A 144179-nucleotide genomic window follows, 5' to 3' on the forward strand; every position below is an offset into this window, starting at 1 on the left:
ATGATTAAATGACAAAACATCCCAGCACTAAGCATCTACTAAGTGCTCAAAACTGCGATCTCCATTACCTCTCAACTCTTCTGGACTTGCCTTGTTAATATACCCCAGTCTCAGGAATCATTTCAAGTCACAGATATACAAAGCGGATTTTGTGCCTCAGTTTTACCTGGCTGCATATTTCATTTGAAATTTCTAAGTACTTCACTGGTATAATGAAGCCTCCTTCAAACGTCATCCTTGGATTTCTTGTTCTAGAGCCCTTGTTTAAATGGGAAAGCGTGGAACAGTATTAACTTCTCTCAAATAGGATTTAAGTGGGACTCACCTTAACATGCAACATGAGGTACAATGGGGAGTGGAGCCACCAGGTACTACCCTCCAAGGCAATATTAAGTCCCATCTTGCAGTTAGAACTCAGGAGCTTAGTCATATTCAAAGAAATTCAGATTAACATTTGCCGAGTCCTGTTGTTAATAACCATGGGAAGACTCAGGATGAGTTAATTAAGTCATGTTTTTCCCTGTCAAGGGCAGTCCTGTCACTGTGGCAGGAACGGGAATTTGGTCCCTTTTTGTTAACATGACTCCTCAGAGGCAGTATTCTGGAGAGACGCTGTGACTCTTATGGCACAGTCTGTTCTCCTAACAGTCATCTAGACAGAATCAGTGTTGTCACTTCAAGAGTCATACAATGGAATGGTTATAGATAATCCCATCTTCTGAACTAGCTTGAAATAAAAATTAAATGGGCCTTGCGCATTTGTGAAATGCAGTGTTTCATTGGGGCCGTGCAACACTAAGTGAGGCTGAGAAACAGGGTGTTAATTCAGGCCCAATCATTTAATTCCACTCTGTTATGTGCTGTATTTATTGCCCTCCTGGATCTGTTTTCTATGGCCTGATAAAGACACAGCGATTCTCTCAAGCTCAGTCAGAGACCGTTTTATTTATATCGTTAGTTAGTCCAATAAAAGCACTGGCTTCAGCTTCAAGCTGTTATCTGCTTTGTAGCCCTGTCAGTAACGATGTAAAAGCTATGGGACTTCATCTCACTGGCTGCAGTTGCTCTGTAGTTGAAAGGGGGCTCGTAAGGAGAGGGAACAGGCAGGACTGGACCGACTGTAGGAAAGTGAACTTTGGTGTAACCAGATTGAGTCTGACTTGGGGTCGGCTCCGGTTTTAGCCACAGACATGAACTTCCCTTCGTGAAGCGTGTTGGTGTTGTGGAGACCTGATTGGCATTTTCAGGGTGAACTTAGACCCTTTTAAGCTGTGATTCTGTTTGTGAACCACACAGGTTTTTAAGTTCTAGTTAAAACCTTGCTGCAACACTCTACAAAGTGAAACTAATGCTAATGTCACAAAAAAGAAAATGTTATGCAGGCCCAAAGCTGTTTATGTGTGGGCGTGGCAAGGGACAAGTGAGAACACACACATGCACTGGGCCCACACTTCAGATACTCTTTTCAAAAATACTTTTAATTGCATAGTTTAATGGATGATTTGATTGTTTTCCTAACAGTCTATAAAGTAATGTAAAGAGGCCCAGAATAAAGAAATGATGGTGGAAAACAGATTTATAGGGGTCGAATGAATTAGTGATATGGCCCTCAGAAGATAACATACTGCGTAATTACCGGCATTTCCCGTGGAGTTAATGTGTAGTTATCCATGTAATAATGGACATTATTTCATAGCCGATATGCAATTAGCTAATGTCATTGGTGTATAGTGCACAAAAGAAGGAGGCCATTATTTTTCGTTTGGGCACTCAAAGATGAAGACGTTTTAAAGACCAGTGCCCCTCTATGAGAGAGGTCATCTTTTTAAGTCTGTCCTATCCATTCAATAAGTAAAGGTAGACGTATTAGTAGTTAGTGGCTTCCAGGCCTGTGCAGGTATTTAGACATCTGGAAAAACTGGAGCTGCAGAAAGTTATATTTGAGGAATGTGACTAAAATTACATGAGCAAATTTGCTTGGAAGTGTAAACATGAATAACCAAAAGTCATCACATTCCCACTGAATGATAAGGAATAAATTTGATTTATTTATTTGGCCAACAACAAAGATTTTCTGACCACTTTCTGTTGTAAACCAAGAACTAACAACTCAGGGTATGCCTCTCAAGTGACTCAGGCACAGCACAGTAACATCTTTCACTGCAACTTTATTTTCATCCACTTGAGAAATAAAGATTTCCTCCGAGCCACAGGAGGTCTCTGCCACCCGCCCTCCGAGCAGGACCTAAGTTTGTAGAAAGGGGGCCCCCAGAGCTGAGCTGCAGAGACCTGTCTGGGCATCTTTGCCAACCCCCATCCCCAACCCAGACTCCTCCCCCTCACCCCAGACCACCATGCTCTGTGCAGGGCAGCTGAGGGTGAGGGGGCCACAGTCCACCCGGGGACATGGAGCCAAAGCCATGCCTGACCAACACCAGGGAATGCTTGTGGGGAAGATCTGCCTAGACTCTCAGCCCTGGGGTGGTGGTTTTTACAAATTTCTCTCAAATACATGACTTTGGTGACAAAAGCAAAAGAAGCTTTATAATTTTTTTTTAAATTATGAATCATAAGAAGCAGTTATTTACATTTATTGACAAAATAGAATCAAGTTGGCAAAATATTTAAATAGGCAATAATGAAGTCTGCTGTTTCAGGCTTTTGTAGAAGGAGAAATGGTTGTAGTGTTTGAATACGTGTTTGAGCTTGCATTTTCCCATAAACTTAGAAAAAAAAACCTGATGATCCCCAGAAATCTTGCTTGCTATTTCCACAATGGCAGGAGGAGATGACAGAAATTTCTACAGCCCCAAAGCCATCTAAAGTGAATAAAATACACAATCCATGTAATGCAAGGAGATAGACCCTTGAGTTACGCAACATCATTATTTGCTGACTCCTGGCCTGGTCCACCCCAATACAGTGGCTCTTTGGCACTGGGTAGGTGGGGGTGGGGGTGACAGGAGGACTGTGCTGTGTGCAGGGACATCTGATAAACGGTAAAAACATTTAGTACTTTAGAATTTATGAATCACTTTCTTATACACGATCACATTTGATGTTCACAACACACTTGTAGGTAGGCCAGGTATCTCCATTTTATAGGTGTGGCAACTGAGTTTGAGATGGCTCTTGTGGCTGGCCCAAGGTCAGCCGTTGGTCACCCACTGGGAAAATGGTAGAATGGGGTCTTCCCATTCCTCACCCAGTACACCGCACTACAGAAAGATTGAAAGGAGCTCTGTGGAAGAGTAACGAATGGCCCACTCCTGGCCCTGCCAGTTTTAACTTTCACGATTCTATGAAAACTGCCAAATCACTGAATTTAGAGAGAAAGGGAGCTAGGGCGATCAAACAAGATTTAAAAAGAAATGTGGGAAGTGTGTAGGAGGGGTTCTGGAAGGAAGGGCAGAGACATTCAAGACGGATGGAATGGCGGAAGGGAACAAAGTGTGGCGGATGGAGGGTGCAGCATCCTGGGATCAGCACATGCCAGGCACAGAAGGTTTGCATGAGGGAGCAATGGGAACTATATGCTGAATGGTCGACAGTACCCAGATGGTGGAGGCCTTGGATACCAGCTCGAGTTTATGCGGAAGGAAGTGAAGAAACACTGAAAGTTTTGAGTAGGAGAACGATGCCATAAAGATGACTTTTTATGAGGATTAACTTAGTGGTGCGCAAGAAAAAGTAGCTCTTGCTGGCAACAAGTTATGAGACCACAGCAACTGTCCAAGCATGAGAGAAAAACTCACACTGCTGGAAAGAGCAGTACGCAGCCACAAGGATTTAATAATTCTCTGGCGAATTGGAAAAACAATTTTCAGATGTTCTAAAGTATTTAAGTAAATCAATCTCAGCTGCTCCCCCTTCCTGAGACGTAGCTCCAAATTAAACTTGGCTTTCAGCAGACATGAAAAGCAAAATTAGGCAATCACCCAAAATCTGGGACAATGCCCCGTACTTAATAGGTGTTCAATTAATTTTTCTTACAATCGTGATGAAAATATTATCCAATTCAATCAAGAAAAATCAAATTTCTCTCGATAGCCAGTTTTTTCAGATAGCAATATTTTGTTAAAATACAATTTTAAGGCTTCTTTCATTCTATGGATTTTAAGCATACAGATCTAGGGTAAATGAATGCTAAATCTGAAGGCCATTAAAAGTTTTTTTTATTTATGAGCTGAGTGACATTGAATAGGATAATACTAGCAATAATGGAATAAATTTATTGCTTTGAATTCTGCCTAGAATTTTTATCATAGAGAATTACATAAAATTTGGTCTTTGCTAAGGGTCACAATTTCAATTAATTGAACCACATGACCTTAAGATAAGTAAAATCTATTACTTCTAGAGAGCTTTGAACTTAAATGATGAACTAAGGTGAATGAGATTTTGGAGATACCTGATTCTTCCGTTTAAATTGTCTCAGTGGCTGGGTGAACTTGATAAGCAGGTTCCTTAACATCCCTAGGGCTCAGTTTTCTCACCTGGGAGGTGGGGATGATAATAGCAGTGCTTGCCCTTACAGATAAACTATACCAATGTTAGCCGCCGTTGTGGTCCATTTCGGATCCCCGGTGGGCCCCCTGAACCCTGCAGTGTCCACTGGCCTCCTGGTGTCTCTGGGCAGCACTTCATTCTCTTCTCACCCACGTGAAAAGTTTCCTGTCCTGAATTCCAGTGCATCCCACTCAGCCAGTGCCCTAATTTTGGCCGTGTAGATCCCCTGCTGCCTGCCATGATGTTAACAAATCCAGACACCTTTCTAGACACCTTGTCCACATTTTAACTGGACTTGCCTTGAGCTACACAGTGAAAATGGTATTAGTTTACGGTTCTTGTGTGGGCTAGTGAGAAAGATTCTGGAGGGCCTAAATCCTGCCTGCACACACGAGGCAGGCTCTGGGGAGAGCCCAACTTCCTGGCAGTCCCTTAATGGCTCCAAGATCAAAACCGAATGTTGTGGCTGCTCCAGCCCTAAGCCAATTTTCCTGCCAAGGTGGATCCTCTACACTAGGAACCTGTCTAGGGTTAATAAGATATTCCACCAATCCTTTCACATTCAGCAAAGATGAAGGATACTTCATCTGGGCTCATCACCTATGCCTCCTCTAGACTTTCTGACAAAGGACTGAGTCCTGGCATCTCATGTCCCTGCTACAGTTAGAGCCCCTGCATTTACAAACACAGCATTTAATTCCTAGCTGGGCTTCCAGCTACTGGAGAAGAGAGCTGCCCTGCATCCCTGCATGAAGGGCTCTTTCCGCTCAAACCAACTGTGGCACTTGCTTCCCTCTGCTCTGGCGCCTACCTACAGCTGTGCTTACTGAAGTGAGACTGTAATTTGCTGCAGCATGCCCAAGTATTAATAGACAATTATTTATTGTAAATCTGAACCATTTATACTGCTTACCAGCTGACACAATGTAAAATTTTGATCCAAATGTTAATGTGTCCATGACATTGCATAATTCTGTTCCCTGCCATGGTTTTTCTCTTCTAAATGAATCGAATTTGCAGTACAAGGAAATGGCATTTTTAATGGATGAATGATTTACAGCCTCAAACTTATAAGGCTATTATTCGTGTAACTAAGGGAGAATTGACTAATTGCAATAACACAGCAAATTAGACAAATTTAGGATTGTACTGGGGATGAATTCATAGGGAGAAAATGAAAATAACTCACAAAGTTTTTAAAGGGGAACTGAATAAATCTCACTTTAACTTTATAAGGCAATTGTATTTGGGGGACATCAGGTACCTTCGAGACCAAACAGACTTATAAATATACAATTGAGTAGAATATAGATAAAAATTACCTCTTCATAAAGAACCACATGTGTAGAAGCGAGCACTTCCAGTTCTCCGCGTGTTTACTGAAATTGCCGACGCAAATGTTTTCAGCAGTTGAGAGAAAACAAAGAGGTCTACAGTCATGTGATTTCATGAAAAAGACACTCATTTTAGCATATTTACCTTCTATTTGTTGAGCACGCAACACAATGCCAGGGAAGAATGATTTCCTAATGGAGATCTTCAGGATTTTTCAAAGTAAAGAGTGTGCATCAGCAAAAATAATATTTATTTTTGCAGTATTCTTTTCAGGTTTGTTTCTATCGATTCCTGTTATTCTGTTACCTTTGCCTGCAGAGAGATTGTTAAGATAAAAAGTGCCTCAACACAACTCTAATTAAATCTCTGAGAGCTGCACTGGGATGTTGAAACCCAAGGACATTCAAAGGGAAGATTCCTTCAGTGTTTTCGTCCAGGTGGCTCCCACAAATTGATGGTGAGAGAAAGCAGATTTGGGAGGGCTCTAAGAATAACAAAATATTTGTGTGTCCTTCCAGATTATACACAGAGTGGACTTCTCTGCTCTAGAAGGCATGACCCACACTCTTATTGGTTGTGGAGACCACTCGGGTCTTTTTCCTGGGACTTGCCACCAGTCCTACCCCCTACAGGCTGTCCTACTCAATCTAGCTGACCGTCTTTCTAAACTGTGTCTTGTCTGGCTTCTCTCCTACTGATAACCCTCCCCAGAATGGTCAGGATAAAGCACAAACACCATATCCTGGTGCACTTGTCCTTTCTGAACCTCCCATCCAATACATCTCTACCACCTCTCCTGCTGGTCCCCTTGGCCCCTGCTCTCTCCCACAGCCGCTCCTGGCCCTGTGTGAACCATAAGCTTCAGGCAACTTGTAATCCTTGGAAGAGGCCATGTGCTTATCTCTAATGGGGAGTCTTTTGCAATTCTTGCTCCCTTGGCTTGCGATGCCCTCCCCATGCTCTTTGCTCAGCTGTTGCTGATGCTGGAGGATGGGGAGCAGAGAGCACTCTGGGGAGCATTTGCTGAGCCCCCCTGGATCTGTCAGCTATCCCTGCCTCCTCCATCACAGCACCCTGACAGCCACTGAGCCTCGGCTCTTTAACCACCTTCACAGGCTAGAAGCTTCCAGAGGGCATGACTTGTCTTCTTTACTGGACTTGGCCACAAAGAAAATGCTCTGTATATGAGAAATAAATGAAATACCTATTGACTAAAATAGGTCATAGAAAATGAAATATCCACTCTGTACCAGGCACTGAACAAGGCCCTGTAAAGAACACAAAAATGGATTGGACATGCCCCCATCTCTTGAATAGAATCAGTTATAATTAATTATGATAGGTTACAATTAAATGCATAATTAAGTATATAAGAAACCAAGGAATAACAAAGCAGAATATGATTAGGCACCATAAGAAAAACAAGACTTACTGTAGCAGTTCAGAAACTTGAGATTCATTCTTTAAAAATCATTATCTTCTCTTTGTTTCTTTCTCACTCACTCTGAAATCAAGCAGACCTGAAATTAAATTCTTATTCAACCACTTCTGAACAGTATGACCTTGGAGAATTTAATTTAACTAAGCCTCAATTTCCTCATCTGTAAAATGAAGATGATATTCACCTAAGCAGGTACTGTGAGGATCAAGTAAGACCACACAAAGGTCAAGTGCGCAGAAAACAACTCAGTAAGTGGTGCCGAGAGTATTGTGTCCAGAGGAGGTTCTCTGAGGCCTGCTCCCCTGAACTCCAGGTTTTATTATTCAGTATTTCATATTTCACCTACTGGGAACGGCTCTTACAGTAGGAACCTTATCTGCATATGGTCAATAGCTTGTTTTCAAAATAGGACACAATACACTCAGCTCCTTTCAAAACTGATTGCAAATTAATACTTGGAAGGACTCCCTTGCTACTAATAAGCTTTCATTTGTGCCTCTTTGAAACGTTAAGGACTCGATGACAGAAACCGTAGCTTGCTTAAACTCTGTAGGTAGTCAGAGGTTTTTTGCTGAATTTGAATTGAAAAACTTTTAAAATGCGATTTATTTGCTCAGCATGTATTTTTATTGAGTTCTTGCACAGACCTCCTTGCTGTGTCCGTCTTCCCTTCCACAAACCTCCATCTAGAATGAAGGCATGTTGGGGGGATGGAAAGCAGCGACCGACTGCAGCAGTGTAAACAACAGTGCTGTGAATGGGATCAGACGTTAGTATTAATTATGCTGATATCGGATTGGAGGACCAAACACCATTGCTATACCTTCATGATAAACAAAGCCAAGACTGCTGTCTACCTTATTAATAGTGGTTGCAGGGGTATACAGGAGTCGAGAAGCTGGGCTGCAAAATTAGACAGACCTACACAGCTGTGTGAGTTTGTACAAATTAATCTCTTTAAACTCCAGATTCTTCAGCCATTCCACAGGGATTGCAAAAACAACTTTGAGAGATTGCCTTTGAGGTCAATTGAGATAATGCTTATAAAACACTTAACACAGTAAGAACTCAGTGCGTGGCTATTTTTATTATCATTTTGAAGAGAAATTATTCAATCTGTGTTAAATACATTAAGGATGTCTGTTGAAAGAAGAAGAGTTTTATATTATTCTGACTCAGCTGAATATCCAGCTCCTAACCACTGAACAGTGCAATATTGCCTTGCTGCAGACCGCCAAAGAATGGGGGAGGCGTTAAGTACATGTGCGAAAACCAGGATCAATAGACCCAAGCTCCTAACAAAATCAATGCAAACAGAAATCTCGCAGCACTTATAAGTAATCAGCTACCACCTAGAGCACATGTGATATTGCTTAGTCTCGCTTTCTTTGCTATCGAGCAAAATTGGAATGTGGAAACATTTAAAAAATTTAAAAAGGAAAAGAATGTATATTTTGACTCTATCTCAGAGAAGCCTGGAGAGCACTTTGGATCAGGCCTCTGCACTCACAAAGAGCCTCAGATTAGTTTTTGAGGATCTTTCTAATCTATACCCAGAAAGATACACTAACAGGTTTAAAAGAAAACATACATCATATTTCAACCTGGGTCGCCATATGGGATCGCAAGGCTTGCAGCGCACTGTTAAGAAATGTTATTTATATATCGTTCAGACATCTTAGGAACATCATAATTATTTTGCTCAACATATTTTGTGTTAAAGGCATGAAACTGGTTAATTTTATTAATTGAAAATATGACACACAATTTTGTAACCCTGTTTAGATGTTTCTTCACTTTTTAATACCCAGAGCATCTAAAAGTAGAAGTAGCCTGGGCCACTGGCTTGATGTGTAAGGGGTCATGCTCTTTCTAACTCACTCTGGTTAGTGGTGGATTTGATTCATAGGGGAAACTATTCATATTCAATATATTTGTTTTACTTTCACTTCCCATTCCAGAAGAGAAGCCATAAACAGGGATATATTGGTAACAGCCAATTTTCAATTTTGTCCAATGGAAGAATTCCTGGGGAGTTGCATAAGGCTATATCACTGATGCACATCAAGAGAGATTCAGATTTTATATTTGTTCTAAGCCAGAACATTTTACTTATTATTCATAATACATGTTGAAAGCAGACACCAAAATGGCCCATTTGGAGACTTTTTGTGCTTGCCTGCTAATGCACATTAACGCCAGTACACATTCTGTATTACATATCCATAAAATACATTTGCATAATATTGAAATTATAATCCCCAATGTGTAGTAAAAACCTTTATGAAAAATTGTTACTGCTCAGCTACTGTACAGTGGCTAATTTTTAATCTTCAGCCTCTCAGCGGAGAGTAAAGATAGGGTATTCTTTAAATAAAAATCTCAGGAGTAGAAGGCTGGAACTTAACTTGCCCTCTTTTAAGTAGGCTATCTTTAGATGGAGGATTATAATATCTAACATATTAAACAGTTGCTTTCACATTCTGGCCTTTTGAGGACTGACATCTTCACATATTGGATTAGGCTGAGAAGCATCTCTAATTTAGCTGCCTTATATCAGTAACGGGGTAAAGATCTCTCTTATGACCTCACCCGAGGGTCTCTTCTTAGTTAGCGAAGAAGACTTTTGGAAAAGAATCAAAGTAGCTGAGGTGGCAAATACTTGAGCAGAACACACTGCTGGCCACTGTTTCGTAGGTGCCACCTCTGCACTTGGTGCTGTGGTTAAACACTTCCCGGGGCCTCTCATCGCCCAGAGGTAGTAGATCTGTGTCTATTACATCCCCTATCCCTGCGTCCAACAGTCGTGTTGGCTGCAGATGCTGATGCTTTAAATGATTCCACCACTGTGGTTTCAAGTAATTTTCAGAGAGTTCTAGCTGATCATTTCCAGAATTAATATCATGGAGTTACATTTCCTTTTTTTTTCATTTCAAGTTTTTAATGAAAGTTGTATATAAGATTACATTATTCCTGCATCTTCTCAATTGTTTCTCCCTTGTATTTGCCCTTTTCCTTTCCTACTAGGCAAGCTCTGGCTTTACGTTCAAGGATCTTTTCTCGGTCTTTGTCCAGCTCTAGTCTAGTGATGACCACCTTGCTGGGGTGAGTGCCCATACAAAGAGTTGTCCTGTTAGCGTTCCCCTGCAATACTCGTTCACCAAAGATGACGTATTTCTTCCTGTAAACCTGGGCTGATTTGCCAGTTTGCTGCCCTTGGTAATGTCCTCGCACAACCTGAACTTCATCATCCTTTCGGATAGGCACAAATTGAACATTGAACTTCTGTCATAGCTCTTTGGAAAGTGGAAAAGACATAATCTTCCTGCTGATAAGGGAAGGTGCATTCAAATGCCTTCCCGTAAATGCCTTTTACGGTTCCTGCTCTGGTCAGAAGTCACAGAGGGATTGAACTTCCCTTTGACCGCTGGTACTTCTGTGACACTGAGTTACATCTGTTAGGCCTTATCGATACGGATCTTACTAAGGAAAACCCCCAAGATTGGGCTGAACGTTCACCTTGTGCCCAGAGGGACCTAAGCAGAGAGTGGCCCTGCATTTTCTCCATCTGTGGAACTGACCATCTCTTGCCCATTGGCACCTTTTGCCTTCCCCATGGTCCTAAGCAGTTTACCCTCTGAGCAGCCTCAGGGAGGTCTACTCAATTCGACTTCACACTGTGACCAAATTGTGAAGCAAGAACATGTTCTCTGGTGCACTCTCACCAGGCCCTACCTTCTTCTTCCTTTTCTCTCTCTTCTGAAACTTACAGCTGCAGGATGGAGAAGGGAAAACGGAGTCGAACAGGCCTGACCCCACTGGCTGGTTTCCTCACACTAAGTAGCTTCCTGACCAGGCCTGAGGGGGAACCAGGAACAAGGCAGAATAAATTCCCTACTTTATGTGGAGAATTTTGGCCTGGGAAAAAAAGTTTTCCTATTTCCCCAGTCATTTATTTTAGTTTAGTTTATTTCATTTTATTAGGTAGTACATGCAATTTCAAAAGATATACTAGTTCAAAGTTTGTTTTTTTTTTATATTGTGGGAAGTGAGTCTCTTCTATTTAAAACAAACAGTAGTATATTATGTATGATATTCTGTACCTTTTTGTCGTTTGTTAATACTATATTTTCCTTACTTTTTGTTAGCATCTTAAAGATCCTTTTTATAGGGTCATACAGAGCTGCCTCTTTCTTTTAACATGTATCTGCCTTAATTTATTGAATGTCTTTTTTAATGGATACTTAAGTTGTTTCCAATTATTTGCTATTATAAATATTGCTGCGATAAATCACTAATTTATAGGTCATTTTGAAACGTGTAAGCTATATAATCACATTTTAATTTTGGTAGATTTTGGAAAAATGCTCACCATAGAGATTTCACCCATTTGTACCCCACCCCCAACCTTCCAGCGGCAGTGCGCTGGAGTTCTCTAGCTTAACCTTTAGATCAGCAGGGTCTAGTAAGCCATGCCTAGGACCGGAGGGAGGAGGGGTTCGAGGAGGGCTGGAAAGAGGTCTGGCGGAGTGGCTGGCAGCTGGACAGCCCGCCTGTTCCCAGGCATGTGGCAGAATAAGAAAGACTGGGAAACTCTTGATGAGCCCGTTCTACTCACTTCAAACTACTCTGACATAAACCCAGACATATGGGCTCATTTCATATGGATCTCCTGTCTGTTGCTAAAAATCTCCAGGAGGTAAATTCCACAGCCATCTTGGGTAAACTATTTTGACTTCTCGCAACTCTTCTGAAGGTCAGGACATTTTTTCTTATGTCTAATATAAATCTTTTCTGCCTACATTCACTTGTAAAAAACATGGGCTAATACTTCTCCAAAGCAATACAAGTTCAACTAGCTAGACAACGTGATACTACAATTTTGAGGCTCAAATATATGTATCCTCCTTTTTAAAAAAAAATAGCACAATTCTCCTAAATCATCATAGAAACCTTTAACACACATGAGGGATAGCGTGTTTTTATCTTATCTCGCTTTGAACTTAGCTGTGGACTTTGTAGCAACGGTGTGTGTATGTGTGTGTACTTACGATTTTGTCGTGCTCTCTTTTTTATCCTCCTCATATATTATAATCATAGAATTATGATACTTTGTTAGATGCTGATAAACATACAGCTTTCTAAACACTTCCAACACCACTGCTGCTGAATGAGACAGTGTCACTGCCACTGAGAGGCTCCTGGATGTTTCTGCGTGTATCTTTCTTTCTCTGTCTAGATACAATAACTATTTTAGGAACATTTGGTATCCCAAAAATCCCAGCATTGTGCAAATTAAAACATCTGCTTATACTTTGACACCCTCATTCTTCAAAGGTTAGTTGGATTCGCGGTTGCTTTGTTCAATAGGAATGGTCGTAGAGCCCAAGGATGCACATTTAATTATTGGGAAGTTATGTTTGACAGAGCTGTGGGGGAAAAAAATTACCCTTCATATTCAGACCAGCATTAACATTTTTATAGAACAAGATTGCCTGAGAGTCAAAGAAGGGAGAAACTCCAGGAAAATAAATATGAATCTATTTGTTCGCTGGTCTCCGTTTACTGATTTACAAGATGCCAACCAATGACTATTTGCTCCGTTACCTAGAACTCATCAGTTTGCTCTCAAACTGGCATTTCTGATTTCTACTGAGGTTAAAGACAGCAGAGTAAACTCTGTTTCCAACAATAAATAATGAGGGTGTTATTCTTTTCATTCAAACAGGCTTTAGATCAAGGCAGACAGCTACAACCAGGTGCATTTAGCAACATTTGTCATTGACATGAATGCAAAACATGTCAAGAATCTGCTGCACAGGGGTCTCTATCCCGCCTTTTCTGCCTCACATAGTCTCCCATCCCTGATTGTGGTTGAGCCTTTGTCACCCTACACTGCAAGGAAGCACCGAGGTGCCAGCATTAATGGTGGCATTCCCTGATTGGTTTTTTCACACAGGTCATTCGTGCCAGGTAGCAGATTGTACACTGGAAGTCTTTCTGTATCTCGGGCCAAAGACTGGTAATCTCCCTGAGCCATGCCGAGATAACACATGTCAAGAGGCAGCAGTGGCTGGTAAGCCAACTCATCACTCACTTTGTCCCACGGCCCCTCCTGGACCCCTCTTGTTTGCTGCCTTCTCTTTGCCATTCCAGAAGCCCACAGGCCTTCCCTGTTGAACTGGGAGGGAAGGGGGAGGAGGTGCATTACACATGTAGCAAGAGGGGTTTGGCAAGGCAGGAACCAGCAGGTGAACAATGACTCATTTGGAAACGTGCAGCTGGGTGTGCGTTATTTGCATATCAGGGACCCTTTGTTAAAGAGGCTTGCCCAGCTGTGTGGGCACATCAGCGGGGGGAAGGGGGGCGAAGGAGGGGTGGAGGGGGTTGGTCTGAGACAGGAGATGGATTCTCACAGACAGCAGAGTTACTTCCTATCTAATTTGTGCACAAGTTGAGGGAAAGCGCTCTCATTGGGGACCTGCTGCCAAAAAGCTGCATGGTTTGGAGATTTATTTTCCTTCTGCCAAGTATATTATTTCCAAACTCGCCTGTTCAAGATCTTGCAAATTCCCTTGAAAAAATGATTTAACAACTTAATGAAAACAACAGTGAAACAAAAGCTGCATTAATGAGGGACAGAGGTAAAGTTGGGTATGAAATGAGTGACGAACCTCATAATGAGGTGTGCAGCTTTGTATATTAAGTGATTTCTCTGTGGTACTTTTCCAGATGTGATGGAATACATTTATTTTTGTGCTCATCTGAACTGAAATAATACAAATGAGATACTAAAAAGATATCATTATGTGCAGAAGTAGGCGAAGAATTTAGATCCCAATTCTGTGAGTTAACAGCTGTGTGTGAAGCAATACGAAAGTGCTTCGAGTCTGCAGGTTGCCTGGGAACCTCTGTCAGGCTCGTATGGACCAGTGATGATCTACGTGTGAATCCTGCATGTTGATAGTTGAAGCCTACTTGATTTCAGGCAGAAATAAAAAGCTGTTAGCAAGAAGTCTGTCTCCACCGAAAGCCTGCAGTACAGCCGAATATGGCCACTGCGGCAGTGCAATAAAACGGGAAGAGTTTTCAACCACCAGATGGTACCCTGTACAGTGCCTGGAATAAAATGGAGAATTAGGGTGCCCTAAGGTGCACACGGGAAAGGCAATTACATGAAATAAATGGGCCTCAGGCCTACAGGATGTTCAAGTATGCTACACAGGAGACAAATAGTACATCTGGTGAACAGATTTTATCACACACTGGAAAGCCATAAAGCACGCGGTGGAATATCGGACCCCCTCCACCCAATGACATTTTACCTGTGTCGGCATTCAGTGCTGTTTGTTTTAAAAGGTGGTGTAATCTCAGTGATGTCTTTTAAAAGCCTCCTTAACACTGTTTTGCACTATGTGCCATGGGCGGGAGGTAGACTGATGCAGTGCAATGAGGTTTCTGTGGACAAAGCAACTCTGGTGGCGCAAGATCTTGTTTTTCTTTCCTTTGCCCCATCGCTGATGTGATCTCAGTGAGAGGATTATCCTTGTCAGCACTCGCCCTTTGGGAAAATGCCAACGCATTTTAAATGCCAGTTCCCCCCTCTCCATGCCATTGTCTGTAACCTCACCTGAGCCACCCTCCCGGCCGCCCCCCTTTTTCTTAATGTTCAAAGAGAAAGTGATCTTAGGGGGTGGGGTTTTGAGAGAGAAAACTCGTTGGCACAGAGCCCCTTCTTATTCTTCCCCCACAAATGCAAATCTGCTTTCTGTTTGAAAACTGTGTTCCTTTTCTATTGTAAAAAAGACTGAGGTACACATAACGTTTATTATTGTTTTAAGAGTCGCTGTAATAAAAGGCTCCCAGGACTCAAAGATGGTTTTAGTGCCCCTCTTAGGGTTCATTCTTGCCTTGATAATTGGGTAATTGCATCCCCTCCCCCAACAATAAATATTTTCACCCAATTAAGTTTAAAACTATAATAAATTTTAAAGAATTATAGTCTAAAAAGTCATACCCTAGAACCAGTATTAGTTATGATTATTAATCTTAAGCCGCAGAGCAGTGCCGCCTGTTAATGTGCTTCTGCACAGGGGCCTCGTTCTGAGAGCTGCCCCTGGCAGCCTGGCTCCCCTGAGCGCCGGGCCTGAGCCGGGGCGGAAGCTGAGGGCTAGTGCCCTCACTGCCCATACGGCTCCGACAAGCGATCCTTTAGCGATCCTTTGCTTCCACGTTCCAGTCCTTCTTTGTTTCCAGACAGCATTATCCAACCATTCACTGCCTCACTCGTTGTACTTATTTATTTGCTTGTTTCCTTATTTGCTCATTCATAATATTTCGTAACTTCTAATTGCACGATTAGGCCCATGCTCGGAACCGAAGCTAGGCATGGTGGAGCGCAGGGAGGCGATGCACAAGGTGGCCGTGCGGCAGAGCTTACCTTCCAGTCCCTCTCGTTTGCTCTGCAAACCAACGTGTCCAGATCAATCTTCCGGGGCTGTATTACAGGTCAAGCCCTCTGATGCACAAGAGCATATTCTCAATGCTAATGGGCAAGTTACCACACTGGGACCCAGGGAGCTAACCACATTGTTCAGAGGTGTAGTAATAAATGCACAGGACTTTACATTTTCAAGCTCCAGCCCACTAGAGACACACAGACCTCCTGTTCCCTCCTTAACAAAATAGGAATTCAATCACAGCCCTCAAAGCCAGTAGCTTTGGCAACAGTAGTGCCGGGGGCCCTGGAGCCAGCAGCAAGGACAAAGGGAGGACACCACAGGCTCAGCCGAAGCTGAGTCTGGGAGAAGGAAAAAAGGCAGAGGACACTTGGCACAGCCTTCACAGGAATGACAGGCAGGGAACTGATTCCTAGGGGAAAGAGGAGAACCACAAGGAGAACTGGGCAGGCCTAGCTGGAGGCGAGCAGAGGGTGCACCCTGGACTCGGGAGAGAGGTGTCCTCCATCTTCCCACTACCTGCTTTCCTCAGACCTGCTGCATCCTTTTACACCCGTGTCCTCCTCCTAAACCAGCTGTTCTGTCATGCCCTCCCCCAATGCCCAGGCACGCTCTCCCTGCTCACCCCTCTGCCTGCGCCATCACAGCTTAGCCACCTCTGTCCCATTCCTACCCAAGTACATGGTGGCATTCAATGCCCAGGTACTCGTACATCAGATGACAGGTGACAAGAGAACAATGACTTGAAAACACAGAAGCAGTGGTCCTAAATCTCCAGCTAACATTGTTTTAGAGGCTGAATTTTATTAAGGAAGATCATGCCAATGAGTATATTATGTTGGTGGAAAAAAATTAGAAGATGTTAGAAAAACTTTAGCTTTTAAAGCTCTATATAAATTTCAAAAACTTCTGAGGACATCAACAGGGAAGTTGTTTTGAAATTTTGAGATTATGATACCTGAACAGGATCAAAACCTCATTACCTTTGCTCTTCAAACACCTTTCTCAGAGGTGGGAGATTGGTGGTGGCGGTGGAGATGTGCAAAGAGGAGACATCCCAGGTTTTCAAGTCCGATAGCTGAGCTGGGGATAAGCCAGCCTGGTGTTGGCTTGTTATACCATATGTAGGCTGATCGAGATGACGGCAATAGTAATATTAAATAGTAATGTTTTATCCACTTTCAAACATTTCCAACGATTTCAAAGATTTTATTAGGGGAAATAAAAATGATGCATTTAAGATAATAGTCTATTTAAACACAAAGTAGGAAATGATGACAGAGAAGAATTTGCAGGGAATCTCTTTTGTATCTGGATTGAGTTTTTACTGTATTCAGATATGTTTTTATCAATTCCTGGTCAGCAATACAGCTAAGTTTCAGGCAAGGGCAGGGGGATGACAAACTTGGATATGGCTATATATTTCTAGGAAGCTAAGAGGAAAACATATGCAGAGACAAGGGTTCTTTTATGAAGAAGTTTGTGTCAATGCTGTTTCTCTAAGAGCAGGCTGGGCCACAGGTGGGTGTCTGCTGCCCAGTGCCCACTGGTGTGCCACTTGCCTGGAAAGCAGGGTTAGCTGAAGAAGGGGCCAGACCAGAACCAGAAGTAGCCAAGGCTGCAGGGAGCTGCTGCACCATGGAAACAGCCAAAGCAGGTGTGGACTAAGGTTGTTTCCATGGCAGCCTTCAGGAGGCTGTCTGCCAGGGAGGCTACCTGGGACTTAGTGGACTGGAAGCAAGAAGTCAGCACTCCATCCTGCTCTGCTGCACCAGCCATCAGTGAGTCGCATTGGCTTCACAGAGCAAAGCGGTCTAGTGTGAGGTTGAAACAAGAGTAGATGGCTCAGCACCATTGCTGTTGTGCCCTAACTGTGTAACCCTGGGAAAGTGATTTCACCTCATTAAGGCTCAGTTCTTTGCTCTATAAAGTGGGCATGGGAATGTACCACTCATAGTAGAAAGAGGTCAACAATTTTTAGCGAGTTTTACAAATAGTAACTGTAGACAATAATAAATGAATTAGAGGTACAGAGAGGAGATAAAAATGAGGCTTTCTGATGGCATTATAGAAAAGCATCAGATGGCATATACAAGACAAAAGACTCAGAGGATGGCATAGTATGTTGGCAGACATGCAGCTGGGGGTAAATAGAATTAGATTACACCCACTTTCCACCCAATGATACCAGCTTCTCTGTCATTGAGAGGCATTATCCAAAGAATGGAACTCCTTTGGGATTCACTTGAGCAAGTGGTGAGTGAGGGGGAGTAAATCAGAAACCATTCTGGAAGCTGGCTCGGTGACAGTCAGTAATGAGAACTGCATGGCAACTTATGTAATAGTTGGATGTGGTAAGAGCTGGGTCTTAGCTGTCAGGGAAAATGAGGGTATAAAGCCAGAGGAAATGGGGGAGGTAGGTCCTGAGAGTAAATGTTGCCTGTTAGGAAGATTGAAGACAAAAGTGAGGACAACTCTAGGTTGTCATCCCTGAAATGTTTCCAATGCCATTTGAAGGTCCTTAGAGACCAGAGGATCTGCTGAGTCTCAACATGTAAATGAAGGTGCAAATGGAAAGGTTTTGTGCTTATAGGAAATTGGTGACATTAAGGAAGAGGTGGAATCTATTTGGAAGGGCCTGAATGAATATAAATGGTACCAGAGGCTGGCATTCATTTTTTAAGGTGACAGAGTAAAACATTTTAAATTTGCAGGAAAAATAAGAAATGTAGTGAAAATATGAGACTTGAATCGACTTAGAGATAATTTCAAAATGTTCCGAAGATAAAAAGGATTTAAAAAATAGATGATGTGTCAGAATGCACCAGCAGTGATGTTGGGTGAAGCAGAAATAAAACCAGACTGTAGAAATATCTGATGCCGATTCTACTAACTAAACAAATCTGAGATTTGTAAGGCTTTCAGATTAACAAAGACCTTGCTATATATAGCTAAGTTTTCAGTGCTGGATGACAGAATGATAAGAAATGGAATTTCTCCAGCTACAGACGGAAGAGAAACAGGAAGAGAGAAGCTAACAGTGCATGAGAACAACCTTCATAAATGAAGATTCCTACATGCAAGTCATATTTTCATGACATCATTTGCAAAAGACATGTATTTTCTCACCACCCTTTCTCTCTCCACTGTCTTAAATTCTGAGGTCTGTCTCTTTGACCCTATTAACTCTCTTCTTTCAAAGATCAATTGCTAAGTCTACTTCTTGTATATGTATACCCATTTATTCATTGCATGTTTACTAAGCATTGGCTACATATAGAATCCTGTGCTAGATATTGAGTGATATGATTCTTGCCCTCAGAGAGTTTACAACCTGGGCAAAAAACAGCTGTACAGATACAGGTAAGTAATTATAGAATAAGACAGAAGGTCAACATTATGAGTTCTATAAAGACAGAGCTTTGGGGATATGGCATCTGAGGCAGGAGCTGTGAATTCTCATCGGGTGGACTGATGGGGCTTCATGCAAGTTTAGGATTTCAACGGTGAGAGCATGAATATGAGAGGATGTTCTAAGCAGAGGGACAGGAATGAGCCAAGCTGTTTTCAGGAAAGATGGGTAGTGGGCAGGTTAGGAGAGTGGGAGAAACAGCATTCAGTGGTGGAAGGCCTGGTTTACTATGTGATCATTTCCATGTATTACAAAGATATTGCTCTTGGTAATGTGGAGCCAGCAGAGAGACAGATAGTCCTGGGGAGAGATGACCATGGCCAGAATTGAGTCTAGAGCGGGAGGAATAGAAAGGAGGGGCCGGAGTTGAGAGACACTGTGGAGCTAGAATCAACAAGACCAAATGATCTGTTGGTGGGGAGTGAGGGAGAGGTTGGAACCTGGGAAATAATAAGAAATACATATATATGTTTATCTCTGAGCCCAGTTCCTGGCACAGAGCTCCTGAAACCCTTATAAATTCCTAAGTGATAAGAACACTAGGGGTACCACTTTCTCTAATGAGATGACTCTTGATGGGCTCCTGGAGAGGGCCAGTCATCAGGAAGGTCAAGCCATGATTAGAAACTTGGAACTTTCAGTGCTACTCCTCATCCTCCAGGGAGGGGAGAGGGGCCGAAAATGGAGTCAATCATTGATTATGCCTACCCGATGAAGCTTCCATAAAATCCCAAATAGAAAGGGGGTGCAGAGAGCTTCTAGGTTGGTGAGCGTGCACTGGGAGAGTGATGTGCCCCAACACCACAGGGCAGAAGCCCTTGCATTTGGGATCCTCCCAGACCTCACTTATGTGTCTTGTCCTCTAGCTGTTCCTCTATATCTTTTATCATATCTTTAATAAACTGGTAAATATAAGTAAGTCAGGTGTGTCAAACTCTTTTTCACCGGGTGCCACATCAGCCTCACAGTTGCCTTCAAAGGGCCAAACATAGTTTTAGGACTGTGTAAATGTAACTACTCCTTAACTAGGGACAAGGAGCTCAGCACTGCTGCCGGGTAGAAACAAGGTGTCGGGCTGGATAAAACGAGGCGAAGGGTCGGAGTTGGCCCAAGGGCCTTGTGTTTGCCACCTGTGAAGTAAGTGTTTCCCTGAGTTCTGAGAGCCACTGCAGTAAATTAATCAAACCTGAGTAGGGGTCATTGGAACCTCTGACCTACAGCCAGTTAGTCGGAAGCACTGATGACAGACTGGGCTTGTGGCTGGCATCGGACGGTGGAGAGGGGAGAGCTGTAGGCCAGAGCACTACCAGTGGGGTCTAACACTGTCTCTAGACAGGTAAAGTCATAACTGAGTTGAATTCCCAGGCACCCTATTGGTGTCCCAAGAATTGCCTGGTGTTCTGTGGAAACCACCTCTACTCCCAAGGTTGTTTTCGGAGGTCTTAACCTTTCTCTCCCACATGACACTGTTTACTACCTCCAGCTTCTTGAAGCTTTTTTTCTGTTCCTTTTAGTGAGGCAGCAATACTCTGTTTCACCTTCTGGTCATGAGCAAAAACTTAAGAAATGATCTTTTGTAAGAAGTTCAGCTCTTCATTCCAACACTCATCTCTAAAAGATTAAGTGGTGTGTGACTCAGGTCAAGTTTAAGTCAAATGGTAGGTCTGAGCCCATTGGACATGTCTACCAGGCTGAACTCTTCCCCTGGGAGAGGAAAAGTGGAAGAGATTTGGTTGCAGGTGTGTATGAATGTGAGCCCAGAGAATTGAAATGCTCCTAAGACTCTCTTGGCTGGGAAACTTAGTGCTTCATCCCAGCAGGCAAAAAATAGTTTAAAGTTCATTCCCAAGAGAGTGAGTTTTAAATAGAGATATGATTTGGAATGGTCGACATATAAATCTTCTTCCCAGGCTTCAACATGAAGCACAAGTTTGATCTAACAGATAGCAATGAGTCTTTAAGAGCTGTAATGGTCCATCATGTCAGAGGGTATTTATGGACTCACAGAGCCTTCGGATATCTGGAACTTGTACAAGCATGATAAAAAGCACTCTGAATTTTTCTGCACAAATAAATGAGTGCTTAGCTAGCTGTGTTTCTCAAATTAAATGACTCAGCCATTGTTCATTTGTAAAATACCCCAGGGTCCTAGTCTACATTTTGGAGTAATGCACTGCAACATTTCTGTTGGAAGAACAAAGCAGTTTGGGGCCTGTCGGAAATCACTAACTTCTATTTTTGTTTTGTACTCGGCTAACTTAAGAAATATGCTGTTCAGTACAAGTTTTTATGACAGACACTTTTCGGGTCATATCCCTTGTGACAAACAGGGGTGATGGGAGCAAAATAGTCTTGTATTTAAAAAACTGATTTGGGACATAGGTCAATAATCTGAAAGGCCAAACATTTTGCTAGACTCTTAATGGAAAAGATTTATGTGCTAATGACTTTATGAGCGGGACTCCTGTCTGTAGAACCATCGAGTTTCTTCATTCCCAGCAAGTGGGTGAGGAACTTCTGCTGTCTCACCAGCCCTGTTCTTTGATAAGGAGAAAATTAATAGTTACTCTCTGTATTTTCATTAAATGCTTATCATGATATGGTATTAAACTACCTCTTTTCATTAAATGTTTGAAACAAAAAAATTAAAAGTAAGTGTGGTCGATCTAACTTTGACAAGTCCCTGGTACTCAGACAGTCAATGCTGTCAGAGGGCATTCGGGCCCTGGAGAGTCCCCTTCTGTACCAGAAACCACAGTGCCTTGGCTCAATGCAAAACCAGAGGCCAAAGCTTTTTTTATTTGTTGGGCAGGTAAATCTGGGTCCACAGATAGTGTCTGTTTTTAAAATTGCTTTACTAATTTATAATTTTTGTGAGTTCAGTGTTGAGAAAGGGCTGGATATAATGTTTCCTTCTGGATTTTAAGTATTGAAATGGGAACATGTCACATAATGGTGGCTCTGTCTAGGACAAAGGTGGGGCCTGTGGAAGGCTGTGCAACCACTGCTGTAGCCCCCAGTCACCTAAATCCCTAGGAGAGAGGCAGTGTTCTCTGGCAGGCTAATATGGGCACTAAGGGATGGCAAAAAGTCGGGGGGGGGCCAGGGGACAAAAGGGATGTACCATCTACCTCTGCCAAAGTGGCCCATCTTGTCTTCCAGTAAAGCCTCCTGGTTTGAAGAAGCAGCCATTGCTTTCTGTTGAGGAAAAAACTCAGGTTTTCAAAAGAATCTGATCATGAACAGCCAGCCACCTTCTCTTTATACATGATATAAGTAACTACTCAGGGAACACCAAAAAGCCTTATATAATGGAGGCTCCCATAGGAGTCACGGAATTTTAACCAGATACTACCAGCATGCATTTAAAGAAGTCTAGAAAGCTGGTATGTTAGAGGCACCGGGAAAGCATAATGGCCGCTAAACTTATTTGGGTAAGTAATGAGCACCAGCAAAGACCGCTGAGCAGAGAAAGGGCATGACTAGTGCTGTGCTGTAGAAAGAGCATCCTGGCAGCAGTGTGGAGAAAGAATTAGAGCAGGAAGAGGATGATGGCAGGGAGCCTAGTCATAGCTTCTCATACGTTTCAAGTGAGAGATGATACGAATTTAAAGAGCAGTGACTATTACATTGGTTCACCCATGACCACAGTTATTGCCATCAAGAGCAACCATGGGCCAAACAAACCTCCACACGACCCCAGACCATCTCATGCCCACTGTGGTGAGCTCAGTGTCTATGCCTACTTTTCCCATGGGATTCTCCACACCTTCCACAGACGTGAGCCTGCATGTCTTCATTATGTCTGCCCCTAGCAGTCTTTCATGTGCATTCCTTACCATAAGAGACTTGGGGTGAATTTATGTTTTTGGCATAGAGCCATGTCCTCATCCTGCTCATAAGTAAACCCAGCCAGGTTTCCTCACCAGTCTCACATTTAACTTCTGCTCCCAGACTGGCAGTGCAGGGAGAGGCACATGGTAACAGCACAGGTAACAGCCTCTTTTAGGGCATGTAAGTTCAGGAGAAGGCTCTACAGCTGAGACCAGTGCAGACTCACAGAATAACAAATCATTATGACAGCTTCGTCCTCAGTGCTGAACACTGCTTGGTACTAAAATCTAGGCTGTTTTATATATGTTATCATTTAATCCTCCAACAACCCTCTAAAGTGGGTACTTAGTATTCTTATTATTAAATAAAGAGAACACCAAGACTTAAATAGTTTAGAAAGCTTCTTAAATACACTTTAAACTTTTACAGTGTTAAATGTCAATTATATATGACATTATATTTCATGCCAATTATACATCAATAATACTAGGAAAAAAGCACATAGTCTACCATACACAAACACGCACAAAAAGAAGTTAAAGTTTCACAGGAAGTAGCTGGCAGATCAGGGGTTCAAATCCAGGTCTCTCTTATCCCTGAGCTCAACTCAGTGGCATTATGCCAGAAAGAACATTGGCACCTTGTCATTGCCTGCAAGATGCTGATCTATTTCTGGTACAGCCCATGGTATAAAGTCAAATTAAACCAAACTGCAGGCATTTCTTCCAGTCTAATTCAATATAGGAAGAAGAGTCTGTCCCAAGTAATGAGAGACTGATATTTAATCCATCACTTGGGATCTGGGTCTTGGTAAAAAGTGATTTATCAAAGGGTAGGGACCAGATAAACCCTAAGACCTACTATAGCACAGGCCCAGTTCAGATCCTCTGAGAAAGGAATGGTTTATACCCAGCACCTGTGATGTCCCTCCTTCTAGAGTTGATGACTAGACTCATCCCAGTCACCTTACAGGAACTTCTTGACATGGACAGGTTCCTGTCCCCAATTCATAATACTTATGAGCCAGCAGACAATGATGGCAGACTTTCAAAAAGACTCGGGGGAGGTTTTGTACTGGGGCACTAATGATATATAACCTCAGAGCTAGGCAGCCATATCTGCCAAGCAAAGCAGTCTATCAGCCAGAGTTCCAAGATCAAGCCTTCACCTGCCACAGCGAACTGTCAACTAAAATAACCACTCATTCCCAAACAGAAAAAGCTACTCGTGGTTATCCATTAAGAGCATACTACAGAGAACCTCTAAAAAGTCTGATGGCATAGAAAAAGTAAACAAAAGATTAATATCCAACATTTATATGCAAGCAATATATCATTAATGATCATTATGGAGAACTTGCTTAGTTCAAATGAGGTTCCAGAAGACTGGAAGCATTTCACCGTAGCTCCAATGTTTCTAATAGCCACCCTGGGGAACAGCAGGCCCATCAACTTGACATAGCTAATATGCAAGGTAATGGAAATAAGTAGAGGTGAAACAGAGCCACACAGACACTGAATTATCTTGGGAGACAAACTCCATGCAAATAATTAGAGATCACCCTGTTTGTTAGCAGAGTGGAGAGGACATTCAACATTTCTCAGACACCTTAGGTCACACTATAACTTACCATTTGAAACCAATATATCAAGTTGCCTGCTGTTTAAAATCACAGTAAAGAACACTGCACCTGACTGAGGACAGCGATTGGGGAAATATGAGGGAGTTTGTTCACAGGGTTTGGGAACAGCACGATGCTGGGGAAAAAAGAGGGTGGTCTGGATTTTGGTCCCAATCCCATGAGACTCACTATATGACATTTTTCAAGACAGTTAACCTACCCTTTTATTAGTTTCCTCAACCATAAAATATGGCGAGTATTGCTAACTTCCTATCTTACAGGTTTTGTGAACCAGCATAGAAGGGCCTGTTTGGAAGTGCTTTGTAGAGTATGAGACAAGACAGGGACATGCAAGTAGCTCCATGAGCCTAGGGGCACCCATGGGCAGGATGCAAACACGACAGGGAATGCAGGCCCTATGTCACATGACCTCCTGTGTCAAAGCAAAATTGGAAATAACGTGTGTGTGTGTGAGAGAGAGAGAAACACACAGAGAAATCTCTCATATTTAAATGCAGTAACTAAAGCAAAAATGTTGAACACTCTGCTCATGCAGACTGCATCCAATTCATGGGTTATTAGTTTGCAACCTCTCCCTAATGGATCATATGGTATAAGAGCAACTGAGAATTTTATTAGTTGACAATAATAATAATTGCTAACGTTTACAGAATACTTACCACATTCCACATACTCTTCTAAAAATTATGTGAAGTGGTCCCATGAAGCCCATGAGACAGGTAATTTTATAATCCCCACTTTACATATGTGGAAATTGGGTGAGATTATCACTGGCTAAAGTTACTGAATTTTATGGAAGCCTTCATTTTTTTTTTAATTCAGCAGAGAGTGTGATATAGAAGCCTTCCATTCTCAATTTCTCTGAACAAAACCCTTTGCTATGACTGTTCCAAGGAAATATTTTCTTAAAGCATGGTTCATTTTCATTACTGACTATAAATAAGCACAGAGAATTTGTCCACATTTCCTCTTATATTTTCACTTTTCTTTAGCCTACCCTGACCCAAGGAATTAGTAAACCAAATAATAACAGCGGTTCGTTTGTATTTATCTGGGCCACGCAGGGAGTGGCCAGGGGATGCAGTTTCTTAGCCTGCCCTAGATATCAGAACTGAGGGATGGAGCGGAAAGGTCAGCTGCCCGATATCACTCCTGTGCCAACATCAAATACAAGGGCACTGAGTGCAGAGGTGGCACAATAATGTTTCATCTTCTTATTATTGTAAGTTAAAGATTCCAGTAGAAGTCTTTCATTCTGGAAAATACTATCTGGAAGGGGTCTTCAAGTTCAAGAAAGGCTTTCCAAGAAGATCTCAGGATAAGGAGAGAAGACACCTATGCAGACAAGAAGGCCTCTATTCCTACAGGAGCAAACGATCAGGTAGACATTGGGATGATGAAGGAAACACGACTCGATTGTCACTGTCTCTGCCCTTAGTCGACCTTTGTCAATATCTTGGCTTGTTAGGATGATGGCTGGAGACTGCACAGAAGAATATTTGAACGGCAATGTTCGTTGTGGGACACTTAGCAGAAAATGATTATTTGCTGTGATTACCCGAAAAGGACTGACAGGAAAGAAATTCCCGGTGCCGAAGCATGTGGGAGTCCACTGTTTCCCAGTAAGAGGCTGTATTTGTACCACTGCTGGCGCTCCCATTTCCCATACTTCTGTTTTCTCAGCCCAGCCATTTCCAGCATGGAGATGAAGGCCTCCCGGGCAAAAGAAGGCAGTTAAAAATATCAGAAGGAGCTGGCAAAGGAAGATCATGGTGAAGGGAAATAAGCAATGGAATCTTACTAGGGGTCAATGTGTGGCACTCGGGGGATTCCGGTGCACATGAATGACCTATGTGGGCAGAAGGGAAAACAAGTGGGCAGCCCAGATGCAAACAAGCCTCAGTTCACGTCCTCCCTGCTCATGGGGCTCAGGGCCCTTCTCTTCCCGTCAGGCTGAGTGCTTCCCCAAGGAATTGGGGAATTACAACAGGATGTGTGTAACCCCCAGAGGCATCTGAAACAAAGCAACACAAGAAAAGAAACTTCCCTGCATGTGCCCTTCACTGGGGGCATTCATTCTGAGAAGCAGAGAGAGTTCTCTGAAAATGGTGTTTCCTTAGCTTGTGAGAGGGAACTAGTTAGTGAATTCTCAGAAGCAACGGTAAGAGTCTTGGGATTATGATAGTCTGTAGGTACCTACCCTTGATAGTCATCACAAAAAAGGAAATGGTAACCATTAGAAAATTCCCAAGAAGAGGTTATGCCAGGACAGAAGAGAGAACGCTAGCGATTTTTAGAAAGATTCCTCTCTGCACCACCGAAAATGCAGCCTGTGAGGCTCTAGCCCTTTCCGACACATTGGTTTGCGCTGGCATTTACAGAGAGAGCTTTGGTGCGTGCCTAGCACTATACTACATGTTTCTCTGGGTTGCCATTAAGAGAACACTCTTTTCATTTAGCAAAGGCATCGCATAGTAAATGGAGGTGGTAGGGTCAAGAGTGATTTTCATAATCCTCAAGCTTAATGGGGGATTTATGTCCTGGTCCTTGATTCAAGACAGGCGAACTGCCTGGTATACGTTTCCGAAGTAGGCATCCCAGAAGGTGGGGCATTTAAGGCCTCTCGGGTATCAAAGAAGTCATGGAGCCTTCAGACAACTTACAACGCATTGCAGGCCCAAAGTCAATGCTCTGTGGAGAACCGGACCCCATTAAACTGGGGACTGCTTTGCAAGTGCCGAGTGTCATGCAGCTTCCAGTAGATTTGGAATGAGGAGTACAGGCAGGCCCAGAGCAAAATGAGCTGTGTAGGGGAAGGGGGAAATAGATTCAGCACGAACAAAGCAGGGTCCTTTGATGGGCTGAGGAACTGACACATGGAAAATGTAATGCATTATTGACAAACACGTATGCTGGCTGCAAAAATAATTAACACAAGCAGAGAAGAAATAGGAATGAAATGGAGCAGAAAGACTTTGAAAGATTGTGAAGTGGCCGCTGAAATTGCCGAGCTAATGTCAGAGAGATGATTAAAATTTTCCAATAGAACAGGTGAATAGGTAGTTAGGAGAGTGTGGTGTAAACCAAGAGAGAGTGGATCATTATATGAATCTGCACGGAGGAACTCATCAGCATTTTATGTGCAACTTTGCAGTGCACATTTTAGCAGATGGAGGAAGCTCTTAAAAGCTGATAGCTAAACCGAGTCTGACTGCCTTTCTGTTCCATAATAACTGTCCCTGGAATGGGTACTTGCTCCAAGAGAGCACTGCAGGACCAGTTCTTGGAACAGAATTCCAGACATATCAATATGCTCACATGGTAAAGATATCTGCAAAACTCTAGGATGGGGTGGGGGTAGGAAGGAGAAGAAATGGGAGGTTTCAGTCTTCTTAAGCAGAGGTGCCTGGATGAGCAGGCTCTAAACCGATAAGCTGGAGGCTCAGTAATCAGAGCTCAAAGTGAAGATCAAGTAGCAACAAAGAGAGATTCTTCTGCAGGCCAAACTGTGTGCCTGCACGCAGGCACGCACACACATATCCTGGTAGAAACTGTATTGCTGCAATAACAAAAACAATTAGGTGGTGGATTGTGGGTATGTTAAAAGGGAATAATTCTTCATGATCATCAGAATGACTTTTTCGCTCATTCAACAGAAAAGGACTCTTATTTTTTATTTGTTGGCAAAGCCAAATTAGAAAAAATATATATCTTTACGACCAGAGGAGACAAATGAGTGATACCAAATATCACTAAAAATGCTATTAATCTACAGTGATATAAAATTACCATCTCAGCACAAAGAAAGCCTATATAATCTGAATTTCTCTAGCATCGTAAAAACAAATGAGAAGCGAAATTGAGAGTAAGTATGCTTTTGAGATGCCGTTAAGAGTTACATGCATTGTTAACAAATGTGGCTAGACAGACTGGTGATTTACCTTGAGAAACAAATTTATCGAGACACAGAAAAATCTCCAAATGGGACCAACTCACTGCTTGTCTTGTTGGTAGATGACATTTTTGAGAGTGGCGTTCTTCTTTCTTTGACACTGAAATGTGGCTGATTAGCCATTGACATTATGCATTATTTCCCCCTGTTTTATTTGCTCATTTTCTGCACATTTCAGAAGCCAAAAGTAGCTTGTGTGGTTTGAGGGTGTGACAAGGAAGAGAATACAGGTCAGGAGTTTCTTCTTCAGGTGCCAGAGGACCCCATGTGATCCCAGCAGGTGAGCAGTGAGGGGCACAGAGCATGTTGGCTTCATCACCATGGGGCCCTCCCCAAATCTCAACAAGGCTGACCCTCTGTTAGTCTTCAATCAACATGGCTAAGACTGGCGGAGTGGAATACCAGCCCAGTTCTGGGATATTTCACAAGTCTCTGGAAGAGGTAATGGCCAAGTTAGAATCTGACAGGAAGTACAGGGCAATGGCATTGGGCTATTGAGGGGTAGGCGCTCATGAGGATATGGAGGAGAGGGGCTGAGTCAGTTTAAAAGACAGAGAAATGAGAACAGGGGGGAAACAAAGTATTTTCACTATATATACACACGCATATATACATAAGCACACCACTTAAAACAATTCTTTTTAGAAATTTAGAAAGGGACATGTAGGAATTTTCTATTGGTCTAAAGGGTTATGTGGGAACAGCATATTAAGGTGGTATAGCTTTGCCAATCAACTGAGTGTGCTACTCACCAGAGAAAATGTGAAGAGTGACAGTGATGTCTTTGCCATTGTGTCAGCTGCCTCCTTCTACAGAAGTTTTACCAACTGCATGTAAAACTACACGCAGGACATCCCTGAGACATGGCGCAAGGGCCCTTACTTGGAATATCATTTTAAGGACGCGAGGACATCGTCACAGAGCATTATAGTCTCCTGCCCAGAGGCACGTAATTGGAACAAGGTTAACCCAGAAATAGAATTGAACTCCCACCCCTGTGCATTGTTCTTTTCATGAAGCTGAACCAGGCACCAGTTCCTAACATCCCTACTGGCAGAGACACCAGCCCTGAGAACACAGGGATGCCGAGCACCGCCTTTCACGTCCAGTGGAAGTTCCAGGAACAGATCCCAGTTTGTGGTGCCGAAGCTTCATCTTACAGGGCACTCAAAATAAAATCATTTCCAAAAGGCTTAAGAAGAAGAACTCAAAAAGATAAATGCACAATCAGGTTTGAGTGGGAAAAGTAATTTGAATGAGTAAAGAAAATGCATCAAATAAAAAATTTCATAAAACCGACAAATATCACAAGTTTCAAAAAAATCAAGAAAAATAATATTTTTATTCATTAACTGCTTGATACAGTTCTGTATCGCTGGTTTCCCTCCATTTTTGCCTTCATACTCAACTGCCTCATTCTATGATAATGTTTTTGTAAGATTTCCTAGAATAGACAATACCTACAATAAATAATAGACAATGGGTGGTATGGCTCCCTCAGTAGCCCCAGAACCCAAGGGGGATACCCCCAGCCCTGAGACACCCCCAGCTCCATGGGGACTCACTCCCAGCTTCCTGGTAAAGATTACTAAGAAATGTTTTTATTTAGAATAAATTCCTGGAAACCACTTAAGTTGCCCACATTCCGTGGATGATTAAATTTAGATCATAAATCCTTTTTAAAAATCTTCCAGATTTTAAGGAACATAGCAGCAACAGTGGGATTCCATGGAACTAGTACGGAAGATACTGTTATGTGGGGGAAATTCCCCTCAATCAAGCCAAGAATAGACACACCCATCACATGTATGGTTAAAGTCTACACCAAGTCTGAGCTTAGCTGGTTTCGATCATCTACCAGCTGTATGACCCATGACAAATTCCATAACCTTCTTATTAGTCCTAGTTTCCTCACTGATTAAAAAGGGGAATGATGCTATGGTTATACTTAGCTTGAAGGATGTGAAAGCACCTATCACAGAGTCCAACAGATGATGGTTCGTAAATGTTATTTCCTTCCTATGGTTTTACAATATAGGCTCTTGAATTTTACAGTTTTCTACAGTGTCTTTCATCTCTACTAACTGTTCCATTTATGCAACTTCAGTTCCTGCTGGAACCCAAGAGACCCCATTGTTTTTAAGTCCTCACTAATTCCTGACTTTTGCTTTATCTTCTTCACCCAAGGATCAAACCCTGCACGCTTGCTTCCACCCTGTAGTGCCTGTTTTGTGTGATGCTGACACTAATCTTTAGAACAAACAAGCTGGCAATGTTGGGTCATTTCTTTTTCAGAAAGCTTTTGATGTTCAATCTTCCTAGAAAGCCCGGCTACACTCCTCAGAGGAGAGTTTGTGACATCGTGGTGCACACCTACGGCCTCTTCTCTACTCAGACTTCTCCAGGCTGCGCGTACCTCTACCTTTAGGAACGCCCACAGGCAGGTAGGAGTCGAGCACTTACATGTTCGGTAGCTTGTGCCAAAGCTGCCCATGTCTAATCCGATAGCAAGTGTCAGTTATTCTAAGTCCTTTCCTTTGAAATGAATGCTTCAATGCTTCAAGGTTTTCTGATATTCAGAGATGTACTTTTCCAGACCTATTTCTAAAGTATGTTGATTTTAGAGTTTGCAGTAATGCTGTTTTCCACTCTTGGCTGTTCGATGTATCTGGCTCATTTATTATTATTATTTATTATTATTATTATTATTATTATTATTATTAATTCTGTGTCTGCTTGTAGAAGGACAGGGAGCTGGGGAGGAAAAGGCAGGTAGGTAGGATTCTGGCTAAAAAGGCTGATTAAAAAGTAGTGACGACCTTTCAGATCCTTGGCCTCACTCTGTTTTCAAAGGGAAAAGAGACAGCTAGAAGTCAATGGGCAGGCCTGCTGGGAGGTAAGCGTGATCAGCATGGGCACCATGGTTTGTATCAGCAGTGCCCTCTGAATGCAAAGGGGAAGGGTACCATACCACAGCTTTCTTCAGCTGATGTGTGTTCCCAAACTTAAAGGGACGAGGGAAATGCTTGAGGGGTATTAACGTGAGCAGATAGACTTGTGGCATTAGTACCTTGAGCTCTTTGGAGTCAAGGAGCTAGCTAAATTTCCCTTGCTGATAACCCTGTGTTTTGAGTCACAAAGTCACACCTGAATCCTTTATCTGTGTAATATGCACAAGCTTCTTTGGTTTGCAGCAAGCCATTGGTATTAAAGATTTTTCAAAAATCACTGATTAATTACTAGTATGTAGCATCATAAAAAATAAATATATCCTTGTCATGAGCATAGAAGTAAATAGACTTGTAAAAATAACTTGGCAAATGGAGTAAACCTTAGAAATAATTCAACCCAATTCAGTCATTTTACAGATGGGAGAACCAAAGCCCAAATTGCTTGTGTGATTTGGTCAAAGACAAGTTAACAGCAAATGCAGGTGTTCCAACATCTACCTAATGTTGTGGTACAATAATATTTGGGTATCACACTGGGGTAAATGGGAAGGGACTTGTGGACATCTATATGAACTCAGTGAAAGCATTTATGACATTTTCTTTATGCTTTATTACTGTGATAATAAAAATAAAATGCAGAACATTAGAGATGGGTAGTAAATATTAAATTTGTATAAAAGCTCAAAATAAAATCTTTTCAAAAAATTTTAATGAGAAAATTGAGCTTGCTTCCATGCACATAACTATTTTATACCAAATTTTATGTTTGAAACGACTACAGGCAAGTCCTGATCAAGTCTTTTTAATGAGCTCTTCAAATCCTTGATAGTCACCATTGAAGAGAAACTATTTTCACAAGGTGGTGATAAAAATTGAAAGCCATTTTTTACAGCCATTCAAAAATTTACCACGGTCAAAATTATCTGTAAAGAATCTAAGAGCTCTTCTTTTTAGCTTTCTCAATAAGCACCCCGTGTTTATTGAGTCCCTATGAGGTGAAAAGCTGTGTGCTAAGTTCTATCTGCTAAGTTTACACACTAACTCCAAGATAGAAGAAACAGTAAATATTTGTTAGGCATTCTTATACACCAGGCACTAAATCAAATGAGTTAAACATGCATTATCTAATTAGGCCTCACCATGACCCAATGAAGACTTTATTATCATCCCCATTTTATGCATAAGCATATTATTCCCAAGATGATGGCACCTCTATAAAAAGGTTCTCCCTAATTACCTTATTTAATGCAAGTATCTTTTTCTCCCTCTAAGCTCCTGCTTGTTTTCTTTATAATACTTTTCAGGCTTTTTATTTATTTGTTCATTTATTGGAACTTTTGTTGCCATCTCCCTCACTGGTATGTTATCACTTTTTTTTTTTTTTTACCTTATGAGGCTAGATATCATGTACCTTGTGCATTCAAATAAGATCTCATTAACATTGTCACCTCAGATTTCTTTCTCTGGTCCCTACTTTGCTCCAACTCCTTGCCAGATCTTCTCAATACATTCCTGAGAGTCCCCAGGGAGTGTCTCATCGAGCTCACACACCTGTCGTGCAGGTTCCCACGCAGCCCAACACCCTCCACTCCTGCTCTAGCTCCTCTCTCATGACACGGCTGGAGGAAACCTCACCTGGCAGCAATGGGTGATGCCCATGTGACATCACAGGTATCACCTCCCCAACTCACCAGTCCCCAAGGAGCCAGTGATCTCTGGCCTCCTCAAAGCAGAAGGATGAATGCACCTCACCCTAGTTCTGGGGTGCACCTCAGTGTGCACAAGAGGGGATGCTTTGGGGTTTAGATGACAAAGCCTCTTATGAAAAGAGCCCTTTTAGCTTCTCCCCATCAGGTGATAACCCAGCCCAGGGAATGTGTTATAGGTAGAGGCTAGACCGTATCTTCAATTCTCTGAATCTATGTGTCCCTTTCAAAGCCATGCAGAATAAAATAGAATGAAACAGAGAAGCCAACAACAACACTAACATATTCACTCCCCCTGCTCCAAAAATAAGAGCTCCCGTGGATGCTTATTCACACAATGCTGTACCCAGAATAGTCACCAGTACATATTGGTACATACATATACTAGGAAACCCAGAATAGTCTCTGTTCTACAAACAGCCAAATTCTGACCCTTGACCCATGTTCAGCAGTGAGCTTTGCTACCATATACCAAGGATGTGCGCTATACAGTAGCCCACACCATTTATGGCTCCACATACCCCTGCTGGGGGCCCCACCATTTGCTCACTCACTGTGCCCTGTGAATACTGCACTGCATCCCTTCCCTGCCTCCTGCACTTGCTCATTCAGCAGTTCTGCTTGCATCAGTTAGCCACAACCAAAGAATGTTGTGCCACAAAGCACCTCCAATCCCAGTGGTTTAAAGAACAATCATTTATTCTCACTCATACATTTGGGTTTTGCTGGTCCAGGATCAGTGCAGCTCGTCTTGATTTCAAGCTACAGACTGAGTCGAGATCCGTTTTCCATGTTTTTTCATCCTCTCTAGATTGGCAGCCTAGCCTCAGCATCTTCTTTTGCTGGGAGAAGCACAAGGTGGGCCAACCCAACTGCCAAGCACATTTCAAGTCTCTGCTTCTGTCACATCTGCTAATATCTGAGTAGGCAAAGCAAGTTGAATGGTCAAGCCCAACATTACTGAGCAGGAAAGTACACTCTTTCATGAGGGCACAGAGAGGTGGGAGTTGGGGGTGAGAGCAAATATTTGCTGACCAATCATCTAGTCTACCACATCAGAATCCAAATCCACATGGTCAGTAAACATGCCACCAGGAGGTAGTCAAGATTTCCCCTGAGACAGCTTGCTCTAAGATGTTTACATGAAAGAATACATACATGTCTCACATTGTACAAATATTTCACATCAAAGCATCACTGCTTCCTTGTTGGTCAGCTCCCAGCTAATCTGCTTTGAAGCCGTCGTGACTTGCCCAGTGAGTAACTGTGGTTTTTAGAACCAATGCGGCCTTGTCTTGAAAGAAATCACTCCTGTCTCTGACTTGTATTTTATGTTGTTTGAATGGTGGGCTCCAGAACCTTCTGTTTACTTCCTCTCACCCTACCTCATGCCATTTCCAATTCTCCTGTGTTCAGACTCCTCTCCCTGTCCCAGACAATATCTGGAGATGTCTGCGATGGCTTTGCAAAGTCAAAGGAGGTAGAAACAGATCCTCTCCTGATGCCTTCTTCTTCTTCCAGCTCAAATTACGTGTGTGTGTGTGTGTGTGTGTGTGTGTGTGTGTAGTGTGACTGTGATACACCACATTTTCATCACTGGTGATGAAACAAAGGTTAAACACTCAAGCATGGCAGCCACACACACAGAGCTTGCCTGTCCCTGCAGAGGAGGGAAGTTACAACACCGGGCTGGCCCCACCCCTGCCTCTGGTGCCCTGCATTGCCTTTGGTCTGAAATCGTCACAGAGAAACTTTCTTTCACAGGGATAATGACATAGTGTTTAGTCACATGTTTAATTCTTCAAAGTCAACATTTTCAGAAAACCAATACAGCATGATATTGCCTGGGAGTTGTTGACTTAATCCCTTTCCCTTCTTTAAGTTTCCTTTTAATTTCTTAGCTCATCATCAGTCCTTCAATGGGGTGCATGCCTGTTTGTGAGAGTGCAGTAACTTGTTGCCCCAAAGCCTTGTAAGAATGATGGTGGATTTCTCATTCTAGATTAAATCATTCAGACCTCCTTCCAGTCCTCTTCTGTAATCAGCAAGAATGATAAGAAGGACTTCATGTAGCATCTTTGAGAAACAGAGACAAGCAGAGATGGTCTGAAGAGATGACAGTCTGGATGCAATCTCCAGCCTAGGTGATGGGGATGCCTGTCACCTGCTTGGAAAGCCAAGTCATCACCATGAAGTAGTTCTTTGAAACCCATTTGACATACGAAGCAAAGGAGGCAAGTGGACAGAGGAAATGACAAATAAGAGTCTCAGTATGAATCGGTGAGAAATCCTCAGTGCCTGGAGGATTTCTCAGGACATTGAAATCCTCTTTTGAAACTTGGTACCATGGCTTTCATTACTCACACTCCCCCTTTTAAAAAAATATATTTCATTGATTATGCTATTACAGTTGTCCCATTTCCCCCCTTCATTCCCCTCCACCCTGCATACCCCCTTTCCCACCATTCCCCCCCTTTAGTTTATGTCCATGTGTCACAAGTTCTTTAGATTCTATATTTTCTATACTATCCTTGCCCTCCCCCTGTCTATTTTCTACCTACCATTTATGCTACTTATTCTCTGTACCTTCTCCCCACCTCTCCTCCTCCAACTCCCCTGTTGCTAACCCTCCATGTGATCTCCATTTGTATGGTTCCACTCCTGAGCTAGCTGTCCACTTAATTTGCTTTTATTTTAGGTGTGGTTGTTAATAACTGTGAGTTTGCTGTCCTTTCATTGTTCATATTTTTTGTCTTCTTTTTCTTAGATCAGTCCCTTTAATATTTCATATAATAAGGGCTTGGTGATGATGAACTCCTTGAACTTGACCTTATCTGAGAAGCACTTTATCTACCCTTCCATTCTAAATGAAAGCTTTGCTGGATAGAGCAATCTTGGTTGTAGGTCTTTGGATTTCATGACTTGGAATACCTCTTTCCAGCCCCTTCTTGCCTGTAAGGTCTCTTTTGAGAAATCCACTGACAGTCTGATGGGGACTCCTTTGTAGGTGACTGTGCCCTTATCTCTTGCTGCTTCTAGGATTCTCTCCTTCATTTTAATCTTGGCTAATGTAATGATGATGTGCCTTGGTGTGTTTCTTCTTGGGTCCAACTTCTTTGGGACTCTCTGAGCTTCCTGGATTTCCTGGAAGTCTATTTCCTTTGCCAGATTGGGGAAGTTCTCTTTTATTATTTGTTCAAATAAAGTTTCCACTCATGGCTGTTCCTCTTCCCCTTCTGGTATCCCTATAATTCAGATGTTGGAATGTTTAAAGATGTCCTGGAGTTTCCTAAGCCTCTCCTCATTTTTTTGAATTCTTGTTTCTTCATTCTTTTCTGTTTGGTCATTTTTTCCTCCTTTTGGTCCACTCCCTTGATTTGAGTCTCAGTTTCCTTTCCATCACTATTGGTTTCCTGTGCATTCCCCTTCATTTCAATTAGTTTAGCCTTCATTTGTTCCTCTAATTTGTGACTAAAATCAGCCAGTTCTGTGAGCATCCTGATCACCAGTGTTTTGAACTGTGCATCTTATAGGTTGGCTATCTCTTGGACGCTTAGAAGTATTGGTTCTGGGGATTTGAGCTGTTCTTCTTCTTGAGCCATAATGTTTTGGTCTGTTTGCACCTGTTACATATGAGGGGTGGAGCCTTAGGTGTTCACCAAGGCAGGGTGACCCAGTTGCTGGGTTGTGATGCTGTATGTGGGGGTTGGGTCAGAGAGGAAGCAATGGCATTTTTTTCTGCTCTCTCTCAGATTTCAGTCCTCTCTGCTGCTTCCCACAAGCAAATTGGGCCTTTTTGGTGCTGGTTCCCAGATGTGTGGGCTTGTGCACCCTCCAGAACCCTGTGGGTCTCTCCAACAAACTCTCTGTGAGCCTGGGAGCCTCTCCCGGCACCTCGACCCCTGAAAGTTTTTCCAATCAGTGCTTTTAGGCTTTAATTCCCATCGCTGGGGCCCTGGTTTGCGTAGTCTGTCTCACTGCTCGCTCCTTTGCCTGGTGTATCTGCGTGAGAATGTGTGGCTGCGGTCAGCCAGCTGCCTTGCACCCTCACTGGGTCCGCCCATTGCCACCCCACACCTGGGATCCACCAACCGCCACCTGCATGCCTGGGTTAGCCTGTGCAACTCTGCTCCGCCAGCCACTGACTGCGCCCTTTTTACCGGTCTGGCTGAATGGTTCGCTCTTGTCAGACTTCGGTACAGTTCAATTTTCTGTCTGATTCGGTTGCATTTTTATTACTAAATCTTTGTTGTCTTTAAACTTGGTTGTGTGAGGCGGCACAGTGTTTCCACCTAAGTCTCCATCTCGGCTGGAAGTCCCTGCACACTCCCTTTTAAATGGCTTTTTGATGGGAACAAGCAGTGGAATTGAGAAAATATCAGAACCATTGGTCATAAGAGAAAAGTGAGCTGTTTTTGGTTTCCTAACAGCGTTCCATTCCTCCTTTCTAGAAGTTTAAACAAATTTCAGTCACAACTTCTCTGGGCCATTGATTTTCTAACCCATCCACTACAACATGGGATGGAGAACTTTCATTTCTGTGTGTCTGTTTAAACGATTGCTTATGTAGCTTGCAGGTCTGGAAAAAATATAACCTTGGTCTCCTTCAAATATAAGGACTTTACACTGTTATTTATTTATTTACTTTCCAGAAATGTAAAATCTGAGCCCCTTAGTTTGAGATATATTAAGGGCCAAGAAATTAACCGCGTAAAGTGACTCATAGAAATTGAGACAATTACAACTTCTTGAAAAGCTACAAGGAACTTCTGAGTCAAGGTCGTTCAGCAAAGTTATGCTAAATGAAAATCCCATTAAGTTTTGTAAAACTGTTTTGCTTTGCAAGAAGTAAAAACATAGTTTAGAAACCAATGAGGAAACCTAGAAGGCATTCAGACAGGCTTCTCTGGAGTGAGGACTTCAGCAGCCTTCTGCCTATGACTGGAAATCAAAACAACTAATGTCCATTCATTCTATAGCCTTCTTGACTCCCCTCCCAGAGCTCACAGTCTGCCTGCCTCCAGTTCCCCTGTGCCAGCATCTCCGTTAATGTCCCAAGAGGCTTCCTATACAGCTGCGTGATCATCTGTGTATTATTAACTAGCCACAAATTAAAGTCATTACTTGGTGCTTAATTTTATGTAACATTTCTTTGTAATGTGTACAAAAGAAATTTGTTTTTACAGGAGTTTGGTAAATAGCATGTGCCATGATTAATTAGAAAATATAATGGGTCTGTTGATTTGAAATTAAATTCAGTGCAACAATTTTCTTTAAAAAAATAATTTCTTAAATGACATTTCAAGGTGTGTGAGCCTTAAAAAAGTAAACATCCAGCACTGCTTTTTTTTTTTTATGCCCTGGCTCAGATCTATCTGTAGACTTTACCTGCTAAAGGACTACCTTTTATTTTTTTCTTAAATTGTATAGGCACATTAAAAACCAGCAACACTCAAAAAACTATTTTTAAATCCTTTTTGGAACAAGATAGAGTGTGAATGGGTAAACTAACAAAAACAAGCCAAGCCTTAAATACTTGGAGGTCAGCTACAGTTGAATCCAGTTCCGCTCCACATGCTCCTCCTCTTCATACACACGAAGTGCAGTCCTGCCACAGGGCCTTTGTACTTGTTCCTTCTACCTAGACATCTTTCCACTGGGTTTTCACGTGGCTCAAATCTTAAGCAGAGAAGTCTCTGGTCATCCAAGCGAAGGCAGTTCCCTGCCTCAGACCCTGTCACATCTCTGTGTTTAACGTTGTAGTCACAGAACATATCACTCTCTGATACTATCTGGCTTTGTGTTTGTTCATTGTTTTTCCTCTGTCTCCTCCTACAGAAGGTAAGATCCTTGAAAGCAAAAAACGTGTCTGCCTTATTGTCCTTGACTCTCCAACGCCCAGAACAAAACCTGGCACATCAGTCAGTGTTCATAAATCTTTATGAAATGAATTTTGTTGCTCGCACATACTCCTATAAATAACCATGTTCCTAATGGAGAAAAAGCATAATTGGCTTGAAAATTTTTCTTGAGGAAACAGAAAGAGAAATTTAGTATTTGTTGGCTGGGCTTGAGATGCATTGGTGAAAATGAATAATTAAAATGTGAACAAATTAAATGCCAGGGAAGGGCAGGAATAACATTTATAACTAATTGCTTAGTTTGCACAAATACCAAATACCAGCTGAGAAGTGAAACCTTCAATCAGTTGGCACCTTCTCTATTTCAAAACTCAACAACCAGTTTCAACTGTTCCCAGTACAATAACTTAGCCAAGCCATTGTCTCTGTTGATAATAAACTAAAAACTGTGAAGATTCTTTCAACTTTAATATATTCAATATTTAAAACAACTTTTAGGGTCGATATGGTGTTTCACTGCATTGAGATATTAGGACCAATGAGATGGAGAGCGGCAATAACATAACAGAGTTTCTCATAAAAAATACAAACTAAGAAGTATGAATTTCCATGTTAAGTGTAAAACTATATTTAAGTTTTAAGTTTTAAGTTTTAGAATATATGTGTCATTCATATATATAGAATATGTGTTTTATATATACACATACATGTACATATATATATATATATATATATAAATTTGGAACTGAGATATTCAGCATGGATGATAGCAAACACAAATGTAAGATCAGTGAGATTAAGTAAAAATCCTGTAGTTCTGAAAATACATCTCAGGGAGCAATACTAATTTACAATTGGTTTATGCTTAAGAAGTACACACTTTCTAGTTCTATCCATGAAAAGGCCTGGAAACAATGGCTAGCCCAACAGCAGTGAACTCCTGGAACCTCAGATGTGCCTCTAAATAAAATTTTCCACAAACTAACAAACAAAAACCATGCCACTTAGAAAAATGGTTTATTTTAGGACTGAGGCAGGAAGTTTATTAAAGGAGTTTTCAATTCTTGTCATACCAGGCACCAAGGAAGATGTGAAAAACTACTAGAATCTGTCCACAGAATTTGGGTACCAGCTTAAAGAGGATCCAACTGGCCAAAATGAGATAATTTGAACATCAGTAGGATGATAAATGCAATGAATTAAAACATATCAAGTATATTTAAATCTGTAAGTTCAGTATGATAACAAAAACTAAACTCATTAATCACCTTTAGAGAATGCCAAAGAATCAATTTATTGTGTTGAAAGAACTGATCTCAGAGTAACCAAAGAGTCAAAGGAAAGTTTCTCTTTATAGAATTTTTTCAGCTAATAAATGAATAAAGAATGATAGGATTAGGATATCATCATTTTGCAACCTCATGATGAATTAATGGATCTGAGCAATGACCACCAATGACTGCCCGCATCACCAGGACAGATAATCAAACATTACATACCTCCTAATGAAACTGCAAAACACCACATATGAAATATTCTTACCAAACTAATTGAACCTGAATCTTATCAAGCCTCTAGATCTAATGAACAAGTTACAGCTTACAGTAGCAGCGGAACACATTAAAAAACACCACAGGGGCACAATCAGCAAAATCCAAACTGTTGGAAACCTTAGGACAAACAGCCGGTTTCTTCAACAACCACCACCACCAAAACAACAAGAAAAAATAAAGAGAGATGATATGAAGACCTACAAACTTTGTGTAAAATGCAAACATTTATTGAATCATATTTTAAAAGGCAGGGTAGAATCACATTTATTTTCTTCATAATTGTCACTATAAACAGACTAATTTCAGAGCTCATGGGTTGCTTTGGAAGCTTCTGAAGGGTTGACCATTAGCAGCCTAGCAAGTTTTTCCTTCCCCTCCAAGTTCTCCTGCACTTGGGGGTAGGAGTGGGAGTTGGAGGGGAGAGGGTTGGTGACAATTGATGCTAAATAAACAGTATGCAGTTGGGCTTGCCAAATTCTCTCCACTTCCTCCCACAGGCAACAGGGCGACTTGGGTTATTCTTTAACTATAGTCATTGAGTAAGCAAGTGTGGTAGGTTTATCGAACATGAAGAATGGAGGGAAGTTTCCATTGTAGATAATTTCCAATGGTGGGAGTGGATGAACTCAGCCTGATTGTTCAGTCCCCCCTTTTGCTGACCAGAGAGAGGTATACTAGCAATGGGACTCAAACGCTTGGTCTATTGAGAGCTTGGTGTAACGCACTCAGTTCCTTCAATTTAAATGTGTTGGAAAAGCCATCTCTTCCATCTCTGGGTGGGGAAAAACAGTTCGTTTATTACAATGGTACTGCACAAGGAAAACAGAAGCAGCAAACAGCACTTGGTGTTTCTTTCCTCTTGAAAACCAATGATCACTCCACTCCTGTCGACTTTACAGTCCAAGCAAACTCAACCGAGAGAGCAGAGGGTAGTAACTGGGGCAGGGAAATGAGGAAACCTTTATCCAGATCTGTGGACCACTTTCAGGCTTTCTTGGATTCTTAGCATCCTTACCTTTGTAGTTGAGGTAGTTGTGGGGCTTGAAGCTTTAAAAGTCCTGATCCTTTTGTGGTGTAGCACGGAGATGCTGTGATCTTCCCCAACAGCACCCTCCATGGTTTAGATGCACAGAGAGCCTCCTCACTGATGCTCAGCCACTTGACAAGAGCACAAAGGCATTCTTGGAAGATGGGAACGGTTAGTCCATTTTCCAGTGGTCCAATGTTGAGAACATAGTTGTCTCCCAAACTTATTATCTGAACCAAAACCGGAACGATTTCAGATTCACTTCACTGTCAGACATGACCACGTCCCCATGAAAGCCCCGGCTGACTGGTCGATGGTGATGCAGGTCTCCCACTGTGATGTAGCAACCTCCCTGGCTTGAATTTATCCTCGCAGCTGTCATATCCTCCATGGAAACAGAAACACTTCCAGCCCCATCCATCACTTACTACCAACACAATCTTGCCAGGGCTAACGTAGAGCTGAGGAAGAAAACTTGGAGAGTTCCAGTAAGTACCAGGACCTCCCCACTCTTCATGAGACCAACCAGGTTTGTACCTGTTAACAGAGTCTGGCATTGTTTTCTTAGTGACAAAATGCTGTACTTTGAAGCTTTATTTCTCATCAAGTAAGTAGAGTGAATGGAACCATTCTAACAGTGAGTGATAGAGTTCACAATGTGAACTCTTCCAGATAGTTGTTCCCAACTCACCAGATAAATCACGATGAAGCTTCAGCTCCTCAGAGTTCCAGTTCTAAGACAACCCTTGTCAGGATGACATCCAGGCCCCACGACAAGCCCATGCATTAGGGTGGGAGAGGTTGGCATGGTCGAAGCCGGGCGGGCAGTTGTCATGAACGAGGCACTGGTACCAGAGCCGCTGCTCTGGCTGCCAGTGCCACTAGAACCCTGGCTGCCCTGGGCCAGGTGACCACACACCCCTGTGCACGGACACCCTGAGCTTTGCCCGTGGAAGACTCAGTACATCCAGGGAATGGTGGGGAAGGGCAACAGTGCACTCGGCTACTCCAGCTTGCCCACAACACCTGCCAATTAAAACAGACTTTTAATTCACCAGTGCTAACAAATGGACCTGGTTTGCAAAGCAAACACTTCGTCATGTTTTGTTTTAAGAACCACCATGGTGTTCATGAAAGTGGATGAGATCTGTTGTGTAAATCAGCATGAATTTAGGGCCCTGGGGGGACAAGCTGGGGAGGCTGACAGTCCAGGCCCCGCAAGGCAGGTGTGGGCTCTTTCCCACCTTTGTGATACTCACCACAACCTCCGTTATCCACTGTCTCAAATGCTTCCCTCAGGGAAATATTTTGGTTTGAAAAGAATCTCAGAGTAGGAATCCAGAAAAAGATTAGCTGTATTAAAACCTGCACTCCAGTTCAAGGAGAGATAAAACAAAAGACAAAGCAGACATATCTCCAAATTCAATTCTCTGATCTTCAGTTATGCTTTATGGAGAACTTATGTCATTCACAAAAGAGATGTAGTTTCCCCGGGGGAGACGGCAGGTGTACATAACCTCTCAAGGTTATTTAATTGCTGTCAGGAAGACATATGATTAACAAAACCAAATGCTGGAAATATGAAGTACAGACAATTTTAAAGTTGTTTATGTAGTTGATTACAGTATATCATTCAATGTGTTTATTTGTCATAAACCTGCCTATCACAAACTGTTCACACACCTGTGCATCTGCCCAAAACAGCCTACTGCGAAGCCGCACGTAAATTCCCATCTGAGGGGATGGCCCACACCCAGGACAAAGTAGCCTTCCCTGGTGACCTTTCAGGCCCCCCGCCCCCATGCTCTGGCTTTGCACCAGCTTCACATCAATAGTTCGGCCCCTAAAGCTGATCTGTAGTGCCCCCAACTGATGAGAGCCCTTTGAGCTCTTTGGAAAAAAATAGTATGAAAATGAGAGGCCATTGGGGTTCCTCACTGTCCTTTATGACACTGCTGCTTACAGTGAGGCCCACCCTCTGTAACCCGTGGGTTACTGTTAGGGGATGAGAGACGTGCAGAACTGAGAGGGAGCACTTAGAGCTGTTGAGAGCCATTTGGAGAGAGAAGTTTGTTGAATCTAATTTTTAAAATAGGCCTTGAATTTTGTGTGTATTACTTTTTATTCCATTTTAGGTTATTTTTATCCCACTTTACAAAGTATCAGGCTGTGGCAGATTGCAAATAAGAATTTATCCTCCACCACAGAAAGTTGGAAGTGCACTGCTTTAGAGCGATGGCTCCAATGCCGCTCATGTCTCAGGGCTTCCCCTTGACACTGACAATTTCCAAGGGACACCCAATAGCGAAAATGCAGATCTGCAAAGATGACCATCCCAAAGGCTCAAAGGGTAACTCATAGGTCAGAAGCAAATTTCTAAACCACTGCACATGTGTTAGGTCCATGCAGGGGTTGGGAGATCTCATGGTACCAGCCCAGCTGACCCCGGGTCACAACACAGCCGTGGGCTTTTCAATAGTAGTAGGGGAAGCAGCAGCCTCTAAGACTTACAGAGGATTTAGTATGATGCAGATACTGTCTTAAATTCTTTATATGTACAACGTAGCAAATGCTTTCACCCTCGTTGGAAGAGATATGTATTCACACCTACACATGTGCACAGGGAAGTACAGAATCAAGTCTGCTCACAATGTCTCCTTGTGTAGGTGCAAAAATTTGCTAACAATTGACCCCTTATTTGGGTATTTCAAGATATTATGCCTCAGAGACAGTAATTAAGAACTAGAAATATAATGCCCAGATTTAAGAGTTCAGTATTCAGATATTGGTCAGAGAACCTAGCTGAAGAAAATTTTTATACAGAAACAATATTCAATCTTGGAAAATATGGGGATAGTTTGAATTATGCTTTCATTGCCTGTTGTTGCATTTGGACATTCTGTGCATGAAACAGAGATTAAAAAGTACATAAGAAGCAAAGACAGCACCACGACAACCCTGCGTCACAGCCTAGAGACACTGTGCAAGACCACGTCGTTCACCTACTGGTTTTCTCCCCACAATTAGATCGTAAGACTGGAGAGCATTTTCAGATATCCCTGTGCTCCTTGCCCCAATGTCGGGTTTACTAAATGTTCAAACTTTATGAAGTCTGTATATAACAGAGTCTATGTGCTTTATTCCTCTAAGAATCCTCCTTAGACTCGGTGTGAGGTCAGCTGCTTTCTGCCCCGTCTTGTGATCTCCGCAGCAGCCAGAGCCGCCCCACTGCCATTGGAAGCCCACTTCCCTCCTTGGCTTTGTGGTTATCAAATAAGTTATTCACACTCAGATTTTTTGGTATATCATTGTAGGGAGGGATTAAGAAGTTCGGTCCAGAGGAAATGTAAATGGGGGGTTAACTCCTCCCACATCTCTTTGCAGTCTTTGTCCCCCTTCAGGCTCAGGGGACCAGCTGGGGCTCAACTCCGTGGGGGTAGTAGATGGTTCCAGACCCGTGTGAGCAGGCAGGGAGATGTTTTCACCCAGAGGACTAAAATCTCCTCTCCGTCCTACCCATTTATACCTTAGTAAAAAAGTGCTAGCACTTTAGCTCAACCAATTAATATTCTTTGGATGTTTTTATAAGGCTCATGGTAACCACAAAGGAAAAACTTAGAGTCGATTCACAAAAGATAAAGAGAAGGAAATCAAAGCATATCACTACAAAAAAATCATCGGTTCACAAAGGAAAGCAGCAAGAGGGAAGAAACAAGACAACTGCTAATCAGCCAGGAAACAAAAAGGTGATATTAGCAAGTCCTTATCAATGATTACCATCGACGATTACTCTAATGTAAATAAATTTAAAATTTCCAATCAAAAGGTGTAGAGTAAGTAGCTGGATAGTTTTAAAAAAACAACAACAAGACCCAACTATGTGCCCCCTACAAGAGATGGTGTTCATATTCCCCAAAGCCATCTACAGATTCAATGCAACCCCTATAAAATTCCATCGACGTTTTTCAAGAAATGTTTAAAAATCCTAATATTTGTGTGGCACTACAAGAGATCCTGAATAACCAAACAATGTTGAAAAGATCAAAGTTATAGGCACAACACTTTCAGATTTCAAACTATCGATATATGACAAAACCATAGTAATCAAAACAGTATGGCTCTGGCATCAAAGCAGACACATAGATAGACCAATGGAATAGAATAGAGGCCCAGATATAAACCCTTACATATACGGTCCAATACTACTTGACATGAGGGCCAAGAACACATAATGGGAAAAGGATAGTCTCTTTAATAAACAGTGTTAGGAAAACCACATGCAGCAGAATGAAATTGGGACCTGGTATATCCCATACACAAATATTAACTCAGAAAGGATTAAATACTTAAACATAAGATATGCAACTGCTAAAGAAAGCATAGGGGGAAATCTTCTTGTCATTGATCTTGGCAATGATTTTTTGGGTGTGATGTCCAAAAAAGCACGAACAACAAACACAAAAATTAATAAGTGGTACTACGTCAAACTAAAGAGCTTCTGCAGAGCAAAGAAATAAAATGAAATGGCAACTATGGAATCAGAGAGAATATTTGCAAATCATATATATGATAAGAGGTTAATATCCAAAAATACATAAATAACTCATATGACTCAATAGCAAAAAAAGTCTGATTTAAAAATGGGCAGATGAACTGAATAGACATTTTTCCAAAGAAGACATATAAATGAACAACACGTGTAAGAAAAGATATTTAACATCACTAGTCATTAAAACTACAATATGATATCACCTCCCATCTGTTATAATAACTATTATCAAAAACACAAGAGATAAGTGTTTGCATGGGTATGTAACAAAAGGAATCTTTGTGCACTGCTGGTGGAAATGTAAATGGGTACTGCCACTATAAAAACCAATATAGTGGTTTCTCAAAAAATTTAAACTAAAACTACCATATGATCTGGCATTCCCACTTCTGGGTATGTATATCTGTCCAAAGGAAATGAAAACAGGATCTCAAAGAGATATCTTCACTGTCATGTTCACTGTAGCATTATCCACGACATCCAAGGCACGGAAACAACTTAAGTGTTCATCAAAGGAGGAGAGGATAAAGAAGATGAGGTGTGTAAGTGTGTGTGCGTGTATGTATGTATGTACATATATTTATTAGAATATTATTCAGGCAAGAAAAAGAAGGGAATTCTGCCATTTGCAGCAGCATGGGTGGGCATGATGCTACTGAGATAAGTCAGAGAAAGCAGAACACTGTGGGTACCACTTCTCTGTAGTGTCTAAAAAAAAGGTCAGACTCATAGACACAGAGTAGAATGGTGGCTACCAGGGGATGGGGGTGGGGGAAATGGATAACTGCTGGTCAGAGGGTATTAACTTCCAATGATCAGATGTATAAATTTGGGGATCTAGTCTTCAGCATGGTGATCATAGTTAACAGTTCTGTATTGTATACTTGAAAGTTGCTGAAGAGAGTAGAATCTTAAATGTTCTCACCACAAAATGAAATGGCAATTCCGTGAAGTTATGGAGGTGTTAGCTAATGCTACAGTGACCATCACTTCCCAATACATAATGTATCAAGTCAACACTTACACCTTAAACTTATGCAATGTTACGTGTCAGTTATATCTTAATTGGAAACAAAATGTTTTCTGTATTGGGAAAATGACAATCTTGCAGGGAAAAAACTTACAATGGCATATTTCTGCAACACTCCATAGCGCGTTGGGTTCTTTTGCACTGAATACAAATACTTCATTAAAAGACTTGATATTACTAATCTCCACTCTTCAAACTATCGACCCAACTATTGTCTTCTTTTACAGTCCTTCTTGGAATCATAAACCATATATTCTAAAGACATTCAGGATGCAATCTAAACAAAATTTAATTTATTGTTTCATAGAGATTGCATTGGGTCACTGCAAAGTACAATCTTTATTGGCAGCTCTGTGTAGCTGAAGCAACGTAATTCTTTTCTCTCCAAGCCCATGGTGTTTAAAAACGTATGAATTTCCCAAAAGCTGAGTCTTAATGCTAAAGTACACTCCTCAAAGTGCAAAGGTAATGATTAAAAAATAACTCTGTCGTGATTTAGATGAAAATGAATGTTAGAGCAATTCCTAGGCAGCAGAGAAGAACTCCAATGTTTACGTAATCCCAATGTGCATACATAGTTTCTCCTACATTTTCCAGTTAAAACTCATCTGGCTTTGCTCAAGACCTCAAATACAGTGAATTCTAGGCAGCACCTAATATTTATTCATAGCATTGTCAAGAGCATCTTTGCAGTTCTTGCCAAGGTCTGCCGTTGAATATGTTTATCCAGCTGCATGGCAAAAACATAATACACAGTCATCATTTTACTCAGTCACCTACTCAATATTTTCTTCTATGATTAAATTAACTCATAAATATTACACCTTTAATGCCAGAAAGCCAAGGTTCATCCAGCCAGTTGAATACTTGTTTGTCCATTTTCTAATGTTGCTGGGCACTCAGTCATTTCATTATAGAGTTTGAAATCATGAAAACCATTGCATTTACTTAGCAATATGCAATAAAAACAAGTAGGATACCTCCATGAACTCCATCACTATGCAGTACGAGGCTATAGAAGAAACTTTTAAAGAGCTCTGTGGCCTAAGTTGGACATGGTTTTGGTGTATATAAACAAATCAGCTCTGATTGCCAAATGCAAAGGACAGGAGTGCTGGCTCTATCTGCAGCTGGCACAATTTCTGGCTCATCTGAAAAGGGTTTCAAATAAACACATACATCTTGGTCTTGCTTGTATTTGATTCATTACCAGACTGTGCTTGTGAACCCTGTCGGTGATTTCCATGTATTGTGTCATTTTGGAGACTTCTTTCTCTGCACATCCACACCTGGCCTGGTTCTTTAGAACAGCCTGGGGAAGGCCTCACCCCTTCATCTCCAAAGGAAAAGGATGGCAGTGTCAGGGCAGGAATCAGCCTTTGCCCTCCCATGCTGGCCCCGCGACAGCAGCATACCTGGCCTTGGGGGCAAGAGCCATGTGCCACAGGACCTTTCTCAAACCACCTTCTGAATGAAATATTCATAGCTGGCCCAGCAGGGCCGTTAGCGTTTCTAGAATTCTATCCAAATTTGTGCGATCATTCTGGGAACAGCCTTGGTTAGCAATTGCTCATAATGTCAACACTTTTAGAAACTTTTTACAGTCATGTTACTGTTTTTATTTCAAAAATAAAACTTAAAGGAGCTTGAAAAGTAGATTTTTAGAGAATCACACACTGGCCTGAGTTCGCTGGTTTCAGTTCTGTGCATTTTACTTTTCGTGCACCCACTGAAATTAACCAAAATTAATCCATATTTGAACAAAGGCTGTGGATACAAATGAGCTCTAGCTTCCTGGACTACTGGGCGCAATACACAAGCTGAAGCATTTGGAAAGCATTGGCCCTGGGAGGCAAAGAAGCTATAAGCAAACAACATATGGGCTTTAAAATCTGGAACTATCTGAGACAGAACAAGAAAGCTATTTTCACTTTACTTGTTCCTTCCCCCGACCCTCCTTCCAGAAGATGAATGATTTCTAATCACATTTTATTTTCATCTTTAGAGCCGGGTTCTGAAAGAGCCAGGTCGGATTAAAGCTGCTGGTGAGTTTGCAGCCCTGTCCAACGATTACCTAATGCGTTTGTGTCATCTGCTTTCCTTGCTATGTGAAAACACACGAAGGAAATATGTGAGTCCACTGAATTGTTCCCAACTCTTTTATTCACCTTTCAGTATGCGAGTTCCTTCCTTGGCCTTGATATCATTATGCATTTGTCAAAGACAGACTGTCACTTTAGGGCCTCTATTATGTGCAAGAATTGGCAGCAAATTTTGCCACTGGGATTTGCTTATATCCTCTGTATGTTATTGTACTTCTCTGGCATTCAGTAAATTCCGTGCGCCACTTCTTTGATGTTCATTCCAGCCCCTAAATGTGGAAACAATGACTGAAATTGGGATCAAAGCATCTGTAGATGGCAGGCAGCACGGCTCTCTGATAACTCCCTAGAACGGAGACCTCCCCTCCTTCTCCCCCCCTGAAATCTAGGCCAGTAGTCCTCCAAGAACAGCTCTGGCTTCTCCAGGGCAAAAGCACGAGAGGAAGTTAAAGAAAACAACTCCAAGATTTTAGGAAAAAGAAAGAGACTAAACTGGACAGCCGAATTGTAGCTCATGGTCATTTCCACCTATAGAAAAAGCTAGCTACTCTTCTAATTGGCTCTCCCATTTCTCTTCTCTGGTTTTGCTCTCGTCTAGCACATCTGTTGGGCCAGGCTTTTTTCAGGCTGGAAAAGTCTCCAGACCTATTGTTTGCATAATGGCAACTGTACAAGATGGCCCGGGTTTTTTGAAGATGAATTTTTAAAAGAAGAGTTAAAGGGTCTGAGAATTAAAGGATTATAAAAGTAATTTTTTAAAAAAAAACAGAACTACCAAAATTTCAGTGAGTGACTTTTGCAGACTAGAATTGGCTGTCTGGAACACATTTTCGATGTTTGCTTTTGCTTTACTCCTGGGATGCCAGTGCAAATAATTACTTCATTCAATTTATTTCACAGGTCAACTTTGACTCATAAAAGCATTAAAACAGGTAAACCCCCTGGGGATGTTGGAAAGACAGATGAGCAAAGTAGATATGAAAACTGCTGTAGCCTCTTTGAGGGGAAAAAAGAGGACTTTATAAATCCAGGGCATTTTATAGTTATGTTTTTACTTCACTCAATTTGGTATCCAGAATGTGCCTAGTTATAACTAAGGTACAATGTTGGGAACTATTATAAAAGTACCAAAGGCCTTTTAAGTATGGAGAATAACTGCGTTTGGGGGACCTCACCCTATGTAAATTAGAAGAATTCCTAGTAGTGTGCCACAATCGAGAAGTGGGCTCCCTGCACTGAATGGAGAAGAGAGTCGTGGCAGCACACAGCATGTGTTCAGTGGAAACGTGGAGCACCAAGGAGGGAGCATAAAAGCCCTTAAAATACTAGTGTCAGATTGCCTTAGTGAGGAGTGTTTACTGTCAGTCATATGCAACAGTGACATCTAGCGGTCATAGAAATAATTGCAAGTGTACCTCATTTCAAAATAGAAATTTTGTTATATTGTAATAAAATATTCTGTATTATCAAATGTTGTCTACATTCTTTATCCTTATCTTAGCATTAAAGCTGAATGCTAAGTAAAGCAAAATTCCTTCTGTTTATTTACTAAGTAGTTTCCAAAGTCTGTTGTTCTGTTATTGTTATTTAGTTGTTTTTTTTTAATTTTACTAAAACTATAGTGGGTCTACTCTCTAAGGGCCTCTCTGACGCTCCTCAGCTGAGATATTTTTGCAAGCATAAATGAAACTGCATGCACACTGCACACACAGCAAAAACAGAAGCTGCGTTTGACTCCACTGTTAAATACCCCAGGGAAGGCATCTGTGACCCTGACCATTTTCATTGTGGTGGAATTGCTTCAAGTTCATTAAGATTTTTCAAGTCATTGAAGGAGAAGAGAAAGACAGTGGGAAAGAGGAGAAAAACAAAGAAAACTAAAGGAGAAGAGGAAGGAAAGAGAAAAGAAAGGATGGAGGAGGAGAAAGAAAAGAGAAGGGTGGGGCTAGTCACTGACGGTTAACAACTACTTATTAACGTGAGAATATAGCTAAAGAGGGAATTCAAAGAGATTTTGGCCTCCAAAAATCGTCTTTTGTTTTAAATTGCCCCCTTTCAAATACTGCCAGGCAATGAACTGATTTTTTTTAAGTTCTTTAAAAATTTTTTTCTGAGAACGGCTGCCATTGCTTCAAAGTACCTCGAACAGTGTCACTTGTAACAAAATGTTTAAAATGTGATCCCCTTCCCCATGTTAGGAAGATCTTTCCGAAGAAGCCTGTTAGGTCACCTCGGCCTGTCAGTTATTTATGTCCGTGTCAGTGCTGAGCACATCAGGTGACCGCTTACCAACTTCCCAGGTGGCACTCCTTCAGAGAAATTGTCACCCTGTGGTGAGCTGTTTCTGAAATCTCGGCTCCCTCATGTTGGGGGGTTTTTCCTTCAACTGCCTGCCTGCTTCTTTAAAGTTCTCAAGTAAGAACTTAAGGGGACCCTTTTTCACTTCTTCCTTGTTAGAGAATGGGGGGGTATGGGGGGTGGGAATCAAACAAAACAGCTATCCAATTCTAGTAAGAAGGTACTAAAATCAAAACACAGCTCCATGAAAAGCTCCAAATTCCCTTCAGCTAATATACCTTCCTTGCGCCCAAATGGTGGAGAAGAAAGAACCTCCCAGAAACTGCCCTGAAGGAGCACGCGTGCGTGAGACCTGGGGTTTGCGTAAAGCAAAGAGCAAAGGAGGCTGGGGACCAAACAGGAATGGATAGTGTCCGCAAGGAAGCCTGGGCAATTCTTCCCACGTGTGTCAGTGAGAGTTAGGGGAGAGGTACACTGAAACAGAGCAGGTAAATCTGCAGCCTCTAGCCAGGCTTGTTTGCTTTTACCAGGCCTTTGAACTGCAGGCTGGATTATCCAGATTCTGAAGTAAAAGAATGCCTCGCTCCTGTCTCTGCTCTCATGGTATCTTCTCTTGCAGACGCTTCTGGCTCCTTGCTTCTCTTAGTCATTTTCACAGCAAGGCTTTCTGGGGAGTAGATGGAGAATTAGCATGCCCAGGTCTCATCTCTCCTTTCAGTTCTGCAGGGATCTGGCTGGGCCAGCTCTTATCTTGTGCACCCTGAAACCCTGACTCAGTGATTTCTGGGTCAAGCCCTGGAATCCCTCAAGAGTGAAAGTGGAACTTTTCCTTGACACACTGAGGCCTCCTGCACCAAACTCGTCACGGCTGTCACATTACTAGCTCCTGCCAGGCCAAGAAGCAAGAGGCCAGCATGAGGAATCAGTTCCCTTCGTTCTTCCAAAGGGAAAAAAACAGGTCTTGCAAAGCTTTCTTCAGTGTTTCAGGACAAGGGGGGAGAAAAAGAAAGAAAAACAGTTGTATGACGTGCACATCTTTTCTAGGCTTACAGCTTCAGGTGGAGCTGTGCACTATTTTACTGTAGTGTCTAACCTAATAATCCACTTAATTTCTTTAGAGAGATGTTATATATGTGTGTGTGTATATACACATATATATGGCATTACATATTATATAAATATATAGATGGCATTATATATATAAATACATTGTTCTGTATAATATACTGTTCTATATAATATGCTATATACAGATGTTACATATATAATATGTAATGTCATACACATGTATGGCATCAGGATGAAACCGTGTGCCATAAACCTGTCTGCCCCTGTCTGGGTTCAGAATACAGAAGAAGCATCTGTTTTACAGACATTCTAGAATTTTTACATGGTCAATTGGCTGGTTTTGTATTCTGGAACGCATCAGAGCATCTTCAGGAAAAAATATATAAATTCTATAAAATGGTGGCAGGATTCCTGATTTACTGATAGAGCTGACTTGAATTTTCACAAAAAAATATTTAGCTATAGGACAATGTATTAGGCATATTCTTAAAGGTAAATAACTGCAGCCAATAAAAGTTTGGCCTATAAAGGGTCCCATCTTCTACTAGTTTTCTGCACCGAGAATTACTACCAGTATAATCATGGCTCCCTGCACAGTAATATTTCCTCTGATACAGTATGATCAATGTTGTGGAAAAACATTTATTATATTTCTTCTAGCTACTTAAAGGCATTACTGAGTTATGGGCATCGCAAAACGAACCCACTGTGCATTTTTTCTTTATGTGACGTTTTTACAATCTTCATTTTCTGCTTTGCAGCCACTGAGCTATAGAGATCCACACTCTGTCCCTCTTTCAACCGCCACTGGGGCCACACTCCCCTTTCTGCTTTGTTATTACATCTAACATGCACTTCATATGATAACACTCCTTGTCCTTCTGCACCGGGCTCTTATTTGAAAGGAAGGAGTTAGCAAAGACGTGAAACATCAGTGTTGTTAATAACAGTTCTTAATCTCCTTATTTGACAAAGGTTGTGAAGTTTTGACTGAGCAAAGGACAAGGGGAGGAGATGGTATTTTACGGAATCATTCCTGAAGAGCTGATGGACCCTGAATGGGTGTGGGTTTTGTGGCTTTGACATTTAACAATTTTATTAACATCTTTGCTTATTGTGCACCTTAATCCATAGGCTCTGCAGCTGGGAGAGAGTGTCCAGCTAACAGCCCGTGTCTCAGGCCCTGCCAGGGGATGAATCAATTAGCGAGAGAAGCAATGATGCAAATGCTCGGGTCACTCGGAATGCTGTTTGCCGTTTTGATAGAGAAAGCACACCATAAATAACATCACACCTCAGGAAATCATTCCGGGAGGCCCAGATGCCGGCAGGGCTGCGGCCCTGGACGGAAGGAATCATTTGCTCATTGTGTTATTTCCCCCATCTCAGTCAATGGAGAATTTGTAGTAAAATCAAAGTATTTAAAAGGAGGACAGTATGTGGTAACGGAGGCATGTTTAGTAATTTTTTTAGTACCAGAACCCATGATTTATGACCCAGAGTTACAGCCAACTTTATTACAAAAATGACTTCACCCATAATAACCTTATTCAGGGCTCTCTGGAGAATGATGTAGTACCCAACAGCATTATAATCTAGCAAATATTCACAAACAATTCCCGCCTCGTTCTCATTTCCACCGCCCCTCCCCCAGGCAGGCTTTCCCCTTTACCTGCGGGGAGGAGGGGGTCCCAGGCAAGGTTTTGTGCTCTTTCAGTGGGGATTTGCCTGGATCAGTCATTTGAACAAGCCAGGACAGAAGGCAGCCTCCTGGGTCTCATCACATCTTCCCCAACCTTGTTCAGAAAAGGAGCTGAGTTCATCACGCAACCTTCACTTCCTCCCCTCTCACAGTCTTCCTCCCTCCTGCACTCTCACCCACTCCACCTGAGCTCAGAATCCTCTCCACCTGAGGGGCTCCCCGAAGCTCCTCCCTCCCTTCCTAGTTTCCATGGTAACCCGGGGCTGCACTAAAACTGCCAGGGCTGGATGTCCAAGCAGGGTCCCCTGGGCGTAGGGGGATCTAGGAATGAGCCCTCCATCTTATTAAACTCTGGTGTCAGTTCTCAGCAATTGTTTTAAATTTACACCCTCAGAGTGGTTACTGGGATTACGTGTCCATTTGCATTAAAACAGGTTTCTGTCATTAAACTGCCATACAATAAGCTTCCTTGGGACAAGTTAATGAGCTCTAAATATCATCAAGTAGAAGTTCACTTCACCAAGATGGCCAACAAGGGGGGCAGAAGGAAGTGGCTGCTCAGAAATCTTAGCCCAGGAGAAATGTAAGTGCCAACTAAGGAAGGAGATCCTGTCCTGTTTCTTCACGGTGAGCAAAGGGGTTCTGATTTAAAGCCGATCGGGGAGAGTTGGTGACATTCTCCCTACTCACCAAAACCCCACAGTTTACCTCCTCCTAATCCCTAATCCAAATCGACTTTACCCTGGACGTAGGCTGCTGAAATCTGCTGGTAGACCACTGGCCCCTCTACGCTGTGATGATGGAGCCTCAGTATCATTTGCTTTACCTTCAGGCACCGTGTGCATCCCAGTTGCTTGGGAACAACACACACACAGTGCAGTGCCACATGGAGCCAGGGTAAGGGCTCCCGACTCTGAAATGCCTAGGCAGTCGTCACAACCTCGCTGGACCAACGGGCAGGGGCCTGGACCCTGAAACAGGAGTCCTGTGTGGAGCACCGCACTCTGGTCACCTAGAAGCAGAATAGGAGCAGAGAACGGTTTTTAATGCGTGACCCTTCTCACAAGTATCACCAACCCCTGCCCTTACAAATACGCATACATGTCTAAGTAGAAATTTTTATCAAAAACAAGTAAATCAACCCCCTGAACTTTTTTATACAAGGGAGGTAAGACTTCCTCACCCACATAAAGTATGATCTCATTCCTGTGTAGTCTTAACAGGGGACAGTAATGGAGGATTGAGACAGTGCTATATTTAGGAATGACAAGATGGGCATTATTAATAGCTTAATTGACATTAAGGCAATTACCCCTACCCTTATTACAGTTTGTAGAATTGCACAGAAAATATTGGCTGAGGCCTTTTTTTCCCTAGAGCTACCCAAGGATACAGCATTTTATTTCATGCCAGATCCCAGCTTTGACATTAGATACTTAGCCATAGAATGATTCCAGTAAATCATTATAAATGCATTATAATAAAGATGTTATGAGCTATCAGATATTAACCCCCAACCCCTAAAGAGAGATAAATAGTCCAGTTGCATGATTCCCACTTTTGTTTCATAAGAAATAAGCTTTTGCAAAGAGCAACTGACTAATGAATTATAAAATGGTGTGTTGCGCTCAGATAATTAAACAATGCATTTTAGTGTCTAGTGCAGGATGAACAGTAAATCACACACAAATACAAAGGGAAAACCCAAGTCCCAAGACCAACTCCTATTTTCAAATAACATTAAGGTTGATCTATGATGTAGAAATGCGTCAATTCTTTTCTTATCTGATTAGAAGTGTTTATCAAGTATAAGATCAGGACATGAGCAGGTCAACTAAACCAACGGTCGGAACAAGAGTTCTGGAGGTGCTAATTTCAGATAAGCCTACAAGGTTATTTTAATGGAGATTTTACGTGGAGATTACCTTTCTTCCCAAAGTGTTTAATGGGGCAAAAGTCTAGACGAATCTGGAAGCTTCCAAAGTTCCTTATACTTTTACATTTTATCTCCAAACCCATAATAAAACACATTCGTGGATGGAGGAGTTAAAAACTCTACTATTGATGATGGGCTTGGCCTCCTAGGGATGAAAAGACAAATGGAAGGTGGAGGGGTGGGGAGGTTGGTTTGGGTTCTAACTACGGACTTCAGCTACCATGCCTGTCAGTGCTCCATCTAGTGGTCAACCTTGGATCACATGAAGTTTTCACCTCCAGTGGCCCCTTTGTGGGGCTGGTTTGCCACTGGCTGCTGTTTCCAAAATGCCCTGAATTTGCCACAGTATGTGGAGCTGAGATTAAGCAAGTTATGAATATGTGTTTTAGTCTTCCAGCCTGTTAAAGATGAGGTGACTTCCTCAAGGCAGTCTTCTGTTTGTCAAACAGCACACCACTAATGACCTTGTGGGCAAAATTAGAGATAGACTTGGACTTCACATGGGCAATGACTACATGAGCTGGTGAGAAGGACTTCCCTGGAGCACCTGGTACATCATGTTCTACTTATCCAGTCCTCTCCTGTACTCCAGTCAAGCCAGACCACACAGTCTGGTCCCCGCCCCAGTCCCATGTGCCACCCACTGCCACTGACTCCATCTTTCTAAGGCTCTTTCAAATGTAAGATGGACACTAAAGATGCCTATCCACGCTGTTGTGTGGATGTTAAATGAGATTGGTTGTATAAAGTCTATGTATCCAAAGTATCTATTGCAGAGTAAGCCCACAATTAAATGTTATCTATTTTTGTTTTAGCTATTATATATTTTTCTCTCCTGCTTGTTCTCCCTTCATGCCACCCTTACATCTCTCTCTGTCTCCCCCTCTCTCTCTCACACACACAGACATTTGCAGACCCCTGACCTATTTGCCCAGATATGCCTTTTACTGTCTCGCACCATGTTTTGATTAAGGTATATACTACATACATGCTCGCTACCCTGAGCAATATTAATAATAACAGCTGCTAGCAACAGTTAACATTTTCTGATCACTTATATGAGCCAGACACTATGCTAAGTATTATCACCTCACTTAATTCTTACAACAAGCCCATAAGATAAGCACTATTTTCATCTTCATTTTATGGGAAACTAAAGTTGAAAGACGTTATATAACTTGTTCAAGGTCACACAAGCTCATAAGTGAGCCTCCAAGATGCAAACCCAGAATGGGCCTGGATTTGAAGTCTCAGCTCTTAATCACCACTGCATCAAGCTGATTTCATCAGCTTTCCCTTTCAGGCCGGTCTCCGTCAAAGGGTCAGTCATGAGCATGTATATACTCTTGGATGACCCTTAGGACCTTGATCTTCGGCATTCCAGGAAGTCCAGAAGTGTATGCTGACTCTAGTTTGCAGCTGCCTAGAGGTCACTTGTCTGAAAACTCCCAGGTCATTACATAAAACCATTCAAAAAGACTTTACAATTGCGCACCCCATAAAGTTCATTTCACTTTGAGAGAATGTGTCTGAGGGAGGTGATAACACTCGGTTATGTATTCAGGTTGGTGGCCACAATAGATGGGGCTGTCCTGTCATCCTTGATACCCTGGCTTGCTGGCGGCCTCGCTCCATCACACTGTCACAGGCTGGGAGAGCCTCCCAGCCTTGGCTCGGAACGGTCATGCTTCCTAATGGCCCAAGCCTCACAAACCCCACACATCCCTTAATTAAAGAAGTAAATTAAGAGGACTGGTTCAACCTTAGGGATGAATTATCTTAGTAATTTAAGATTGACACTTTATTGGATAAAAGGTCACACCTGGGTTTATTAAAAATGCTGCCTCCATGTACAAGAATCTGTGCAAAAGGCCGCCTGATGCACTGAGGGGCTTCTGTAGCCAGAGAGACCTACATGTAAAACACACATCAGGGGGGTTAGGAGTGAGGTCTCGTTGCTGCACAACACAGGTTGGCTCTCTGTGCCGCACTTGCCCTTCAGGAACAGCCTCCAGACCTTTTGGGGTCTTCCATGGTCTTCACTTCAAACTTGCTGACCCCCAAATGCTGTGATGGACACTACTCGTGTCACGAAGGGTCGGGCACCCTCTCCTCTCAGACACATGGAGGCTGCAGGGCTTGGCTCCTTGGTGGGTGGATAGGCCATGTGATGTGTGTGTTGTTGTGAGCAGGGGCACTGCATGTAACTTCCAGGCCACGGCTTTCGATTGGCAGTGGAAGAACCCCCAGCTCTCTCCTTCTCTGCAAAGTGAGCTTGGAAGCTTGTGTTGAGATGACAGGGAGCCTGATATCCTGGATTCCTGAACAGCTCAGTGAAGCTGAGTCCACAGGCCCACGTTGGATGTGTAGCATCAGGAAGAAATAGGAAGCCACTGACATGGGAGGTTGCTTGTTACCACAGTGAAACCTTGCCAATCCTGAGCAATCCAGAAACTTTTTATTCAGAAAATACAGTTCTTCATTCTGGGTTGTAAAATCCTCACTGGGTTTTTTCTTCAATAGCTTTATTCACTCTTTTAGTGGTTTACACATTTCTAAAATCCTTTTGGTATATTCTCAGATACCTAAAGTTGTCAAATGACTCTAAATTAGGCCGAGTGGTGGTTTGTCCATCATCATTGACAAATGTTAGTGCTATGAAATAAGTAGGGGAACAAAATAAAACAAAGTTGAGATTTTTAAGATAACATGGCATGCCGTAATAGTGAAAAAAAGAAGGGAAAAAAGAAAGAAAAAGAAAAAACAAAAGAAATAAAGGATGAAAGATAAATAAGTATAGAAAAGATAAAGGAAGAAAAGTGGAGAAAATGAAACAGCAGAAGAGGCGGGCAATTTCTCTCAGGTTAAGGATGGCCAATTGCCTCCCACTGGATCTCAATCTGGAAGGCATCTCCTAGGATATATCTGACCATCGGCACCTGGTATATGTGCCTAACATTCCAGAGCCTTTGAGAAATGTTGGTTGAAAGGGTATATAAAGAAATGAATGCATCTTTAAATAAATTTTACAATCTTGGAAGTACACATTACTTAAACTAGTTCATGCCTATAAATGGGAATGCTATCATATATTGAAAAGCAGTATAAAAAGTGAGAGAGGAACTAGAAATAATTGAGTTTGAATAGCTCTTCATAACCTTTAAACTTGAGTCCTTGAAAAGAGTAACTCTGAGGTCAGAGCAATTAATCTTTGTCCTAAAAACAGGACATCAGTGATGACTCAGAGCAGTCTGTTTAAGACAGTGTTCCAATGAAACTAGGTAGAAATATCCTCATTCTGTTTGCCTCTGGCTGGGACGAAAGGAGGGTACAGTCAGCACTGAGGTATCTGTGGTCTTGATGTTGTGGGAGGTAAAAGTAGGGGAACTGAATAACATTTGCTCAATAATTTATTTTCAAAAAACTTCAAATGGGGCAAGGAATAACAATATACCAGAGGCTTCATGAGAAGACAGAGCTGTGAGTCCTGTTTATGATGATGTTAGGTGGGGACCTCTAATAGAATATTCAACAGTCTGTGGGATAATTCACTTTCTGAAATGAATGAATTACCACAAAAAGACTATAATAAGACTGCCCCCTATTTAAGGATGCTCACAGGTAAAGTCAATAGAAGCCAGTTCTTAAGATATAGAAGGAACTTGGTCCTTTCCCTGGAGGAAAGCATGCATCCAGGTCCTCTAGTCTGCGTGTGTGTACATGCTCACACAGGCTCCTGCAAAGACCATGTCTAGGACCCGAGAAGACAATGGAGAGCACCAAATAAGCAGAAAGCTGCTGCCTGGCAGGCTGAAGGGGATGACTGCCACCTGAAGTGAGCAGGAGAACATGCCACCTGGAAGGAGGGCGTCCGTGAGGATCACATGAAAACACAGCAAAAGTGTTCCATCCTGGATGGGATTTTAAAGAAAAGGCAGATGTCTTAGAATGCACTTCTGGGGAGGAACGCACTTCTATTCCAAACTGAAACCCATCAACTTCTACCTATCATCTCAAGCTCCATCTGTATCCCATTTTTTTTATCAAAGGAACAAGCATTTATCTCATCTCCATGGCTCAAAATCATGAGCTTCTCCTCACTTTCCCCCAACCTTTTGAAGGGGAAGATATCAAATTCCCTTCATTCCATATGTTCCCCTTTGAAATATTTCTGGGGTTTACTATTTTCTTCTTATTCCCTGGAATAAGGAGCTATATATATAAGATGAGCTATATATATAGCTCATCTACCTAATTCAAGACCATTGTCTTTCTACAGGAAATATAAGACCCACAGGCAAATCATGAAATACTATCTATCCTACAACCCAAGACAGAAATAAATGTTACAGTAACAATGGCTCTAAGTGCTAGATTTCCCAGACAGTTCAGATTTCAAGCAATTTTATTAATTTCAAAAAGGCAATTTGTTAAATGCACATGTTGACAGATGCATTTTTTAAAGTATTGCCTGATTATTTTCTCTAGCATTCCCTATTCCCCTTTTGACCTTCCTTCTCCCCATTCAAGCAGCTGGACATACCTCTGTTCTATAACTCAAGGAGGGGTGAGCAAGAATTCTCTTCCTGTCTTGCATATTTTGAAAGCATAGACTTTTGTGGGGAATAAAGACATTATTAGGGCAGAGGCTAAAGAGCTGGGAGCAAACAGAAGTACGAGCTAGGCTCCCACCTTCACCTCTTACCAAAGAAACAAACCCCATGATTGGTGGAGAGGGGAGACTTGAAGGGAAGCAAGAAGCGCAGAGATGCTGGGGGTTACATCAGCAATAACAGGGACGTGGCTCCTGCTGGCCAGCATCAGGTGGTCAGATGGCCAACCCCCTGTAGTCATTTATGGGACTCGAGGGGGAAGGAACGAAGATTGATAAATTAGCACAGTTCCTCTGCAGGTTAATCTGACAGCATTTGGTAAAATTGAAAGTCTGGAGAAATTTTTTATGCATATATTTGAAGGGATTTGAACAAAAACGTTAACACAAACTGACTTCAAATGGAAAAAAATTTCCAACAACCTAAATGTCCATTCACAAAAGAGGTAATATAGAAAATATGAAACTGTGTCAACCATGAACTACTGTATAACAATGAAAAGAAGTGATTAAAACAATGGGAAGAAATGAGGGGGGAATTTAGACCGTAAAATCCAACTGTCTAGAAAGCTTTAAGAGTTAAAATACAAGTGCCTCATTTCACAGAGGAGAAGGAATGGGGGCCTGAAGTCAAATCATTTCTTAAAATAAGACTTTTGTGGACGACTTCCAGCCTGGCCTTTGTCCATGATGTCACCCGCTACCCTGAGTTACCTGATACAGTTTTCAGTCTATTCCGGGAAACAGAAACTTGTCCCTTCTTGTTCCCCAGTGTGCTAGGACAGAAGAACAGGAGGAGCGAGGGAAAAGGGGAAGGAGAGCAAAATGAGTATGCTGCCCTTGCTCTTGAAATCACAGTCCAGATGAAAAGCAGAATCAAAATAAGAAATCATGAGATCTCCCTCAGTAACACGGCCCTGAACCTCTCTGGATGGCCATTTTCCTATTACATGGACCCCTCGAGTTCAAAATATGATCCTTGCAATGAGTCTACCTTTTAGCTATAGAATCTAAGCTGTCTGAATTTCACTGTTGAACTCTATATCCATAAAATAATTTTTCATTCATTTTCCGTAAATCTTTTGTCTATACTTGAAAAGTTTTGCTGGTTGGTCAAACCTAGAAACCATATTTCATGCTTCTTTTCCAATATAACGTTTAATCCTCAACACCCCTAGAAACCCATGAAAAGAATCTTCTGCCTGAGCTTTCAAGATAGGCACCAAATTAAAAATCTCAACACTAAATGAAAGTCCAGGCATTTTTTTTAAAAAACCTCCTCCTCTGAGGAGGCCAGAGGTGGGCGTGACAGTCACTAGAGCTGGCGCTGATCGCCCCGCATGGTCTGGTGGGCTGAATGGGAGTGGGGTCAGGAACTCCGCGACACTGGAGGAAGCTGTTCCACCTCTAGGCTGCTTTTGCAGAGGAGTAAGAAGTTGTGAAGAGTAAAAGTTCTCTGAAAAGTACATCATGCTCTGCAGGCCAAATGTTATGGTCACGAAGGAAGCAAACACTCAGCTTCTTACTCAGCCACGACTGTGTCGTTCCAGGTGTCCCCACCTACACTGCCAGTGGTGGGATTTCAAAGTGTCACAGCCCAGCCATCAGAAATACAGACTTTCACACAAATGGCTCAAATCCACTTCTTTACTTTTAAACTAGCACACTTTTTGTAATTATTCGTGGTTTATTCTTGTGACTGCCCATGAGTGAAGGGCATTTCCCTCTCCCACATCTTTAATGGAAATAATTAATGAGGTGTTAGAAATTAACAACAATTAATAGCGCATAGGAACAAGGGCAGAATGTCAGAGACTCCAAAGAAATACAATGTTTCACTTCTTGGGGGGAAACTTGCCGTTTCAGGGAGGGAGACACCAGGGGCGTTTGCCCTGTTAAATACCTCGAGTGGCGCTGATTTTCCAAAGGGGGAAAATACTGACGAAGGTGGTGGTGAAGCACAGACTTCCCTGGTACACGAGGAGAGTCCCAGCCCGAGATGCTTCCCTCGGGCAGAAAGACAGCTGTTGCTCCAGAACAGAGACCCGAACACCGTCATATTTTAAGATAAAGCATGTTAATGGGAGGAAGTAAACTGGCTGGCACTTCTTTCCAGCTTACTAGTTTTGCTGAATAAGCAAATTCGTCTAACATCACATTTCTAGCTTAGTACTAATAAGCATCGCCTGAAGCACAGAGCAGACAGATGATGTAGGGACACAGCAGTGTCATCATCTGAGATTGTATTGCAGTCTAGGGGTTTCTGGAAATAACTCGCCTTGACTAATATAGAAACACAACAGTTATAGAAATTATATGTACATGCTCCTTTAACTATGGGATCTTTGCAAGCATTATTGCTATATACAGGTAAATTAATCCAGTAAACTGTGTTTACTTTATCTTCCTGGTAGATAGGTGCCAATGAATATTTCTACTGATGTGTTGGGTCTTCCAGTTTTACTCTATGTATTTACTCCCATTTTCTAACACATAATTATAAGTTCTTGAGCCAAAGTCTCACATATATGCCGATGGTGAAAAAAGTCAAAGAGAGCGAATCAAGTTTTGATGATCTCACCAAGGATATCCACCAAAGATATTTTACTAGCAAACAGGCATGAGATATATACACACACACATATACATATCATGGTTGTTTGGCATATATGTATTGTATATATCATATATGTATATATACACATATTTTTTTGCTTCTACCCACAAAGTAATTACAATTATAATTATATTACCTATAATTATAAACATAATTAATTGTATTCCTACAGTGCTTTAGAGCCAAGTATAGTCACATACACTAATCGTTTAGCCTGGTCAGCACCCCGTGCAGCAGGCATAGCAGAAAACCTGCAGAACAACAACACGTGCTTCTCACTGAGCCCAGACCTGCTTCCTCCAGGTGGCTTCTTTCTCTCTCACAATGATCTCCTTAAACCCAGCTTCTAGAGGCGATGTTTCTGGCTCCTTGGCCAAGCAACTTTCAAATCAGTACAAACTGCTCTGAGAGAAGGAATGGGCCAGATTTTGTGTGTTGGGGTACCAGTCACGGTGACCTCAAGGCTCTGGGTTGGCCCAGGTATGCAAGGTCAGTTGGTGTCCCGGAGCCTCAGCCCATGTGTGTATGGATGAGAGTCATTCACAGCACGGCACACTGAGAGCGAGGAGTGCAAACACCTTTGAGCACCTGGGATGTGCCCATTACTGGAAACGCCAAGAGAATCCACGCTCTACAGGAGCTTATGGTCAAAATGGAAGGGACCATTATCACGACACCATGCCGTTCAGCCTTTGAGTTTTGCAAGTTAGCAACACAAATGTCCATTCTTGTGCCTGTCTTTTAAGGTCCCCCTGCCACACCCACCTCTCAAATCCAGCCTGACTCGTTTCCCTAGGCTTATTTCCCATTGTGCCTTCTCATCCCATCCACCCATGCTCCCACAACCAAGACCTTTTCTATTCTTGGTCCAGGACCTCCAATTGCAGGGCTCTCAACCCTGCACACCCTTTAAGTCCCAGCCCAAGGCCTACCTCCTCCAAAGAAAAGGAAAGGTAGGCTTTGGTCTTTGCATTGAGAACTTAGAATTTCCTTGGAGAAGGAATTTGTACTCAAATAACTCTAATAAAAGTTGTAAGGTGTCCAGGGCCCTAAAACAGCACTACACAAAGTAGGGACTTTGAACAAGAAGGGTCAGAAATACCTGGGAACTTGTTAGAAAAGTGAATTCTTGGGCCCCATCCTAAACCTACCAAATTAGGATCTCCTGGGGTGGGTCCGGAAGTCAGTGTTTTAACAAGCCCTCCAGGTGAACCCAATGTCTGCTGAAGTGTGAGAATCCCAGTGGTTTTTGTTCAATGTCAGGAGAGGAAGTAATTTAGTTGCAGGAGGTAGCCCTTTAAAACTGATAGGATTCTTCCATTCTAGATTTTTGTCCTCTGGCATCCAAGAGATTTCTTGTCCTAATTTATTTATTCTGAATTCTCACTGCATTTATCATACTCTGTAAAGTGTTTGTGCTAGGCTGATAATGGCTCCCAAAGACACGTTCCTGTACAAATTCCCAGAATTAATTAATTAACCTGTTAGTGTTACCTTGTTTGCAAAAAGGGTCTTTGCAGATGTTATTATCCTGGATTGTCTGGGTGGATCCTAAGTGCAACCATATGAATCCTTATAAAAGAGACAAAGGTAGAACTGAAACAGATGCAAGGGGGTAGGATGAACAGCAAGGTGGAGATTGGAGTGATGTCGCCAAAAGCCAAGCAATGCTCACAGCTACCAAAAGCTGGAAGAAACAATGAATAGATTCTCCACAGGGAGTGTGGACAAGCTGACACATTAATTTTGGACTTTTGGCTTTCAAAACTATGAGAGAATAAATTTCTTTTGCTTAAAAAAGAAAAAGAAAAAGACTGATAAGATTCAGACACCTATAGGGGAATAGCAGGCATTCCAAAAGTTAAAACAATGGGAACAGAGACTTAATTCAAGGTGTGGTGTGGGAACAGCAGGATTTTCCATATGGCCGGCACTTAGCATGGGCGGAAAGTTGTTGGCAGTCAATTTCCAAATACTACTACTATCATTACTACTACAAATAATAAACACCCATTGAGCCCTTATTACATGCCATGTAGATTTCTGGATGCTTTACTGACGAGAATTCTCTTATTCTAGTCTCACAACCACCCGTCTGAGTAGAAAGTATTATCAGATGAAACTTATTTAAACTTGAGGAAGTGGAGAGTGTGAAGAAAGTAACCAAACTGCTTATGAAGATACAGGTTGAGCATTGAGCTTGGCAGCACCAACATCACCGCTTGACTTCAAGGAATTTTGGGAGCCTCGCAGGGACGTCTGACACACAGGTAGAGTATTGGCAAGGAGACTGGTTTGATGAACACCATCTAGTAGAGAGGGAGGAGAGAGCGTGAGGATTGGACCTGGGGCGATGGGAGTGAGAAGGACAGGCAGACTCCAGAGCGCAGGGTCAGTCCACAGAGCAGGGGCAAAGGGGAGAACGAGGCAAAAACTTCGGGGAGCTCAGTCTGGGAGGAAACTGGAGTCATAAACCCAATGAGAAACCAGCTATAATGAAAACAAACACATCACCGTCTTCTTCATATTAGACTTTTTGTATCAAATACTTGTGTACCAGATATTGTGCTAAGAGTTTTGCATTTAATTTTTACAAAAAATCTTAAGAGGGGGTTAGTTATTTTATTCTTCCCATTTTACAGATAAGAAAACTTATTCTACTCTCACTGTCAGATAGCACTGGCATCTTCTCAGTGATTGAGATATTTATTCCTCAAAAGAACTAAAATCAAAACAAAACCATTTTTTTTCCAAACTTGGAAGCAAACAGAAGGTCGCCAAGTAAAGCAGCAGGTTAATTAATCCAGAATCAGCTGGGGTGCTTTACAAAAGTACCAGTGCTGGGACTCCACACCCTGAGGTCAGGATTCAGATGGTGGAGTAAGGCCAGGGCAGCATTTGTTGTTTGTTGTTTAAAGCATCCCCCACCCCACCCCACCCCCCGCAGGGGGTTAATGTGCAGGCGGCACTTGAGACAACGGAATTAACCAATTGACAAGCATTTATTGCTTACCTACTAGGTCACAGGTGTTGTGCTCCATGCAGTGATAGATTCCAAGTGTAAACAAGATGCTACACTACACCAGCCCTGAGAGTTGACATCTTCCAGGATCTGCGTTAGACTAAGAAAGAAGATAGAAACAATATTGGGGAGCAGAGGTGGTGAATTCAGCAAACGACCTAGAATTAATCCTTGGACCCTGGTGGGAGAATCAGGGAGGACTTTCGGACAGTGTTTATACTAAATGAGCAGATAAGGAAACCATCAGAGATTGCCTTGTAAAGTTACACGTCCCCTCCAGAGGTCAACTGGTGTAGACCAATTTGTCATCCTCTGCCTCCCTTCTCTGCAAGAGGAGCTCTAAATGGTTTACATATCCAGGTCCAGGTCAGGCCCTGGCGCCTACCCGCTGATGCTGGGGTATGTCCTTTTCTTGGCCAAAGGGAAAAGAAGGGAAACATTTCAGCAGTGCTAAATCCCAGTGTCTTTATTTGAACTTCCCTAGACCAGGCAGGATAGTGGTATTTATGGCTTAAAAGAATTTCCATCTGTAAGTTTATCTTCTTGTCAAAAATCAGCCATCCTCTACCCAAAACAACTAAAGATAATAAATCAAGGCTTAAGTAAGAAGCAAAGACTTATCTCTACAAATAGGAATCCCTGTGGTTGCTCACATACTATTTTGTTAGTATCACACATTGTAAGAGGTTAAGTGATTGGAGGGTGGGGTGAGCTTCCCTTTAATTGGACGCACGGAACGTTTGGAATGAGACCATATGTTGTCCAAACTAAAAGGAGAAGAACTGGGCTAACATTTGCACGTAAATTCCAGAGCCTCCTCCAGGTTTACCTCTCCTGAATGGCGGGTACTGGCGGTGCTGTTATTCTTAACTGATTCTGCTGGTTGATGGCCGTCCTCTCCAGTCTGATTACTATCTGGCACTTTCTCTTTCACAGACACAAAGGGGTCACAACAAGCAAGTTCTCATTTCTGAAAACCGATGGGTGGACAGTGCTGTCATTGTCATGAAGGAGATGGCAGCAGAGTTTGGTGCGGCCAACTGGTACAATAAGCTACTACTATTTTATTAAAACATAAAAAAGGTACTATTTGAGGCCCACTGACCCAAAAATCTCCTTTTCCAAGAAGACTCTGTGCTCTTTTTGTCCACACTTGGGCTCAAGTACAGGAACAATGATGGGCCCAGATAACTGCTCTTCCACCCGAATTGTTCCCACTCCCCACCCACGTTACATCACGGGACCATTTCCCCACCGTTGAAGACCAGCCTTATTTGTAGGTAAAACAGAAGGAGCTCATGGAAGTAGAGGGCCTTTTACTACCAAGTATGTCTCCTGATCAAGTTGTTACATTGTCCAAAATGTTTTCTTTTCTACAGAATTTATGAATAATCTTTGGCAATCTTTTCTTTTGGGAAAATATTGGAGAATTAATCCCTTCCTCAGAATGTCATTTAAAATGTATACAATCTTTGGAATTTTGGTTTAACATGTTAAGCCACGTTCTACTATTTCCTATGATACAGCAAGTTTTGCAGTAAAATATAGTAGTAATATCACATACACACACACACAAAGTGTAGAATTTAAAACCCACCGATCATGTTCATGGAAATTATTTATCCTCAAACATGATCTCATGCGAACGGAGAGCGTCAAACCCCAGTAGAAAAAGTTAGCTGTGTTTCCTGGGAGCGCTGCCGGAGCGTCTGCTGGGTAGGGCAGGGTGAGCCGCTGGGAAGAGGGAAATGAGCTGTCAACAGCACAGGTTCTTGTAGAGGAGCCAACCATTCACTAGGATGTCTTTCTTTCACAAAGAGAAGTGCACATTGCTCGGATCCTCCAAAGCTCAGAGGGAAGTCTACATGATTCTTCTGCCCTGACAAAGTTTTCTCCCACCCCACCTTCTATTCTTGAGAAATGTAAAAGAAAGAGGAAAGTTAAACTCTCACATTCATGTTTCCCAGGGTTAACTGTTAACATCTGGTCATATTTTTCCCTCCAATTTTTTTTAAAGATATACTATAGCTCAGATTCCGAACGTTGTCCTCTTCAATCAATCCACTCCCCTGCACCCGAGGGGACTACCTTTACGAATGGGGTATGTATGGAGCCTTCTGGTCTATTAAAACTATATACGCAGTATACACTCATGCATCCCACATGAAATGTATAGTTTACTTTCTTTATGTATTATGTTATTTATGTGAATGACATCATTCTTTAGTTTCTGCAACTTGATTCTTTTTCCAATTTAATATTAGGTTTTTGGTGATTTACCCATGTTGAGCTATTTAGATCTAGTTAATCCCTTTTCACTGGATATATATTACATTTCCAATCCAGTGTTAATGGATATTTAGGTTCTTGCCAGTTTTTCACTATTTTCTACAATGCTACAGCAAACATTCTTATACGTGTCCCTTTGTACACACATCCAAGAATTGTTCTGGACACACACTCAGCAGCGGAACGTATGGGCCTAAGGTATGCACAATTTCAACTTTACTCGGGTGCCGCCAAAAGACTCTGAGAGTGCATACACTCATTTACACTTCCACCAGCAGCAACTAATGGGAACATTTGCCTATATGCTTATCAGTACATGATATTACTGGACACAGTTTTTATCAGTTGAATGCTTCAAAAATAATGGCTAAGTAATGGTTTTACTTCTCATTTCCATAACCGTCAGTAAATTTAATTATCTTTTCACAGGACCATTGGAATTAACGGTTTTCTTTTGTCATATCCTTTGCTTCTTTTTCTATGAGATCAATGATTTTCAACCTGTGTGCCACAAGAATTTTTAAAACATGCAATACCTGACTGTCTCATCTGGGGCACTGACCTCTTTTCCCTTAGATTGTCATATTAAACAATGACAATGGCCAACACAACAATAACCACCCAATGTGAAAGAATCAATATTATACCTATTTTTTGTCAGATTGGCAAAAAATACAATACATTTTTGGATGTGCTTTGTAACTCTAGTAATTAGTTTACATGTGCCATGAGATGAGAAAGGTTGAAAATTACTGTATTAGGTCATTCATATTTTTATTACCAGCTCATAAGGATTCTACATGTACTCTGGATGGTAACTCTTTTGCATATCACATACATTGCAAATAAATCTTCTCTGCTTATTTTGAATTGGTAATGTATTCCGATGCCGAGGACCTGAAGCATTGTAAGAGTAAACAGAGGAAAGTGTCTCTCTCATACCTTCTCCCCTCCCCCAGTCAGCCGGCCTTCTGGGCACTGTTCAAGGGCCCCACCCAAAGACTTCCACACAGGCGCAAAAATAGCCTATGTGTGACTCTGCACTTGTTTTTATAAATTCGTAAGGTAGCATACTAGGCATTCTTTCTGTATCTTGACTTTTTCACTTAAAGATATGATAAAAGTCACTCTGTCTCAGTTTATAATTTTCTCTGTATTTATTTACTTTGTCTTATTTATTTGTCTTTGGCTGCCATCTTGACTTTTTCACTTAAAGATGTGATAAAAGTTTGTATCTTGACTTTTTACTTAAAGATGTGATAAAAGTCACTCTATCTCAGTTTATAATTTTCTCTGTATTTATTTACTTTGTCTTATTTATTTGTCTTTGGCTGCCATCTTGACTTTTTCACTTAAAGATGTGATAAAAGTTTGTATCTTGACTTTTTCACTTAAAGATGTGATAAAAGTCACTCTGTCTCAGTTTATAATTTTCTCTGTATTTATTTACTTTGTCTTATTTATTTGTCTTTGATTTGCCATCTTCGCTTGTATTGATCAGAGCTTACGTGACCAGTTTCCCACCAGTTGACATTTAGGTTGCCTGCAATTTTTTATTATAAAAAAATATGTTTTAATGATGACTGTTGTACATATATTATGTCATACAAGTACAAATAACAGTAGGATAAATCATCAAAAGTAGAAGTGCTTTTTTTATTTTAATAGGCATTAGCAAACTATCTTCTACAGAAGATAACTGTACCAGTTTACACTCCCAGCAGTAATGTTTGTGTCACTTGTCTTTTTTAAGATTCAACATAATAATAATGGATAACATTTATTGAGTGTTTATTACACACCATGCATAGTTCTATATCCACTACGTGTAGTTTTAAGAAATCATTATGAAAAATGTCAAACATGTAAAAGAAAAGAATATAATAAACTCCCACATGCCCCTCACCCAGTTTCAATAACTAAGAACATATGGCAAATCTCCTTTCATCTCTGTACCCACCCCCTTCTCTTGACACACCTGCTGGATTACTTTAAAGCAAATGCCAGGCACTGTACACTTTTATTCATAAATATTTCAGTAGTATCTCTAAGAAACAGGAATTTTTAAGTAACCACACTGTCATTGTCATGCCATAAACATTAACAATAATTTTTATGATCACTTAATAACCAGTTAGTATACAAATTTTCCCAAATGACCCACAAACATCTTTTTGTAGTGGGTTTCTTTGAATCAAAATCCAAACAAGGTCCATACATTTCATTTGGTCACTCTGTCTCTTAAAACTCTTTTAGTCATTAATAACTCTCTTCCCACTTGTTTTCTTGTCATTTATTTATTTATTTGAAAAAAATCATGAAGGTTGGCAAAAGGTGCAAACTCCCACTGATAGTATATATAATGTCATAGAGATACAATGTACACCACAGTGCCTCAGTTAACAACACTGTGTTGCGTATTTGAAAGCTGCTAAGAAAACAAATCTTAAAAGTTCTCATCTCAAGAAAAAAAGCTATAACTGGGTGTGTTGATGGATGTTAACTAGACTCACTGTGGTGCTCATTTTGCAGTCTACACATGTATTGAAACTCTGTGTCCTACACCTGAAGCTCATAGAATGTCATATGTCAACATCCCAACACAAAGAGGAGTGGCATTTGTTCTGTTCAAGTTGTATTTTGACTTTATTTATAATGGGGTTTTTGTTTGTTTGTTGCATGTCAAAAGGTTAAATTTTGCTATAGTCAAATTTAAGTACCATTTCCTCTGTAGTGCATGTTTTTCTATCTTGTTAAAGAAAGCTTTCCCCATTCTGAGAGTACACATTTCCCCCCCCCCATAGGTTTAGAGTTACATGATTTACATTTTAGGCCTTTAATCCACCTGGAATTTTCACTTGTGCATGGTATAAAGTAGAAGTCTCATTTATTCTCTTCCATGGGGTTGGTCCATTCTCCTCCCTGTCTTCCTTGATGTGCAGCATTATCTCTGACACAAACCACATCTCTCTCCTGTCTGACTGACCTACTTATCTGATCCTACTCCCATAGCACACGGTATGAGTATTGTTTCCTAACAGGCCATGTCATTCTTAGGACAAATTTGTTTCACAGTTTTTAATGTCCAATAAAATCAGGCCAATCAGAACCTTCACATGCTCAAATAAAGATGGACTTTGGTTTAGGAAGAAAATGACATTTATGGGTTGTTGGAACCAAGGTGGAAATCTATGTTGTGCTAGTAGATAACATTTAAAAGTCAGATTTACTTTGGTTAGAAAAGTTTAATGTAGTTCTTCTATAAGTACAGTACTTTCACAATGTCTTCACTTCCTCCCCTTCTTCTCCTTCATCCCCACCCATTTGTGTGTGGACGAAGAGAAAGCTCATAAATTCAGGAGGTAGATGGGGGTAAACATGCAACTCTTTGGTTTACAGATTAGAATAAGAGGCCCCAGAAGTAGGAGGTCAAGCCACGAGTCACAGGGCTCCTGTTATTTGCTGTCCTGCCAACTACTAAATTTAGTAGATTTCAATGCCTCAAAGAGCCAGGAGCTGACTGGTCATGATTAATTCATCAGACGCCTACTGCTTGACCAGTCTTGAACTTGTGGGAGGAATGGCAGCAGTGAATGTACTGATCGGCTCTCAGATGAGGAAGGAGTGTTCTTGATACAAGGAAAGAACATGTAGAGCCCCATGAACAGGGCCCCCTGTCATTTTCTTGTGGCTGGTCGAGGGGATGACTTCTACCCTGTGTTGGTGTGAGAGCCACTCCACAAAAGCAAACACATCTTCCTTAAGGCTGCCTGGCATTCTGATGCTAAAGCATATAGAGGTCCTGCATCAAAGGAAATCACTTGATAAAAATTAACTCAAGGCACAGCAAATTATTTCAGATGTGATTTCAGTGCACAAAAGGCCTCGCTGAATTTCAAATCTCTGATTTGGTGAAGTGAAAAAAAAAAGCAATTTCACAGCCAGGATGAAGAAGATGCTGTCTTTTTGGAGACTTAAAAAGAATAAAGGCAGACAATAAACTAATGTTATATTTTCTAAATGGAATATAGCACCGCCATAGAGAAACAAGGTTCTTGTTTGGCAGAACAAAGCCAATAAATAGGACTGTTATTCATTTGTCCAAAAAATATTTACTGCTCCCTGCTAATAATGAGGAATCCATACTGAAAGATGGCCCAAGACATACATGTGCCATCTTTCATGAAATTTCCATTCTAGAGCTGAAAAGTCTAAAAAAAAGTAAAAAGTAAATGGCAAGCTGCATGCCGGGAACAAAGGAGACAGACAAAGGGCGGTGGTAGGGACCAGATGCAGAGAGCCTTCGTTCCACAGGATCGTCAGGGAAGGCTTATCTGAGGAGTGACCCTTGCACTGAGACATGAAGGAGGCAAAGGGGTTGGCTGAGCAAAGACCATGGGGAAGAAAGTTCCTGGTAAATAGGCCCTGAAGCAGACAGAAACTTGGAAGGTGGAGATGCTGAAAGGAAAACAGCCAGGCAGGGCCTTGTGAACCTTACCGAGAATGCCCGGGAAGGAGGTGGTAATTGGGGGTAGGCCCTGGCCAGTTTATGCAAGACCATGTAGGCCAAGGTCATTCATTCACATTTATTCATATAAACAGAAATTCTTGGGCAGTGGTTTAGCACAACAGTAACATCATCTGATTTCCATTTACAAAAGCCTCTCTATCTGTTGTATAGGGAGTATGGATGGGAGGGCAACGTTTAAGGGAAGAGAGATGGCAACCTGGACTAGGGTGGGAAAATTAAGAGGCAGAAAAGTAGATGGATTCAATTTGGAATTGGACTTGACTAGTCTTGTTGGCAGACTGCATTGAGAGGGTACGATTCAAAATGACTTTCAGGTTCTTTGCTTGAGCAGCTGTGTGGATGAAAGTGCCTTTCGCCAATATTGGGCAAGGCAGGGCACACACTGGAAGTGGAACTTAAGTGCTCTGTTTCGACAAGTTTAATTTCCAGGTGTATGATTCTAAAATTCAGAGGGAAGCTTCAAGCCAGAGATAAAAACTGGGAAGTTGTCAGCATATAAGATACTGAGCATGGGAAGGAATGAGGTCATCCAAGGAGAGAGGCTGGAGATGCATAAGAAGAGAGACCAGAGTCAAAGTCTGGGAGGCATCAGTGTATGAAGAGAGAACAAAAGATGAGGTGCTCACGTGACAGCCTGTAAAGGAAGATGAGAAACAGTAGAGCGCTGTTATGGAAATCGGAAAGGAGAGCATGTCAGGGGGTGGAGGGGGGGCTTTGCTGAGTGCTGCCGGGATCCCTGGAGGGTAGGAGTAGGGGGTGGGGTAAGAAAGGAGAACATTCTTGGGATTCGAGCTCTTAGTAGCTGGTTTCTTAGAGGGCTCCTGCTCCTCCTTGTGGTCTGCACACTAGAAGTTCAGGGACTTACTGTTCAAAATGGTCCATCAGTCAACCTCCTCCCCCCAAGCTCCAAGAGAGACCGATCAGAAATGCAGTGCCTCGTCCCCACGTTGCCACGCCAGGTCCTTGCTGCCGTTGTAACTCCAGACTCCCCAGCTCCGGTACTACACACCAGCTCAAGATTATTTCTTGAAAGAATGCTCAAAATTGGCATCAAACTTTTCAGGAAAATTGATTATAATCTATTAAAATTTAAAATGTTCATGTACTCTGACCAGGCATTTTCACTTCTGTACATCTCACAAGAGCTAAGATAAATGTCTAAGAATGTTCCAATTAGCAGTTTTGTTTGTTATAATAAAACATCAGAACAACTTAAATGGCCACTCATAGGGAGGTGGTAAATAATATTAAACTATGACATACCGATAGAGGTAAATGTTATGTAGACATTGGGGAAAATGTAGTCTTTCTAGGTGTGCTGACATGGGAAGGTGACCATGATTTACTGTGTGGCTGCCTGCCAGCACGCACGTTCCTCTCCGGGCCTTCTAACGGAGCCACACTCCTTGTTCTGGTCCCCCCGCCCCCACCCCCTCCCTGAGGCAGCCCCTGGGACCCCTGTCCCATGCGGCTGTAGCCAATCCATGCGTTCCTTGGGGAGCCCTGATGTGAAGATCCTCTCCATGTCTGTTCTCAACTCGTCACAGATATTTTTAAAAACCTAATCACTTCAGCTTCTCCTTCTTGCCATTAGAATAAAGAGCAAAGTCCTATACAAAGGGCCACGAGGCCCTGCATGATCTGCCTACTGACTGACCACCTGCCCAGCATCACTGTTCTGCTGCCTGGTCTCTGGGCTCCAGCCACCCTGACCATCCTTCTCTCCTGGAATCACATTTCCTTTTGCCACAGGATTTTGAACATGATGTTCTCTCTGCTATCATCCTTCAGGTAGCTCAAATGTCACCTTCTCCAGGGAGCTTTTCTGACCATTCAAGTTAAATTAGATTCACTGATGTTTAAGCTCAAAAACATTGGGTGCTTTTCTCTCTTAGCCCTTCTGAATAACGATGGATAGCCGTACACTCACTGTGTGCTTATTTGATGAATTACTATCTCTCTCAGTCAACCCAAAGACCTGCGTCTGCCTTGTCCCAAATGTTATCAGTAGTGCCTCACACAGTACCTGGGGCAAAGTAGGTACTCCATAAGTGTTTATCAGATGAATGAACCTGGAAATGTCTTACACATAGTAGGAGCACCACTGATAATCGAATCAAACTGAGTTGGAAATGGGGATTTGTATTTATTTGTTCTGTTAACTTTGATCAAATTACCTTATGTGACTTTAAGATTTAAATATAATATATTCCTCCTTCTTCCATCCAAATCATCAATAAATTTCATGAATTCCACCTCCAAAGCACATCCCTCATCTTTCCTCTTCCCTTCAACTTCACAACAACCACCCTAGCACAAACCACTTTTAGCTTTTACCTAGACTATTGCAATAGCCTCTCTCCCTCCGGCTCCATCCCTCTGGTCATTCCATGAGGCAGATAAGGTAACCTTTTAAGTAAGTTAGATCATGTCAAACCTCTGCACAAAACCTACCATCACTTCCCAACACACCTAGAAACACACTCAAGATACAGTGTGAATTCCTTACCCTGACATTTTCTGGCTTCTGAAAATCTCTTTGAAATAATCTCATAACCTTCTAAGAAACCACCTCTACTCGTCAACACACCGGCCCTCTTCTGTCCTTCACGGACACCAATCCTTTCCCATTTCAGGGCATTCGCTGACTCACGGCTCTCTTGTCAGTGGCTTTCCTGTACAGCCATTCCTGGTGACCAATTTAAAACAACCATCCAATGTCACATCACTGAGTTGCAATCTACCTGGCACTATCTCTACCTGGCATTTTTCTTATTGCTTTGTCTGGCTTACAGCTCTATCGCCCATACCAGAACAGTGCCAGGTCCCTAACAGGTGGTTAATCAATTTCTGTTGAATGAACATCTTTAATTTATTACAGGTTGATTTCCAGTGGCATTATTTCACTGAAAGTATTTTTTAAATAAATGTCAGCTCTTGCATTTTTACCTAGTGTTATATTTTTGTTTATTACTTGTTTTAATGTTATATTGTTTATGCTATTACAGTTGTCTCACTTTGTGTTTCAGGCGCTTCTAGAAATGGCCTTTCACTTTTAATCTCGAACCTTTGCCCGCGCCCACCCTGAGCATATGGGCTGTTTCCTTTCCCTTCTGGCGTTTGCCCCGCTTCCTCCCATGAGCCCTCTCCACTCTCCACTCTCCCTTTCCCAGGCCTTTCCCATTCTCACACAACACCCTCTGTGGTTTAACTTTTTATTCCTCTCCTAGAAACATCCTCTCTTTAACCTTGGAGTTGAGTCGGGGTTGGTCCCTGGTTTCCCTTTGGCCTAGGTGGCCACGCTGTCACCACGGCCTCCGAGTTTTCTCTGCAACAATTTCTTGGCTTCACCACTTTAGCCAGTCCCATTCCAGGCCCTCTCTGTTTTTACCTACAATAATAACACAACTTCGCCCTACATTGTAAATGTCTCTTTCACTTCCAAAAACTCAGAATCACAAGATAACTGGAAGTATCCCTTGAGGTAACCTGTCCAACTTCCTCAACTTTTGCGATGAGAAAAGCGAATCCCAAAGACAACCCTATGGTTTGCTGAATAACTTGAGGTAAGCGTTCACTCTAGAGAGCTTTCCATCTGTCCTTCTGCGCTGTCTTCTTTGCCTCCCGCATGTTCTCCCCAACTTGGCTTTCTTTCCTGCACGGCTGTTACGTTGATCTTCCTCAAGATGGAGCATCTTTCTACTCAGAAAGCTCCAGTGTTGCTGATGCTTGGGTGAAACTGAGGAGTCCACTCCCTGTTTGTGGATGCGATGCTCACCAAGAGTTAAGCTCAAACTTTTCAGCCTGGTCTCCGGCACTCAAGTTTTTAGACGTCGACACCTTTTCCGGTCATCTCAGAGAAGAGGAGGGAGGTCATCAGAAACAGGAAGCTGGAGGGCAGACTTCACATCACCATGATGAATTCTTCTCATTATTAAAATTGTTTTTCAATAGCGTGGGTTCTCTTGAGAGACAGTGAGCCGCCTGTTAGCCTCCATGTTCAAAACCAGGCAGACCATACAGAAAACGTTAAGAGGGCCCCCATCATGGAGATGGGCAGGGGACCTGCTGAGATAACCTCAGATTCCGTACAGCTCTCAGCTCCAACATCCAGCCTTTTCCACATGCCAACCTATTCCAGAGTCCCTTTTCACACCCCTACTCCAAACGAACTGAACCTTTAGCTGTTCTCTGTGACCCCACACTTGCCAGTACTTCTCTGCCCTCACTTCTGCCGCTCTTGCTGCCTGAAATGCCTCTTTGAATCACCATGACACCAATTGAAATCCACCCATTTTATGCCACCTTTGCTGGTACCTCCAGTTAAGTCTGTCTGTGTGTTTGTCTGCCTCTCTTACCCTCACTCACTTTATTTTCTCTAGAGTATATTAGAAAGTACATTCAGGGGCATTTGGTCTAAATACCTGTGCTTTTATTTTACCTCCTCTTCCAGGGAACCCTGCACATCATTGCTGGGTAAAGCCACATACTCTTCTATCCACTGCATTTAATTTTTTTCTCTGTTAGAGAGGCTTCAGGACCCCTGCCTCAAGTACATGCCCATCAGCTCTGCAGTCCAAGGTCTCCATCACCAGTGCCCACACCGGACTTTCCCAGCAGAGGAGCCCCGTCCGCATCTCCAGCCAAGTTTCCTGATCCTGCTCTCTATTCTCAGGCCATCTCTCGACCGAAAGCTTTTCCCTCTCGTCCTTGCTGAGAAATGGTTTACTCTTTCCTCTAGCAAGAGTTTCTTAACCAAGAGGGCTACTCTTTTTATTTTAAATTTCCTGATTACTTGGCCCCAGAAGTCAAATGTTTGGCTCTATATTTGACAGTGAATCGTTTTCTAGTGGTTTCGAGTACTGACTTCTTTTCTTCCTGTTGGAAACATGAACCATCTTATATTTCTTTTGCCCACTTGTGTATCAAGTACAGAGGCCACAATAAACACAAGTTGGAGTTCATGAAACAAGGTGCATCTTATCAGTGGCCCCAGGGTCAAACAACAGCCTGCACTGTATTCTGTACTGAGAAGCAGCACCAGATTTAAAAAGTTAAAAAATAAAAAAGATGTATTGGGAAGGGAAGACCAAGAGGAGAAACTGAATATCAGCAGTGAAACAAAAAGGTAATAAACCCTTAATCGCTTCCTAAAGGGTTGCTTTAATGGAAGCAGAAGGGCACGAACACCAAAGGTGTGTTCATTTAACACCAGGAAGAAGAATTAGAAAAGCCGCCCCAAATGTGTTTCCGCCAAGTGATGTATTATTACATGATGAGTGCTTGTAATATGCCATGGTCGTGCCTCTGACATACACCTTGGCCCATAGGTGCAGAGTCTGGATTCTTGCTTTGCCTCTATCTGCCTTTGGCTGTTAGAGAGAAGATTCTGAAACGAGAGCAGAAACAGAGGCTTGTAAGGGTTTGATGTGGAGGAGGAAGTCTTTCTGAAGATTTATGCTGAGAACTTACAGTAGCTTAGGAAGAATTGCAAAACTGAACAATGCAATATGACAGTTACTCCTTAGAGACAGATTACTCCAAAGTCTGGCTTCAAGTGGTCTTCCTGCTTAAGCCTGTAGGCCAAACGATGGCAGAATATACAGCTAGGAAGTCAGAGAGATGGCATTTCACTCTTCCAAATGTTTCCAAAAAGGTAACTTTTACTGCAGGAAAATCTTTAGTAGAAAGCAGAACTAAACCATGGTGTGGCCCTTCACCCTGGCCCAGGCTGAGAGTGGTGGCCAGTACCCTGCCGGCCCATCGGAAGGTGCTGTGAAGGCGACTTCTGAAATTCTGACGCAGGCTGAGTGAGCTCAGGTCAGCAGTGGAGAAACAGCCTCCTCTCACCAGGCCCTGTGTGCCATGTTACCACCAGAGGACCCAGGTGCATGCGCTTCAAAAGCAATTAGCGCTGCTGACGAAATTACCAGCTTGCACCCTACCACCTTTCACATACAAATACTTTCAAATCTTCGACAGAACACATTGTTTCCTCACTTCAGTGTTATGCTGCTAGCACATTAAAAAATTAATAAAGAAAACATGTATTATGGCCTCCGAGTGTTTTTCTGCCGCACTTGCATTAGAGCCAGCCCAGCTACGTCTCGCATTGGGCCTGCTTCAGGCATCGCCTCTCCTATCTCTCCCTTCCATCTTAAGATCATTCTTGAAACATCTGAGCAAGAGTGGGCTCAGCCCAATGCTCATAAACCCCGCCCCACCCTGCCGTCTGGGTCATGCTGACCTCGCCGTGGCTGGCTGTATCCTGTTAGCTGGTTGAACACCCACCTAGTGGTGCTATGATCTAGATAGCATCTTTCCCCAGATTTCTGATGACGATAGCATTTGGAAGAGCATCAAAACCCAGAGCAAAATAGAAACAGAGAATATAACCTGTTTCCTTTCAATCCACCAGGCCCATCCCACAGTCCTCGATGTAGACCAGCTATTAAATGTTTTCTCACTGCTACCCTTTTCTCAAAAATATTTTGCTGTTATGTTGCTGAGTTTAGAATAAATGCCTCCTTGCATTTGCTAGGAGTTTGAATTCCGTCTGCGGCAATTAGTCTTAGCACTCTCTTCTATGTCCACTGATGAAGCAATCTCGCCATGTTTTCCAAACCTTGATTTCGACTTTACAGGATTCAAAACTCCTCCCCTCGCCTCCTTGCCCCAGGTGACAGTCTTAGAATGAACACAGAGTAGGTTTTAAGCCTTATGCTATTTCTTTTCTGCGGCGTCTTCTCCCAGAAGTTTGGCCCGTTCATACCCAGACTTGTTCCCATACAGGAATGTGTACAGATTAAATGATAACATGCCCCACAAGCACACTTAGAAAGGTGTGGTGGGTTGCAAAGTGCCTGAGTCGGGCTTTCCCACGAATCTGAGAAGCGAATCTAGAGAGTTCTATTATTCTTTAACAGCTGTCTTTGAAGGGAAAAAGACAGAGAGAGAGCAGATGTTCTGGGGACAACTAGCACAGCGGAGCCGGGCAGGCCCACAGCAGAGCAGACAGCCGTGACATGACGACACAATCTGAAACTCCCACCCCCAACACTGACAAACAGGGGGTTTCCTTTGAACTGGGTGTCCCAGCAGCATGCGGGACTCTGCAACTCAGATCAGGAACCTAACTTTTGTCTAAAGTTAGGAGTTCTGCCGAGGGGGAAGAAAAGATAACAGATTCCAGGTTACACTATTCTACTGCGCTAGTAGGAAATCCTCAATAACACGTTAGCATCTCAATCCAGTCCATTCAGGACTGGAATGACAAGCCATAAACTCTAAAAGACTTAACCGAGGGAAAAGCAAGTTAGCTTATTTGAAACCCTTTGTTATTAACACTAATAACGATTAATTACAAACAGTTATTCTGATTTATGAACACCTGTTTAGCATCAATAACACAGACCCACCCCTCCAATTATTAGTGATACAATGGCACATTCATTTTGCTCAGAGGACTCGAGACTTTTCTAATTTCCTGTAGAACCACTTTCAGCTCTGTGTATATCTCCCTATTTTAAATTACCACCAGGCCTCAAACATACTTGCCTGGTTTTGAAAGCAGCAGGAGGTGCTTTTTGAAGTTTCTAAAATGCTCACACGTGCATACATGCATATCTGTGTGCGCACGCACGCAGAGGACGCTTGATCCACGGACAACACAGTAAGATCCCTTTGGTTTCCCAAGGACGTAGTATCACTCACATACACACAACTTCTACTTCCCCCTGCCCCCAATTTTAATGATCTGACGCAATTAGATGTGTTTCTTACTTAGAACACTATTTTTGCAACAACAAAGAAATCTAGAATAAGTGATGACCAAAATGACTTCAGAAGTCAGCACAAGACATTATTTCCTATTTTCAAGTCCTTACCAATGTCAAGTGCAAAATTGAAATTAACAAGCACTTTCCTGATTGGAATGACTTCAGCACTTCTGCTGCCTTCCATTGATTTCTATTTACTCTGGCAGCCACAGGCAAGAGGAACATATTTCCGTGCCTGAAGAAGCAACCTAAGACTTCGTGAGGGTATATAGAGGCAGATGTCATGATGAAATGCTGCTGCAAGGTTATCCTAAGAATTAACATAATACAGGAGGAACACTATTTATGTAGTGTTCCCGCAGGCCTTAACTTTCCGTTAGTGGTGTGTTAGAACAGTCTACCAGCTGCATTTCTCATATTAACAACGGGTCTATAGTGCTTTAACCTAGCAGTAAATATGATGTCAAAGCCATTTTAAAACTAAACAGCCTACCTGCAAATATGTCATATGCCAGATATTCCCAATCAGAAGTAACCTTGACCCCACACTAGCTCACAGAGAAGAAGCTGTTGCTGCCTTTCCCATGTCACTGAGTTGCTGCTGGTAACTCGCATGCACAAGGGTTGTTCTTCATTAGATGCACCCATAATAAATATTTTTATGGTCTGAGTTAGCGTCAAAAGGGTATAAAACTCTACCAAAGAGCCAAAATAAGCTTTGGACTCATCATCCAATTGTTTTTTTTTTATTCTTTTAAACTGTTAGCCTCAGGTTTCTTAGAGTTGAAAACCAATAGAATAAAAACAATTGGAAGATACTCCCTGTCTTTGTTCTCTTCCCCATGTGATCACCAACAATACAAATTGAATCATACGATGGCACATACAATTCCTCTTCCACAGATAACTAGGCAGAGTTACCACATTTTCCTTGAACTTTGTCTTTTATATCCTAGTATATCGAAACATCTGCCCACAGTCAGTGGCTCTAATGGCTTTAACAGTAACAAAGAAATAAAGAAATTAAGCTAAATCTTTAAAAAGTGAGATCAATCCAAAAGGACGACAGAAGACATTTTCTCACTCTGCCTTTAAATTAAAAAAGCCTTTGTTGAGCCGATGCCAACCTCATCCCCTCCGTCTGGGGCAGGAGGCAACACTGCGTAGGGCGAGGGGCCCCAGGACACAGCAGAAGCCTGGCAGAAAGCTGGATGGGAGGGGGCACCTGGCGACAGGCAGGAGGCAGCTGACGCAGCCGCAACTCAACCAAAGCTCCCAAATCCTCCCCCTGGTGTGGGGAGAGGGGAGCATCACCTCTCCAATGGCCCCAGATAGTCAGACCTCTGTTTTATGTCTTACCGAAATTAGGGGGAGACCTGGACAGGTAGTACCAGCAGCTGCAGGACTACATGCAGGTTAACCAGCGACCTGCGGGCCCTCTGATCTCTCCCACACAGGCATGCGCTGCCCCCAGCCTGGGCCAGGTCTGTGCCTTGAGGCATTACTTACTGGTGCACTTCCCAGGAATTCTGAGTTACTTTTGAAGGGAGCTATGTGCTTACTCTTCACCTCTTTGAAACACTGGCTAATGATGCTGGGGGGCACAGAAAAAAAATTAGCCAGTCCCTTACAGAAGTGGACAATTCCTACCGAGAAAGTTTCTACAGTAGAAAAATATCTGTGTCTCCCGCCATTTCGACCCACAACTGTGCTGGTGGTCTGTTAGCAGGCTTCATTCTGTCAGGGCTGTACCTGACTCACCCTCACTCTCTCTTACCCCTCCAACAGACCTGTTCTGACTCCTACATGCCAGGTGCTGGGGGTAAGGTGCCAGGAGCATCTAGCTGGGTTTTGCTCTCCTGTAGCTTCTAAGCTGAAGGACAATTAGTTACCGTGAAGTGGGGGGAGTGAGCAGGAAATGAGGACAAGAACCGTATTCAAGGTGACAAGGGTGGTTCTCAGGCCATCTGCACAGAGGCACCTTCCCCTCATAGGCCAACGTTAAAGGGAGCCAAGAGCACTTTGGAACCACTTTGGGGGGAAAAAAAGAAAGAAAAAAAGGTGCAGTCTTCCAGGCTCAGATGTGATTTCCACCTATATCCTGGAGAGCTTTCCAGGTTAAAAGATAAATCTAAATGGAAACCTCTGCTGCCATAGAGCATAAGAAAAGACTGGATTTTGTCAGGTCCGGCATCCAGTTACCGGTTTCTTTATAAGTTGCCTTCGTAAAACTCATTAGGAAGTAGTATTTTGGGATTTAAAATGTATGTATCTATGAAACAGATGTCACAGTAGTGTTTAGTTTTATTTGCTTAACAATCACTCATTTAGGCCTCACTGTATACCTGGTACTGTTCTAAGCATTACTGGTTTTAAACATTAAAGACTCACTGCAACTCCGTGAACGAGTGCTGCTATTACCCATTCACAGGTGAGGAAACTAAGCATTGGGGAGTTAAGTAATTTCCACAGGGTCACACAGCAGATGGAAGTAGCAACTTCCACACAACTCCTTCTACGCTATCCGGACATCTGTTTGTTAGGGAAGGGCTCTGAGGAGGACACCCTGGAAGAGCCCAAGTTTCCCCCTTCTCTGCTGCCGCTGCAAGTGCTCACAGCTGGACCCTGTGTCTAGGGCAAAGTCTGCTCAATGCCAGAAAAAGGAGCCCTTCAATATGACAGCTGCAGAGACAAAGCAGAGTCCACCCCTGTGGCTCCTTGACTCTGGCCTTGCAGGAGGGGCACCTTGTACCAAAAGAGATCTCCGGGGGAAATAAGTTCTAATGCTTTAAGGGATGCCAGGCAGAACCTTCCCCTTAAGATCTGCAAAAGCCAGTGCTCCAGGGCTAGGTGATTGGAAAGACAAAGCTGGTGGGAGGATGAAGGAGGCAGCTGGGCCCATCTCAGCAGTCAAATGCTGGGTCCTTTGAACCACAGCACCTTCCTTTCACCAGATGGCACAGGGTGGTGAGATTCTGACTAAGAAAGGGCAAGGTTATACGTGATACCTAGACTGCCAGGAGTCTAGGTATCACGTATAACCTTGCCCATGTCAGTGTGATAGATACCATCAGTCTAATTGCAAGCATTTGATGGAGAATGGCCCTTACAACATAAACAGTAGCATTTGCAATCTTGCATCACAAAATTAACCACCTGCCATTAACAGAACAGAAGGAATCAACACCAGAGACAAGACACAGATTAAAGCTATTTTCAAGGGTAAACAGAGTGAATTCTCTGACACTGGAAGTATTTAAGCACTGCTTGGCTTAAATGTTGTTGTAGAGGGAGTTCACCCCTCTACATGGCACCAGACACTTGGGTGATTCAGTGAGATCAATGGTTTCCAAACCTAGATGTTCACCACGATGTCATGGAGAATTGCAAGAAACTATGTATTTTCAGGCTTGATGCCATATGGTCAGATTCATTAGGTCTGGAGTGGAACTTAAGGAATCTGTAATTTTCATAAATGTTGTAGCTATTCTAGTGCCCTGTAGGCCTGGGACTCTGGAAAAGATAATATTTGTGATTCCTTTAAACCAGAGAGGTCATAATTTCTTGCCAAGGTTCTGAGCCTCATCCACCACACATTTACAGGTAGAAAAATGCCAGTGTACATTACTTGTCACCAGGAAATGGTTTTCACCCACACACAATGCAGCGGTTTGCATATTTGCTGACGGTTCCCCCGCAAAAGCACGTGGGAATGAATCATTATTGAAACAATTTACTTTCTGTTAGTGCATGAATGCCTTCCCATGATGCTCTGATGCTTTGTTTGTCCTCCTATAAAAATTATTTATGGCCCAAGTGTGATCTTTTAAATCAGAATACTTATTCCTGAAATCAACGCTCTAGCATGCTAATGCAACCAGAAACCTTGATAATTTTTCAAAACCGCATTGAATATTCAAAAGCTGGAACTGAAGGAAAGGAGTTAACATTAATTAATATTTGAAGCAGTAAAATAAAAGCAACAGTGAAGCTAATTTTGCAGGACAATTAATCATGAGTCTTGCTAATTACACATGGGATTTTGCAAATGATTTTTTTTCTCAGGTAGCAAAGTAAAAATGATAATCCACTACCCATCAAAATCATTGGCTTCTCACCAATGTCCCCAGCAAGAGCAATTAGTGGGAACAGCAGAGCCCTAGTAATTGCATGTCAAGAGAGGAGAATGTGAGAATTTTAATTGCTCTAAATAAAGACCACTTGCTCATATGTACACCTGATTGTCCAAAACAACTCTGCAAGCTGGAGCAAGTATGCCACCACTTCCAGGTGCCTGCATAAAAATAACTCCGTGGGAGCAGTATTCTCCCGGCAGCCCATGCAGTTTCTGGGAGGAAATATCAATACACATTCACATTCTGAACTGCAGTGTCATCACTTGAATACAAGAACTGCAAAAAAAATCACCCACTTGGGAAAAGGTGCATATTCTTTATATTTGCCAAATATTTATTGCTGACATTTTTTTGAAGAACTTTAACTATCTACAAGGTGCCAAGGGCTTCAAATTTACTGAATTTTAGGATCACCAATAAAATGTTTTTAACAAGACATCTCAAGAGGACATAAAATAAAAAATTACCATATTCATGAGTGTAAGCCTCTAAGATTGCAATGCTATAAACTGGATGTTTATAATTTGCTTGTGGCTTTCTTAATTAAAAACTGGTAATTAGAAACTCAAGTACTATTTTTACACTTCATCTTCTACACTTTCCATGCTACCGTTACTTTTCAGTTTAATATATGTACACATGGATGCACACAATTGCAAATGATCAATAATATTTAACTGTGTGTCTAAACCCTAAATGATGATGGATACATTTAAATATTGCTTTCCAGGAGATTATTATTCCAATAGCCATGTCGTGGTTTAAACATTTAGTTTAAACAAGACAGCTACCATTTTCTGCTCTTCCAAACATGCATCATTTACTCTCATTTTTAAACTGAATGGCTGAGTTGCCTTCCAAGTGCTACTGGTATCTATTGTCTTTGCAGTTAGCCTTGCATCTTTAAGTACACCATACTGAGGTGCTAAACCGCCATGCTCTCCCTGCTATTAGCTTTGTGGGCTGGATGTTTGGCACAGAGCAGTAACCTTAGCTTGCTGCACGTCCAAAATTGTGCACATAGTTTACTACACAGGAACTACTTGAAAGTAACAAACAGGATACAGGAGGGCTGCTTCCTCTGCTGAATTACCAGCAGATTACAGGTGTGTATCTGACTCCCAGAGGTGATTCAGGTAATAACACCAGGATGATGATTTCAATGGTTAGAAGCTTTTCCAGGGAAGACAGCCCTTCACAGTCTTTGATCATTTTGCAGATACTGCTCACAAATGACAAATTATTTACTCAGCCTACTTAAGTGATTGCTTTTGATTTTTATCATGTTTTAAAACAGAAACCTTTGAAGATCGGTGTTTTTCTGTCAAGGCACAACCATTATGCCACCCTTAAGTTAGAATTCCTCCTACATGTTATTGTATACCTGCCTCATGAGACCTTAATCTAACTTCACCCCCCTTTTTTCAAACAGCAATCTGGAGCCTAGAAAGGACCTGAGTCAGAACAATTACTAGTTACCCAGAGGCACTTTACCACAACACAGAGAACACGCTGTGTAGGAAGATGTTTCAGAGTGCCTGAGATGGAATGATAAAAAAAGCCATGAATTAAACAAAGCCTATTGGGTAATATAGCCTCACGGCTATGTCTCCAGCGGCTCTGAAGAGTCTGATGTGAATAAGATAATTGTTTAGAAAATGCATAGTTTTTATGGGTCAAGATTATAAGGATAGACTACCACTCTAAACTTCTAATGAGCAAAAGGAGTAAAGTGCAGAATTCTCCAAGTGCCCTCCTTGGGCTGCAGAAGTTTCTTGAGCAGCACCCAGAACGCTCACATACACATTTTGTTTCCTGGGCTGTCCGACATGACATCAGGGGACTGCTAAAGTGCTATTCATATCGCTACTCATTACTGGGAAGGAGAAGGACAAGGAAGCTTTTTGATTGAAATGTGTAATTTCCCAACATTAAATGTTTATAAAAGTGTGTTACAGTAATAAGGGGTTAGGTGTGCCAGAATTTTCCAAGTCAAGGGCCAAACCACTTCAGAGTGAACTCTGCATAAGTATTTTTACTTTCTAGCTACCCAGAAGGCAACAGCATAGAGCTCGGCTTGACCTTTGCCCCACACAACTCTCAGGACCATTGGTGGTATTTCTTGACTGGAGCATCTGCAGCCACGTTGGTCATTTTTAACACCACGGCACACTTCCGATGTGATAAAGAAGATCTGTTACCCCAGTCCTGTGATGGGGATTGTGGTGCCACATCTATTAAATGAGGTAGAGAAAGAGACAGAGAACAAAATTCCTGTCACCCATTATTTGGGAAGAGATTTGTAATAAAGGAATAAGTTTTCTGCACACGTATCAATTTAGCATCAAATGAAAATATGCATACGAGTAACAAAAGGAAAGGGAGAGGAGAACAGAAAAAGGTACCGATGAAGCTGGACAACCCAGAGCATTTCACTTATACTTTTGGGCTTCAGTTGCCTCCTTTGGTTTTGGGCCAGACTGGGGTTCTTAAGCTGGGTCCTTGTGTCTCCTAGGGGACCCACGGATGGACCTGATAGCCAAGAGCCCTCTGAAACCCTGGGCCAGATATTGCACGCATGCAGATATCTTTTTCTGAATTCTGCTTTATAACTTCTGTGAAACTCTCAAAGATGGTCATAATCCAGATGAGGATAAAAACTACTGGAATAATTGGTTGCTCAGGCTTTTTCCAATTCTCCATTTTTACAGTAAGGGACTATTTGATAATCCCATTCCTGAATGAAGGCTGCTGCAAATGGCTCTCTTGTGTCCAAAGAAGTGCAGAGCTCAAAACCTTGTTGTAGCTGTACAGTTTAATGTCACTGCTTCTTTGGTCAGCACACATGTAGCAGTGTGAGATCCCTCAGCAAATACTAAACAAGGCTTCACATTAGTCTTCGTTATCCCATGCTTCTTCGATGATGCAGTATTCAGCTGAACTGTTAAACAGCCATAAAGGAAGAAAAAGGAGCAATGAGCACTTTGTGGCCAGAGCCAGTTGACTATCTCAATGGCCTGAATAGTAACAGATTTTTTTGTGAGTCTGTTATAATTGGAGCTTAGTGAGTTGTTTGAAGTCAGCTATATTGTTATTATAACAACATTGTAGATTGTGTTTGTTTAATCAGTTGTTGAAAATGAGCTACTGCCCTGGCCTCCACATTGGACAGTCTTGCAATGTTCTTAAGCCTGGGTGTGATAGACTTCAAACGGGCTGCTAACACTGACTGGACTGTGTGTCTATGTCCAAAAATAAAAGGAAAGGAAATTCAAAACGGATGGAACTTGTGGATGGACAGGCAGCCTAAAATGAGCTGAAACTAACCTTTCAAACACATTTGACAGAATGAAATGAAAACACATCCCAAAGATTATTCTAAATATTAGTGAGCTCTATGGACATTTGCTCCGATATGACAGTGGTAGTGAAATTTAAAGGCGAAATCAGGGAAGCCAAAGAGAAGCAGGTAACAAAATAAACCACTTAGATTCTCAAATGGTAGGTTCTGCTTTTTTAAGTGCAAGCACAGAGGTATCCATTCTCTCAATTATAAATTGAAGCAGTGACCTAGTAGGCCCTCAGAAGCTTCACCACTTTGGGAACAAATTGTTAAAGACAGTAAAGAAAATATTGCTCTTGAAAATATATAAAAACAGTTTTCAAGGAAGACGATAAAAGGAGAGGTTATGCCAGGAGGTCAGAAACAAGCAGGACACAGCCAGACACGGCAGCAGAGTGGCCTGCCTTCTCTCATTCTGTGCTGTCCCAGCTCAGGGGCTAGTCAGGACTGGCCTAGGCAGTGTTTGGGTCTCTGTTCGCTGTTCAACAAGAACACTTGGGCACTGCAGGGAAGAATTGCCATTTAGCATATTGTTTAGTGACCTCAAATCCATATGGTTTCAGATACCCAGCACGGAATACAAACTTTCTTGTATAAAACTTTGCATGCTGACTGAAAGAAAATAAAGCTATTAGATCTTTACTCAAATAGATCATCTCCAAGGTACGTTTCCAACAGGGAGAGGTGTGCACTGTCTTAGCTAAGGCAAAGCAGCCTGTCTGTATGGGGGACTGGGTTGGGGGCACGGGTAGGGTGGGGCAAGATGTGTCAGTGAGCTGCCCCAGGAAGCAGGGTTGGGCCCCTCCCAAGGAAAAGAGAAACGCCAGTGGGCCGCCCTTAAAGCAGAGCCCACAGGGCTCCAGGCTTTTCTGCCCACCACTGTCTCCTACCCAACCAGATAATTTTCCAAGGGCCGTGAGCAAAAGCTCAGTCGCCTTTAAAATCATCAGGTCCTACATATAAATGAAAATAGTGTTAATAACTTCTGAGAGTGATTGAAGAGAGGAAGAGAGAAAGAGAGAAGAAAAAAGTGACAATATTAGGGCCATTTGGGCAAAAGAAAAAGAAACCTGGTGTTCCAGCATTCTGTCTCCTCATTTCCAAAAAGTATCATCTTTGCAGATTCAAAAGACCCCTCTCTTAGGCAGTAAAGGAGGTCTGCCTGAGCCACAGCATTCCCTTTCCAGCCATCACTCACCCCCACCACCCTCTGCCACTCGAGCGAAACATACGTGCCTTCTTTCCTGTGTCAGTTTGTCCTTGTGGGAGCTCCCTTCTTAGAAACAGCTGCTTCAAGTCTCCACCCACATTTCTGTTTCTCTTCTCCTTGACCTTTCAAACAAGCTTTCGGCCCATGTTCAAATGGGGAGCACTTGGACGGCCTGGGGAAAGGAGAAGAGAAGAAGCACTGAGACCACCAAGAAGAAATGACCCAATAACAGTGCCCACGGCACCTCTGCAAACACCCCAAAAGGCCCCGACTCCAAGAAGAGCCTAACTGTCACTGCAGTGTAGATCTGAAGGTTAGTCAGGGTCCAGTGCCCTCTTTTTCCCTCACAAACTATAAAGCTACTCAAGATTCCTCAAGATGTTATGCACAGATTTTCAGTAGAAATATGAGGTCTGTACTGAAAGAGTCCAGCCATTGTTAATATAATGAGAACAGTTTGTTCAGTATCCATGTAACCTGGCAGTCAAGGAGAGTGGGCTGGAATGAGCATGTGTGAACAATGATGACTTTACTAGTCAGTAGGGGTAGTAGACACCATTGACTGAGCATGTGTACTGTGTGGCTGTCACATTCAAAATGACCGAGCAAGTAGAGCAAGGAACCTGTATCAGATTTTGCATTAAGTTGGAACATTCCCCCAGGGAAACTATTCAGATGATTCAGAAGGCTGTAGCTATGGGTAACTGGTGACTGGCAGCTTCATCACAACACACCTGCTCATGCATCACATCTCATGCAGAGTTTTTTGGCAAAACATCAAATCACCCAGGTGACTCAGCCCCGCTACAGTCTTGATTTGGTGCATTGTGACTTCTGGCCTTTTCCAAACTGAAATCACCTTTGAAAAGGTAGAGATTTCAGACTGTTAATAAGATTCAGGGAAATATGACGGGGCAGCTAATGGCGATTAGAATGGTGTGAGGTCCCAAGGTGCCTACTTCGAAGGGGACTGGGGTGCCATTGTTCCATGTATAATGTTTCTTGTATCTTGCATCTTGGCTGGGTACTTTCATGATTCACTGATATGAGATACACCGTCTTTTTTCTTTTTAATTCTCTAGATATTGGATTAAATTTTCATATTTTCCCACTTCACTCTGCTAGAGATTCTCTGGTCAATGAAGTCTGTATAAAGCATTTAAAAGAGTACAGAATTCTATATGGCAATATGTATAGATTTGCATCCTATGAGGCATATATTTGATTAGTCAAAATAACAAAATATCTTATCAAGGACGAGATTTGTAAGGACCTTAAAGCATTTTGTAATTGTCATATTTTGAGAAGAATAAAAAATATCTTAACAGGTAGTACCAAATTACTCTTAAGAAATCAATATTTTTAGGAAAATACCATGATAAATTTTGAGAGGAAGATGATGAAACCCAGAGGATTCACACTTAACAAGAGCTAAGGAGCCAAAGAGAGTTAAAACTACTCTTCACAGGAAGTGAAGGGAGGGCAAAGGAAAGGGAACCAAAAGGACAGAGAACCCAGGAAATTGGCACAAGATGGGAGCACCTGGAAATAAAGTACCTGGTGAAAAATATTTCATGTGGTGGTACTGGTTATGGAGGTACTCGTTAAAAGGAAATGAATAAATTTGACTTTAGATTATTCACTTTGCTGTGATGTAAACCTCTCCTGGTCCCCAAAAGTCACAAGGAAAGTATATTGAACCCATGTCTTAGATTTATTTTCTTTTGGAAGAAGTAAAAGAAGGGATCCCATTCCATGTCACATTTTAGATGCTGGGTGTTAAGGTTTCAACACTGTGCATTTGGGGCAGGGAGTCACAATTCAATCCACAACACTACTGCTACATGCAACAATATAGATGATCTCAATTGCACTACTGAGAATGAAAGAATCCAGTCTTAAAAGGCTACAAACTGTATAATTCTAGTTACATGATATTCTGGAAAAGCAAAACTACAAGGACAAACAACCAATCAGAGGTTGCAAGAGGCTGAATGTGGGGGAGGGTTTGACTGCAGAGGGGCAGCATGAGGCAGTTAGAGAGGGAGGGGTGAAGAACCTCTTGGGTGACTTGAGTGTAGTGATGTCTGCATGACTCTAGGCACTTGCCAAACCTTACAGAACACTAGACCAAATAATGACCACTCATCACTTTTCCCTGGACATCAGGGAAGGCTAGGGAGTTGGATCTTAAAACAAGAGCTGGAATCAACCAAGCAAAAAAGCATGCAAAGGGGTGCAGAAAGGGTTAAAGTTGTTAAATATGCTGGAACATACTTGGTTCAAATCAGGGAGAGGTTGCAGGAGGAGAAAGCAGAAACCAGATCATAAAAGGCATCCTCTGAGACTCTGATAACCCAGATGTTAAAAGCTTTTGTTATTACCCCATAAGTGCCTGACTCTCTGTTCAGAAAGTTAACATTTATATAGATGTATTTGTATCTGCCATGTTTGTAAGTGTTTTCTGTTCATTGTGTATGCTCTTCACTTACACATCTCCAATTTTTGCGTGTTCTCTGGGTTTAATTGAGCATTGTATATGATACCATTTTATCTCCTCTCACCATATCTTATCATACCTATGCTTTTAAAAACTAATTGTTTACCTAGAGTTTACAACAGATGTTTTTAACTAAGTGAAGTCCACCATCAAATAACACTATAGAAGTTCATGTGTAGTGCACACACCTCATAATTTGTCATTCTTCTCTCCATCACTCATGACATTTCTGTCATTCACTTCACTTACTCATATGCTGCAATGATCCAATATTATGTTATTGTTTATTTGACAATTATCTTCCAGATTAGTTAATAAGGTGAAATATTTATCTTCATTTATTACTTCTTTGACACTCTTCCTTTCTTTAGATACAGAATTTTTGACATACATCATCATCCCTATGCCTGCAGAACTTCTTATATTTTGCTAAATCTGTTGGTCAACTTTTAGTTGTGTGAGAAAGTATTTCTCCCCCATGTTGAAGGATAATTTTGCTGGATATAGATTCTAGGTTGGTGATGTTTTTCTTTCAAGTCTTAACATATTTCACTTCACTCCCTTCTTTCTTACATGATTTCTGATAGAAAATATTCTGTAACTTTTATCCTTGTTCCAGTATAGGTGTTTTGTTTTTTTTTTAACCTCTGGCTTCTTTCAAGATTTTCTCTTTGTCTTTGATTGTCTGCAGTTTTGATGAAATTTTATATACCTCAAAGTGCACATTCTGGTATTCATCCTGTTTGGTGAGCTCTATGTTTCCTGGATTTGTGTTTTGTTATCTATCATTCATTTTTTAACTTTCTTGGCCATTACTATTTCAAATATCTCTTTTGCTGCATTCTCCATTTCTTTTCATTCTGGTATACTACTAACTATATATATGTTATATCTTTTGATATTGCTTCATAGTTCTTGGATGGTCTGTTCTATTTTAATTTGTTTCATTCTTTTTCTCCTTGCATTTCATTTTGTATCTATTGCTCTTTCTTCAAGTTTACTGAATTTTTCCTTAGCTGTGTCAAGTCTACCGATAAGTCCATCTAAGACTTTCTTATTTCTTAGGTTTATTTTATTTTATTTTTAGTATTTACTTTTGATTCTTTCTTAGAATTTCCAGCTCTGCTTACATTAACCATGCATTCTTGCATGTTGTGTATTTTTTAATTAAATGTTTTAATATATTTAATCACGGTTATTTAAAATTTCCTGACTGATAATTCCAATGTCTATATTATATCTGAATGTTATTCAAATAATTGCTTCATCTCTTCAGACTGTGTTCAAACTTCAGACTTTATTCAAACATTTTTGTTCCTTTTGGCATACCTTATCATTTTTTAGTTCAGAGCAAATGTTATATTGAGTAATAGGAACTGAGGTAAATGGGACTTTAGTGTGAGGACTTGTGTTAATCCGGGTAGGAGTTAAGCTGTGTATAATGTTTGCTGTGGCCATCCTTGCAGAGGCTTCAAATTTCTTTAGTGTCATTGTTTTATCTTTGACCTTACCTAAGTTCTCCTGCTGAGATCCAGTCTGTGTCTTAAGGGTCTTTCTGCTGCAACCCACTTATTATACTGAAGTTCTGGGGTGTGGTGGTAAGCTGTGGGTAAGGAAGAATATTCTATAATCTTCTGATTAAATCTCCGTCATTTAGTAGACCTGCACCTATTGCCTATGATCTTTATAAGTGTTTCTCCAATACATTTTTTTCTCCTCACCTGCCCCTTACTGCCTTCCCTGGCTACATTTCTATCTTATTTCCTTGAATCCCTGACTTCTGGTAACTGTGATTGCTCTCCCTAAAGTGAGTCAGGAAGCCTGGAGGAGGTGGAATAAAGCTCTGGCTAATTCCTTTCCCATGTAGAGTGAGCCTTTATTATGAAGAAGATTCTGGATATATTTCATAATAATTACTCTTCCTCTCCCCTGCCAAAGCCACAAGGTGATCTTTTTCAGATATTGTTGTGAGAACTTGGTAGGGCTTCTAGAGAGATAGCCCATGAAAGACAGCAACTGCCAGGAATTTCTCACAGTTATATTCCTCCACATTCAACTTCCAGCAATTTATCTAAATTATCATTTAAGTGATTCTGCTGGTTTATGGCTCTAGTGGCTGCTGCTTCAGCCAAACACATCTCAGCTGTGTCTTTCTGAATGCACCTGTCTCTCCAGATTTCAGGGTAATGTGTGCCTTGTGACCTGATAGTTTAAGAAAAGCATCCATTTTTTTAGTTAATCTCACTTTTTCTTGTTGTAGAAATGAGAATGGCGACTTCCAAGCTCTTTATGTGTTGGAGCCCAAACTGGAAGACTCTCTGTCTATTTAAAAACTTTTTTTTCTTTCTGTTGTTCAGCTCGAATAATTTCTATTGATCTATCTTTAAGTTCACTGGCTTTTTACTGTCACCTCCATTTTGCTAGTCAGCCCATCCAGTGAGTTTTTTACTATACAAATATATGCTATTGTATTTTTCAGCTCAGAAACTTTCTTTTGAGGCTCCTTTGTACCTTCTGTTTTTTTGCTGTGGCTTTCTACTTTCAATTTCATTTCAAAAGTGTTTGCAATCACTTGTTGAAGAGTTTTATAATAGCTGCTTTGAAGTCTATTACAGCTTTTTCTAACATCAGCGTCATCTTGGAATCAGCATCTGTTGTTTTTTCCCAGGTGAGCTGAGATTTTGTTCCTGGTTCTTTGAAAGCCAAGTAATTTTGAATATATCTGACAATCTTAGTATTGTTATGAGATTCTGGACCTTGCTTAAATCCTGTGAGCGTGTCGATATTTTTGTTTTAGCAGGCAATCAACCTGGTTAAGTTTAAGCTGCAAGTTGCACCCCATTTCCTGTGAGAAGACGTTTTGATGTCAGTTCAGCTTTCAAAGCCTTAACACTGCTTTTCAGATCCATCCCACATGTCTATCATCCAGTGGTCAGTCTGGGATCTGGGCAGCATCTATATGTTACTTTATTTCTTGAAATAGTCTGTATGCTGATGAGGACCAGCTCTAGCTGGTGAGCCCTAGAGATCATAAGCAATTTTATGGGGATCACTTTCCAAAGTTTCTTCCATTCTATGGTCTTTCAAAGAGTTTCTGGTACTGGGAACTTCTGAGAAAATCATTTCACATACTCTCAGTCCTCCGGCCAAAAAACCATACCTTTAGTCACTCTGACTGATAGCAGAGCCAACAGGGTTCGCCCTGTTAGACAAACTCTCTAGGACCATAGCTCTACTGATCAGAAGAAAGTTCCTTCTCTCCAAGTTTGGGCTTTCATTACTGAGCTACTGCTACAGGACTGTTTCAAGACCAGGGTGTTAGAAAATGGAAAGAATGCTTTTTTTTTTTAAAGAAAAATGGTGATTTCCCATGCCCCCTTTCTGAGTGTTAAGAGCTCCCTTTCCTGCTATTCAATCCAGACATAAAGGATTTCTCCGGAAACTCCCTCTGCACCATGGTGCCCTCTCCTGCAGTTTGGACACTGAGTTCAAACCAGAGTGCGAAACAATGACCTGCTTAGTGGCACTTCAAATGCTGGTCTTCTTTCCCAGTCTGTCTACTGTTATTCACTTTTCAGTGTCTGCAAACAACTGCTCCATGTATTCTATCCAGGTTCTATAACTTCCCTCAATAGAATAAACAGGGTAGTGCATACTTACTAAATCTTAGAACCAGAATTTACTAGATATTTAAGAACTAGATAATCCCGAAATGTTGGTCTCTTCTTCTGTGAGATGGGACTGACAATAATTTTTATGACTAGAGTTTGTGGAGAGGAAAAGTAAACAATACACATAAAGTACTTAACTCTCAGAACATTATAATGTGTTCAACAAATGTTAGCTCTGTTACCATTTTTATTAGTTGCTGCCGCTGCAAAGCTGAGAAGGGACATAGAAAGCGAAGGAGACAAAAGAAAAGTAGTACCATCATCAAATGTAAAAGAAACAAGGAGAGTCCACATTGTATTCTCCACAACTAAATAATTCATTTATACAGGCTACATTTTGCTTTAAGCCAACATTTTAAGCTATGTGAATGGTGTGCTATGCTGTAACTTTAGTTGTAGGCGGCAACAATACATTGTTGTGGGATTCTTCATGCCAAGTGTATAGGTGGACACCTTATTCCTTCTTCACTGTCCTGAGGAAAGACAGAAAGGGGAAAGACATCTCTGTGTGTCACCATCTGGATGCAGATGTGGAGTTGATGGAGTGAGGTATGGAGGTGGAAAACCCTTTCTTCTTGCTCTTTCTGCCTAATGAACTGCATCTATAAGTTTTCATGGTCATTACCATGAAATTACCATTACCATTTCATGGTTTAGAGCAAAATTTATCCACCAAGCTAGAATTTTTAAGGTAAGAATAAATATTTCTTTACTATTTACGTGATGTCAAGTGTCAAGTGTTATCCAATATGTTATACAACGGTGTTAAGTATTTATTAGTGGTGGGTGGTAGTGTCCTGGAAATAAATTCTGACCTTCTGCTTCATTCATTCTCAGCAAAGAATGGCCTTTTCATGTCTTTTGGATGTAAGTTGCGTTTTCCTGGAATGTAACTTTGACATACAATGTGGTTCTCTTTGCTGAGTCTCTTTGCCATATCAATAGCCTATCTATTCTACTAGTGAGCATAGCATCAAAGCAAAGGAGGATAACATCTTCCCACATGTGCCCATCTGCTGACTTTGGCAAATTCTTTTTTATTATGTGGTTGAATGAATGAGGATTTTTTATTTAGACACAGTTGGATTCACATTCTGGCTTCTCTGCTTTTTATGTATTTAAACCTGGGTAAGTTATTTCAACCCCCTAAACCTCAGTTTCCTCATCTGTAGAAGGAAACTAATGATGTTTAGCACAAAGGGCCTCTTTGATGAGGACAGCATATGTGACACAGGTGGCCTCTGTGCACATACCAATTCATAGGACTGGGGGGCACTTGGTGGAAAATGCACATATGCCATTCACATCAAGTTTTTAGGGTTTAGCAAATGTTTATAATTTGCTAAATGTTTATAATTGCTTAATCTTTGTATTTATTACAATATAGTCTAAAACTCACTATGCAGTAGAACATCTCACTTAAAAGTAGGAACTTCTACACTGCTAAAGATCTCTTTAAAGATCTCATTAAAGGGACATCTCAGTGTTCAGAAAATAACCAAAATATGTAGAAATCACTACAAACAAGGGGCTTCATGCCTTCTATAAATGTCTATCACTTCAACTTGACTTAAATAATAGTAATCTCTATTCAGTGGATATATCCCTAAGTTTAGCTAAGGAGACTTTAAGTAACTTACCCACGAACATGGAATTAATACATTACAAAGGAGGAATTCAATCCAGCTTCTGCTGACTCTGAAACCCAAACACTTTGCCACCAGCCCACTTAGATATTTCTCATTTTCTTACCCCTTTCTGGTTGAGACTCACTAAGCAAAACTGAACATTCTGGACCTGTGAGGCATTGATTATATAAGTTCCTCCTATTGCTATCAATAATTGTGAACCAAAGTTAGTACTTTTTGTTACAATACAGAACAAAATCCATTACAACTCCAAGAATGTCTCCAAATTCTTTTGTTGCACTTGAATCTTGTTCAGTTAAGCCAAGGGGCACTCATTTTGAACCTGATTTTTCTGCTCTTAAAATATTTCTAACCATACTTGTCTTGATGAAATCTTCATGACACAAAGAAAAAAGGTAAAGAATGCAACCCCTGCTATTTAAAGAATCAAAGATAGTTCATCCAAAGTATTTCTAGAGTATGACATATTTAGATAAAATGAATTAATGCTACTTAGGTACATATCTCTTTACAATACACAAACCATGTTTGTAACTAATGGGAAGTAGGGTTTTGTCTGTATTACATAGTCCCCTACAGAAAAGGAGACCCAACCTGAGACAGATTGTGACCTGACTTGCCAAAGTCAAATAACTCTTTAGGTGGTGGGTCAGAACTAGAACCTGAATCTTCTGAATCTAGGTCCAGTTTCAAGTAAGAGGATAAGTGGAGTGATAGTTCCAGCAATGTTAATTTAAGCAGAAATGGTCACCACTGGAGGTGTTTTGTGGTATAAAACATAAATTTTAATTTGAATTAGATTTATCTGTTTATTGGTTAAGATATTAAATAGTATCATTGTTGTCATTATACAAATACAGTATTATGGTATAATAATTATTTTATAATTCAGGAATGCTTAATACAAAAGGAGATGTTCATGGAATAAAAAAATAAGTAACAGATTTTGGATTAGGACACAAATACATATTTTTATATGGTCATTGACATTTTAAAGAATTAATCTTTGGGTGAGTATTTGAATGATTAAAAATAACTGTTTCTCTTATATATACATCATCCTAATCCTAAAACAAGATAAAGACATAACAAAGAAAGAAAACTACAGGCTAATATTGCTTATGAACATAGACACTAAAATCTTTGACAAAATATTGGCAAACTGCATCCAGCAATACATTAAAAAGGTCATACACTATGATCAAGTGGGATTCATCCCAGGGATGCAAAGATAGTACAATATTTGCAAAGCAATAAACATAATACATCACATAAACAAAAAAACAAAAATCACATGATCATATCAATAGATGCAGAAAATAATTTGATAAGGCACAGCACCCATTTATGATAAAAAACACTTAGAAAAGGGATTAGAGGGAACATACCTCAACATAATGGAGACCATATAGAAGAAACCTACAGCCAACATAATACTCAATGGGCAAAAACTAAAAGCTTTCTTACTAAGGTCAGGAACAAGACAAGGGTGTCCACTTTCACCACTTCTATTTAACATAGTATTGGAAGTTCTTGTCACAGTGATCAAACAAGAAAAAGAAATAAAAGGCATCCAAACTGGAAAAGAGGAAGTAAAACTGCCATTACTTGCAGATGACATGATAGTGTACATAGAAAACCTTATAGACTCCACAAAAAAGACTCATAGACCTTATAGACTCTACTTGACCTAATAAGTGAATTTGGTGAAACAGAGGGATAAAAAGTCAACATTCAGAAATCAAAGGCATTTTTGTACACCATCAATGAAATATCAGAAACAGAAATTAGGGAGAAAAATCTTATTTGCTATAGCAACAAAATAAATAAAGTACCTAGGAATAAAACTTACCAAGGAGGTAAAAGACCTGTACTCAGAAAACTACACAATGCTGAAGAAAGAAATTAAGGAAGACACAAATGAATGGAAGCATGTACCATGTTCATGGATTGGAAGAACCAACATCATCAAAATGTCCATACTGCCCAAAGCAACTTACAGATTCAACAGACTCCTTATTAAAATATCAATTATGTATTTCTCAGACACAGAACAAATATTTCAAAAATTTATATGAAACCACAAATGACCCTGAATAGCCTCAGCAATTTTGAGAAAGAAGAACTAAGTAGGAGGGATCACAATACCTGATATCAAACTATATTATAAGGCCACTGTAATCAAAACAGTCTGATACTGGCATAGGAACAGACACATAGATTAATGGAACAGAACAGAGAGCCCAGGAAGAAACCTGTCTCTATGGTCAATTAATATTTGACAATGGGGACAGGAGCATAAAATGGAGTAAAAATAGCCTCTTTAACAAATGGTGTTGGGAGATCTGGAAGTGACATGCAAAAAAGTAAAACATGACCACCAACTTACACCATATACAAACATAAACTCAACATGGATAAAAGACTTAAATATAAGTAATGACACTATAAAAGTCCTAGAGGAGAACATAGGCGGGAAAATTTCAGATATTCCACACAGCAATGTTTTAACCGGTATGTTCCCTAAAGCAAGGCACATAAAGGAAAGAATAAACAAATGGGACTGTATCATATTAAAAAGTTTCTGCATGGCTAAAGAAAACGTCAGCAAAATGAAAAGGGAACTAATCATATAGCTAAACATATTTGCCAATCATTCCTCAGACAAGGGTTTGAACTCCAAAATATATAAAGAGCTCACATGACTCCACTCTGGCAAGAAAATCAATCCAATTAAAAAATGGGTAAAGTACCTGAACAGACACTTCTCCAAAGAGGACATATACAGAGCTCATAGACATATGAAAGGGTGATTAGCATTACTAGCCATCCAAGAGATGCAAATTAAAACCATTTCGCACCATTCAGAATGGCCATTACAAACAAATGAACAAACAACAAGTGCTGGTGAGGCTGTGGAGAAAAAGGAACCCTAGTGCACTGTTGGTGGAAATGCAGACTGGTGCGGCCTCTGTGCAAAACTATAGAATTGCCTCAGAAAACTAAAAATGGAACTGCCTTTTGACCTGGCGATTCCACTACTGGGATTAGACTGAAAGAATCCTGAATCAACCCTGGCTGGTGTAGCTCAGTGGATTGAGCGCGGGCCTGGAAACCAAACAACTGCGGTTTGATTCCCAGTCAGGGCACATGCCTGGGTTGCAGGCCAGTTCCCAGCAGGAGACACATGAGTGGCAACCATACATTGATGTTTCTCTCCCTCTCTCCTTCCTTTCCCCTGTAAAGATAAATAAAATCTTTAAAAAAAAAAAAAGAATCATGAATCACCAATTCAAAAGAACTTATGCACCCCAATGTTCATAGCAGCATTATTTACAATAGCCAAGTGCTAGAAACTGACTAAGTGCCCATCAGTAAATGAGTGGATCAAAAAACTGTGGTACTTTTACACAATGGAATACTATGCAGCAGAAAGAAACAACAAGCTCCTGTCCTTCACGACAGCATGGAACTGAAAAGCATTATGCTAAGTGAAGTAAAGCCAGGCAGTGAAAGACAAACACCATATAATTTCACCTATAAGTAGAACCTAATCAACAAAACAAACAAGCAAAATAGAACCAGAGCCAAGGAAATACAGAACAAACTGACAGTTACTAGAGGGGAGGGGGGAGGAGAACAATGAGGGAAAGAAGGGGAAGGATCGAATCAAGGAACATGTTTAAAGGACCCATGGACAAAGACAATGGGGAACAGTTTTGAATGTGGGAAGTGGGTGGTGGGTAGGGCAGGGGAGAATAATGGGAGAAAATGGGGACAACTATAAGTGAACAACAATAATATATATATAATATATATAGTGTATACATATAAAAGTATAAAGCATTTTTAAAAGCTTAAACTTCAGTCAATCATGGACTGTTTTGGAGAGAAATATATAGCACATTCTATATTAGGCCCACATTTTCTATTTTGGGAAGGAAAAGTATCATTTTATATGAATGTGAGCTTTTTATATACATAAAAAATGTTAAGAGAATTATGTTGAGTAATGCAATGTTGCACTTAAAGATTTACACACTTCAAATAGAAATGCATTAGACATGTTAATATGCCTAAATGTACAAAAAGGATTTAAATATGATGGTTAATTCATCATCTGTTGACAAATAACATTTTATGCTTAATGTTTAAGTACAAATATTTTTCATGAAATGGCCAGTTCTAATAAATATGACAAGTGTGCCTGTAAATAAAAGATGATAATGTTAGTTCACTGTAAGTGAGGTGAGTGCTAAAAAGAAGGGTGATAAGAACACAGTGACAAAGAGCAGCAGTAACTCAAACGGGAGATGCCCCGGATCTGAAGACAAAGGCACATGCATGGTTTGTCTCACCTGGTTGTTTTCCTGGAGCTGCAGTTAATTTTCAAAAGGAAGTCACCAAACACATACGCAAGTGTTCCTGGGGAGAGACCTAGAGTTCGCGGGTATTGTCACACAAAGGGCTTCTTTAATAAGAAGCATTTTTCCTTTTAAGAAATAGTTTATGTTTTGACTACTAGGTATAATTTCAAAATGATCTATATATTTGAAAGCATAGATTATTAGTAGCTTTAAGCTAGTGGGTATTTAATAAATGTAATGAATAAATCAATAAAATTGGTTCCTGAACTATTTTTCTTTTTAAAACAAATACTAATGATTCTCCATTACATGTTATAAACATTACATGACCAACTATACAATGAATGAATCTCACTATGAAATGGAGTTCCAAAAATAAGAGAAATGAGTAATTATTTTAATGTGAGCTGGCTACCTATTCCTCAACATCAAGCTCATTACATCTCCTTTCAAAGTCATTCAACTGAAACTCAGGGACAGCCCATCTTTTTCCTCTTCAGCTTCACAACATTAATTTTTTAAAGGTTTCTTTTAACACCACATACAGTGTTTGCTATGACTATATGGATTCTTTAAAATAAAATTTTCTATTACTCACCATCCTTTCATATCCACAACATGAGGATAATTGGTGTTTCATAGTCTTGGAAGATTTCATAGAATTTTATAAAACCTTAAAGCAAGAATAAATTATGGTAGGTATCATTTCAGAGCTAAGTACATTTTATCATAATTTGAAAATTTTCTGAATATCATATACACATTAATGTTGTTCTTTTTTTTGCCCCCCAGAATAATTGCTGTATCGAAGCAATTATTCTGGGGGAAATAAGTTAGCAAAGTTTGAGCTGTTCAGCAAAGTGCTCAAGAGACTATCTGGCAAGTCTGACAGACTTGATGTGGAATTCTGGTCCTGCTTCTTATTTCTTGTATGATCTTGAGCAGGTGGTTGCCTCAGTTTACTCATCTGTAAATTGGGATTATATTAGTACCTACCAATAGTGTTGTCATAAGGGTATCAGATCATGTAGGCAGAATATTTAGCAGACAGATGGACACAGGATACACATACCAAGAGAGTAACTGATATATTCTTTCAGGCTTACTGGCTGTAATGGGGAAATGAGAAAACATCTAATCATGTGTACAGTTAAAGAGACACTGAGCTAAATATTCTAAAATTGGACGTGACAGAAGAAGAGTCACTCTGAATTAAATACACCATTAAAAAAAGTAAATGCAAAAGAAAGAAATGCCTTGACCTCAATCTTTTTTTTCATTTTGTAAGTTAATTTTTTATTGATACTTTTTACCTCATTAAATTTTTTCTACCATATAATTTTTTACATTTTTTAATTTAATTATTGTTCATGTACAGTTTTCTTTTACTCCCATCCCAGCCCACCACCACCCCAGTGCTCCCCACCTCCCTCCGGTTTCCACTCCCCTTAGTTGATGTCTATGTGTCCTTTATACTTGTTCCTGCAAATCCTCCCCCTTTTCCCCTGAAATTCTCTCCCCTCTGGTCACCGTCCCCCTGTCCTCTATTTCAGTGTCTTTGTTTTCATTTTGCTTGCTTGTTTGTTTTGTTGTTTAGGTTCCTGTTAAAGGTGATATCATGTGGTATTTGTCTTTCAACACCTCAATCTTAAAAGAAAAAAAGGTTACCCTGAGTAAAAGAATAAACTTCTCTCTTTATACAGTGCTAAAGAAATCAGCATTCTATGTAAACAAGTGCTTTGTGATGACTTAGAAGAAGGAAGAAGGGGAAGAGAGGACGAAAGACAAGGAAGAGAGGAAGGAGGAGGAGAAGGAGGATGAGAAGAAGAAAGAAGAGGAAGGAGGGGGAGGGATGAGGAGGAGGAGAAGCAGAGGAAGAAGAAGAAAGGAAAATCCAAGCTCCAAATTCATCTAGAGTTGCCAAGGTCACCGTAGCACTTAGAGAGGAGAGTATGTGGGATGCAGAGCAGCACAGGGCTATGGGTTCACACCAAAGCATCACTCACAGAACGCACAACGCAGACAGACCCTCCCACTCTCATTTCAGGCTAAGGCAGCAGAAATGCAAGAGCCACTGTCACTGTAACTTTTTTACTAGCTTGTTTATTTACCTATCAAGAACCATAAGGACCCTTACTGCATAAAATGCCAAGTGTGGTGGTAATTGACATCAAACGGCCCATGTCTACGAACAAATAAAAGACTAAAGTAATAAACATAAAGAGATGAGTGTTCAATGACCTTCAACAAATTTTTATTGTAAGATCTATAACAGTTAACTATATATGCTGACATCTCTGGCCTGGAGCAGCCTGTTTTCAAAGTCAGAGGAAGAGGCCCAACGCCTTGTCTTGCTACAGAGGCTCATGAAACTGGCTTGAGTGTGTCAGCCTAGAATGGGATTGCCAGAATGGCTAGGCCCCTGAAACTTCCACCGTATCTCTAAAATTAGAATTTTCCACCTTGAGTACCACCTTTCTTTTCCCTCCTACACTCACACTTTTTAATTCTTCCCATAGCTGGATAAAATACTGAAATCAGCATTTGACCATTTCTTTCCAAAACCTAGCCATCCAGATGAAGCATAATAAAATCACTATTCAAAATGCTCTTGAATTTCTTAAATCCCCAATCACTGGCATTAACATAATCTTACAAACACCTGTCTATAACCAGAACTGAATAGCCATATTGTCAGTGTTGCAAGAGACGACCTGACAATGTTTCCTTGTATATAGATTTTTATTTATAAACAGAGCATAGATAAAAACAGAAGAAAAAATAATAATTCTCACTTTGTTGAACATCATAGGTGGTGAAATCACCACAGCACAAAAGTAGATGGACGGCACAAATATGTTAATTTGCTTTTAGGTCCACTGCTTAGCTTTCTTTAGGTGCTATAAGACTTCATTTAGGTCCATGGTCTATGGGCAGGGATTAATTTCATGCCTGGATTCTTAGCTCTTTACCCCAAGGCAGGGAAGCAGTTTCAAGAACTCATCCAACTGATCTATTGGCCCCTCAGATTCATGGGGATCCTAACATAAAGAGTCTGCTTCCTTCTTTCCCTCTCTCCCTGTACTCTCTCTCTCTCTCTCCCTCTCTCTCTCCATGACCAGCAGGGAATCTAAGCCTGAAACAAAGCCAGTAGAAATTACATCAAGTCCCCCAGCAGATACAGACTCTGAGAGAAGTTACTTTTTTTTCTTGGTACCACCCTAAGGCACACAGTAATTAAGTGCTCAATAAGTATTTACTAAATTCATATCTACAATAAATGTTTAGAAGACTAAATAGAAAAATGGTGATAGTTTTTATTTTCTTCATGGTTTTCAAAATATTAGTTAGGAGTTAATGTTGGTTAGTTAATGTTAGTATCTTAGAAATAAATGTATGCTAGTTTTTTTAAGGCTCCCAGTGCTTACGATTTCAGTTAACAATGGCAGTGAGGATTGGTAAAACAGTATCAGATTAGAGGAGAAGACAATAGCATCTCTGCACCACAATCTCCAATTACTTTTATAACAATGTAGGCTTTGAGCTGAAGCACAACTCAATTTCTTGTAGTCTACAAGTCCTATAATTTAAGAAGGGATTTCTCGAAAAGTTGGCTAAAACTTAGGTAGAAGCTCAGAGTCATGGTCATCCATTCTTTCGTCTGTCCAAAACAAAATGCTTCTCTAGGAAATGCTCTTTCTAATATGTGTTGCAAAAAGCAGTGGCCACGTTCTAATAGACCTGAACGCCCACTTAACATTGGTCTAAGACCGGCCACCTGATTAAATTTTGGCCAAACATCAAGCATATCCCTCTGGCCATTATGACTGGTCCAGGGGATGGCGCTTAGCCCAAACAGGTCAGTTGGAGCTTTTTTTCTGGACTATTGTTATCTTCGGTTAAGAAAGCAAGTTTCAGTGGCTCTTTGCCTCTCTGGCAGTGATTTTAAGAGCTGCCAGCTAACAAGGACCGGCCACATAAAGAAACTGGTCTTCAGAAGAGGATGGTGCTGGCCTGCAGAAGGAAGCAGAGTGGGACGAGAAGAGGTAGAAGGTGCTGGTGCATCCCAGGCCCCAGTTCCTGTTGTCCTCCTCCCTGTAATCTGATTATATTCCCAGCAAACAGATATAATAGATGTCAACTCTACAGCAAAATGCAGTAAAATAATTAGGAAAAGATACATTGTTCTGTCTATTTATTACCTCTGTTTCTAACATAATTTATTTAATTGCAAGTGTCTCTGATTTCATTTTTAATGATGGCTCTGTTTAACAATCAGCTTGCAAAGTTCCTGATAATTTAACCATCAGATCTGGTACGAGACAGATGGCACAAGCACCCATCTGAAGCACACAACCTTAGTCAGCTGAGGCATTTTGGTTTGATTTTTCTTTATACCAAAGTTTTTCATTTCTTTTTTTATTTATTTAAATTTTTTAAATTTTATTTATTTATCTTTAGAAGGGAAGAAAAGGAGAGAAGGAGGAAAATATCGATGTATGGTTGCTTCTGGTGCATCCCCTGCTGGGAACTGGACTGCAACCCAGGCATGTGCCCTGACAGGGAATCGAACCATGATCTTTTGGTTCTCAGGCCCGTGCTCAATCCACTGAGCTACACCAACCAGGAATAAAAGTTTTTCATTTCTTATATAATTAGATCTATCAAAACTTTGTAGTCTAAGCCTTTGGCATTTTATTAGAAAGGTCTCTACCTATTAGAAGATTATAAAATATTTATATATTTCTACAGTAAAATAAAGCAAAAACTTCGACTTATCTGAAATTTAGTTCTGTCTAAATGATGAGGTAGAGGGTAACTTTTCCTCTAAAGGTTAGCCTGTTGTCAAAATGCCTAAACCATCCTTCTGCTTTAACTTTATGATACAGTAAATTCCGATGAATAATTGGATGTGTTTTGCAGGTTTCTGTTCAGACTCATTGCTTTATCTCTATTTTTTTATAACCAGTATCACACTGTTCTAATCAGCAAATCTTTAAAATACATTTTTATCTTCTTTAGAACATCTCTCCCATTACTCTTCTAGATTTTTTAAATCTATTTTTGTGTATTATTATTCCAAACAAATTACATAATTATTTTTGTCAAGTTTCCAAATAAATCCCATTAGGATTTTTATTGTATTTGCATTAATTTTTTTATATCCTCACAATATTGAATCCTTCCAAGAACATAATATTTTATATATGTAGCTGCATCTCTAGAATTAACCTCCGTTTATTTAAGTCCTCCTTTATTTCTTATAGCTAAATCACATATACATATACTTTTTTTTTCATTTAGGCCTTGCTCTTTTCTTTTTATTTCTGTAAATTTTCTATTTCATTGCTATTATTAATGGAATTTCTCATTCTATTCAATCAGAAATTTTTAGTTAAAAATAAAATTTGCAAGGCTATTGTTTTGTTTCATTTGTATAATTATAACTGCCCACCTTTTTGGTTCTCTTACTGATTCTAATAATCTTCGATCTGACTCTTATCTGCAAAATAATGCTGTTATTTTATCTCCAGTATATATACCTCCTATTTTCTTGCCTTGTCTGATTGCATTGACTAAAACTGCCAAACAGTATTGAATAATAATGGTAAAGGTGGATTTTGTCTCGTTTCTTCTTTATATGTAAATTCCTCTAGCTTTTGTCTTCAGATAGATACTTTTTAAGTATCATCATTATAATCTCACATAAAGATTTTATTAAGATTAAATATTGATTTTTATCAAATGGTTTTCTGCCTTATGAGATTTACATGGTTTTTGTTAAGTTTTCTAATGTTGACCTATCCTTGTATTCCTGAATCACTCCTTACCCTCAAATTGTTCTTTTGATATTAAATGTAATTGTAGCATGATGACTGTCACAGAACATTTACAAAAAATATTGATGAATTTACTGATTAATTGATTGGAAAATGAAAGTGAAAGTCACTGATCTTCTCTGTCATTATGAATTCAAATTGCCATGATTATTTTGCCCCCCTTAGGATAATGAGGAAAACAAGGGCCCAAATTAATGAACTCCAGGGGGGATGGATGCCAAGGATGAAATTCTCCTGGGTATTAAGTCTCAGTTCCCAAGAGAGAGTAGTTACTTGCTTCTCAGTAGATTTTTGTCCCTGGACTTGATAAATGTTAAATTGAATGGGATAGGTTAACATCTGAAAAACAGCCCTGCCGTGCAAACCCTTAAAGGTCACTCTGTCTGAGAAAGTTTAACTGGGAAAACAACTTCTGCAGTGACAGTTTCCTGTGGCACAACCATTGTCTGACAATCTGTTCTCTCTCTTTTTAAGATTTTATTTACTTATTTTTAGATAGAGGAGAGGGAGGGAAACATCAATGTGGGAGAGAAACATCAATTGGTTGCCCCTCACAGGCCCCCAACCAGGATCCTGGCCTGCAACCCGGGCATATACCCTGACTGGGAATGGGACCAGTGACCTTTTGGTTTGTCAGATGATGTCCAACCCATGGAACCACACCAGTCAAGGCAAATCAATCTGCTCTTTTTTGTACTCCATTTGTGGTAAATGATTTCCTTGCCACTTCCATGCTCCAGCCATAGAATTGGAGCTGAGAAGGGGGACCACCTCTTCCTCCCTTGACCTACCCCCTACTTCTAGGTAGAACTGAGTATATACCAGATAACCTAATATTCAAAGTCTATAAAGAAAGATTACAGCCTTGACCCATGAGACAATTTCCAGCTTTTCACAGTCTTCTTGGTCAAAAAACTCTTCTTAATATCTAGCCACAATTTATCATACTCCTTCTTGTAATTAGTATTTTAAAACTGTTCTTCTCAACATTCCCCCCAAATATTTGCCCTTCTAGGTGTCCTCCCTATGAAGGAAACAAACTGAGAAATCACTATACAAAATCCAATTCTTCCAGCTTTCCTTTCCTCAGCAAGACCTTACTGAGCACCTACCATGTGCCAAGTATCAAAGCAGATGGCAGAAGGGAGTGGGAAGGGGAAGATAAGGAAATTTTAAGAATAAAGATGAATCAGACCTGATTCCTGCCCCTGAGAAGTTTATGGAAGGAGCAAACACTAGAAACATAAAATTATTCCCTAATTATTCACTTTCCATGGATCGTGACTTCAAAATGAGAGTATCACACACCGGAGAATGTTACCTGCAAACACACAATACAAAGCCCTTCACGTCATTTGATGTTTATAGAGATCATTTTCCAAGAAAATAAAAGTGATTTATAGATGTCCCTCAATATTTACACATCCCCTTGCCCGCCAAGGGCCCTGCTTCCCTTCACACACACACATGAGGTTTTTACTGACTTCAAAGGGAGCTTGGTACATAAGGGAATGACCCACAGAGGCTGAAATGGACACACACCGCTATTAATCTCAGAACACTTCTCCGAGCTGGGGAGACAGGAAGTGCTGTGATAGCCCTTTGAAGACAAAGGAATTAGACACAAGATTAAACAGCTTTCTCAGAGCCCAAAAGATTCCTGGGCGTCCAGCATGGTGGTGAAGCATTTTGGCTCTGAAGTGAGGCCATTGGGCTTTGAATCCCAGTCCGAATCCTGACCACCAGTGCCATCTCCAGCAACTGACTTAACCTCTCTGCGGTTTCCTAACTGGCAAGATGGGGACAAAAACAATACCTACAACATGAAGTTGTTTGACAACTAAGTGAATCGATGCATGTAAAATATTAGGATACTGCTGGTCACATGTTAATCATCCATAAGTATCGATAAGTATTGCCCTGGCTCTGACAGCACAGATTAGCCCCTGGACTTCTACATAACATTAGATTTAGATCACAGTCAATCATGCTCACTACGGCAGCACATACACTAGACTCAACTACAAATCCAGCAACTGAAAGCTTAAAGACAGAAGTCACCTAAAAGCCATCTCACTGAATTAAAAATAACAGAACTAGGTCTAAATTGGCCCAGCAAACCTCAGGCAAAATCAGAGTCTACTCCCGTTTCTTGACCCATAATGCCTTTGTCTTCATTATCCTGAGCATCCAAAACCAAAATTTCTTTTAGCTGAGAGAACACATTTTCATCACTGGGTTTCTTCTCCTTTTTATGGCAGGATCACAAAGATGACTTAGGGCCTGAGCAGGTTCGTTTTGCCCCCAGCAGATTACCTGGCTGTTTCCGAAGAGACGCTGCATACAAGTTTTGAGGAAGGAAAAAAACATCTCATTCTTATGGTCAGGCTGTAAAATTTTTTTATATCTGAGTCAAATTGTCAGGCCATTCTTCAAGTTCAGGTAGTTTCATATTAGATATATTATTACATGGTCATGATCACAAGCTATGCTTCAAAAACCTCCACACAGAAAACCAAACTGAATATTAAAAACCTTGGGCTGGAAAATCTGGCTTTCCATCCCAAACAAGTAGTCATCATATAAAGATTTGTGTTATAAATTTATTGTGACATAATAGAAGCAAATGTATTTAAAAATCCCTAAAATATATCATCTTCCCATCCCCACTACCACCCTCCCAAACGCCCTAGATTTACTTCCATTAACTGGAGGTGATACTCATGAGCCTTAAGCAACATTAAGAATTCAACATGTATTTGAATCATTTCCCTTTCCCTTTTACATGGTTACAGACAGGCACTGCCGGCCCCAGCGTGACTGAGCTCAACTGGTGTTGAACTCAGGTCCTTGCTCGAGTCATCAGCATCAGGCGAATTATGAGTTCAGGCGCCTTGCCTAATCCCATGGATAGTTTTAGCACTAGACTTATGTGTCTGCTCCCTTAGAAATATTTTAACCATTAGACATTACCTCTGCTGGATAAAATGACACATACCCAATTGATAACACACTGGGCACCCATACTATTAAATGAAAAACTTAGAAATATTATTTATATTTGTAATTTACTTAAACGTAGAAAAGGTCTTCAAAATATCTGCTCTGACCCCACTGGCCATCTTTGTCTAGAAGCTGCCAGTCACCCTTCTAGGTGAGCCCTAAGCAGCTTTTTTTTTTACACAATATTATCTCCTTTCAAAAAAAAAAGTGTGGGGGAGGACACTGGCCCAAGTTAGGCCCTATCACATTTCTCTCCTGAGAATTTGGGATTGGTGCAGCCCTCCAGGCTGGGCTGCAGGACACAGGAGTTGAGGAGACGTGAGGTTCCCTTCCTGGTCTCTCCTTGACGGGTTTGCAAATACCATGATGCAGACTGGAAAACCCAGTCACGGGGTCTGCACAATGTCAGCAGAACCCAGGAAATACTGTCTTGTTGAAAGAGTCACTAGTCTTCCTGCAGGAAATAGTGGTCTGTGCCTAGAGACCCAGTGATATAATGGGAAGGTGGCCTTGACATCAGCTGTCTGCATGAGGCATCTGAAAACAAGAGCCAGGAGGAGGAGGAGAACACGGACATTCACATGGGAGGGTGACAACACTGGGACCAGGTGTCAGGATGTCAGGAAGGTTGCTCCTTCACCTCCTGGCCCCTTCCCTGACACTGCCTTCTGCACTGCCTGGGTAACAGCCCCTCACATTCTCCAGGCATTTATTTGGTCATAGAAAGTCCTTGAGTTCATCTTTTTTAATGAACGGACTATAAATAATATAAAACGTTACTCCTTTAAAGCATATTTACAATTCTCTAGGTATTACTGCTACTCCCACAGCAGTAAGACTAGGACTAGAAGTGGTGACCACTAGTAGTGGTGACAATCACTGTTAATGACTGGAAGACTTCTCCGTGCCCGCAGGGCCCCGCCCCCCCTTAGGTATCTCTCCCACACAGGCACCCACCCTACCCCAAGTACAGGCCTCCAAAATGTCCTGATGAAAGCCTTCCCACTGGCCTCCCACCTTGGATTACCTCCTTTGTTGGCTTTATTCAAATGTCTCAGAATCCACCACACAGGGAGACTGACAGAATGGGACACTGGGAATGGAAGCTGCGGGAATACATGCAAGCCTTTCCAGACAAAGTTCAGGTGGGCATAAGGCCAAAGGCTAATTCCCGAGAAACACAAGGTATAAGGAATGGCGGAGGGCGAAAAGGAGTCAGAGAGAAAGAGAAAGAACCAAGAGAAATATCAAGGAAGTAAGATAGGGAGAAAGTTTTTAAGAATAGGGGATGGGCTATAGTGCCCGAGAGGCAGGAGAGAGATGCAGAAGGCAGAGAATGGCGATGGGCAGTGAAGCCAGCAGTTGGGAGACACAGGAGCCCCCACCTTCCCCACCTCCGGGCGGACACGGCATGACGGCACCAGCACAGGCTGACAGGGGCGGTCCGAACGTGCCAGGGAGGGGGCAGAGCCCGGTGCCAACAGGAGGACGGAGACTGACTGGCTAAGACTGGCCCCAAGGCATCACAGATATGGAAGTTGCCAAACTGAGAAAAAAGAAGTCAAACCGTGTTCATCAATGTCATTCCCCTCTTACCACCACCAAAAAGGCATAGTTCAGGCACTTCACATTGTCTCAGAGGAGTGCTACCATGCCATGCTTGGTGACAAAAATGTCAACATACCGACCAGCAGAAACCCAACGACCGGAGGTCTGGTTAACCAGAGTGTATTCACCTGCCCTCCATTTTAGAGATGTAGTCAACAAAGAATACGGAGTCTATCCAGATTCAGCTCAACTCTTGTACATTTTCCAGCCACACAAAACAGCAAAAACTGATGTTTGAGATAATAATCCTGATATTAAAGATCCCAACCACTGAAGAAATACTTTTTTGACTATAAGACGCACCCCGCCCCCAATCTGGGAGAAAAATGCAGTGGTGACCCTGCTCCTGCCTCCTGTGACCCTGCTCCCCACTCCACCGGCCTCCTGCCTCCACCGCCCCCCCCCCCGCCCCAGAGAGCCAGGTAAGCTACATTTGGACTATAAGACACACCCCCATTTTCCTCCAAATTTGGGGGAAAAGGGTTCGTCTTATAGTCTGATAAATATGGTATGCTCATACTCCATACTTCACAAAAATGTTATACTTCTAAATGCTTTATTCCACTTAATCTTATCAACATGTCTATGAAGTAGATATTACCTCAGTAGGGTTACTTAATCAAATTCAAATGAAGTAATTTGGTTACAGATAGTCCTACAGCAAATTCATCTTGGCAATATTGTATAGACTTGATACTCCTAGATGTCTCAGAAATCAAAAATTAAATCACCAAGAAACTAGCCTCACTTGCTTTGATTACACACTTTTTTAAATAATCCATTCCTTTATGTAACTACTTTTAAATTATTAAGACACAAGATGTGAAAAGAAACAATGAGTTTGGGACGCTTCCTTTTGTTCCCCTAAGCTCAAAAATAACCAATTTAATCTGTTTTTAAGTCTCTAGGCTGGATGAAGTGGTCCTGTTAAAATATCTGTACCCCTTGACTATTTCACTGCATAAATTTATCATTAGGGCTTATTTTTATATGAAGGAAATAAAACACAGATATTAAACCAGCAACTAGAAAAACCAAAATTCTAACTCATTTCTCCTGATTTCCTCTCTTTTTTATTTTACTATATTATTTTTCTACCCTTTGACTATCTGGATGCTCAGGACTAATAATAGAGTCTTCTACTAACAAAATTAAGATGTGTCTCTACCATAACACCATAGGTTAATCAGTGAAACTCTATATATCGAGACTGACCAAATTGTTTATATGTTTAGGAATTATCATATTTAGCTAGAATGCCTAGTCCCTGTTATATTCTCTCCCTTATTCCCTCTCCCCACCCCACACACACACCAGCCAGCTGTTCTGACTGGAACACCTTTGTGAAAGGTTGTTGGTCTATTGACTGACCGCTGATGGACAGATCCCTCTGGGTACCAGCAACGGCTGACTCACTCTCCTTTTCCACTGGCCGAGCCATGTTGTCAAAGGAAGGATGGCCAGCTACGAGAGGAGAATTGCTCCAGGAAAGCGCATACGTGCAAGGGCAGCTGTTTCCCTTCCCTCTCAGGATGCCCAGGTGCCATTACCAAATTTCCTGTATGCAGGGCTCTGGAAAAGTTCATTGACCTTGGGCAGGGGAACACTTTTTCCTTTCAAACGGTCTCTCTGTACCCATTGTAACCAGAAGATTACCACTCCCTATGTTGTCCTATAAATTATTCCTATAAGATTTATAGCCATATCTATGCTCCAAGTCAAACATTCTTTTAAGGCCAAACAGAGTACTTTACTGGATTTGTGTCTCTAAACAATCTTATAAATAGTTGCTCTCTAGTTCAAGGTGAATAACAGTCAGTGGCAGGCCAGTATCAAAGAATACTGATTGCAATTCAATTTTATTACCTTTGAGGATTCACCCCAAGGAATAGGGCAGACTGGCCAAAAATCTATAGGCTGATCATTGTGGGTCTGTATTGGAAAATCCTTTGCAAGTAAACACCTACTACAAGGGTTTTTGCTGCTTCTCTTCATTGATGGCCATGTATAATTTTTCTTTTCTAGAGATGCCAAGATGACAGCGTTGCTAATCATACCTGCAGTTACGTTACGGCTGAGACACACATAAAGCCTGATTTCTTGGTTGTGGCTGCAACTGCTTGTCGAGACCCTGACATAGCTCCCAAACGCCCTCTAAGCCTCACCCCATTGTAAATAGCAGTGCACACAATGTTAATGCCCTTACAGCTTCTTATTCTTGATCATTTCACCCGTCAACTCAGATGAGATGCTAGCAAGATTTTTAAAAACTTGATATTATGTCTGGACATATTTCTCATAATTCTAGAAATACTCATAATAGCTTATGCTTTTTTATTTGGCATAGAGTTTAATGATATATTGATGCCATTCCTGCCTGTTTACCTACAAAAGAACATACAAACCTCTTAATTTCCAAAAAAAAAGTATATGGAATATTCCAAACGTTCCCTTGGGCACAGCCACCTCAGGAACACTGTGGTAAGGTAGTGGGGTAGTGTGAAGGGTTCTCCAACAGGAAACTCAATTTTGGTGATGATTTTAGCCTGAGGGAACACAGCAGAGGTAAGTTAAGCTTGCATCTCTTTCTGTTTTCCTTCATGTCCTTAAAATTCATGTCCTTAAAATTATTCACTCATAGTAAAAATGTAACTTTTTGTTAAAGATTCCTTTCTCTTACAATCTCACTTCTCAACTCTGAAGCACTTAAGACTTTGGCACTTCTCCAGGGCCACACTCTGTATTCCGTCAACAAGATCATGGCAAATGTGCTTGTGTTCTGCCTGTGCAGCCAGATGCCGAGGGGAAAATCACAGGTAAGGAACAGGAAATGAAGTGCAAATGGAACTGTAGTGTCGGTGTCATCGGTGATGTCTGTGAGAGAGGAACTCAGTCATTACTGTGGGGTGCAAAGGATTTGTGGCAATGTAACAACTGGGTAAACTTTATTAAAACTACCTTTCAGCTTCCAAAAGAATGCTACTGCATTAAGGCAGCTAGCTACCTTAATGTCCCTCCTGTTATATTGCTGGTTGCTATAGCAATATCCTCCTAGGTATTTGTAAGGTCACAAAAGGAAGAGCTAACCCTCTTACTCCTGGAATAACTAATGCGGTTCTGCTACTTGCTTGATGTAAATGGTCTCAAGTGACAGCGAACTGTACATATAGTCAATTACAACTGCTCAAAGGAAATGATTTGTTGTAACAGCCGCTGTTCAACCTCTGTGACATCAATGTTTCTATGGAAACAGTTGCCTATTGCACTGCTTTGAATTGAGTATTGATCAAACTAGAGCCAACACTATTTCAGAGACTCGCTACTTTACTGTGTGGCAATTTACGATAGGAACTCATAACATCACTGTATATTTCAAGCCCCAAGGAACCAATTTAGCAGACAGTTACAGTAGAATATTAACAGAGGTCAATAATGGAAGTCTGATTACAGTCCTAGGACAATTATTCAATGCTTTTGTTGTCTGCCCTTCCAACTTTCCAGCAGCTATCACAGTGTTCAAATAATAACACTCGCCACTGAAGACAGGGCTATATGCATTCATCTTCTATTCTAAACTTTATTTTTCATTGTTATGTTTTCTATCAATAAAATTATTCAGCTATATTAACCAAGCTGTGACCCCTCAGAAGTAAATAACTATTGATCAAGGAGTAAAGGTCTACTGGCACACAACACTGTTTTCCATTAATGATCTTATTGGCCCTGCTGATAAGATGGTTGTCTCCAAACAACTGAAGGCGCAGAAGCAAAGAATAACAGAGGTCCGATTTCCATATGAAACAGTTAGGATTCAACCCCCATCTCTGCTGGAGAATGCACTCTCCAACCTCAGCTGAAGGAACAGTGAAAATAAAAGCAACGCCATGCAGAATCTTCCTGCTCTGTGTCATACTTTCATGGTCCATGGGCGTTTTATTTAATCTTCTTTAAAAATGACCTTCACGTTGGTCTCACCCAAACTTTCCCTTTGACAGATGAGGAAACAAGGTGATGTGGCCTCTCTGACATCTTTCATAAAATAAATATTCCCCTTGAAAATATATCTTTGAAAAGTGTTATATTGGGGAAAATCATGATTTACACGTTTGTCACTAATCTGAATGAAAAGATGTGCCAACAATCTCTACTCGTAGACTGATTTGTCAAGAACCTCAGTCAACCAATTCTACAAAATCATTCATTTCTACCCCTCCTCGTTCCAAAACAGCACTGGAGGCAGAGAGGCGGCCCATCTGTGGCAGCGACAGTGATCAGCACGGGCGGCGAAAATTAATTTTTGCAGCTGAAGTTATAAAACTTCAAAAAACACTTGGATAAGTTGGCTACCTGCCAGTAAATGGGTAGGTGTCCATGAATGAAATCTGTTTCAATACACAGATAGGAGCACTAACTTTTTATTACCATAATTGAAAAATTATGGCTTGGGGAATGATTCTTGTCAGGTAATAACAAATGCATCCACCTGTGTGAAAGAAGTTCCTCCTTATATAAGAAAAAGAGTATTTTCCCAGCTTAGATATTGATTTTTAAAATCCCATCTGCATAGCTTAAAAATAAAAATTAGTATTAAAACTCAGTCTAGGTAAAGTCTAAAATAGTATTTAAACCGGTCCATATCTCATCATATTTTTTTAGAACAGCAAAGACTTTCAGTTAGATACCTTGTGATAACCATTGTTTGTGATTGAAGGTAAACTTTTCTCGTTTATATAACAAGTATTTGTTGAGCACCTACTGAATGCCAGATGCTTTCCTGAACCTGGGGGGACAGAGGTGCATAAGGCTCGCTCGCAGTGGTGGGCAGCAGGCGTCCTTTGTAGTGTGTAACAGGCCACTCAGGAAAGACGTGGTCTCTGATCCCATACGTTCTCCTCTTGTCTCTTCGACCGTAGTTTTACCACCACTTGTGGTGATTTAGATATTCATACTCTGCTTTGCTATTGAGGGAGAGTAGACTGTACCACCCCAAAATATGCCTTTATGGTATATTGATTATTCTAAGCTGGTTATTTTTAAGAAACAAAAGACTCAGGAGGAACCTTTGACCTTCCCCCTAACTGCCTAAAAGAAAGTAGGCAGAGGACCTGCTCCAGGAAGGGAGCTATCATCAGAGACAATGATGGTTTCATAGCAACTAGTGTGTGACAGGGAGGAACTGAGCAAGGTCCACCTGACCCAAGTCCTCCCTGCATCCCATTGTTAAACATGGCCCAGCAAACAATGATTTGGCAAACATTTGCTTTGCCACCTGCATGTGGAGTTGCCTTCCTTCCTTTGAAGCCCCAAACCACAACTCCCACTTTCCTCCTTTGCTCACAGTGGCATATAAGCCTGATCTGTCCTCAGGTCACATGTTCTTACAGACCCCATAGGTACATACACACAAAGTTGCTTACTTTCTTCTTTAATTTGCCTTGTGTTAATTTGATTATTAGACCAGCCAGAAGAACTCAGAAGGGTAGAAGGAAATTATTTTTCCTCCTCCATAGCACAGAAAGGATTTAAAGCACCATACGAAAATACAAAAGAGAACAAATGATGGCTGATGGTAACTAAAAATAGAAAAATAGACTAAATCTGAGAGTGAATATAGTAAATAAAATGTGTTCAAGAAGATTCTAATACAGTCTATGAGTAGGTGGACTGTAAAATTGATTCTGAGCTTCCTGGCAGCCACTACAAAAAGGGGAATATGACTAGCCACAGTTCCACATCTGGGTGATTAAAACAAAGCAAAGCAAGACAAAAGGCAGAAATGCAAAAGCACAGTAACTCCTGGTATGAAGACCAGAGAGAATGTGCCCTGGCTTCTCAGAAACCAGACCTTGATGATGTGGTACACAGCCTCCTCCTCAACACAAGGCCCGAAAACACACCGCTATTTCACAGGGTTTGTTGAGCACACACCAAAGGGTAACTTAATAAACACAATTCTGGAGGAGAACCAGATAATGCCTTTCCAGAAACACTGCTTCCTGTCAACATATAGGTATTGAGGAGTCATTAAAAAATAAAACTATTAGCAAACCACCCATAGAATGCCTAACATGAAATAATATACCTTTTTACTTTACCCTGAATATCACTCAGGTGTCATGATTTACTCCTGCATAAATAGATGAGTTGGCTTCTCTCAAATCCTTTCCTCTATATCTATAGCTACATCTCTATATCTAAGTAAGTGTGTGTGTATAATTTTTAGTTCTTGAGGCAAGATAGTATAGAAAAGGTTTTACCTACATATTGATTCTCCTTTTAATCTATGGACTTTGAACTTTTTTGTCTTGGACCATTCCCAGTGTATAAAAACTAGACCACCTGTATTAAATGAAAAAGGAGAAGAAGGAAAAGAAGGTAATCTTGGACCCAGTTCATCCAAAGGTGACATTAAGTTATTAGAATGCATATGAAATAGAAAGGGGCTACATCACACCCCTGTTTTACATCTATTGGGCCATCCAAAGGCCCTGCATTGAATTCATGTTGCATAATCCGTATCTAGAGTGGAAGCAAGAGAAGGGCTCAGCTAAATCTCACCAGGAATCTACGTTGTTTCTACAGGTGACTCTGCAGAGTGCAAAGGAAATACTAGAGGTCACAGAGGAGTAACATTAAAGCCCACTTGCTCCTCATGCTCTGTTGCTTTTCGAAAAAGGAATTTAGCTTGCCTCTTACTTATACATTTACAAATTGGTAATCTGGAAGAATCCTGAGTCAAAGAATCTTCAAAGTTATAAAGGTCGAGGTGGTTACATAGGGAAGAGTGAGCTTTTCAAGGGCCATGAGAAACCGGCCTTCACTAACCCCATGCCCCAAACCATAGACACCTCAGATAATTATGTCCCAGAATCTGCAAATTTCATTGAATTCTTACCCCCTTTCCAACCAATAGATTTACACCTGCAATTTTTAGGCCAAAAAAATTTAAGAGTAATCATACTTAAATTTATGAGTAAAATGAAACTGTCCCTCTTCAATGTCTCCAATCTCGAATTTTTTGTCCTCTGTGGCATGCTGGCCCTTCTCCCCGGGAGTCCCAGACTGCCTCAAAGCGCCCTCATCTGTGGTAATGACCAAAATCAGTGTTCTTGGGAGGACAGCTGTCAAAAACCCCCACTCTACCCTTTTTCTGACAACACTCCCCTAACCTCTGCTCTCTCCCCGCTCCCCTTTCTCAGTGAATAGGAGCTGTGTGACACCACAAGAGAACACAGCCCCACGCCTGCTTCCTCTGGCTACTGGACCTTTGGAGAGTTGTAACTAGTGGCCTCTCCAAGTCTCCTCATATATTAAACACATTATAAATAAACATCTTCCCTCCCCATTATAAATAAACACCTTCAAAATGGGTTTTGAAGATTCAGTGAGATACTGTATGACAGTGTTTTGTAAACTGCAGATTATCCAAATTTGAAAGGATGTTTTATTGAAAGCATTTTTTTCACCATCTGCCAAAATCTCAGACCAACTTGGTATTTAGGGTTTTCTGATTGCTCAGAAGATATTTTAAGCAGAACTTCTTTAAAGAGACTAATACAGAGAATGCTTTGTAAGTAAGTGGAATCCAGGTATTATCACGAACACCAGGGGTCTCAGACTCTGACATTTCCAGTGGCCTCCGGCCTTTTTGCCACCCCCAGAGCAGGCTGGGTACTTAGCCCTCTGAGCTTTTAAACTCAGGTTAATATTCCCCTGAACCCACAGAACCCTTGAAATGATTAGTAATGAGTCACACGAGGGCACACAGTGGGTACTGGATAAATGAGAGCTCTTACCATTTTACAGAGAAAGGAAAGAAACTAGTTAGAACTATATAAATTGTGTCTATAATATTATTCTCTCACAGGGAGGTTTGGAATAACAAGCTTTAATCTTGGAACCCACCCAGATGGGTTTAGTTACTAGAACACCAAAAGTGATCACCAGGAGCCTACTTCGATGAGGTTTGTTGAGAAGAGGAAGTAGTTCCTTCATTCCCATTTTACAGATGAGAAAATCAAGTGGTTATAGCAGTTAGTGTAACATTAGGAATGGATGGGGATGAAGGCCTTCTGATCAGCACAGTTCCTGTTTTCCTCACCGCTCCCTCCCAAGTACCACATAAGGCAGCCTGAATAAGCAACTCCCAAACACAGCAACCTAACAAAATACCAGCACCAAAGAGGAGAACAGAGGGATGCTATCTATCAACTTTGGAAAGTAAATCTTAGCTGGCAAAATCCAGCTACCGAAATTTTAATATAACTTATCCCCCCTTAGGTCTCAAGAAACTCATTCTAAAAGGCCAATTTTTAGGGCCAATCCAGAAAGCAGGAAGGCCCCGCCAAGATGGGTAGTTACTGTGTTCTCTCCCAGGTCTTCCATCACCCCAGCCTATACGTTACCAAAATCTGGGCTATCTTAAGGGTGCCCCAAAATCTAATCTCACCCTAGAAAAAGCTTAAAGGAGCTCTGAAGGCCAAGAAGCCTGCTGGCTTGGATTAGCCAAGGCTAATGGGGATAGGAAATGAGGGATAGGAATCTGGCAGAGGATGGGAAAAGATATAGCAGGGGCCTAGGCAAGAGATTTTAACTACATGTCAAAGCATAAAACCTCTTTGAACTTGTTGCAGTATGGATTTCCAACCCCATGTTCAGTCTTCTGGACACTCGAACCAGCTAAGGACTCAAGCACACAGGTCACAGACACAAAGGACTGGCAGCACATGCATGAGGCCATGCACTCCCCTAGGGTGACGGCTGGGAAAAAGTCACAGCCAGGACCACAGGCAAAGGCAGAACCATCTGAAACCAGCTCCATTTCCCCATTGCTCCAGTACCTCCCATACAGTTTAAAAGCTGCCACCCTCCTTCGGGAAAACAATTATTCAGATGCACCCTAGAAATCCACAATGAGTTTAAATAATAAGGAGGTGCTATAAAGTCTGGCTGATTCACTAATTAGCCAAAGGAATAGTATACATCCAACAAAAAAAATCTTTGTGAAAGACATTACAGTAAAAATTTGGACTAACTCTTTGAGCTTTCTCAATAAGCATCTAGCGTTCTGTGGCCATTCCCTGTGTTGTGATTTCGCAGTTATCCTACATCTTTTTCCAGCATCTCTTCCTTCCCTCCCATTGTCCACCTCAGGAAGGCCAGCATGACTAATCATCAACCGTGGAGTAAGAGGAGGGTGGTCATGTATATCCAAACGTTTAATCGCTCCAGATTTCTCATACAAACAGTGACCTGACAGATCTTTATGACTGTTCTCAAGAAACTGATGGAATTATTGGACTGGGCCCAGGACTATGCCTTCTCCAAAAGCTGCAATGCATGCTGAAAATACATCAGGAAATACAAAATGCTTGAGAATACACCATTGCCATTTTCTCCTGCCTTCACTGCGGGCCTGTAAACCATGAATTTTTGGTGCTGTATGAATCCCCCTAGATTCTGACAATATTGCATTTCATCATATCATCAGTCCTCTGGGTATGAGGGTAGAGCCTGCTGCTGAAACTTACAGGTTCCCCATGAGTGAAGAGCGGCTGAGAGAGGAGAGGACCTACTCCACCACCTGTGATCAACCTGCTCTTGTTCCTCCCCCTGGAATCGCTGGGCTGTGTGTGCCAAAGCTGAAGTGTTAGGGATGTGTGTTGGGGGGTGCCTAGTGAAGAGCTGAGGGGTGGAGCAAGGGCTTCTCTCAAATACTGAGGATGCAAAAGAGGAAGACTGAAGGCTTTATTTCACTTCCTGCCAATTTACCCACAGAAATTCATCACTTCTTATATTCTAACCTCGAATTCAGTGCATCGTGGACATTTGGCCACTTGTACCATCAGAGGTTTGTTCCTTAGGGTTAAACACCAGAAAGGACAGGTCAGAAGTAGGAAATCCCAAAGTCACTAGTCCTTTGACAGTTGGTTTCTTACCGACCTCATGTTATCCTTAGGTCATCCTTTTGAGGAATACACGTGGCCATCCAGGGCCCTAAACCCTCATCCCACCCTCTGCTGTCCCTTCTCCCTGGTCTGGCTGCCTCACGAGGACAACAAAGTGAGGCTCAGCTGTGCATGGCTGGGTTTGTCTTATTTATTTGGTTATCAAACACAAAAGCTCAGATCCAAGGATGGCACTATAAACCCTCTTACACACAAAAATAAAACCTGGTATTTCCATAAGGCCACAAAGAAAATGCATTTAGTCTGACTTAGCTATTCCCGTGGGTTCTCACCAGAAGTCAGGGGTAAGGGAAGCTGTATTTCCCAGCATGGACACAGCATACACCTTTATGACTGAAAGAGGATGTTTTTATTTGCACTGCATTATACCCATAAATCCCATCCACTCAGCAAGTCAAATTATTGCTGGCCTCCAAAATACATTAAGTTTGGGTTTAAATCAGTCACTTTTGAAGATTTACAGCAGCCCACTTCCTAGCCATATTTGTAATATATTCACCCTGCAAATGTGCTTTAAAATGCATTGTTTGTGGAGTTGTCTTACTTCAGTCAGCCATGTGAAGATATAAGGAATATAGCTCTTATTTGCAATTTCTTTGTGTGTGTGATTGTTCACAATCTCCACTCATAGTGCTAATGGCTGCCCTGCTGAAATGCTTTCACGCTACAAAGAGAGCTTTCTGAATCTGGATCAAATAAAATTAGTGATATACAATAACAGAGCCCTGAGCAGTTTATGCTAGCATTTGGTGACAGAAGACTAGCTTTTCCAGATAATGGTGGGAGGGAAAGCCAACGAATTATTTGGGATGCTTTAACAAGGCATGGCAAGATTGAGGTATGCTTAATGGTGATGCTCAAAATTTCTTTCCCTTACCAGGAGCTCCTATTTTATAAAGTGTTGCACATTTGTGTTCCTCGTCAATTATCATTCAAATTATTTCAACACCACAAACTGATTCAGAGAGTACAAATGCTAGACAGATTATAATTTTAAATGGCTGAGAAAGGGAGATAGGTTTCCCCGGTTCCCTGGGGAAAGAAGGCCTGTATCCTCAGAACTTGCATTTGTCAAGCTGCTTGGTGCTCAGAGGGGAGGAGATGTGCACTGTGGTGGGACAGAGTGCGCACTGGCCCCTGCCAGACGTTCAGCGTGTCTCCGAGCTGAGTTAGGAGACTTGGGCCAGTCGAGCCGGTGAGAAGCAGGACAATCAAACAGCTCTGCACCTGCCACTCTTGGTTTATGCCCACCTGGTTCAAAAGATTGATTTTTGAAGATAAAAGCTACTAACAACTCATGAAGAAAAAGATACCACAAGCATTATCCACACTGACAGCAGCATCTTTAAAACAATATGTTATGGACTCTTCTTTGTATTTCTCAGAAATAAAGCACATATATTTTCCTTTTTAAGGCTATTTGTGAGGTACTTTCCCATCTACGTATACAGGATTATTATAATAAATATCTGGTGAATATTAAGATAAAATTTCTCATAACTCACATGCCAGGCCAAACTTATATCTATAATATTTCATATTTTCTAATCATTGTAGTATTTCCACAAAAGGAATTATCATATTTCACCTTAAGATATAAAATATTAATAACAATTAGCATTTTTGAGCATGTATATGCCAAGAACCTTGAGAGACACTTTACATTTGTTACCTGCCTTATACAATATCGACCTTATGAGAGAGACTATTTCCACGTGCCACCCAGGAGACTGAAGATCGTAGAGGTTAACTAGCTGAAGATGACAGAGCTTGTAGGAGGCAGAGCTAGAATTTAACCTTAGGAATTACTCACTCCAGAGTTTCTTTAATCACTACCCACACCTGTCACCATCATCACCGTATACAGAGGACAGCTGTATGCTGTTGTTTGCTAGAGCCGTTTGTATCAGTTTGCAAGAGCTGATTGCTACATTCCAGGGAAGTCTGTGACTTGGAACTGGCCACAGTAGGGAGCATTTACACCATGAAAATAGGCAAACACTACAAATCAGGGTTTTTTACTTGCAGTGAGAGAGAGAGCGAGTAAGCCAGTGTTTAAACATTTATCAACATACCACTACCAAGGAAAAACATTTTTAAGTACATATCATAGAATTATTTGGCCCCCTTTTCCCCTCCGTATTGTTGCCTCCAAAAGGTATAATATGACAAAGTTAGCAATCAAGCAGGACAAATGCCCTGGAAAATGATGCCCACCTCTAGGATAGGTGCGAACCTCACTGCACAGCCAGCCTCAGTGCCCAGTCTGGCCTGACCATGCCTGCTCTCCTCCTGCTTCACACTTCACTCACACTGTCTGCGAACCACAAAGTGAGTGGCCGAGCAAATCAAGACATTTGATACAATTGTTTTGATGACAAATTCAGTAAGCCAAATTCAATTTCTGTGACTCAGACTGAATAACCTCAGCCGTAGGCACCAGTTAGCTCTTTCTCAACACTTTTACTTTCCATCAGGTGAATATAATTAAATCCAAAGGAAAAATATAGTCTGAATACAGGGGACGGGGGATGTCCCTTTATGTCCACAACCTGATCTCCACTGGGAAGAGTCGTGCTCAGTATTTTTATTATCATACAATCAACATTTATCGAGTGTTAATACTGGACTTACATATAATACAGAGACCACTCCTACACCTTGTTTCTCGGCAGATTGTAGGAACAGCATGTTTTTGATATCTTGGATGGCGCCAAGCTCACTATCATCTCCAGTGAAGTCAGTTGCTCCTAATTTCCTGAACATCTGTGCATCAAATTCATTAAATGGCTAATGAATCCAGACATATAAGGTTCATAAAAATATTTATATCTGACATTAACAAAATGGCACTCCTGCTTTGTTCCTCTACGTGACATCCTTCGACAATCAAGTTTTTGTCACTAGCTGGAACCTGGTAGAAGAAGGTGAACAACTGCAATCAGTCACTTTATGTTTCTTCCATTGGGAGATGGGCTAGAGAAACTAGGCTCAGAGTGGTCAGTACATAGAACAGAGAATAGGGGAACAGGAGACAGGGGTGCAGGCAAAGTCAGATGTTATGTGCCACGGAGTCATATACATGAAGAGCTCAGCAAACGTGGACTGAAGGTTCTCTAGGGGTAGAGCGGCATTCGGGTGTGATCAATGATCACACATGTGCCCCCATGTTCTCACAAGTACCACCAGCCAGGTCAGAGGGTCTCCGGATCAAGCCCACACTTACAAAAATTAATAATTACAATGTTCTATGCTTAGAAGTTCCAATATTCTAGCAACAACTGAAGATACTCTATTTGTTATGAATTCTAAGCTATGAGTCGCATACTGGAGTTTTCCTCTGAGTGCTGACATTCCCGAACTAGGTAACCTGACACTTCCTGACCACCCTGAGGGCGGTCCCTGGCCTTCCCACCCTTACGCCTAAACGAAGTGCGGTGTAGGTTGGATTGCCGGCCCCTTCCCAATCTAAAAGTTTTTGGCTGGTTCTACTGAGGAAAGTAGTAGGCAGGGAATCTATGTTTGCCAATAGAACTTTGGTTCCAAAAGTGAACACACTGTTCATTCGGGGAGTTTGCACCATTTAAGGGTTTCATGTTAACCCAGTAGGGGAAACCTCCAATTTCGTATTCTCTCTGACACCTTTCCTCTTGCAACTGGAAGTCAAGTTTGCAAAACAAGGGCAAATTTGATGAGAAAAAGAAAACAGGAACTCAGAGATTTGAGAGCTCTGAAACATTTTTTCCTGATTCTCGCAGAGCAGCAATGCTTACCAAGGAGCGCTTGGAGTTATGTGGGGAGATCGGATATCACTGGACTAATGAGGGAGTAGCTGTAATCCCTCCACAAAAGACAGGACCTACCAAAGGGCTTTATTTAATGCCAGGACCATCTACTGCAAAAAGAGTTTAGGAGACTCTCATAAGCAAAACTGCCTCACTAATCAGAAGTATACTTGTGTTGATTTGGGGCTTACTCTCAGTACCAGACCCTCAGAATGTGCTCTTCAATTATCAAAGTATTTCACTATCAAAGTATTATCAAGCATGTTATTTTCATCCTTTGCAATATGCATGACATATTGCCCTGATTTGATTATAAATCCCTTGAGAGCAAGTTTTGGGTCATTCACCCTGGAGTGTCCCCACAGTACCTGGCACGCTGCCATAATAGACTCTGTGCCTTAGTTGCTTCTTCCGTAGAAAGGGGACATGACAGTACCTATGTCACAGACCTGTGATGGGACTGTAAGGTGTAAAGTATGCCTTATTCGATAAATGTTAGACAGCAACATCGTATTAGTATTATTAATGCCACACTGGGACGAAGGAAAGAACAGAGCACTAGAGACGAGAGAAAACAAAATCTGGTCTCACCTCTACCCATGTGCACCTTTGCGACCTTAAGAAAGTCTATTAAATTCTCTGACCCTTAAATTTTTCACTCATAAAAATCTGAAAAGCAACACTCCCTGCAAGCTCTCTGTTGCTATGAGGGTCAACTAAATAACACCTTCAGGTACTATACAAACATATCACTTACTGATACTCGGTAAATATTATTTGATTTGAGAATGATGTTGTCCCTATTTTATCACTCAAGTAGCTTATTTTCTCCCCTTTGTAGCTGACAGGGCAGCATTCATGCATCTTACGGGCTTGGAGGAGGAAAATGGGGTATTCGGGATCGTCCAAATTTCCAAGAACTAGTGGACGTTCAGCCGAATGCAGCAGCCTGGCCTCCTACTGTCACACCGCAGGCTTCTCCATGCTTACTTTGCAGAGATATTTCTGTAACGCCAGAGCAGCCAAACTACAAATGTAAAACATCACCAGCCTACTCATTGTTTTATGTAAAATCAGTAACAGGTAGTTTTAAATGGTTAATACATCAACTATGCTAGTATGATTGGTTATACCCATGCACGGAAAGAATTGTAAGGGAGCCAGAAATGATTATTTACCAGCAGTTAGAATGAAATAAAAACCATTTCAAATTTAAAAAGAAGAAAAAAGAGGATATAACAAATACAATGAAAAGATAATTATTCTTTAATAAATTTGTAAATATTGATGAACTGGATTACTTCAAAATGCAATAGAAATCATCCATTGTGTCAAGAAATGTAAATGGGTCATCTGAATAGACGAATAACTGGACAAGTCATTTCAACATGTCTGAACAAAATCAAGGTCATTTTAGCTAAGACGACAAAGGGCACTGCTGTGCCATAAGAAGATTACAACAGCATCTGCCTCACCTGCTTTAAACCCAATGTTTCAGTTAACCAACAAACCACCAGCCTGAGCACACAGTCCAAGAGAGCACAACCCTGCTCAGTCGTCACAGTCTTTTTTAAAAGGCAGAATACAATACTGCATTTATAGTGTAAAATCCATTTTTATATATGTATACACGCACGTATTTTTTCAAAAAGCTGGAAAGAAAGATACAAATAAAAAGTCAATTAATGAAGTAATGAAGCTGCCTTGATAAACACAGGTACACTAGGCATCCTAGCTCTTCCCTCTCATTTCATGCTGCACTTGATAATGGGGGGAAGGGGGAAGGGTTGTCCAGGAACACATATAAGGGACACATGGACAAAGCCAAAGGGGGTAGGATCAAGGAGGGGAGGTGGGGATGGGTGGGGTTGGGGGGAGGGGTGGGGTTGGGGGGAGGGGTGGGGGAAAATGCAGACATCTGTACTTGAACATTGATTAAATAAATAAATAAATAAATAACATTAAAAATCATGAGTCAGTAAGTGCAAGTGCCTTTTAGTAGAGGTTAAACAGTCTTTTAATAGTGTTTTGTGATCTCAAGTCACACCTTTATCAAACAAATGACAGAAAAAAATGTGTTGTCTGCGGAAGAGAATTGTTACCCGGTTGTACATACTGACATGTTCATTTTCTGCAGTGTGTTAACAATAGTCACATCACATTTTAGTGTGCACATTCTACTTATTACAATTTTAGGAATAGTTTGAAGTGTCTTTAGTATTTTAGCATGAATTCTTCTCAAATTGACTTATAAACTCAATGCAATTCTAATTAAAATTCTAGCAGACTTCTTTAAAGAAATCGACAAGTAGAAGCTACAACATAAATGGAAATGCTAAGGATTTAGACTAGCCAAAACAATTTTGAAAAAGAATGATAAGGTTGGAAGAATTACCCTGCCTGATTCTAAGACTTATGAGAGCTCTACCATAATCCAGACAGTGCGACGCTGCAGTAAGAACAGGCTTATAGATTAACAGAACAGAATAGAGTCCAGAAGTACAACCAAATCTACATGGTCAATTGAGATTTGACAAAGATGCCAAGGTAATTAAATGGGAAAATCAGCAAAATGGTGCTGGGACAACTGGATCTCTGTAGGGGAAAAAATTTATTCTTGAACCTAAAACACATACACAGACGAGATCATAGGTTTAAACATAAGAACTAACAGTATTGGATTTTGGGATAAAATTATAAAAGAAAATGTGACATCCAGTTAGGGAAAGCACAATAGCACAAATCATAAAAGAAAATATTTATTAAATTGACCTTGTTAATGAAAAGTTTTGCTCTTTTTTGTTGTTTAGCTTTTATTTCATAATCATAAAGTTAACTGCAATCCAACTAGACTTGGAAGAGTAAGGAAAACATGGAACCTGATGAACTGCAGGGAGAGCACAAAGATTATAAAACATTCCCAGCAAATGGGGCTGATAGAGGGGCTCTCCTGAGGTACAGAAGGAATGGTCTGGGGGTTAAGATGAAACAAGTCAGATTTATAAGAGTTGTCCACAGTCAGTAATGGCGATCTTCTTGCTGGTCTTGCCTCTCCTGGACCCACAGTGCTCCATGGCAGCCACAGCATCCACACCGTCTTTTGAAGACCACAGGCTTGCCATCCGGCCACTCGGTCTTGGCAGTGCCGATGAAAAACCAGGAACCATTTGTGTTGCGGCCAGCATTCGACGAGGACGAGATACCAGGGCCTACGTGCTTCGGGATGAAATTCTCATCATCAAATTTCTCCCCATAGAAAGATGGACTTGCCTGCCGCCTGTGCCACTGTGGCGTGTGATGTTACCACCATGCACATAAATCCCGGAATAATTCTGTGAAACTGGGAACCTTTATAACCCTCTCTCCCCAGTGCTCAGAGCACGAAAGTTTTCTGCTGTCTTTGGAACTTTGTCTGCAAACAGCTCGGAGGAGACAGGAGAAACAGCCCGAGGGCTCACCTTCCAAAAACACCATGGGATTGACCATGGCTGGGCGTGGGAAGCTCCAGCGCAATGGCAAAAGTTTTGCTCTTAAAAAATAGACAAAAAGGCATCATTTCACAACATGTAAGTCAAGCCACTATGCTGTATACCTTAAACTTATACATTATATCTTATACATTATATATCAATAAAACTGAAATTAAAAAGGCAAGCAAAATACTGTGATAATATACATGCAAAACACAGATCTGACAAAAGGCTTATATCCAGAATATATAAGGATTCTTCAAAGTCAATAGGAAGGAAACTGCTCAATAAAAAATGGGTAAAATGCCTTGGCTGGTGTAGCTCAGTGAATTGAGCGCAGGCCTGTGAACCAGAGGCTTGCACATGCCTGTGTTGCAGGCCAGTTCCCAGCAGGGGACACATGAGAGGCAACCACACATTGGTTTCTCCCCCTCTCTCCTTCCCTTCCCCTCTAAAGATAAATAAATAAAATCTAATATATACATACATATTTTAAATGGGTAAAATATTTGAACAGACACTTTATAAAGCAAGGCATACAAATTCAAGCAAGGCATATGAAAAGATGCTTAACACCACAAATTATGTGGGAAAATGCCTATTAAAACCACATAAGCTATTTAACACACACTTGACAACACCAAATATTGGTGGGGAGGTGAGGCAATGGGAACTCTCATAGATTTCCTGTTAAAACTATAAAATGGTACAGTTTTGTTGATACATTAATATTAACCACATCCATGCTACGTGACCCAGCAATCACAGTCCTAGATATTTACCCAAGGTAAATAAACATGTATGTCCACACAAAAACATTGATATGAGTGTTTATAGCAGCATTATTCATAACAGTCCAAAACTGGAAACCACCCAAGTGGATAAACAAATTGTGGCATACCCCCACCGTGGGGTACCACTCAGCACTAAAAGAAACAAAATGCTAATACACTCAATAATATGGGTGAATCCCAAAAGCATTGTGCTAAGTGAAAAAAAGTTAAACACAAAAGACTACATACTACTATTCCATTTATATGAAAGTCTAGAAAAGGGAAAACTATAGTGACACAGAGTCAGTCAGCAGTTGCCTTGGGGCCAGGAGTTGGGGACATGGATTAACTGCAAAGGGGCATGAGGGAACTTTTAAGGGTGACGGACATGTCCTATCTTGATCACGGAATGGCTATACCACTGCTTACAATTAGCAAAATTTATTAATCTGTCTACTTGGAATTTTATCATATGAAGGGTACGTCTCAACAAAACTGGGGTGAAATAATTTTTTTAATTACTAGGGATTCAGAATCCCTTAAAAAGAAAGAAAACAAAATGTCCTGGCATAAGAACAAAAGTATCTTTTCTTCTGCAATTTACATAAGATATATAAAATAGTGACTTTTATGCTATTTTGGGGGATCCCTCTAATCTTCATCTCAAGAAAAATTAGAAATAGATCAATTACACCTTCAATACTTTTGGCTGACTTTAAGATACAAAACTACTGGATATTAAAGGTTTCCAGACAAAGTCTTTGTTACAGGAGAGTTTCATTAGACCATAGCCGATTAAGGCGTTAGAAGGTAAGTGAGAAAGATTGTTTGGGTTTGTCAGTTTTTTGGATTCAGGATTTTTTTGGCAGTACTTAGCTATTTCATCTTGCTTTCTTATCGCCACAAAGCATATTTATGATTCATCCGTCAACAAACAGTGTCAGATAATTAGCCATTAACACACTTCACCTGCACCGTGATGAAAATGGTATCACAACTTGCAAGAGATCCCCTTGAAGATGAAACTAAAAGAAATTGTGGCCACATGTTGTTTCAAACCTGTATTCATTACACCTCCTGACTTCATGTCATCCAGGAGAGGCCAAACAGATGTATAAAAATGGCTGTTTAACAGGGAGAAAAATACTGTAAAATTGTTTATGGCAGGACAGCAGGTTCTTATAGGCAAAGTAAATTACAAATAGATTTCTCAATTACTTTTTAAAGCCTGGTATTTGATTCTTATATAACAGTCAAAAATCAATTTTGCATGGAATTTATATGAATGCCTCATTATTAATAAAACAGCGGTTGGTGGCTGCTACTTCCTCCCCACAAAAGCGGCACGCAGTGGGGAAGCATTCATGTGCCAAGCCATGCAATCCTTTATCTTTTCATCCCCAGCTTCAGCATCATAAAAAAGAAAGGGAAGAAGGAATGGATTCCAGGCAAATTTAGGCCAGGCTCTGGCAGCCCCTGGTTCAAGGGGATAGAGGGGTACCCTGAGAGTCCTTAGGTGTAGGTGTGGGAGAGGTTGGACTCCCCTATTTCCTGTTTCTATTGTACCCCAAAGGATTTTTTAAAATATATCTCTAATCAAACAAATGCCATATTTTGCTGTGTATAACGCACACCCATGGTTTTTGTCCACATTATACACAGGATTATGATACCCATTATTATACACATGGTGTGTAGTCATTAAACTCATGTATAATGTGCATCCTTATTTTCCCCTAAAAAATCTGGGCAAAAGGTGCTCATTATACAGGGCAAAATATGGTAACTACAGATGTTGAAAAAGACATTGAACTCCATCTCTCGCTCTGTTCCTAGGATATTCCATTCTGGTACTAGATTTCACTGTTAGTCACATGAATTTATTTCAAATTATTGGCCAGTGGTGCTTTCTTCCAAATCATTTAATGACAATTGTTCAGTTTTAAAAGAAAAAAACTTGTTTCTGACTCAAACATTCTAAGCACTTGACAAAAATATTTGTCTCCAATTCACCAACAGGAAAATTGAATTCCATTAATATCTAAGACCATAATACTCTCCCTATTTTGGACATGACCCACCAAATCATGAATACTCCCTTCCCAAATGAAAACTGCAGTGTAATGAGAAAACTTGGCATCTGCAGTTAGCCTTTCCTAGCCACGTGGGTGACCTGGAACAAGTTACATCACTGCTTTAGGTGCCTTGTCTGTTCCCCAGGAAGATAAGAGAGTTTCTAAAAACTATATGAGGCTTCTTTGAGATTGTAAACAACACTAAGACTCAGGGCAACGAGAAAAAAATAATTCCATTCCCATTACCTATGAAAAACAAAAAGGAAATTGTATGTGGGTTCGCCAAAATGCGGAAATGCTCATCTTCAGAAGCTACACCGTAGCTACTTGCCATTTCTTCCGTTGGATTGACATCTCAAAGAGACCAACAGGGGAAAAGGCAGGGATCTCCCTAACTCTGGGCACTTGCAGCTTGTTTCCAGACACTTAATTCTCCCCCATGCATTGAATCTCTGCTCAATGCATGGTCAGACCTGGAAAATGCGCAAGCCACCTGGGCCCCCATACTTCCATGTCAGCAGCAAATTAGGAATGCAGTATTACAATCATTAAGTTGCCCAAAAGGCTGTGCTGGGATCTAGCTTGAAAATTCTATTTGAAACAGAGGTATTCATCAGATGACCTTTTGTAGAATGCCAGGAGCTTACTTAAGAATGAAAGTCTGAAGTAGAGAAGGTCTTTTCCCTCAGTTTGCTTTTAAGGAGTAGATCTGATATATTATTGAAAAACAAACTGACTTAACTGCAGGCATACCTTGGACATATCACAGGTTCCATTTCAGACCACCGCAATAAAGCGAGTATCGGAATGAAGTGAATCACAAGTTTTTTTGGTTTCCCCACCCATATAAAATTTATGTTTGTACCATGTGGTAGAATATTACATGCGAAATAGCATTATATATCTTAAAATGCACATACGTTAATTTAAAAATATTTTATTGTTAAAACATGCTAACCTTAACCTGAACATTAAGAGAGTCATAATTTCTTTGCTGGTGGAGGGTCTTACTTCAGTGTTAATCGCTGCTGACTGATCAGGGTGGAGGATGCTGCAGGCTGCGGTGGCTTTGGCAAATCCCTAAAAGAAGACAACACTGAAGTCTGTCCCATTCGTTGACTCTTCCTTTGAAGAACGATTTCTCTATCACATGTGATGCTGTTTGATAGCATTTTACCCACAGGACTTTTTTCAATCATGCAGTTAGTCCAAATGAAATCAGTAAAAGTAGGTACGCTTTTGGGGTCAAAAAGAAAGATACATTTTTTTCTAAGTCAAATTCACATTTAGGATTTACTGTGCAAGCATGGCCTATAAATTCAAAGAGAAGCATATTCACCATTGATTGTGCTTGATTGCATGAATCTCCTCAATCCTTTACCTCTACTCGTACCCATGCCCTTTGGCCTGTGACTTTGCAGTTCTTCTTACTAAGTTGACAAGTCTAGTTTTCCATACCTTGAATCTGGTCTTCGACACAGGGCTTGCTTGGACCAAGAGAATGAGATGGAACTGAAAAGTGTGCCAATACTAAGCCTAGACCTCAAGAAGCCTTGTGTGTTTCTGCTTGTCACTTTCTACTTCTGCCATTGCCAGGACAAGCACATGCCTGTGTTAGCTGTTGGTCTTGGGAGCCAAGGCAAGTCACCCCAAACAAGCCCAAACTAGATCAACTAGCCTTCAGACCCAAGAGGGAACCCAGCTGAGGTCAAATGAACCCTGAAGATACGGGAGGAAAATGTCTACTGCTGCATGTCCCTGAGATGCTGTGCTTGTCTGTTATGCAGCAACTTCATAGCACTGGCTAACTATTACATCAACCTTTCACAATGTTAACTGATACTAATGATGTTGACATTGTCACACCTCCTCAAAATATTTGTGATTATCTGGTCTTTCCCTTCCTTCAAGAGCATGAGTAATAGATTGGTTCTCAGGCATCATAATCTTATTCTTTCTGGTATACAGTCTTCCTCATTTTCTCTGAGCATCTTACCTGTTCATCTGAGCAGGTAAGGAGTTCTCAAATTTTGATGTGTCCAAACCACCTGGAAGGCTTCTTAAAACACAGAGTGCGTGGCCCCCACCCCCAGAGTTTCTGATTCAGTTGGTCTATGGTCAGCCCCCACGGGCAAATGTTCATTTCTCACAAGTTCCTAGGTTGTTGCCCATGCTGCCAGTTCCAGGACCACACTCTGAGACCCACTCCCTTAGGCCATCAAGGGTTAAGCACAAGGTTGCTGGTTCACAAACCCATCTGTGTTTTTCCAGGGCACGTTTTCCATCACCTTCTCCCTCCAACCAATAAACGAATGGGGCCAGAGCCAAGATTCCACAGGCTTCCAGATGAGCTCCCTCTGGAAGAGGTGGTCTCTGCAGCAAACAGCAAGCGGGGTTCCCAGGCCACACAGCAGGGACGCGGCGCGCTCTCTGCCCCAAATTTACAGTTGTTTCAGCAGTTTGAGAACGTTCCTGGCTTGCATCCAGGATCCGCAGATTGGGAGGATAAAAAGGAGTCCACACTCCCCGTGTCCACCTCAAAGCATTTGTCCTTAAATTCCTCATCTTACAATCCTGGGGTTTTACTGTCATGGAAAAAATCTTCAGCCCATCTATTTAAATGTGTGCAATCAATTTCCCTCTCAAATCTTCATGGCAGGTATTCTCATTTCTTCCCACTTGCTGCGGACGCAGTGATCCCCCGCTGGGCAAACAGAACAGCTTTCGCTCATGGTGCAGCTCCACTCTGCCTGATTTCTTTTTACAATGGTCTTAAGTTATATTTGAACTCAGACACTTGCACATGGCTCCTTAGCATCATGAAGAGTTGGCAGGAATCTGGGTTCTCTGAGTGATGTTTATTTGCAGTGCTGCCTCAGAAAATTAAACCAAATTAAAAAGCTGCCCCTTGAAACGTAACATTTTTAAAATGCAATAGGGAAATAGTAAGCAATTATAAAGAACTGGCCAGCTTGCTGTATGTTTCACGTTCTTTTTTTAATAAAGCATGGTTTTCATCTGCTAACTGCTACATTATTCTAACTCGATGGCTGTGCTTTGAAGAAGGGTAGGGTTGCCCTCGAGGTGTGTGAACACTTGCCCAGGGGCCTGCGGAATGTCTGGCACTTTTGTGCTCAAAGTCTGGAGCAGTGGAAATATTTCCAATCTGTTATGTGGAGGTAGTTTGACCCTATTTTGAAAATCTTTCTATTTTGCAAAGAATTTTTGTAAGAATCTAGATGCTCAATAATTTGCAATCAGCCATTATTTTGCCTATGAAGTGGTAGATTCTTTGACATGTTAGAACTAAAGCATTATCTTTCTTCAACAGATCTTTATCAAGTACCTATTATGTGTAGGCACTGTGTCTAATGATAGAGATGCAGAGAGTAAAAAAGTTATTCCTTCTTTCATTTAACGCTTATGTATTGAGTGCCTGTTATGTCTCAGACACAGTGTTTACTGTACAGTAGAGCACACAGCCATAATAGGCTTGATCCTGCTCTCAGTTTGGTGTTGTGAGGGAGTCAGTAGCTACCAAAAATGTGTGATAAATGTATGATTTTTGATAACAGTGTAGCAAGAGCATGGGTACCAGGCCCTGTTTTAACCTGACATCAGAGAAGGGTTTTGGAAGAAGTGACACTTAAGTTGAGATCTAAAAGTGCAAAAGAAAGTACTAAGAAAGGAGAAGGAAAAAAAGAAAGAGGAAGAGGAAACATCTGCAAAGGTTTTGGAGATAAGTTGTCATCTCTAAAAAATCGAAAAATAGTATCAGTATACTGAGAAAGCATAAAGGAGGGATGCATAAGAGACGACTGAGACACCTAATTCCCTTAAAGGAAAAAGAGGAAGGAGAAGAGGAAAAGGATTTCAGGCAGATGTAAACCCAGAAGTGACTGCAGAAAGCCCTCTCATCTCCTCTCGGGAGGCGGAGCTGTCTCTGTACTGTGTGGCCCTGGAGGGTACCAATCTGAGCAAGTGGGTCCTGGATATGGACAGTAGATGGAGTTAGCCTGTGAAGATAAAAGGCCGTACGTCTCATCCATTACATATTCTATCAGCTCTCTTAAATCCTGAGTTGATTTTCCTTTATGCTTGGCAATAGGTTTCCTAATTGCCGTTGAAGCTCCCTCTCTCTCACACTGGCCCAGTAACCTAATGGTGCATTATTTTACTACGATGTTATCACATTTGAGTTGTTCACCATTACTTTTCAGGTATAAAGACTCTTGTTGTTTGTTTTGCTGACACTGGGTGAAAAGGGTTTTTGTTTGTTAAACAACAAATGAAAAAATTAGTATCTCAGCTTCCCTTGAACATGGATAAATGGGAAATCTAAATGGTATACCTATCCTCTTGATTCTGATTTTTCCATAAACATGGAACTCTTTATTTAAAAAGCAACTAAGCAAAGCATGAATCTTATGCGGATGTCTGGAGCCCTAGGTTTCTACTCCACCTGGTCTTGGTTCCTCACTAGATAGGCGCAGATGTAACAGAGCAGGTATCTTTTTGTTTTGGGTATCTTCCCAGCATAGCCTCTAACGATGCTTTCCAGGGATGTTGAATTCATTTTCACTGGGGGCCACATTAGCCTCAAGGTTGCCTTCAAAGGGCTGAATGTAATTTTAGGACTGTATAAATGCAACTATTCCTTAACAGTTAAGTGAGAACTCAGCACTGCCACTGGGTAGAAACAAGGTTTTGGGCTGGATAAAACAAGGCGGAGGGCCGGATTAGGACCCCAGGCCTTGTGTTTGCCACCTGTGCTTGAGACTCAGGGCAGCTAGAGCAGCTGTTCTTCCCCTGACAACCCACTTGCCTGCAGGACTCAACCGAGGAAACAGACGCCTCTTTTCCTCCAGGTCCTCTGCTGGTCCCAGCTTCTCCATCTTTATCAGAAGCAGAAAAGTCCCACAGTGCATCTAAATATTATGAAAATGCCTGACTGTATTTTTCCAAACAGTAATTTCCCTGCCTTCTGGCTTCTCATTCTGAACTTTTCTCTGTGTGAGAAATGTCCCAGTTTCCCATTCCCCTTTCTGATCAATAGCTGGCCTCTACCTACAATCGATTCTTTCTTCAACCAGCTCTAAATCACAGTATTGGACAGAAACTGCTTTCTGTTCAAAGGGCTAGTGTTACAAAAATAGTAACGACAATACTAAAACAAAACATGTAACTTGTTTATTTATGTAAGAAATTTGATGGATTCTTTTTCTGCAGGGCAGTGCTCCTCAGTTTTTAAATATCTCCTACTTCTGTATGAAAACATGGGAACATATTTATACCAGTCTTGGGATTCCAGGTAATGAGCCTAATTTCTCCAAAAACAACAGACTCCCTCCACTACCTACTCCCAGACAAACTTCCCTAGTCTGAGTCTGAAACCAAAGGCATATTGATTTCTGGAGAGGTGTAACGGGCTGTGTTTAAACCAGTAATTAGAACAGTGTTTATACAGAAGGTCTCAAGTGCAGATGTTTTCTAGACCTTCTGGATCCTTGCAACCTAAAATGTGGTTCTTGGCCATTTGAATATCTAGTCTCTTGTCAGAATACAGATTGAACAGGAATCTGAATTTTAACAAGATCCCTCAAATGGTTGATATGAATATTGAAGTTTGCAAAGAAATGCAAATAAGATGACTTTTGGATCCCAGGGAAAGAATAGTGTGGGAGAGAAAGATAGAAAATGTTTGTGTCGCTGGCTGTTATTTTCACGATTTTTCTTCTTTAACACAGCTACTTCGCAGTCTTTCACTAGACGTGCACCCTGGTGATGAGCATGCGCAGCACCCGGAAGATGCGGCTGCCCTCTCGCCGGCCTAGGAGCTTGCACGCCCAGTGCCTTGGCTACAGCCCTGTCCGCCCCAAAGCCCATTTCTGAGATGTGTGTTATCAATCCCCCTCTCTGTTTCTGAATCTCCCATTTCTCTAGTGTGGTGGATGCTGGGCTATAGAATAAGGTAGAACAAAAAGAGAAAAGACTCTTACATCTTCTTAACATTTCCCTTGACTCCAAAGACAGGTGCTGCCCAGATCCCAAGACTCAGCTCTCCAACCACACCCAGCCTATAAGTAGCTGGTGAAATGAACCCCACTGACACACAGAACCTTCGGTGATGCCGCCAATGTTCTATCTATAGCTGCACTGCTCCGCCTGACAGCCACTAGCTACAAGTGACTACTGAGCAATTGAAATCTAGTGTGACTGACAAACTGAATTTTTAAAAATTCACTGGCTACTTAAATTTAAATCTTAATTAAAAGTTAAACGTTTTTTAGGATGTTTCCTCCATGGCAATAGTCACATTTTCAGTGCTCAGTAGCCACACATAGCTGGTGGCTATGTTAGCAGGCAGTGCCCGTCTACAGCCTCTCAGGGTTTCTTGGCTCCCGACCCTCTGATCTCTGCTTGGATGGTCACTGCCTCGTTCCTTAATGTCCAGTCACAACAGCTCTGGGGACCACAGTGTGTGCATGTGGGTGTAGGGGGCAGAAGTCCGTACTCCAGGACATGACTGCAGTTTTCATGGCTACCATACCTGTTTTCCCGGTATGAAGACCGCCTTAGAAACTGAAAGTCAAAAGGAGGGGTTTTTCCTTTTAATCATCACAATGTGCTCTAAAAACAGCCCCAAGAAAATGATCACCTGGTAATAACTTCAATATTGTTGCAAACTTCTTTGAGAACTTCCTTCTTTTAGCGACTCCAGAGGTACAGAAAGGGATCAGCATCATCAGCTTTACCATCAAATATCTGAATATGTTAGAAGAAGAGATCAAATATTCCGATTGGCTAATAAGGAGTCTGAGCAGGAACTAATGAACCATAATTCTCTGTTCAGGATTTATGAGGATCCATTGTCATTTAATTAACAATATAAATATTAAAAAACATTTTATAATAAAATTTTATCATTGTAATAAGACACCCTAATATGAATTATGGGACACCAATTCCCACCCAGTTTTGTTGAAACTGGCCATGAATGAATACATTAAAATGCATACTATGTCATGTCTTCGAGCGTAAAAAATAAAGTGGCAAAAAGCTGTTTCAAAAATTCTAAATCCTATCCCTTTAAAAAATAAGCAAAAAAATTCAATGAAAATGTGATTTATTGAGTTTGAGTTTTTATTCATTTTTCCACTGGTAATTACATTACCCACACAAGAGTCAGTTATTGAAGAGGTTCAAAGGAATTAAACTGTTTTTTTTTTCTTACTCCAGGTTTGTATGCTCCCACTCCTCTGTGGAAAGGCCATGTTTTTTTTCCTTATAAATCATCTCATAATTTAAAAATGTAATACTGGTAACATATTAGCAGTCAGCAACACACAAAGTTCAGAATTTTCTGAACAGAAGCCCTGCATCATACTTGGTATCATAATCACTTACTTACAATTAACTTCTATGGTATCCACAAGCACCTAGCACTATGCAGTGTGCTTTGCATACATTACCTCAGTCAGTATTTACATTAACCCATGAGTTATCCCATTAGCCCATGTTGTAGATGACAAAATTGAGGCTTATAGAGGGGTCGAGTGAGCTTCTCCCAAAGCTAATAACTTGTTAAAGACAGGATTCAAACCAAACCAACCTAATTCCAAGATTTAGCTCTCCAACCACTCCCACCCTGTAAAGTAGCTGGTGAAATTAATGCCACTGACACATAGGAAGACTAAAGCAGACAATGAGAATTAAACCTTTATCATCAGGGTTTAGGCATCAGCTTAGTGAACTTGGAGTAACAAGGCCATGCTAGACTCCAGCAAGGCCCCAGGGGCTGAGGGGAGGCTTGGAATTAGGCTTAATGGATAAGCAGGAGAGAGTCCGTCAGGGGACATGTCCATAAATCAGAAGAGTGCTTCTGGGAATGCACTGAGTTAAAAGAATATATGGCAACAGGATTTCATCGCTGCAAGTGTTTCAATATCCAAAGGTTCCAGTTTGAGTCTAAGGATCTGGTCACATTGGGGAAGAGTGAGGAATTTGGTGGAGGGTGGAGAACCTCCTGAGAAAAGATGCATACCGATGTTGAGACACACTAATGTGAGCACAACTGGTGCTTAGCATCAGAAAGGAGAAGGCAGGGGCCACTGGAGTTCTCCAAGATTGCAGGAGGGTCAGGGCGCAGGCAGGCAGCAAAGGAGCAGGTAGAGTGGACAAGGCAGCCGCCGCTCTGGGAGCTCTCAGCGCTGACAGCAGACCCTGCAGTGCCGCTGCTGGCCTCTGGGAATACCAGTGCCACCAGAGGTCTTCCCAGAGCCAGCCCGACCAGGACGGGGAAACAGGTGGTCTCCTGGTAGCCAGGTTTGCAGAACATGGAAGACAACCTTTGGGAACCTCAGAATTGAGGGGGAGCAGGGCAGGGAAGTACATTTTGTGACTACTCTAGTGACCCAAATTTTCTCTCCAGGCTGATGACCCAGGAGGATGAGCACACAATGTCACCTATGGCCTCAAGTTTCCATGGGATGGTGATACTGGCCCCAACACAAAATTAATTGAGGGCTCTGACATCTGTCATGTGATAAAATCCAAATGTGGACTCTGGGAGTTTGGGAGGAGAGAGGACCCCAACACAGGACACTTGCTAAGACCCAGATACTTGTAAAGTTACCATTAGATGACTCTGTCAGCCAGTCTGTTAGGACCACTCTCTGGAGAGGCTGAGCCCTGAATCATCCTGTGGACCTTTCAGAATTCCGTTCAAACCACTGAATCCTAACTACCACAACCTTATGGCTTATTGAGGGTCTGTCTGAAGAAAACCTAAGCCTTATGGGTCACTTAGCCCTCCACTTGTGCCTTAGTTTATTGCTTTTGTTTTGTTATCTGCACGGCTGATACCTGAGCATCCACCTGGGTTTGAAATAATAGGTGAATGGATGCGGTCCAGGTAGAGAGCATTATCTTCCGCAGTGCTACGTGCTGTGGTGTCCTGAGGCAAATGCTAGTATACATTATGACAAAGAAAATTCAAAGCCAAGTAAAAACCCTGCACAGTGTACTGAGCATTCTAAAAATCAGCACAAATACAGACCCAACTCCAGTCTCCCGGTCATCTAACCCAATTTCTACATACGCCCACAACCTTTCTGAATATTCCAATCCAACCTCATCTCATTCATAAGTGAATCATCTTCATATTATCTTTCTCTCTTACAACTAACCAAGAGACAATGGGTTCTGTAATTAGAACTATGATGGCTAGTATCTTATACCAACTGAGAAAACTATATCAATGGCTAACTCTTTCCACTATAACTTACAGGAATCCTATTCTCCAGAAATGATTCTGGGGCTTCAGGAGGGAGGGGGTGGTTGGTGTGCTCAGGTTACTGGGTTGTTTGGAAAGGAAATCAGGAATCATCCATCCCTATACATGTTATGGCAAGTGCCATAAAACAGGTAGAACTTTAGACCTTCAGATAGGTGGACCTTGCAAAGCAGAGAGACACATAAAGAAAATGTTGAAAACTAACTTAGAAATACAGGAGTCCCCATATCCATGGGAGGCCTGTCCCAAGACCTCTAATGAATATCTGAAACCGTGCATAGTACCAAATTTTATATATACTATGTTTTTCATGTACATATATACCTATGATAAAGTTTAATTTATAAATTATGCACAGTAAGAGATTAACAGCAACTGACACTAAAATAGAACGATTCTAACAACAGGCTATAATAAAAGTTACGTAAATGTGGTCTTGGTCAATGAAAATATCTTAGTGGACTGCATTTACCCTTCTTCTTGAGATGATGTGAGATGGTACAGTGTCCACATGACAAGATGAAGTGAGGTGAATGACATAGATACTGTGATGCAGTGTTAGGCAACTATAAGGGTTGCTTGCACGCACACAAGCATGGTGATGCCCCGACAGTCAGTCTAATAGCCAAGATGGCTACTAAGTGACTAACCAGCAGGGAGGGTGTTCAGCATGGAGATGCTGATGCAGGCAAGGTTCATGTCCCAGGCGGGATAGAGTAGGTCGCGAGAGAGCTCATCACATTACTCAGAATGTACACAATTTAAAAATTTGAATTGTTTATTTCTGGAATTTCCCATTTAATAATTCCAGACCATGGTTGACCTCAGTTAACTGAAACTGTGGAAAGTGAAACCATGAATAAGGGGTACTACTGCATTGAAGTAGTGAGTAAGTCTGATGGGCCTTAAGAAACCCAGTACAGCTGGGTAACACTGTGGTGTACCAACTGATAGGCTTTCTGATTCTTTGTCCTTCAACCTTTTTTTTTCTTGTAACTAGGCAAGGCAGTAGCTATTGCCTCAGGGAGTAAAAGAATCAAAAGTTTCAAAAGAATCAAAACATAGCCCTGGTTTAAAACAGAAAAGATTTGGAAAGTACATGATTAATAATAAGGCCAGTTTTTCTAAACCCTGAAGAAAGAAGAGAGGCCAGGGGAAAGAGAGAGTTAGAGAGCAATCAAGATAGACTCCAAAGAGTTTCCCTGAGCAGTGGCCTAATCCCTGACCCATCACTCCTAGACTGATCCCAGAGGTAGAAGATGAAGCAGCAGGGCTCCCCGCAATGACTCTGCGGAGACAAAGGCAGAGGCAGCTAGTGCCTTGCTCCAGGTGGGCCCAGGGAGCAGCTAGGTCCAGACCCTGCTGCACCCCACCATAAATCTGGTTCCACTGAGTAGCAATACCTGCTGGTGCCGTCTAGCAGAGAAGACTTAGGGAAGCCTCACCAAGCAATAAAATGCAGACAAGAGACAGGTGACCTGCTAGGGCTTCCTAGATGGACAGGGAAGACACAATAGATGCAGACAGAGACCACACAGGACCAAGGACAGGGCGGGACCTATCTGCGTCAAGAGATGATGTCACACCCACCAGTACTCTGGCCTCCCCACTGCCTTGATTCTGTGTAAGTACTAAGAATTCAGGTAACAAAGCAAGAAAAGAGAATCCTTGAATTCACTGAGAATCATCCTGATTTGACACATCTTGAATGTACAAAGTTCTCTACCAGGCAAAATAAAGTCTTGAGATGAGAATTAAATTTCTTATACAGCAATAACATTTCATTTCTTGAACAGTTTGTAAAAATAGCCAACTTCAAAATCAGACAAATCAAATGCTGGTTCTTTCTATTATTTAAAAAGAAAGAAAGAAACCTTAAGGAAGGATTTCTTTGCTGAATCCCACAGGGTACCCTGTGCACAGCAGATGCTCAGGAGTGAATGTTGCTGAATGGTCCTCTAGAATAATCTGCACTTAAAGTTTTCTCTATTTCAAATACATATTTAATACACATGGTATCTAAGCTTAATGATATTGTGTATTTAAAATATACCACTATCCAAAAAAGCCAGGGGGTGTCTTTTAGAGTAATTAATAAGATATAAATAAAAAGGATATTAAGGAAGATACATTGTTGAATGGAAAATTTTTCCCCCAAACAATAAAGGGAGGCTCACTGGAGAAGATGATCCTCAGGTTGGCATTTGCTGGGTCATTGATACCCAAATACCACTGTATGCAGTAAGTTTTAGAATTCCCCTTCGGAGAAA

At 41.3% G+C, this 144179-nt stretch overlaps 2 pseudogenes; both read right to left on the reverse strand.

The window, feature by feature from the left end:
* Positions 1–10252: 10252 nt before the first annotated feature.
* LOC119037749 (60S ribosomal protein L26-like) lies at positions 10253–13500 on the reverse strand (annotated as a pseudogene).
* A 28028-nt stretch (positions 13501–41528) lies between these two features.
* LOC119037748 (tissue alpha-L-fucosidase-like) lies at positions 41529–113984 on the reverse strand (annotated as a pseudogene).
* Between the last annotated feature and the right edge of the window lie 30195 nt (positions 113985–144179).

Source organism: Artibeus jamaicensis, unplaced genomic scaffold (assembly GCF_021234435.1).
Source record: "Artibeus jamaicensis isolate MK-2021 breed Jamaican fruit bat unplaced genomic scaffold, CSHL_Jam_final contig_391, whole genome shotgun sequence".
In the NCBI taxonomy this organism is placed as follows: domain Eukaryota; kingdom Metazoa; phylum Chordata; class Mammalia; order Chiroptera; family Phyllostomidae; genus Artibeus; species Artibeus jamaicensis.